This window comes from Pongo abelii, chromosome 19, assembly GCF_028885655.2.
Source record: "Pongo abelii isolate AG06213 chromosome 19, NHGRI_mPonAbe1-v2.0_pri, whole genome shotgun sequence".
Taxonomy (NCBI): domain Eukaryota; kingdom Metazoa; phylum Chordata; class Mammalia; order Primates; family Hominidae; genus Pongo; species Pongo abelii.
Genome location: NC_072004.2, coordinates 89,941,778 through 90,063,673, shown reverse-complemented (window position 1 = coordinate 90,063,673; position 121,896 = coordinate 89,941,778). Strand labels below are relative to the sequence as shown.

Below are 121,896 nucleotides of genomic sequence, written 5' to 3'. Positions count from 1 at the left end.
TGGGAGGTGGAGATTGCAGTGAGCTGAGATTGCACCACTACACTCCAGCCTGGGCGACAGAGTGAGACTCCGTCTCTGAAAAATAGAAAAGAAAGGAGTTTCAGAGTGTGGTGGCCCTCCTAGGAGGACCCAGGAATGTGTGATTGTGCCATACAGTTTATGCATCTGGATAATAATAATAATAATACCTACTTTATTTGACTTGCATGGCATTTAAGCAAAGTAATAACAGAAAGCATCTAAAGTGGTCTCTGAAACAAAGTAAACTCAGTAATTCTTAGCAATTATTATGTCTCTGGCCATGGCTGGCAGACCCTGGACCTGAACCTGGGTGGCAAATGTCACACTGCCCTGCTCTTTTTCTTTTTCTTTTTTTTTTTTTTGTGACAGAGTCTCTCTCTGTTGCTCAGGCTGGAGTGCAGTGGTGTGATCTTGGCTCACTGCAACCGCCACCTCCCGGGTTCACGCGATTCTCCTGCCTCAGCCTCCTGAGTAGCTGGGACTACAGGTGCCTGCCACCATGCCCAGCTAATTTTTGTATTTTTAGTAGAGACAGGGTTTTACATATTGGCCAGGCTGGTCTCAAACTCCTGACCTTGTGATCCACCCACCTCGGCCTCCCAAAGTGCTGGGATTACAGGTGTGAGCCACTGCACCTGGCCCCTGCACTTCTTTAATATTGTGCCTGGAAGGTGCTGGGCATGGAGTGGATGTTGCATGACTGCTTCTTGCAGAGCCTCAAGAGAGCAGGGAAGGCTGGGCTTCCCAAGCAGACTTAATTGATTGTGTGTGTTTGTGCTTTTGTTTTTTGGGTATTTGTTCATTCATTCATGCATTCATTCAAGAAAACTATATAGAGCATATATTATGGGCACTGGATGTTGGAAATGCAATGGTGAGCAAAGAAGACCCATTTCTTGCCTTCTTGAGGCTTATAGCCCAGTAGGGGGAGACAGACATTAATCAAATGTGCACCAATAAATGTCACATTACAACCACCATAGAAGAAGGAGGTGCTCTGGGAACTTCCATCAGGGGCATTGACTCATCTGGGCTCCAGCCATGTCTCACCCCATCCACTTCCGCCACATGGCCTAGCCCACCGTCGTCTCACACCTGGAAGGCTGCAATTGCTTCCTCACAGTCATCCCCAGTTTCCTGTCTTACCTCTGTCAATTGTTTTTTCCTCGCAGCAGCCAGTGTGATCCTTTTAAAGTAAGCCAGATCATGTAATTCTGCAATGGCTCCCTGCATCATTGAGAGTAAAGTCCAGCTCCCTACTAAGGCCTATGGGCCCTTAAATGATGACTCTGTTTCCTTTCTGATCTTGTCTCATTCCACTCTTGCCCTCATTCCCTCTCCCTGAGCCATGGTGGCCTCTCTGCTCCCACCCCAGGACTTTTGCACAGCAGCCCCCTCTACCTTGCACTCTTTTTTTTTTTTTTTTTTTGAGATGGTGTCTCCTGTCGCCCAGGCTGGTGTGCAATGGCGTCATCTCGGCTCACTGCAGGCTCCGCCCCCTGGGGTTCATGCCATTCTCTTGCCTCAGCCTCCCGAGTAGCTGGGACTACAGGTGCCCGCCACCTCGCCTGGCTAATTTTTTGTATTTTTAGTAGAGATGGGGTTTCACTGTGTTAGCCAGGATGGTCTTGATCTCCTGACCTCGTGATCCGCCCACCTCGGCCTCCCAAAATGCTGGGATTACAGGCGTGAGCCACTGCGTCTGGCCTACCTTGCACTCTTTACTCGCAGCTGTCAGTGTGGCTCCCACCCTTCTTTCAGGTCTCTGTTAAAATAAGATAACACTTTATAATAGATACCTTCTCTAAAGATGTTAATATGATAGCATTTGCCTCCCCTCACTCCCTCTACCCTTTTTGTCTTCGGGGCACTTATGACCACCTGGTACATTTTATATGTGTTTATTTTCTCCTCTCCCCCTCCCGCTAGGAGAATGTAAGCTTCTTGAGGACAGAAGCTTGATTTATTTGTTGCTGCATTCCAGCACCTAGCACAGTATTTGGCATATAGTAGGTGTTCAGTAAATATTTGTTGAGTTGAATGAATGATAATTTATTTGAGATTTGGAGGAAGAGTATGAGTTAACCAAGCAAAGAGAGGAAAGGAACATTTTAGGCCCGGGAAACAGTGTGTGAAAAGTCACTGTAATCAAGGGAATGTGTTCTGTCTGAGGAACCAAAATCTTTGTGGTTGCGCCTTGGGGATTGAGAGGGAGGTTACTATGGGCTGAGGCTTGGGAGGTCAGCAGGGGCCAAACTGAGGTCCAGTAGAGGAGTTGTGAGAACCCTGGGAGGCTGTTGAATGTTTCTTACAGGGGAGTGACATGATCAGATTTGTTTGCAAAAAGACCATTCTGGCTGCATGGTGGCGAAAAACTAAGAGTGAACATGGGCAGACCAGCTGGGAGGCTATTGACAGATGATGGTAGCTTGGGCTAGGTTGGCAGAGAAGAAGATAGAGAGATGGACAAATCTGAGAGCTTTAACAGGAGGAAACATTGAATGGGCTCCAGGCAGGACAGAGTGTGGGGATGAAGAGACAGAGGGGTCAGGGATGAAAACTAGGAAACAGTGTAAGGTGATGGGACTCCTTTCTGGAGGGCATAATTGTGAGTTTACTTTGGACTTGTTGAGTTAGATGCATCTTTGAGACGGCTCAAGTGCAGATATCAAGGAGAGGGATGGCAAGGAGTTCTGAGGTTAGAAGAATGTTTGGACTAGAGATTGAGTTTTCCAGAAATCTGCTCAAAATGGTTTTTAGACCCAGGCTCTGACTGACTTTGAGGATAGTTATGTTTGGGATCTGTAGGTTTATGTCTTGCTGAAACTGGGAAAATTTTAGCCATTATGTTTTCAAATACCTTTTTCAAACTCTACTTTCTTTTCTTCTTCTGGAACTTCAATGACATGAATGTTTGCTCTTTTATTACAGTCCCACAGCTGCCTAAGGCTCTGTTCATCTTTTAAAGTCTATTTTCTCTCTTTTGTTCAGATCAGACAATTTCTATTGTTCCGTGTTCAAGTTCACTGATTCTTTCCTCTGTCCTCTCCCTCCTGATGTTGAGCTCATCAGCTGAATTTAAAAAATTTAGTTATCATATTTTTCATTTGTAAAATGTCCACTTGCTACTTCTTTGTGTCCATTTCTTTGCTGAGATTTTCTATCTTTTCATTTATTTCAAGCATGTTGAGGAGATTGCCATAGCATTGTGTTCCAACACTTGCTTGTCAAGTAGTTGCTGCTTATCATCTCAGTTTCTTCCTTAAAAGAAAAAAAAAGCAGTAGAATAAACAAGGACTGCAGGTGTGAATGGAGACCACCATAAGAAGAGATAGGGAGGCACCAAAGCAGAAGGCAGAGCATGTAGCCCTTGCTCTCTGTAGCATGGTCAGCCCAGAGTCTAGGAGTACTGAGCTGTATGGAGGGGAGAATGGAGCTCAGTAGGCAGAACCGTGAAGCTGCTTTTCACCACCTTCCTCCTCTCTCTTCTAGTTGCCTGGGGCAGAAGTGTTGATGAGAAGTGGGTTAACATAGTAAGTATGTGGGGGACAGTTGAAATGGCAAAGACTTTCTGCTTATTTCTGGAGCCATGTATATGTGCTTAGTACAGGAATTGAGAAAATCATGTGCATTATTCCAGAGATTAATTCCAACCCTTCTTACCTGCATATAGCATCAAAACCTCCTTTTTTATTTTGAAATAATTTTAGATAATTTAGTATCTTATAGTTTGCAAGAAACTCTTCCTTCCTTTCTTTCTTTCTCTTTTTTTTTGAGACAGAGTCTTGCTCTGTCGCCTAGGTTGGAGTGCAGTGGCTCAATCTTGGCTCACTGCATCCTCCGTCTCCTGGGTTCAAGCCTCCCGAGTAGCTGGAATTACAGGCATGCACCACCACACCTGGCTAATTTTTATATTTTTAGTAGAGACATGGTTTCACCATATTGGCCAGGCTGGTCTCAAACTCCTGGTCTCAAGTGATCCACCTGCCTTGGCCTTGCAGTGTTAGGATTACAGACGTGAGCCACCACACCTGGCTGCAAGGAACTTTCTTTCTTCTTCTTCTTCTTCTTATTTATTTATTTATTTATTTTGAAACAGAGTCTCACTCTGTTGCCCAGGCTAGAGTGCAGTGGCGTGATCTCTGCTCACTGCAACCTCCACCTCCCGGGTTCAAGCGATTCTTCTGCCTCAGCCTCCCGAGTAGCTGGGACTACAGGCGTGTGCCACCAAGCCTGGCTAATTTTTGTATTTTTAGTAGAGACAGGGTTTCTGCCTGCCTCGACCTCCCAAAGTGCTGGGATTACAGGCATGAGCCACCTCTCCTGGCCTGTAAGGAACTTTCTATTCATCAACTGATTTAACTTGCACAGCAACTCTGTGGAGGTAAGGCAAAGTAGACATTTTTGGGGCCCATTTCCATAGATGAGGAAACTGAGGTTCAGTGGTTATCTGACCTGCTCAAGGTCATCTAAAATGTGATCAGCAGAGCTGAGACTAGAGTTCAGGGGCTCTGACTCCCACTGCTCTTCCCAACTGTCTGAGGCCAGGGGCAATTGAGGGAAGTCAAGGGACCAGGGTGGAGGTTAGTGGGTGGTGAGGAAACATCTCCGAGGGGGTATGCACAGAGAAGGGTGCTCAGTGGTAGCAGATCATGGCCAAGGATGGTCACCTCTTTGGGGCTGGGCTTGGTGGGTGGTTTCAGTTTAGTGGGCGTCAATATACCTCAGAGCAGAACTTGGTTTCGAGGGTTGAGAACTCAATTGTGTTTTCTATTTCAGCAAACATTTGCCTCCCCAAGTCTCAGGTCCTGTGCTAGAGAAAAGGGAGAAAAATTTACGTTTTTTTTTTTTTGGAGACAGAGTCTTGCCCTGTCGCCCAGGCTAGAGTGCAATGGGGTGATCTCAGCTCACCGCAACTTCCACCTCCTAGGTTCAAGCGATTCTCCTGCCTCAGCCTCCCAAATAGCTGGGACTACAGGCGCATGCTGCCACTCCTGGCTAATTTTTTGTATTTTTTAGTAGAGACGGGGTTTCACCATGTTGCCCAAGCTGGTCTCGAACTCCTGAGCCTCAGCCTCCCAAAGTGCTAGGATTATAGGCATAAGCCACCTTGCCCGGCTCGTAAAATTTACTTTCACAACCAGAGGAGTTAATTGTCACCCCATCCAAATTCTCCAAGACAAATTTATAAACCAGATTTCCAATTTGTTGGTTTGTAATAAGAGATATTCCTGGCACAATAATTAGTTATTTTCACCTACCAGGTGGAAGATCTGTTCAGGAGACTAAATGCTCATTCTGAACATCACTTGGAAAAAGAAAAAAAGAACTAGTCGCCAGGAATGGATCCTGTCTAAGGTTGCCTGGATTGAGCTAATTCAGTCTTCTGTGTATTTCATTGTGTGTTACATGTGCCTCAGTAACAGGCTGTCACTTTCTGCTGGAGAAACACTAACACACTATTACTCCCAATTATTATTTCTGGAGTCTTTCCTGGTAGTTACACATGCCCGTCCTGCCATCTTCAGCCTCATGGGTCAGATACAGTGCCTACGGGTGGGACTCATAAGGGTTCTGAAATCTGGTGGTCCAGCATGTGAGTCCTGACCCTGCCACTCCTTGTAACACAGGCAAAAACATGTAACTTCCATTTCTTCTTCTATAACTGGGGCTGAGGCTATTCCCAAGGAAATTCCTGGAGTGGACTTGCCCACGGCTACACAGGGCGATGAGTACGTGGATCACCGCAACATGGATTGGGTCGGCAACCCATCAGAAATTTTATTAATGGCGAAAGGACTGATAAAATGTGGGATCTGGAAACGATGGAAAAGTCCACATCAGTCAGAGGAAGAAGGACCTTCAGCTTCTTGGGAAGATCTCAGGACTTTGATGTTCAGTTGAACCTGAATGGGATGTTGATTGATTTGAATTTTACGTAAAATAAATATTCAAGAGTGGGTATTTCTAAGAGGAAAAGAATGGGATTGGGGTTAGGGGAAGAAAGATAAACAAAGTAAAAATAAAAAAGCAAAAGAGGACTTACGTGTGGTGCTAAAAATCACAAGCTGGGGTTTATAATTAATTGAATTATGTGCATCTGGGGTCCAGTGTAAGAAAATTAAGTAAAAGGAGGATAACGTCATAGGTTTGATGTAAGGGCTGAGATTACAAAAAAAAACCAAACAAAACCCAGGACAGTCCTTGTGCAGGGTTTCAGTCAACATTACAGCCACCCCTCCTTTCTTTGTCTTTCTCCAAGTTATATCTGCTTTATGCTAGTTACTTCCTGATCATATTTCAGGAGGCAACTGAACTTCATAAACCATGAACAAATTATGGCCTGGGATAATGAGTCATGGGCTCCCTCTCTTGGGTGGGGATTCCTTTTGTCATTAGTTTTACAAAGCAGGGGGCCACAGGACAAGATTCTTACAGCAATGAGGTAAGAGTCCCCCTACTTTGCAGACAAGGCCACGGAGGCCTATATAGGTAAATAACCTGGCTAAAGTTGGGAAGCTGCTCCATGGAAGATCATGGCCTTGGGTCATGTATTAAACATTCTTGAAGCACCTGCTACTGTGAGGCACCCCACTGGGTGCTGGAGATATAGAGGTGAGTAAAATGTAATCAGGGCTCTCAAAAGATTTGAGTCTACTGGGGAGGCAGAGTAGAAAACTCAACAAGTACAAAATGCCTCCAAGTGTTACAGTGGAGGTGAAGAAAGTGTGTACTAGGTGGTATTAAGGCCCAGAAACCTCTGACAGTTTCACTATTAAATGTTTCTTTCTAAGGAACAGGATATGTTGGCTTTCTTTGGCCTTTCAGCTTCTTCAGACTTTGGGATAGGTTTGCATAGACCTGCCCACTGTGAAACAGGCTCTATCAGCTGCTGCCTGTAACCATCTCTCCTCTGGCTCAGGCCCTATCCTGGGAGCAGGAACTTTGACCTCTGGCGGCTTCCAGGCTCCTTTTCCCCAGTGTAAATGGACACTTGGAGTTGGCCTGCTTCCTGATTCATCAGACGTGACTGGACATATATGAACCCCAGCCCTGGACAGCCTGAGCTGGGACATCAGGTACTTTTGAATTAAGTGGTGGTCCAGTGACAAATGTCAGGACCACCTATTACTGTAGCACAACTAGTGTCTCGACCTAGTTCCATGGGCATGCCTGGGGGCCACTGTACCATTTCACAAGGTTTTGGAAGGTCATTATCAGTTGAGTGCTGATCCCTGCCTCTGGTTGCTGAGTGGAGGACATTCACTCATTCATCTCTTCACACAGCACGCATTTACTGAGCACCCGCGGTGAGCTGGTCACTGTACTCACTGCTGGGATATGAAGATGAGTCAGACACCGCACCTGCTCTGGAGTGGGGGTTTCTATTCTTATTGGAGGGGGGAACATAGATAACCTCACTCTGGCTTCTGGTCGGGCTCAGGTTGTCAATGGAGGAAAATGACTGAGGCAAGTCTCAATCATTTTAGGAGGTTAATTTGCCAAAGTTAAGGAAACGCGCCCGGGAGACAGGTCTATACCTTTCTCTGAAGATGATTTTGGGGGCTTCAATATTTAAAGGGGAAAGGGCAGGATATTGAGAAATACACAATTTTCTTGTGAGAGGGGAGTTGGGGAAAATAGCCATTCATGCCTTTGTCTGGCTCAGTGAATCTGCATTTTTACCTAAGATAACGTAAACAACAGGGCAGAGGAAACAATCAGATATGCGTTTGTCTCAGGTGGGCAGAAGGATGACTTTGAGTTCTGTCCTGTGTCTCGCACCTGCGAAGATAAGTTATCAGTTTACATTGGCATGGGGAAATTTAACAGAAATGCTTTAAAGATCACAATGTGAGGAGGTTGGTAGCCTGTCATCCTTGTCACCATCTCATTTAGGAACCAACATGGGAGGTAGGTTTGCATGACCCGGTTCACTGCTTGACTTTTTCCTTTGGCTTAGTTTGGGGTCCCAAGATTTATTTTCTTTTCAAGGAATGGCAATGGGCGGCGCCAGCAGGAGAAAGGAAGGTGAGAGTTTCTCCTGCCCAGGTGCCACCCTGCTGGGCTGGAGTGTCCGTTTTCCCCCTTTGAGGGCCACAGCCCCTGTGGCATGGTCCTGTCCTACAGTTCCTGTGGGTTCTGGTTATTCCTGACACCTCTCCCTGCGTTAGAGGTGTTGTGGCCCCGCTGCTGTTGCTAGTCCTGTTTTTTCTCCATCTCTTGTTGATTTCTCTTAACTCTTTCCTTCTCTTTGTAAATTTCCCCTGCATTAGATTATTCTGTTATACCAACTGAGCCTGCCATTGGCCCACTCCCAGGATCCTGACGGAATCATGATCTCTCCTTCTTGTTTGTATACACAGCGCCTTTACTTAGTAGATGCTCATTAAGTGACTGTCCAATTAATAATAATGTAACATGTTAGGGGCTGTGTCAGCAATTTTTGGGTAAGATTTGCCCTCTGAACATCCAACTTCCAGTTCTGATGTCAGATAAGTCTGCTGGATTAGTTATTTGAAGACACAATGATACATAAAAATGTGACTTAACTTGTTTGTTTTTGGAAGTTGTAGGCTCTTGAGAAACTGGGTGCCCTGTGATGCTAATTATTATGAGAATTAAAGCCACAAAGTTTCTGTTGTGATTAGTAGTTTTCCTGTCTCCAGCTTCTGCTTTTTCTGAACAGCTCTACGTTTAAACGTTGATGCAATGAGAAAACAACAAAACTGAGGTGTCGAAAAGAGAGACGCAAGGGAGTAGTAGGAAACATGAAAGCCGGTTTCAGTCCAGCTGACAGAAGCTCCCCAAATGTTGGCAGATGAGGCAGAGAGAGCAAAGAGACACAGTGACACTTCTGCCCCTCCTGGACATCCTGGGTCCGGGGAAGGGGGTGGGGGAGGCTGGTGCGAACTTGAGGAGCAGGAGGCCTGGTGGCTGGGGAAGGGGAGGTGGGTGGGGCTGGGGTGCACTGGGGAGAGGACGAGGGAATCAGAGGGATGACTAGAGTTTCAGGCTCCAGCCTCAGGTGGGTGGTCTCTGCTGATAACAACCAGAGGCCCAAGGAAAGCCACCAAGCCAGGCCTGGTAGTCCAGAGGGCACAGAGGCAACCCAGGGTGTAGTGGGGAGCCCCTCCAGAGCCAGGCGAAGTCTTGCTCAGCATGAGGTCTGCAGCTGCAAACACAAAGTAGGACTCACACTTAGCAGGGCCTCCGTATGCGGCAGCAGAATGCACAAATGGATTCGAGTTGCTCTGAACATTAGAGAAGCCCAGTGGGGAAAGGAACGCAGGGTCTGGGTCAGGTGCGGTGGCTCATGCCTATAATCCCAGAGCTTTGGGAGGCTGAGGCGGGTGGACCACCTGAGGTCAGGAGAGGAGCGCCGTGTATGTACCATCAAGACAGCCCTGGCAAATGCTTTTTCACAGCGGTCACAGAGAACCCCAGCAAGGAAGAAGTGGCTGTGTGCTGGTGTGCAAAGAGAGATGTTTTCATGAACCCAGGGGACATGGGATGATTGCTGTTTTGTCACATGGGAGTGTCCTGTAACTCCCACCCTCCTTCCCAAAGAGCACAGACTGTGTCTGAGAGCTGGTATGTGTGTGCACGTGCGCACATGTGTGCTTGCACACGTTCTGCAGGCTCCTCCTCTGTTCCAGTATCAGAGTCATATCTCTCTCATCTGTTTCTTTTTTCTTTTTCTTTTTTTTGAGGTGGAGTTTCGCTCTTGTCACCCAGGCTGGAGTGCAATGGTGCGATTTTGGCTCACTGCAACTTCCTCCTCCCGGGTTCAAGGGATTCTCCTGCCTCAGCCTCCCAAGTAGCTGGGATTACAGGCACCCACCACCATGCCCAGCTAACTTTTGTATTTTTAGTAGAGACAGGTTTTCACCATGTTGACCAGGCTGGTCTCCAACTCTTGGCCTCATGTGATCCACCCGCCTCGGCCTCCGAAAGTGCTGGGATTACAGGCGTGAGCCACCGCGCCCTGCCAGGGTGGGAGTTCCTAACTAGGAATACATAGAAGGACTCTGGAGATTCTTTTAATAGGATATGCGAAACTCAGTGTATGTGTGTGTTTTCCTAGGGCATGGGTCTATAGCTTTTGTTACAATCTCAAGGGTATCTGTGACCTCAGCTCCCTGAAGTTAAGAACACAGGGGATTCTCTCTCGCCTTGAATCCCCCGGAATTCACTCACCAGCCCTGTCTGGTGTGGATATGAAGGTGAAGGAGAGGCCTCGGAGGCTTGGGGTGGGACCCATGGGCTCCTAACAGTGGCATTGCTCATCTCTAATGTTCCAGATCTTTTCTGGAGAGCCCTCTCTCCTATTCTAGGCTCTGCTTAGCACCATCAACTTTGCATCCCTTAGTAGCCTGAAATACAGGGGAGAGAAGCAAACGAAAAAGGAGACCCATGGGGAAGTTTTTTGCACAGACGAAGGCAAGTGAGTCAGCTGTGCAGGGTGGGTTGAGGAGGAAGATGCAGGAGTCATTGGCGTGGTGAGGTGGGGGGCACTGGGGTTTGAAGCCCAGCAGTCGCTCACTTTGGGGCTTTTGTCCCTCTGCATAGGTGCTTCTAACGCTGCCAGCTCCTGATGCCAGCACTCCTTTCTCAGCCTGCTCTCTGCTCAAATTGAGTATTAAAAAAGAAATAAAAGCCACAAATGGGCTGGTGTGAGCAGATGGTTTTGGTCATAACCACAAAAACCTTCTTGTTTCACGTTCCTGATCGACACTGCTCTTGCATAACGCCAAGTCCATTACACTGATGAAGAAAATGCTGGCATTATCTGCCTGTTCCAGGGATGATGGACTGAAAGTTTGTGTCCTCCTTCTTCCCCCACCAAAGATTCATATGTTGAAATCCTGACCATGAAGCTGATGGTATTGGGGGTTTGGGAAGTGATTAGGTCTTGAAACTGGAGCCCTCATAAATGGGACGAGTGCCGTTATAAAAGAGACCCCAGAGAGCTTTGTAGACCTCCCTCTCTGCCATGTGAAGATGGAAAGAGAAGGCAGTCGTCTGCAACCCAGAAGAGGCCTTTGCCAGAGCCTGACCAGGCTGACACCCTGATCTTGGATGTCCAGCATCTATAACTGTAAGAAATAAATGACTGCTTAAGCTGCCCAGTTTGTAGTATTTTAGTTACAGCAGGCTGAATGGACCAAGACATAGGGTGAGCCACTGCAGGGCCCCCTCTTTTTTCTGGACCAGAATGTGCTCGATGGAGATTCTGGGCACCAAGAGACAGAGGGCAGTGGGAGAGTTCCCTTGTTCTTTATTCCCTATTGAAGTAAAATGCTCACACATAACTGATGTCATGAATTTTTTTTTTTAAGTTGGCATCTCAGTCTGTCAGCCAGGTTGGAGTACGGTAGCGTGTTCTTGGCTCACTGCAACCTCCACCTCCCGGGTTTAAGCGACTCTTATGCCTCAGCCTTCCGAGTAGCTGGGATTACAAGCATGCGCTACCACGCCCTGCTAATTTTGTATTTTTAGTAGAGATGGGGTTTCACCATGTTAGCCAGGCTGGTCTCAAACTCCTGACTTCAGGCGATCCAACTGCCTTGGCCTCCCAAAGTGTTGGGATTACAGGCGTGAGCCACCTCACTCGGCCCACGTCGTGACTTTTAGTATTTTTTGACCATGATTCACAGTAAGAAAGTTAGTTACATGGCAATACTTGTATGCACATACAGAAAAAAAAAAAAAGTCTCAGTGTTTATCATTATGACCTGAGATGTGCTCTGATTGATCCTGACATACCCTGTTACAGACCAAAACATGACTGAGGCAGGTCTCAGTGCATTAGAGGTTTGTTTAGCCAAGGTTGTCCAGGAAAAAACACAGATCACAGATGCGTTTTCCAAAGGAGGTTTTAAGAACTTTTTTTGTTTTTTGAGACGGAGTCCTGCTCTGTCACCCAGGCTGGAGTGCAATGGTGTGATCTCGGCTCACTGCAACCTCCGCCTCCCGGGTTCAAGCCATTCTCTTGCCTCAGTTTCGTGAGTAGCTGGGATTACAGGCACATACCACCATGCCCGGCTAATGTTTTTGTATTTTTAGTAGAGATGGGGTTTCACCATGTTGGCCAGGCTGGTCTGAAACTCCTGACCTCAGGTAATCTGCCTGCCTCAGCCTCCCAAGGTGCTGGGATTACAAGTGTGAGCCACTGTGCCCGACTGGGAACTTCGGTCTTTGAAGGGGAAAGAGAAAGCAGGAGGGGAAAAAAGGGAGGGAGGGGAGGCAGGGAAGCAAATTGTTACATTCCTGTGAGGCTCTGATTAGCTTTGGTAAAACTACATTTTACACCTGGAAAGAGGAAGTGGAGGGAAAAGTCAATGATGTCTTGCGCGCAGCTCAGTAAATCTGCATTTGACTTAAGATAAAGTAAACATGTGAAGAGCGGGAGTACAGGATTGTGCCATTGCAGCCATCTGTTTGGGAACAAGAGGAAGACAGCACTGGTGACCCAGTTCCTAAGCTTCTCTTTCCCTTTGGCATAGTGAGTTTGGGAATCTGAGATTCCACTGGTCTCTTACACTACTTGTAAGGAAAAAGTCTGCTTAAGACCTACAACCAGGTTGCAACCCTCAGTTTGGACAATACTAGTCTCATTGTTTTTGCTTCCTGCCAGAAAGAGCAAATCTTCTGTGATAACAGTGTCTGGAGCCCCAGAACGGGTCATGCTCCCCTGGCAGCTGAGAAGGGACAGGAATGACAAAGGATTTCTGATTTCGGCCTGTCTCAGAGCCTTGATCCAGCAGGGGAAAGGAGCATTCTGACCTTTCTCCTTTTTTTTACATTAATCATTTTTTTTTTCTGGTGCAGGGAATCATAGGACTCAAATGCAACTTCCACCCATGGGGAGGTCTAATGATAACGCTAGTCTCATCTTACAAGGAGGCAAGTTTCTCTCATCTAATTGTGGAGGAAGGGCTGTCCAACAAAGCAAGTCAGAAGGAATTCCTAACTGAGGGATATTACGCTGGGGCCTGCACGGGTACTTCATCTCTCTCGGCGTAGACTGTGGTCTCTCACAGGACACTTGAGGTGACCTAGGTCTTCCCTGCTTAAGACCAGTGGCGCCAGTTTGAGTGTGGTGGCTCAGGCCTATAATCTCAGCACTTTGGGAGGCCGAGGCAGGTGGATCACCTGAGGTCAGGAGTTCAAGACCAACCTGGCCAACATGGAGAAACCCCATCTCTACTAAAAATACAAAAAAAATTAGCTGGGCATGGTGGTGGGCACCTGTAATCCCAGCTACTCGGGAGGCTGAGGCAGGAGAATCGCTTGAACCTGGGAGGCTGAGGTTGCGGTGAGCAGAGATTGAACCACTGCACTTCAGCCTGGGTGACAGAGCGAGACTCCATCTAAAAAAATCCCCCCCAAAAAAACAAAAAAAAAGACCAGTGGCTGCCATCCAAGTCCCGTCTGTGTTTGGAGAAGGTATTACTCCATTTGGCTGTAGTTGGAAGGTCAGGCCTGGTTTGGGATTTTCCAATTGTCCCTATCCCTTGGCCTCATTGGAAGCACCACATCTGCTGTCACTTACACACTCCCCCATTGATGGCATGCAGTGATTTAGTTTTCCCGTGCTTATTTCCTGAGAGCAAGGCAGCAGGGGTGAGGGTGGGTGTCTCATATTTCTTTGAATAATGTGAGGTGTTGTGTAAGAAACGCAGCCACATATACACGGATTTTATTTTATTTTATTTTAGACAAAGTCTCACTCTGTCGACCAGGCTGGAGTGCGATCTCACCTCACTGCAACAATCTCTGCCTCAGCCTCGTGAGTAGCTGGGATTACAGGCGCATACCACACCCGGCTAATTTTTTTTTTTTTTTTTTTAGGGTTTGGCCATGTTGGCCAGGCTGGTCTCAAACTCCTGACCTCAAGTGATCTGCCTGCCTTGGCCTCCCAAAGTGCTGGGATTACAGGTGTAAGCCACTGTGCCCAGCCTGATCTCTTTACTGTTTCCAGGCTGTTCTCCCCCCACTCTCCCTTTCTTCTTTCAGAACATGCTCACAAAGCCCCCCTAAGTGGTGGGTACTGGAGACAGCAGAGTGAACAAGGCTCAGCCATGCTGGGTGCACTGTGGGTCTCAGACAAGGATGTTGGTGATTACAATCACCCGGTCTCCTGGTGGAAAAGTACAGGGGACCATGGGAATGCACAGAAGGGTGGTGTAGCCCAGCGTTGAGACGGGCTTGCAAGCGGGGCTTCATGGACCCCAGTGGGTGAGGATGTGAATTCCGGCTTCTACTGGGCGTCCATTGATGTGCCCCTGGCCAAGAGGGGTCAAAAGACCTACAGGAAGAAGCTGAGGCACAAAATACAATTTTAAAGAGTTAACTTGAGTTGAAGTGAGGACGGCTGTCGGAGACGCACTTCCAAGTTGCCTTTGGGAGTGGTCTGCTTGGCTTTTGTTACAAGCAGGTTTTTTTTTTTTTTTTTTTTTTTTGAGACAGAATCTTGCCCTGTCGCCCAGGCTGGAGTACAGTGATGTGAACTCAGCTCACTGCAACCTCTGCCTCCTAGGTCCAAGCGATTCTCCTGCTTCAGCCTCCCGAGTAGCTGGGATTACAGGTGTGCACCACCACGACCAGCTAATTATTGTATTTTTGGTAGAGATGGGGTTTCACCATGTTGGCCAGGCTGGTATTGAATTCCTGCCCTCAAATTATTGCCCACCTCAGCCTCCCAAAGTGCTGGGATTCCAGGCATGAGCCACCGCACCTGGCCTACAAGCAAGTTTTGAAAGGCAGAAGGAAGCAAGGAGGGGCTGACAGTCTGGAGTTGTCTGATGTGAATTCTTACTAGTTCACAGAAATCACATCGGTCGGTGACTGGCTGTGCATTGTTGAGCTCGGGTGTGAGTTATGGCATCCAGTGCGTGGTGTTTACGGTGTTCGTGGCTACGTGGTGTCCGTTCGTCTAGGGCCTGCATCGCAGGTGGCTTCAAGAGACAATTATTTCGCTCAAGTGGGGAGTGAGACGTGACTGCTGTCACATCTGAATGCCTCTCTGAGTCTGCGCATTTAAAAGGGCTTGCATTCCTCAGATAAAAAGTCCCTTTTCTTTCTCATTACTCCCCATGTGGCCTGGCTGAGGCCACCCCCGCGGGAGAGAGTTGGGCTTCTCACTGCTGAGTGGGGGTGGAAGTCCAGGTTCCCTACCCAGCCTTCCCTGACAGCACCTGGCAGGGGGATTGGATGCCTGGTTACAGCTGGGTGGAGGTAGACGTCTAAGCTCCCACTCTGCCTTTGCTGGCTTGGGTGGTGGGGCCATCATTTTTTCTGGGGTGTTCTGTAGGGTAGAGAAGTCATTGTCTAAGTCTTCTCTCTTGCTAGGTTGCTCCTTCCCTGTTTTTTTTTTTTTTTCTAGAGAGAGAGGGACAGCTTTTGTTGTTGTTTTTCTGTGCCTGTTATTGTTTCTGCATTGGTGGCCTCTCCATCAGGGCTGTCTCCAAGTCTGGGATACATAAAGGAAAGAGAAAACCCAGATAACTTATTGCTACATTGTTCCGTGGACCCTACTGTCTGTCCACCTTTCAGTCCCTTCTCATGCTTGTTTTATTTTTATTTTTTATTTTTCAAGACGGAGTGTTGCTCCGTCACCCAGGCTGGAGTGCAATGGTGAGATCCTGGCTCACTGCAACCTCCACCTCCCAGGTTCAAGCAATTCTCCTGCCTCAGCCTCCCGAATAGCTGGGATTACAGGTGCCTGCCACTATGCATTCCCGGCTAATTTTTTGTATTTTTAGTAGAGACAGGGTTTTGCCATGTTGACCAGGCTGGTCTCGAACTCCTGACCTCAGGTGATCCACCCGCCTCGGCCTCCCAAAGTGCTGGGATTACAGGTGTGAGCTACCATGTCTGGCCCTCATGCTTGTTTTATACCCAAGATCAGGGCTTAGTTCTACTTGGTGGGAGGGATAGAGAAAAGTCTGGCTACTTCATCTTCATGGAAACGTTAAGTGCATGGGATGGTTTTAAGGGCCAGGCATACAAGGGCTCACATTGTTTCTGTGATGTCCCACCAGACAGCCTCAGTGTCCTGGTTCCCCTGGATGTGGTGGCAGTCTGGTACCCAACTCTGGGCCTGGCCTTAGACACCTGTGCAATTTCTTACATGCTCCATGGTGACCATAGAAACCAGCATGAAGGTGATGACGCTGATGGAAGGGCCCAGGTCCTCCAGTTGCCACCTAGAGATCTGCCTGACTTTCCTTTGTCTATGATCTGACTGAGAAATACACCTTTATTGTGTTAAGCCTCTGAGATGTTAGGGTTGCTTGTCGCAGCACTGTCTATCCAGACCCTAAATTGTTTAAGATCTCTTCTTCTTTTTTATTTTTTTCTTAGACAGAGTCTCACTCTGGGCCCAGGCTGGAGTGCAGTGGCATGATCTTGACTCACTGCAACCTCTGCCTCCTGAGTTCAAGCAATTCTTACACCTCAGTCTCCTGAGTAGCTGGGACTACAGGCATCTGCCATCACGCCCAGCTAATTTTTTGTATTTTTGGTAGAGATGGGGTTTCATCATGTTGGCCGGGGTGGTCTCGAACTCCTGACCTCAGGTGATCCACCCGCCTCGGCCTCCCAAAGTGCTGGGATTACAGGCATGAGCCACCGCGCCCAGACGCAAAATACTTTAAGTGAAGAGTGCAGCTGGTCCCCAAAAGAGCTATTGCAGGAAGAAGCCTGGGGTCTGAATCGGGGGTGGCTGGGAGTCCTCAGGGCCCCTTCTCCTCCACAACCGTCAGTGTTGTGTTTACAGCAAGAAGTAATTGCTGGCCATGCAGTGGAATGTGGGGAAGATGGCTCCGGCTGTTGCTGTTGAGTCAAACCGAGGATCCTGGCTTGGCCTTAATCTGGACTCAAGGGTCTAGACCGGGGACTCTCAGGAAGGCCCGAGGACTTACTGCATTTTCACCTGACCCAACAAACTCAAGCCAGGATCAAAGGGAGATTGCACTTTGGGAGCAGTTTGCGAAAAGTCTGCTCTACTTCATGAAACAGGTTCTGGTTGTAGGCTCTGGTCAGGAAAGAACGCTCACAAGCCAAGAGTGGCCTTTTTGGAGAGAAATCTGTCAGGCTAAGTGTGTGTCTACCTTGGGACTCAGCAATCCTGCTGAGGCAGGCAGAGCCCAGAAAAACTCTCATGCAGGCCCTCAGAGGCCAGGCTAGAGCATGCTCAGTGCTGTGCTGTCTGGGGAACAGGGAGCTGGGGGCAGCCCAGGTGTGCAACATGGGGGAGGGGCTGACAAGTAAACCCGGCACCTCCTGTAGTATACAAGCTCCAGTTCTAGTCAACAAACTCTATGGCCCCATGGCAACATGGATGGGGCTTAAAAACCCAGTGCTGAGGCCTGGCATAGTGGCGCACACCTGTAATCCCAGCACTTTGGGAGGCCGAGGCGGATGGATCACCTGAGGTCAGAAATTTGAGACCAGCCTGACTAATATGGTGAAACCTTGTCTCTACTAAAAATACAAAAATTGACTGGGCATGGTGGTGTGCACCTGTAGTCCCAGCTACTCGGGAGGCTGAGACAGGAGAATTGCTTGAATCTGGGAGGCGGAGGCTGCAGTGAGCTGAGATCGCACCATTGCACTCCAGCTTGGGCCACAGGACAAGATAATGTCAGAAAAAAAAAAAAAAAAATCCAGTGCTGAGTGAAAAAGCTAAAACCAGAATGAGATCGACGGCATAAAGCTGGTGACATAAATTCTTTTTGCCGAGGCTGAAACGCAGCGGTGCAATCATAGCTCACTGCATCCTCAAACTCCTGGGCCTAAGCAATCCTTCTGCCTCAGCCTCCTGAGTAGCTGGGATCATGGGCGTGTGCCACTATGCCTGGCTACTTTTTAAATTTTTTTGTAGAGATTGGGTCTCACTATGTTGCCCAGGCTGGTCTTGAACTCCTGGAATCAAGGGATCCTCCCACCTCAGCCTCTGTGAGCCACTGTGCCCAGCCAGTTATGTAAACTTAAATACACTCCTACAAAGCCGGCATGTACACCTGACAATCACACAAGTGTACGGATGTGCACTTATAGGCATTAGAATGGTTGCCTTTGGGGCAGGGGAGTGGAAATGGGATATGAGATAGAAAGGACTAAACAGAGAAATGATGTGGGATGGGATTTTGCTTGGACACATTAACTCAACCCACTGCACCTGTGGTGCCCTACACAGAGCAACAGTGAAGGCAGATTCACCCAGAAAAGAATGCTGGGAGAGGGGCTTAAGACAGTGATGCAACCCAGGTACTGTGCCGCACAGAGGCAGCACCTCGACTCTGCCAGAGTTGGCTTTGCCGGGAAGCTTTATCGGCATTTTGAAGGATGTGTAGGGGCTCCAGGTATCAAGGAAGGCAGGTGGGAGGCTGGAAGGGCTTTGACAAACACCATATATGCAGGCGTGGTGGCTTGAGGAAGCAGCTGCTGTTTGGGAAATTAGAAGTACTGTGCTTTGGAATGGCTGGAGCAAAAGTGTGAGCTGGGAGGATGGAAGGAGGCTGGGTCCTGCAGGGCTGTGTGAATCATGCTGGAGTCTGGATTTGATCACAGCTAAGAGGAGACAGTGAAGATTTTACAGCAGGAAGCCACTGAATCACATTTCAAAACTTCCTCATTTTCTTTCAGCCATACCACCAACTTCTGCAATCTCCCCACACGAGTGCCTGGATTTCAGAATCTCTCTCAGTTTTTGTTTCTCTGGCTGTTGCTTCTTAAAGCTTGCTTGTGTTTTTTCAAGTGCTACGCTGGACCTGGGAGAATTCTCTCCTTGGTCATCACGTTCTCAAAGATTTCACCACATTATTCTTCATCTCTAATGTTTTCATCAAATCCCACCTATTTCTCTCATTTTTCAAAATACAACTTTTCATCTGGTAATTTCAGTTTGTAGAACTTTACCTTGATTGTCTCTCAAGAGGTTTTTTTTTTTTTTTTCTTGGCAGAGTCTCGCTGTGTCTTCCAGGCTGGAGTGCAGTGGCACGATCTCAGCTCACTGAAACCTCCATTTCCTGGGTTCCAGCGATTCTCCTGCCTCAGCCTCCCAAGTAGCTGGGACGACAGGTGCGTGCCACCACACCGGGCTGATTTTTGTATTTTTAGTAGAGACGGGGTTTTGCTGTGTTGGCCAGGCTGGTCTCGAACTCCTGGTCCCAAGAGATCCACCCACTTTGGCCTTCCAAAGTGCTGGGATTATAGGTGTGAGCCACTGCGCCCGGCCCAATAGTTATATAGTTTCTTTTTGTTGGATAATTAGGGTCTTTTAAATTTTTCACTACTATGTGTTCACATTTTCATTTTTTTTTTCTTAGAATAGAATATGAAAAGTGGAATTACTGGGCGAAGAGAAAGCCCGTTTTTAGAGTTCTTCTCACTTACTGCTAAATTGCTTTGCAGAATTAGAGCACTACATCACCTATAGACAGCATACGGGTTCCACCACGCTGTTACCTGCCTTTACTGAGCATTACCTTAGAAAACCTCTTGGCTAATCTGGGAAAATTTATAATTTTGTTGTTTTAGTATATCCATGTGGTTGATTTTCAGTGAGATTAAGTGCTTTTCCTTCTGAATGTCAGCCATTTGTATTTCTTCTTTTGAGAATTGTAGGTTGATAGTGTTTGCCAATTTTTCTTTTAGTTTGAGTATTTTTCATTTTGATCTGTATAAGCTCTTGATGTTTTTGGTAATTTTGTTTCAGTTTTTTCAGTGTTGTTGTCTTTTTTTTTACACCCGAGTAATTTTAGTTTGTTGTAATTAACTCCATCTTTGTGCTTGGATTTCAAGTTCTGTGAGCACCACAATGATGTCGTGGAGACATCTGCCCATCAACCAGGACAGGTTTTCCAGAAGATCTGCCCACTCAGCTCTCAGCATACTGGACAATTTTGATTAAACAAACACTCCCCTTTGTCCCCAGCCCTCTCTGTCTGTTGTTTCCTTTCTCTCCACTTTCCTTCTCAGAGCCTCTTATAAAACAGTGTCTGTACTTTCTTTTTCTTTCTTTTCTTTTTTTCTTTTTCTTTTTTTCTAATACAGGGTTTCACTCTCTCACCCAGACTGGAGTAAAGTGGCGTGATCTTGGCTCACTGCAACCTCCACCTCCCAGGCTCACGTGATTCTCCTCCTCAGTCTCCTGAGTAGTTGAGATTACAGGCACATGCCACTACCGCCTGGGGAATTTTTGTATTTTTAGTAGAGACGGGGTTTCACCATGTTGGCCAGGCTGGTCTCGAACTCCTGACCTCAAGTGATCCACCCGCCTTGGCCTCCCAAAGTGCTGGGATTCCAGGCATGAGCCACTGCGCCTGGCCAGTGTCTGCATTTTCTGACTCTGTTTCCTCATCTGTCATTTACTCTGTAGTCACGCCCACCTGTCTTCTCTGCTCACCACTCTACAGACATGCCCTTGACAAGGGAACCAAAAACCTTACCGTCAGTCAAATCCAAATGCATCTTCTCTTTCTGCATCTTACTTGACCTCAGCAGCCCTTGACTCAGCTGAGCACTTCTTCCTCCCTTCTTTCTCCTTTCTTTGCTTTCAGACTATCTCAGTCAGCTCAGGCTGCTATAACAAAGATACCACAGATTGGGTGGCTCACACAAAAGAAATTCATTTCTCCCAGTTCTGGTGGCTGGAAGTTCAAGATCAAGATGCTGGCTGAATCCGTTCCTGGTAAGGGCTGTCTTCCTGGCTTATAGGCGGCTGCCTTCTTTCTTTATCTACACATGGCAGAGAAAGGGAGAGAGAAAGCAAGCTCTCCTGTATCTCTTCTATGATTCTATGATTTTTTTTTAATTAAAAAAAAATTTAAGAGACAGGCTTCACTATGCTGCCTAGGCTGGAGTGTGGTGATTATTAACAGGCACTATCATAGCACACTGCAGCCTCCAACGCCTGGCCTCTAGTGATCCTCCCCGCTCAGTCTCCTGAGTAGCTGAGACTACAGGCTGGCACCACTGCACCTGGCTTGTGTCTCTTCTTATAAGGGCGCTAATTTTATTCATGCAAGCCCCACCCTCATGGCCTAATCATATCCCAAAGGCCCCAACTCCAAATACCGCCACCTTGGGGATTAGGGTTTCAGCATATGAAACTGGGGGGACATAAGCATTCAGTCTACAGCCCAGACTCTCCTGGTTTTCCTTCTGCATCACTAGGTGCTCCTGATTTCACTCTCCTAACTACTACTACCTTCCTCCTTCCCCTCCCCCTCCTCCCCTCCCCCGCCCTTCCCCCTCCTCCCATCCCCCTGCCCCTCCCCCTCCTCCCATCCGCCTCCCCTCCCCCTCCCCCTGCCCCTCCCCCTCCTCCCATCCCCTTCCCCCTCCCCCTCCTCCCATCCCCTTCCCCCTCCCCCTCCTCCCATCCCCCTCCCCCTCCTCCCATCCCCCTCCCCCTGCCCCTCCCCCTCCTCCCATCCCCTTCCCCCTCCCCCTCCTCCCATCCCCTTCCCCCTCCCCCTCCTCCCATCCCTGCCCCCTCCCCCTCCCCCACCCCTTCTTCTTCTTCTCCTCTTCCTTCTTCTTCTTCCTCTTCTCCTTCTCCTCCTCCTCCTTCTTCTTCTTCTTCCTCTTCTTCTCCTTCTTCTTCTTCCTCTTCTTCTCCTTCTCCTTCTTCTTCAACAAAGTTTCACTCTGTCACCCAGGCTGGAGTACAGTGGTGTGATCTTGGCTCACTGCAAACTTGGCCTCCCAGGTTCAAGCAATTCTCCTGCTTCAGCCTCCCTAGTAGCTGGGATTACAGGTGTGTGCCACCAGCAGGCTAATTTTTGTATTTTTAGTGGAGATGGTGTTTCACCATGTTGGCCAGGCTGGTCTTGAACTCCTAACCTCAGGTGATCTGCCTGCCTCAGCCTCCCAAAGCGCTGGGATTATAGGTGGGAGCCACTATGCCTGGCCTTGCCTCCTTTTCTTTTGCATCCGGTGCACTCTTCTGAATGCCAGTGCAGTCTCATTCTGAACATCACCTTCTCAGAGGCTTCTCAGACCGTCCTGGGTGGTTCTTGGTCATATCACTCTGTTTAATTCTCTCAGAGCAACCATCATGACCTCTTGTGCCTTGTTTCTGCGTTAATTTACTACAAGCAGCTGGGTAGTGGGAGATAAGGACACAGATCCTTGAGCCAGGCAACCTGGGCCCTCCAATCCTAGCTTCATATGAATGCCATCATATAGCGCCTAACCACTGATGGGTCATAAGGCCTTCAGCAGGTTGATTGGCCCCTCTGTGCCTCAGTTTCCTCCTCTGAAACATGGGGATAATAGAAGTTCTACCTCACAGGGTTGTTTAGAGGATTAGAATTGCAAGAATGGGAACCATTCTTGGCAGAAATATACTCTAAGTTTTTATACATTGATTAATTTAGGAGCATCTTTTCTATATACATTAATATAGCACATCGCTGCCCTCTTTCTTTATGAACTTTTCCCTTTTATAATTCTCTACTATTCTAATTATATCAGAAGTAACCTTAAAGCTAGTAAGAATCATCTTTTAACTTGCTCACTTCTCTTTTCTATGGAGGAGGGAATTTCCTGAGCTCTGTGCAGTTCCACGGGCAGCAGCTTTAGTGACAGCCTGAAGAGCAGGAGGTAAAAGTTCTGGGCTGGGGCAGTCCGGGGAGTCAAGGAAGAGAAACACGTTGCTGTTGTTGTTCTAGTAGTTGTTGGGGAGGTCCGTGAGAGAGAAGGGTTAGATGTTCATCAGGCTGAGTTTGAGGTGTCGGTGGAGTCAGGGTGGAGGTGTTTTGAGGGTGTGAGGCACAGTAGGATTAAAGCAGGGGCAGGGAATGGAGTTGTCCTGTAGGAAATCCTATGTGTGGCTGGAGGAGCAGGTAGGAGCTGCTGCTTAGAGGGCCAGGGGAAGTCCTCAGGTGAAAGCTACCTGCTTCTTCTGGGGTCCTATGGGGCTGCACTAAGTGGAACGCAGAAGAGTGCCAACTTGTCAGGCTGCCAAATGAGGCAGATGGGGCCAGGCGGGAGCATCTGTATCTTCACCAGGGCTGAGCTAGACTCTACCTGGACCCTCCCTCTGGCCTAAGATCACTCTCTAGGTTGTCTCTGTCCTGGTAAATCCTCACACCACCTAAAATAGCTTCTATTACCCTCAAGAAGACTAGCCCAAGAGTGCTCTGCTTTCAGGGTTCTGCTTCCAATTACCAGTGGGAATGATTGCTAGTTGCAAGTGGGGAGGAGTCCATCGTCAACGCCAGAGGATGGCAAACTCCTTTTGCCAGGGCCAGCTGTTACAGATTTTAGGTTTTGTGGGCTCTGTGGTCTCTGTCACAACTACTCAACTTGGAATTGTTCCCATAAATTTTATAAAATTAATCAGGGAAGAAGGGAAGGGGAGAAATGAAAATAAACCAAGCTTGCAGCATATTTGGCATTAATCATGAGGTCAGCCTGCTCTCTGTCCTGCTTCTTCATATTTGCTGCCTATTCCCCCAGAATTGCACAGACCCTGTTGTAAGACTATAATCCCCCTTAATTGCACCATAGGTAACATCTTAAGCATTGCGAGACATTAAGTTTTCCATTTGAGGTATTCTTATCAGGTCTTGTATACCAGTGAAACTACTGATGCCAGCTGGTCTAGAGGAACCCAAAAGAAACAGATTCACCAAAGAAAGCCATTTCCAGATCATGATGATTTCATCCATCCTACCTTGACCAATCAATGATCCCAATTTTCCAGTTACTTGCCCTCCACAATCCCCTTAAAAGTCCCAGCCCAGAACTTCTCAGGGAGATGGATTTAAGGGTCCCTCCCATCTCCTTGCTTGGTCACCCTGTGATCATTAAACTCTTTCTCTGCTGCAAACCCTGTTGTCTTGGTGTATTGGTTTGTTCCAGTGCAACGGGCATATGAACTTGTTGGTCCTGTAAAAAACTGCCATTGTAGCATGAAAGCTGGCATAGATAATACATAAATGAACATGTGTAGCTGTATTCCAGTAAAACTTATTTATGCACACTGAAATTTTAGTTTCAGACAATTTTCATGTGTCATGAATTAAAAAAAAAATCCCACCATTAATAATGTGAAAATGATCATTAGCTCATGGGGTGTATAAAAACACAAGGTGAACTGGAGGTGTGGTTTTGGTGTGTGTTCATCTCTTCCATGGCCCTACAAGTCTCATCATTTGCCAACCTGTTTTATATTGACGTCCTTGTCTACACTCCCACACGATGGGAAGTTGTACTTTGGATCTCACACCCCTGTGTAGTGCAACTTAGGTGCTTGTTCTCATGGAATGTAACTCCTTATAACTATAGGGAGCGGAGATGCCTTGATGCTCCCATGAGCCCATCAATGGGGTTTCCCCTCACCCTGTTCCATTGGCATAATGACCCTTCATGGATCCTAGCTTTTGGCAGGGGGCTCTGCTCCCGCTCCCTGTCTTGTATAGACCTGAGACATTGTCTTCTGTCCCTGAGTGGCTATTTAAACAGCAGCCCCTCTCCTCCTCAGGCCCAAATTCATTTTGACTGGTCCCCATTAGCCTCTTGGTATCAGATCCTGCTCACAGACCTGGCTTTTAGTTCCCTTTACATTTCTAATACCTGGAATTTCCTTTTATTGGATTTGACTTCAGTTTGGAACCAGATGATAGCTTCTGTGTCAACTCTGTCTTACTAGGTGGTCTGGAGTTTGGATTTTCTAATTGGATTATAATGAAATGTGCCTATATTAGACATGGTGAGTTTATAGTTTTTCAACCATCAACACATGCCTTTGCTTATTCCCATTTCTTTTATTTTATAAACAACTGTAGGGATAAGATTTTCTAAAAAGGAACCAGAAGAAAACATAAAAGCAGAACCAAGAAGGCTGAAGATTTGTTTGATCCTCTTGGTGGAGAGAACTGAAGACTGCAACTGTTGTCTCCGCTGAATAAATGGCACAAGGGTTGCTATGGTTTGAATGTTCCCTCAGAAACTAACTCGTGTTGAAACTTAACTGTCAATGTAATGGCATTGGGATGTGAGGTCTTTAAGAGGTGATTAGGTCATGAGAGCTCAGTCCTCCGAGTGGATTAATGCTGTTATCTCCAGAGTGGGTTAGTTATTGTGAGAGTGGTTTCCTGATAGGGTGAGTTCAGCCCCCTTTTTCTCTCTGTCTAGCAGGCTTGCCTGCTGTCTTGTCTTCTGCCATGGAATGACCCTTGTCAGATGCCACTATCATGCTCTTGGACTTCTCATCTTCCAAAAGCTAGGAAGGTGAACAAATCTGTTCTTTTTATTATTATTATTTGAGACAGAGTCTCTCTCTGTCGCCCAGACTGAAATGCAGTGGCGTGATCTTGGCTCACTGCAACCTTCGTCTCCTGGGTTCAAGCAATTCTCCCACCTCAGCCTCCTGAGTAGCTGGGACTACAGGCTCATGCCACCATGCAGAGCTAATTTCTGTATTTTTATTAGATACGGGGTTTTGCTATGTTGGCCAGGCTGGTCTCAAACTCCTGACCTCAAGTGATCCACCCGCCTCAGCCTCCCAAAGTGCTAGGATTACAGGCATGAGCCACTGCGCCTGCCAACTTTTGTTCTTTACAAATTACCTAGCTTGTAGTATTCTGTTATAATAGAAGAAAATGGACTAAGACACAATTTTGTGGCTACTGTCAGCTCTGCTCATTCTGGATCCCTCAAGTGTGTGGCTCATGTCACACATGGGACCAGGGTCCTGGTGTTTTATTGTTCCATCCAGGGCTCTATTCTATATATAATATTTCTTTCTTTTTTTTTTTGAGATGGAGTCTCACTCTGTCGCCATGCTGGAGTGCAATGGTGCGATCTTGGCTCGTTGCATTGCAACCTCCACCTCCTGGGTTCAAGTGATTCTCCTGCCTTGGCCTCCCAAGTAGCTGGAATTACAGGCACGTGCCACCATGCCTGGCTATATAATATTTCATCAGATATGGTGGTACAGAAAAGATAAGAAGTTGTGCTCTTACAACAAAAGTTTGAAATATCAGATGATCCAGTAGAGTTCTAAAAGATAGTAAAGATTAGAGGCTGTGAGTATCAAAGATGGGTATCTCTGGGGAAAGAGAAGGAAAGAAATTATATTTTCAGTTAGCTATGTCTTAGAGAAGAGTATCTTCTGATGTGCAAGTTGGATTAGAGAGAATGTATAGCTAGTAGAGGGACCAGATGAGAAGCTATTTCAATGGTCTAGGACTATTCTAAAGGTATTTAATATTAACTGGGCAGTTACTATGTTCCAGGCACTGTACCAAGCACTTTACTTACATTAACTCATTTATTTCTTATGGCAACCCTATGAGAAAGAATTGTCATGAGTACTCTATTTTACGGATGAGGAGACTGAGGATGAGAGTGATTTAGCAACATGCCCAAGGTCAGATGATTAATAAATGATGGAGATGAGATTTGAGTTTGTGTGACTTCAGAATCTATGCTGTTGACCATGACCCATATACTGAACTAGGTTAATAGTGTATAACCAGGTGGAGATTCCCTATAGGAAGTTAGAAAGTAGGATCTGGAGCCCAGGAGAGATATTGGGATACTGGGTTAGAGGAAGAGGTGTGAAGTCATCCGCATGGAGATAACGGTTGAGAAAGACATGGGGAGTGCTCACCACAGCTCCTTAAGTAGAGGGTGTTTTATGATTCAAAAGTAGGCAGCCATAGAGAAGGGAAGCTACTTAGATCGATGAAGTAATCCCAGATAGGAAGAAGAGTGAAAGAGGCAGGGAACAGAGTTTCCTCTGTTGGAGAGGTTTCATAAACTGGGACTGACTTTCATGAAGTTCTGAGTCATGAAACCTCAGGGGGTGACTCAAACACTACATTCACATTAAATGAAGGCCAACAGATTTTCCTGTTTGTGCTTAGTCCATTCTCAGAAACGTCTCTTGCCACTGTTTCTCTTCTGCTAAGTAAGGCTTAAAATTAGGAAGCATCCTTTAAAAGGCAAAAGAGGAAATAGATGAGTGAGAACACAAAGGAAACTTGGACAAGTAGAAAGTGGATGACCCAGGCTCTGTTACATATACTTGGATTCCAGCTGGGACCTAGATTTGCTGAGGACGGCAGCCAGGGAGACAGGACCATGTGGCTGCTCCCAGCTCTACTCCTTCTCTGCCTCTCAGGTGAGTGGGGCTGTGGCTTTGGGAGCTTGGTTTTGCAGGGGGCAGGACAGTAGGTAGAAGAGCTGTCCTGGGTTCAAACCAGAGGTGAAGTGTCCACAGAAAAGGGAAAGATACAACCGTTCATTCACCTGTGCATCCTTCTATACATTCAATCATTCATCCATGGATCCTACAAACACTTACTGAGCACCAGATATGTGCCAGGACTGTTCTGGGTGCTGTAATTAAGAGTAACTTCTGAATGGAGGGAGTCAACTAACTACAATACAATGTGGAAATTACTGTTGTAGAGACTCATTCATGTGGTGATGAGAGTATGCAACAGGAACCCCTCACTTTGCTCTTGGAAGGGTGGGAGATGTCACTGAGGCTTCATTGGAAGTCCATCCTGAAGGATGAATGAGCTGGCTGAGTGGGAAAGGAATAGCTTATGTGCAAGTGTGAGGACATTAAAGACCATGGAGAGTTCAAGAATTAACAATAGTTCTGTTTTGACAAAGCTTAATGTAAAGGGGTTGGAATGGTTTGTGAGAAATAATTAATGGGCTGGGTGTGGTGGCTCACGCCTGTAATCCCAGTACTTTGGGAGGCCAAGGTGGGTGGATCACCTGAGGTTAGGAGTTTGAGACCAGCCTGGCCAACATGGTGAAATCCTGTCTCTACTAAAAATACAAAAATTAGCTGGGCGTGATGATGCACGCCTGTAGTCCCAGCTACTAGGGAGGCTGAGGCAGGAGGATCGCTTGAACTTGGGAGGCAGAGGTTGCAGTGAGCTGAGATTGCACCACTGCAGTCTGGCCTGGGTGACAGAGTGAGAACCTGTCTAAAAAAAAAAAATGCCATCCTCAACATCTACCTTAAATCCTTCCTGGAACAAGGTGTGGTGTAAACAAGTAAATGAAACTGTCCTGCACAGGTTGGACTTCATAAGAGAAACTCTTATTAATAGACATTCAAAATGCAAAAATGCAGGAAAACACATTTGTCTCTGGGGAAATAAATTTAGGCTAAAAATTAGAGGACATTCTTCATGTTTGCACAACGAATTTTATGGTTGAGTTCCCTCACAAAACATAGAAACTGCCCAATGTAATGAGAAGGTTCTTTCTAGAAGGGTGAGTGAAAATGACAGCAATTTAAAAGAAGAAGACCAGGTAGGTGACACTGACTCAAACTCCTGGGCTCAAGCAATCCTCCTCTCTTGACCTCCCAAAGCACTGGGATTACAGGCATGAGCCACTACACTCAACCAATGTTTGCTCATTTTGTATTTGAATTTGCTTCCTTTTTCTTTGCCCTTTCCATCTCTCTTTCCACTCCTATCTCATTCCCCACCCTCAGGCTCGCAATGTGACCTGAGCAGGTCCCTCTGAAAATCTTAACTGGGAAAGAGAGATGGAAAGGGCAATTCTAGCATGGAGGGGAAATGACAAAGAGGAAGGAAGCAAATTCAAATACAAAATAAGCAAACATTGGTTGAGTGTGGTGGCTCACACCTGTAATCCCAGTGCTTTGGGAGGTCAAAGCTGGAGGATTGCTTGAGCCCAGGAGTTTGAGATCAGCTTGGGCAACATAGCAAGACCCCATCTCTACAAAAAAAGAAAAGTAAAAAATTTAAAAAGAGCAAAACTAGAATTCTATTTATTATGCATTTTTATAACCTACAAACACTTCCAAATAGGATAGAATTTAACCCTCTGAGCAGTTTTGTGACCTAGGCAGGGCAAATAGCATTGACTCCACTTTATAAATAAGATGATGAAGGGAGATCCGACGACATAAGAACTAAGTAGACAAGCTGGAAATGACATCCAGATCTGTGTCCTCCACAGAGCTCTTTCCATTGGCCATGGAGGTGTCAAGAATAAGGCTAACCTAGTAATAGTCACAAAATAGCTGACCTCTCTGCAACATCATCTGGTATTTCCATTCTGAACTGATTGCTGTCCAATATTTACTAGCTCCCATTAACCTCAAGCAACCAGCAAGCACATGTTTCAACAAGTGCACAGACGCATTTATATAATTCCATCAATTATTTCCAGGAACATGCTGGATTTCCTTGAGAACTGCTAATCTTGCATTCAGGTAACACTCTAGCAGGACAGAGGAAAGTATCTTGGAATTAGCATAACCTTCTTTTTCCTTAACTTCAGGTGCCCAGGATTAGATCATGGGTCATGGAACATTCTCTCATCACTGGTCCATTCAAGACCTTCTTTTATTTTAATTATATGTAACTTAACAAACATCTGTGAGCTCACTGGCCAATCCATGAACTAGAATGTTATCAACAGCATAGATCTACCCACTCCTTCCCAATCCAATCCTGGTTCATCTTTCAAACAACAGTAATTTGGTGTCATCTGCCAATACTTTGCATGAAAATTTGCTTTTGTTGTATTTTTACATTAAGTAGAATATTGGGCTAAGCAACCATACGCCATGCTCTACATCTGAGGGTCTGTGATTTAATCAGCCACACCCCTCATCTCATCTTTTTCTTTCCTCTTCTTCTTCTTTTTTTTTTTGAGAAGGAGTCTGGCTCTGTCACCCAGGCTGGAGTGCAGTGGGGTGATCTTGGCTCACTGCAACCTCCACCAATCAGGTTCAAGCAATTCTCGTGCCTCGGCCTCCTGAGTAGCTGAGATTACAGGCATGTGCCACCATACCTGGCTAATTTTTGTATTTTTAGTAGAGACAAGGTTTCACCACGTTAGCCAGTCTGGTCTCACCTCCAGTGATCCGCTCACCTTGGCCTTTATCTTTTTCTTTAAGCTCACCTATCCAGGCTCTCCCCTCTGCAAGTTGCCTTGCTTTACCTCCATTTTGGAGGTGGCTTTGCTTACTGGGCTCTAGATAATACTCTTATCCACACTCCTGCCCTACCTCTGAAATATAAGTCTTTACAAGTGACTTCCTTTTTTTTTTTTTTTGGCCGGAGTCTCGCTTTGTTGCCAGGCTGGAGTGCAATGGCACGATCTTGGCTCACTGAAACCTCTGCCTCCCAGGTTCAAGTGATTCTCCTGCCTCAGCCTCCTGAGTAGCTGGGACTACAGGTGCACACCACCATGCCTGGCTAATTTTTGTATTATTATTATTATTTTTAAATGGAGTCTCGCTCTGTTGCCCAGCCTAGAGTGCATGGCGTGATCTAGGTTCACTGCAACCTCCGCCTCCCAGGTCCAAGTGATTCTCACCTTCAGCCTCCCAAGTAGCTGGGATTATAGGCACCCGCTACTATGCCTGGCTAATTTTTGTATTTTTAATATAGACGGGGTTTCACCACGCTAGCCAGGCTGGTTTCGAACTCCTGACCTCTGGTGATCTGCCTGCCTCGGACTCCCAAAGTGCTGGGATTACAGGCTTGAGGCACCACAACAGGCCAATTTTTATATTTTTAGTAGAGACGGGATTTCACCATATTGGCCAGGAAGGTCTCGATCTCTTGACCTTGTGATCCGCCTGCCTCGGCCTCCCAAAGTGCTGGAATTACAGGCGTGAGCCACTGTGCCCAGCTGTGACTTCCACATTTTAAGAACCATCTTCTGTCTTTTCAGAAGATTAATTTGAATTGGTTTCATTTCAATGAGAAGGTTGCCTACTGGAGAGAATAGCCATCGTGAATGCAGAAGGCCCTTTCTTTTCTAGGGTGACCTTCCAGATTTGCTAGGTTTGGGGTTCCCAATAGCACTTTTAGACTTTTCAGGGTGAGATTCTGCCTCTGCAAAGGGACTGATGTTTGCTTGGCTTAGAATGGCTTGAAAAGTTGTAAAGTTTGTGAACCAGAAATATCCCCCAAACCTGGAGTTTTACCCAATAGAGACCTGGGGAAGGAAACAGCTCAGTCCAGAGGTAGCTAAAAGTAAGTGGCTCTGGGCCCTGGAAGGGACAAAATAGTCCCATGGTTTCCTCCCTCAGCTATGCTCTCCCCAGTATGTGTGTGTGTGTGTGTGTGTGTGTGTGTGTTTGAGAGGAAGAGCAAAACATTTGCTTCCTAGCAGGGCTGAAGGAGCCCAGGTTGTAATCAGGAGAGTGGAGGACAGATTCCAGAGGAGAAAGCCTCTTTCCAGAGGCCAGGGGCAGAAGGCCAGGCCAGCTCTTATGCAACTGAGGAATTAAAGACTTTTTGGGCTGGAAGGAGCCTGGAAAGCTCTCTTGAGTCTGACTTCCCATCTGCTGCTGGCATCCTCTTGATTGGAGTGGCAGGAATTCTAGGACACATTCAGCTCTGAAGGGACTGGCTCTGATCCTGGCAGAAGAAGAACAACCCCAAGCTCTCCCGGAAGGATCCCTTTAGGAAGCAGCACAAGCAGGCCCCGGCTCCATCACCAGATTCTTGGCTATGACAAGCCCTTTGTACCCTGCCAAGCTCCCATTGTGGGAAATGCAGTCCTGAGCTCTGTCCAGAACCTAGAAGAAGGTGCTGCTGGGATGCACCACCTCTAGGAGGGAGCTGGGGGCAGGTGGAAGGGAGGAGGTGAGGACCGGCTCTCAAATCTCAGGAAGGGTGTGCAGCTGCGGGGCAACAGGTTCTTGGGGGAGAACGTAGGTGGGGAGCAGGGATTTGGGAATGGGAAGATTCCTGAGGGCACAGCATCCAGAGCGAGGAAGGTTCTTACGAGAATTAGGACAGCAGAGAAATGGGGAGCGCTCAGAAGGTGTGGGGTCAGGAGCCACTTTGCTGTGGTCGAAGGAGCACAGAGCGGGAGAACACAGGTTTGGAGCAGGGTTTGGGGTAGGGGCTGGGAAGGGGTCAGGGTGGGGGTGACAGGTGCTACTGAGTGTAGAAGGGACCAGGAGGGTGGGAAGAGATAGTGACAGTGAGATTTTCTCAGGCCAAGCATGGTTGGTGGGGTGAGGAAGGTGTGCGTGGTGGCAGGTCACACATCTGCCAAGGCATATGACAGACAGAGCCAGCTGCGGACAGAGTGGGGAGAAAAGGCAGATGGTGGGAGGAGGGGAGGGAAATGAATGAAAGCCAGAAGTCAGGGGCTCCTCCATCCTCAATCACCTCAGATCTAGATGTAGTTAGCTCAGGAGCCCAGATAGTCATAGGACCCACAGATGCCAGGGGCTCTTTCACAATTTCTGCTCATTCTAACGGCTTAAGCTTCCGTGGCCCCTGCGCATGTTCATCCTCTTATTGTGAACTCAGGTTACTTTGAGGGGGTGCAAAGCTCAGCCTCATCACTGTTTCTCTTTCTCTCCCTCTCTCTCACATCCACACACACGTGCACATGCACATACACTCAAGTTCAAACAAAGCCTCTTGTCAGTTTTTCGGCACTTGCTTAAGATATTGGGGGGCTCTGCTGAGCATCACATCCCATACTGCCTGAACTTCTGCCTACTTACAGCCTTTCTTTTCCCTTCTCTTTCCTTCCATATCAACTTCTCACACTTTGCCTCCCGTATTCTAAACCCCACTTTCCCCCCAGGACCCAAATCACCTCACTTGGTTACAGAGAGCAGCTTCCCTCTTTCCTCTGAATGCATGGTGACCTCTGACACTCAAGACTTGGGGACTATTATCGGGGAGGGTCATCTTGTGTCCCAAATTCAGGTAAAGAAGCTTATCAGGGCTTCCTGTGGGGACAACCCCTCTTCCCAGTGCCATGTTGATTCTTTCTGGACAGTGGTTAAGATCAGAGCTGGAGAGTATTTTTCCTCCCACAAGAACACTCTGAAAGTGGAGGAAACCACAAGTTGTGCTTTTAAAGAATAAGCCTGAGTTTCAGAAGACCCCGGAATATATGGCTCTCACTCCAAAGGGAAGTGATCTTGTATATGACCAAATCTCATGCCTGGCAGAGGCTGCAGGGCCCAGGACAAGGCGGGATGACCAGCTCCTCTCTGCTCCTGCCTCCAGCTTTGGTCTCCAAGTGCTGGGGCCCCTGTGCTGTGACTTGGTGTCTCTACTCTCACAGGGGACAGGTTTCTGCTCTCACAGGGACTCTTTGGCTTAGGTCCTAAGCTCAGGTATTCCTCCAGGTCCCCCTCCCAGGAAACACCCAGGTCTCCCTGGCAACCTTTCCCTTAAGCTTCAGACAGACAGCTGCTGATGGGGCCATCTGGATGGAGACCTGGGACTCGGGCTTGTGTTTTCCAGGCTGTTTGTCTCTGACGGGCCCCGGCTCTGTGAATGGCACCGCAGGGGGCTCTCTGAGAGTGCGGTGTCAGTATGAGAGCATGTACGAGGGATATAACAAATACTGGTGCCGAGGACAGTACGACACATCATGTGAGAGCATTGTGGAGACCAAGGGAGAAGAGAAGGTGGAGAGGAATGGCCGCGTGTCCATCAGAGACCACCCGGAGGCTTTCGCCTTCACTGTGACCATGCAGAACCTCAATGAAGATGATGCTGGATCTTACTGGTGCAAAATTCAGACAGTGTGGATCCTGGATTCGTGGTCACGCGATCCCTCGGCCCTGGTTAGGGTGTATGTTTCCTCAGGTAAGAGCTCCCCTCACTTCAGCAGCAGGGCTTTGGGGTGTGACTGGACAAGGGAACAAGGGTGGGCGGCACACTGAAGTGTGCCTCCAAGTCTTGTCTTGTCCTCAGTCACAGTGGTGTTGGGAGGAGCCTATGGCATGGGCATGGAGAGAGGCGGCTGATCCTTCAGACTTGGGTGGGCTGGGGGTGCACAGCTCAGGCGCCGTCACTCCCATAGGTCCTGGGCCTCACCCCATTTTCCAGCATGGAGGAGGCCCCTTCATGCTGAGCCAAAGCTGTTTCCACCTTTGGGAAGCCTGTACCAAAGAAGAAACACTCCTGTACATTTGCAGCCTCCTCATAGAACATCCCCCTACCATGTTGTTTTGAAATATGTCTTGCTTGGGAAGACCTTCCTGTTTAGTAGCTTCTTGAGTGGAAGCTACTCTTTCTCTTACTCCCCCTATGCTAGAGGGCCATGGATTCGTGTCCCGATTCTTCCTGCCCCCATCACAACTTCCGCCCTATGACTTTCCACCTGCTTCCTTTAAATGCTGTGCCAGATGGCCATGCCCACCCTCTACCTGTGCTCGACAAGGCCGACCATCAGCTTCCAGGCTGCTCCCCCTCGTTCAGCAGAGACCTGCCAGTGCCTCCACTCCAACTACTGCCATTATCTTGGCAGGTTTTAATGAATAACTTGGCAATCTTGCCTTGGGTTCCTTGACATTCTCAACCTTGGTGTCCTTTATTTTCCACTCTGTTCAGAATTGCACCCCATGGAAACATCTCAGAGCTTGTCATCACCCAACCTGGTTGCTGCCCAGAGTCTTACACTCAGACATTCTATTTTCTGACAATTTTTCATCAATCAGCTCTCCCCCATACTCATGCCACTGTCCCTATTCTCAACCCGACAGTGACCTTCTGTCTTCTGATCCTTCCCTCCATTTCCCCCAATTTATTGCCCCCATCACTCCTGTTCTGACCTCACTTCCTTCCTAGACCACTTTGAGCCCCTGCAATAGATCACATTTTCTTTTTTCTTTTTTGAGACATGGTCTCACTCTGTTGCCCAGGCTGGAGTGCTGTGGAATGATCTCGGCTCACTGCAACCTCCACCTCCTGGGCTCATGATCCTCCCACCTCAGCCTCCTGAGTAGCTGGTACTTCAGGTGTGCACTACCATGCCTGGCTAATTTTGTATTTTTTAGTAGAGACAGGGTCTTCCCATGTTGCCCAGAGAGGTCTCAAACTCCTGACCTCAAGTCATCCACCCGCTTTGGCCTCCCAAGGTGCTGGGACTATAGGAGTGAGATACCATGCCCAGCCTCACATTTTCTTCTCTTAGCAGCACTCATAACTCCCATATTCCATTTCCTTATCTACCTGACAAAACCCTCATCCCTGGATCAATCCTAAAATAAAGGTCACTAATCATCCCAGTTTGCCCAGGACTAAGGGGTTTCCTGAATGTGGGATTTTCAGTGCTAAGGCTAGAAAAGTCCTGGGAAAGTTGGTCGCCCTGTCTAAAATCCACCTGCTCTAGTGCTGCTGGGGAAAAAAAAGTGAGAAAATGGTGCCTGTGGCTGCCAGTAGAAGTTAAGAGTTTCCAACATTACTCTCCCATACATCTACGTTCCTGAGAACACACAGGACATCAGTTTCTTTCCTTCTCCACTTGCAAACTTTCATGCAATCTACACTCATTCTTCCCCCTTCCCTTTCAGGTTGAGGACAGGCTTCCCCATCCTGTCCAAGGGTGATCCTCCTGGGGCTGGCTCCTTGTCCTGTGGTTTTCTGCCTCCCCATCCCTCTTGAACCAAATTCCCCTCCCCCCTGCCCCTTAGCTATCCACACCATCTCCTGTCCTCAGACTCACACTCTAACATGTCTCTCACTTCCCAAAAGCACCCCATGGTCTGGCATTTGCCTCTGCTAGGTGCCGCCCATGTTTCCCTCCCTGCTGGCCTGGGGGTGGATCATGCTCCTCCCCTGTGCTCCCGTTGCACCTGCTGGGGCTCCTTCCCAGGGCCGCTTCCAGCGGAATTGAGTCCGTCTGTTTATGTGTCTCTGCCCCTTCAATGGGGTAGGGCTTATGTCACGTCCATCAACGAATCTCCAGCAACAGAGAGGTTGAACGCCACTTATCGGATCACACCGAGGCTGTGTCGGGCACCGGTGAAGGGCTGAGCCTCCAGGACAACTGCTTTAGGGAGATCATGAGCTGGGGGTCCAGTGGCAATGAGGGAGTAGACTATGTCAATAGTCTGGTGGTCACCTGAAGTCCTTAGGAGGAGCCGAGTGTCAACCTATCCCCTCCCTAGGGGTGGCCTACAGTGGCCTTTCCACATGGACCAGGTGCAGTGGCTCACGCCTGTAATCCCAGCACTTTGGGAGGCCAAGGCGGGCAGATCACCTGAGGTCAGGAGTTCGAGACCAGCCTGATCAACATGGAGAAACCCCGTCTCTACCAAAAATACAAAATTAGCTAAGAGTGGTGGCATATGCCTGTAATCCCAGCTACTTGGGAGGCTGAGGCAGAAGAATCGCTTGAACCCGGGAGGTGGAGGTTGTGGTGAGCTGAGATGGCACCATTGCACTCCAACCAACCTGGGCAACAAGAGTGAAACTCTGTCTCAAAAAAAAAAAAAAAAAAAGAGTTTCCACATGAAGGGTGCTCAGAGTCCCCTCTCATGTTCTCTACGAGGCTTCTTGGGCCACAGGCTGAGCCATCTTCCTTTAGACTCCTCCTTCCCCTCCTCCTCCTGGAACTCCACATCTGGCTGCAGAAGCCCAGAGAGACCCCTGCCCTCACCCCAGGCAGAGTGGGATGAGGGCAGAGTGGGCAGAGTGGTAAGAGTCTTTCTCTGAGATGCAGAGAAAGACCTGGCACTTATTGGAGGGGACTCTCATGGCTGGTTCTGGTAAGGGCTCCTTTTGTCCCTGAGGGGTTTCACCCAGGAGGTGCCCTGGATCTGGCTTCAGAGGATCTTTCCAGCCTCTTCTGTGAGTGGGTGATTCTGTGTGACATCCATATGGGTGCTCTGTGCCTGGCTGGGAGCCCAGGCACGGCCTGATGCATCATTTTCATCTCCAACAGCAACTACAACCCCAAGGAGGACCACACGTCCAGCTACACCTCCCATCTTCCTGGTGGTGAACCCTGGGCAAAACCTCAGCACCGGGGAGGTGTTGACCCAAAATTCAGGGTAAGCACCCAGGGCCTGGAGGCCATGGAGGGAGCAACCCTGGGGTGGAAGCTGGTGGGTGGGGGTGGCACACCGTGACCTGAGATCGTCACTGTCTGCTGTTTCTCTCCATCTCTGGTCCTGATTCTCATACTCTCTGAGGCTGCATGTGGATGCTGAGTGGGAAATATCACTTGTGCTGTGAACGCCTTTCCCTATGGGGCAGCTACTGGGACTCAGGTTGAAGGTTGAGTTCAGGTGGACGTGCAGCCCCTCCTCCCTTCCCTACTCCTTCCTGTCTCCTTCCTCATTCAACTCCGGACTTGGGGTCCCTGTTCTGTGGCCCCTTTCAAAGGTCTTTGCTCAGCTGGGGATTTTGCCACCAGGAGCTATCTGTGGGGTCTGTGGGGAGATGGGCCAGCTCCAGGCTGGGGTTTGAATCGGTTCTCTCTCCTCTCCCAAAGATACCCAGAAAGGGCTGTGATATTGCTGCTAGACCCTGAGGGGAGGGAACAAGGGGCTGGAGTGGAACAGTGAGAGTGGTGGCTGGGGGCGATGGCTCACGCCTGCAATCCCAACACTTTGGGAGGCCGAGGCGGGTGGATCATTTGAGTCCAGGAGATTGAGACCAGCCTGGGCAACATGGTGAAACCCTGTCTCTACTACAAAATACAAAATTAGCCAGGTGTGGTGGTGTGACTGTAGTCCCAGCTACTCAGGAGGCTGAGGTGGGAGAATCACTTGAGCCCAGGAAGTCAAGGCTGCAGTAAGCCATGATTGCACCACTGCACTCCAGCCTGGGTGACAGAGTAAGACTCTGTCTCAGAAAGTAAAAAAAGTGAGAGTGGGGACTGGTTTTAAGAAGTCAGTTGCTAAAGTGGAGGCTGTGAGTGGGACAGGGACAGAGAGAGTGTTGTGGAGCGCACTCCTGGAAGTGGGTCCCTCTTCTCTCTTCACTCCATCACCTCTCCTTGATGAGACCCCCCGGGCAGTCCTTGATGGAGGGAGAAGGAGGGATGGGGGCCACAGAAGGGGCTGCCCTGGCATAGGTCCTTTCCCTGGCTGCTCCTGGGTTATTTGGGCTCCAGAGTCAGAGCATAGGGTGAGGTGGGGAGAGAAGGGTCCTGGGGGTTCTCCCGGGGAAGTGACTCATTTTCACCATGTCCCCCACAGGTTCCGGCTCAGCAGCCCTCACTTCCTGCTCGTGGTCCTTCTGAAGCTGCCCCTGCTCCTGAGCATGCTGGGTGCTGTCTTCTGGGTGAACAGGCCTCAGTGGGTTCCTGCTGGAAGATAGAGCCAGGCTGACCCAAAGCCCTGCTGAGCCCCATCCCCAGGAGTGCCCTGTGCAGGGAGTCAACCTTTCAGACTTGATGCGAGAGATCTGTGGACTCCGGAGGGATTTATTGTTCCTGTGCCTCAACGGAGGGTCCTGGCTCTTAGAGGACACTCCTCTGGAATCCTCAATGTGCAGCTTGGGGGTCCTCCTTTCTCCTCCCCAGTCCCCTGCCTCCCTGCCCTCATGCCCACTTCCCAAGGGCAAGAATTCCCTGGAAGTTGGCCGGGCACCATAGTGAGTGCCTATAATCCCAGCTCAGGAGGCTGAGGCAGGAGGATCGGTTGAACCCAAGAGTTCCAGGCCAGCCTGGGCAACATAGAGAGACCCTGTCTCACAAAGAGAGACACAGAGAGAGAGAAAAGGAGGGAGGAATGGAGGAAGGGAGGGAAAAAATTTTCTGGAGGAGCCTGGCCCTTCATTCTTCTTGGCACAAATGCTTCTCAGGCCAGTTTCCCCCAGGGCAATAACTACCTCCTTCCTGCAGACAGGAGGCTCCTGAGGACACGCCCCTCACAGCCCCAGCCTTTAGGCTCACAGAGCTCCATCCCTTCTCTGGGACAACCCCAAGGGAGCTTGGTCCCGGCAGAGCTTGCTCATGCAGTTGCCCAGTGTCCCACGTGCTCAGGGCTCCTCTCCTCTTCTGACGCCCCTTGGGTCTCCCTGGCTTTAAGGCCTCTTCTCTCCCTTTAACCAGGCAGTGTGTGGCTGGGCTCAGAACATCTCTGCCTGGGTGGGCCATGGATGAGCTGCTCCAGGTTAAAGTTCTGGGGCGAGTTGAAATGGTAATGGGAGAAGGAGCTGGTGGGTGCCCCTGATACCACTCCTGGAATTCCCCCACCTGGAGATGTCCAATGCACAGGGTCAACAGAATCAGTTGTGTCCACTTTAGAAGTCTGGCTGAGACCACCTGTTAGCAATTAACCTTTGCCACAGGCGGAGCAGACATCGTTTTTCAAAGACAGGATGGAGGGCACAGAGATGAAGGATACTTGTCCACACTTGAAGGGCACAATGCCATCATCACCACTGGGGACCCCTGGCTCAGGAACGAGCTCAGTTGGTTCTTTGAATATTTGTCAATTACTCCGTCTCCCTAAAGTTTGTGGGGAGGAATCCCACAGTCTGCCACAAGCAAGCATCACCATCTCCACTTGCTACCTGCATCTGGACCAGTGCTCTCCCTCTGCCCCCAGGCCTGAGCTCATCCTGAGCTAGTGACGCCAGTGTCCAGAGCACATGGAGTGACCCTCTGAGTGCCGAGTGCTCAGGCAGAGCTGCCGTGCTCTGAACTTGAGCTCTGGTGGGGCTCCCAGCTCCATCATGCATGGTGACTCGGGGAAAGATGGGGCTGGCCCAGGACTCATGCTGAAAGAGAAATTCAATCTAACAAGGCCCATATTAATTATATTAACCCAGGAAATATGATGATGAGCAAGAAAGGAGCTTATGATTTATTTTATGAGAAGGATAAGCTCCCAAGTCAATACAGCATAGGAAGAACTCTAGAGCCACAAGAGATGCTTCCTCATGTCAGGGGGTTCGTGAGGAGAATATCATGCCAAGCTGGCCAGGTCAGGGAAAGAAGGTGACATTCATGTGTGATGTTGAAGGAGGTATAGGATTTCAGCGGGGCAGGGATGGAGCAACAGGGAGAGAGAGAGAGAGAGGACAGAAAAACAGCATAAGTGAAAGCAGAGGGGCAGGAAATAATCTTCATAACAATAGTCACTTATGGAAGACCTATTAGGAAATGGACTGTACTGTTCACATACACATGCTCATGATAGGATGTGTCTAAGATTCCAATGGAGTGAAATTTTCCTGTGGCAGGCCAGATGGAACTAACCTAGAAGAACTCAGGTGGTGGCAGGTTCAGAAGGCTTAGGACTCAACTCTTATTTAAACTTTGATTAGCTATGGTGGGATGGATTTGAGCAGAACAAGATGGGATTGCAGATGTGCTTTAGGAGGACTTACCTAGCAGATGTAGCAAAATCTGAAAGGAAGAATCTGGGAGTCCGGAGTCTTAAGCCTGGAAAACCAGAGGAATGGGGCATCATTGACAGAAGCAGAAAGTCAAGAGCAGGCTTGGATGATGCAGAGCTTAGTTTTCTGTGTGTTTGGAATTATCAGGCAGAGAGGTCTAGCAGATAGCTAGAGATCTGGGTTAGCAGAGTGTTGAGGGCTGGAGAGGAAGGTGTGTAGAAAGATTAACCGGAGCCCAGGAAGAAGTGAAAGCATGGAGGGAAGAGTTCAGAACCAAGGACAGAGCCCTCGGGGCACCTACCTTTAAAGACAAAGGGTAGGAGGAAGAGACATTGATCAAGGTGCTGGAGCAGAAACAAACAGGTGGAAGATGAGAAGTCAAGAGCCATGAATGTTTCAAGGAGGAGAGCAGAGCTAGAGAGGTGGAGGAGGACTGGGATTGAGAGGAGGCTATTGAGCTTATCATTCACAAGGTCACTAATGAAGTTCAGAAGAGCAGATCAACAGAGCAATGACAGCAGAAGCCAGAAGGGAAGAGTTAAGAAAGAGTAGACAGATGGCCGACAGCAGGTGCAGGAGAAAGAAACAGTGGATTCTCCATGCTTTGAATTTTCCATTCTCCCTTACTCCCTTTTTTTCTTCTATTCTTCCTTTCTTTTTTTCCCTTTATTTACTCATTCATTCAATAAACTTTTATTGTGTGTCTATGGTGCATTGTTCTGGGCATTACAGATAAGGACTTAAACTATGTAGAGTCCCTACTCCTTTAGAAGGGAAGATTAAGATGTAGACTAACAATAGTGATGCAGTGTGTTAGAATTTGTGTCAGGGTTCTGCACAGTGCTCTGTGGGGGCACAGAAGGGAGGCACTCCCATGAGGGCCAAGCAGAGAAGGAAAATTGAGGGCTTGATTTATAAAAATAGGGCAGAAGACTGGGGGATGATTGTCCCAGACAATGGTAGGGAAGAGTCATAGAGCATGGTGGATACCAGGACCTTCAGGAGCCACGTTACCATTACCATGTATGCAAAGTGCATGTGAGGGAGGAGTGAGATATGGGGCTGGAGCCTCAGTGTGAAAGGGCTTCATGGCAGACCAAGGAGTTTGAACTGTGTTCTGGAGACCATAGGGAGCCCCTGGAGGTTTTAATTTTTGAAACTTTTATTTTGAAATAATTATAGGCTTAACATTGCAAATATAACATAGAGTCCTGTGAATCCTTCATCCAGTGTCCTTCAATGGTGACATATTATATAATTGTAGGACAATACCCAAACCAGGAAACTGGAATTGTTACAATACTGTTAACTAGACTGCAGACTTTATTCAGTTTTCACCATTTTTAACATACATTGGTTTATGGATGTGTTTGTGTAGAGTTCCATGCAATTTTATAGATCCAGGTAACTACCATCCCAGTCAAAATACAGAAACAATCCGTCATCGCAAGGATCTCCCTCATGCTGTCCCTTGTATTTGCACCCCTATCCCATTCCTGTACCCTGGAAACCACTAATCTGTTCTCCATCTCTACAGTGTTGTCCTTTTGAGGACAAATGAAATTATGCAGTATGTAGTATTTCGAGATTGACTTTTTTATTCACTGAGCCTTGAGATCCATACAAGTTGTTGCACTTACCACAACCAATAGTTGATTCCTTCCTATTGCTCAGCAAGATTCCATTGCTTGAGTGTACATAATTTGTTTAACCATTCACCCACTGAACCCAAACAAGACATGTCTGTGCAAGTAATGGCTGCTGGACTGTGACCTCTGAGTAAAGGATAGGTGTTTCAGGGCCTCATTTTTATTCTTGGGACCATATGGTGCCCCCAGCAGGCTTGGGAAGTGACCTTCTAAAGTGCACAGATTGGCCTGCAGGGATGCTGTGTGGGCCAGCTCCAGGCTGCCATTCAGAGGCAGAATCAACTCTGCTCTCTGGCCTTGTGACTGGGGACCAGGTGGCTTCACCCCTTCAGGTCCCGCTATTCTTATATGTGACATGAAGGCGCTAAATTACGATTCTTCCACAAGGCAGTTTAAAAACACGGCTGCAAATTTCTTGACACTCCTTCCATTAAGAGTTGTGGCTTAGGTCCCCTCCCCTTGGGTCTGGGTGGGTTGTGACTGTTTCAACTTGTGGACTAGAGCAGTGTTTCTCAACATTTTTTCATTGTTATCCTAAGATAACAATGAATATCCCTAAAAAAAGAATATCCCTAAATATCTCCCCTAAATATTTGGTATTTGTGAATACCGAAGATGTATTGTACATCTATCCATTCACCTGTCTATCTATCTATCTATCTATCTATCTATCTATCTATCTATCTGTCTGTCTGTCTGTCTGTCTGTCTATCTATCCATCCATCCATCTATATCTCTGTTTTGTATCTAAAAAGAGTAAAAATATTTTTCCACCCTGCAAGAACCAATATTTGCCCCCATGGGGAATGCAAGAGGGCCTCTGTATGGCTTCCAAGGCTAAGTCAGAAGAAACCCTGCAGCTCCCTCTTCAGTCTCTTGAAACGCTTGCCCTCTGGATGGTCTGCGGATATTCCCTCTTAGAACCCAGCTGTCACAGAGAGGCCACATGTAGGGTCTCTGGGCAACAGTCCCAGCAGAGCTGTCTTGGATCACCCCAGCCCATGCTCCAGACTCGTGGGTGAAGAAGCCTCCAGATGACAATAGCAACCAGCCTGTGTGACCAGGGTTCACATTGCAACAACACAGGCTGTTCTCCTATGCTTAGCAGCATGCAGGCTGCTGGAGCCTGAGGTCTTGCCCTTTCTCAACACATGAACCATATGGACACAGGTAGTCAAGATGTGGCAAGTGGTGAGTGTTCCCAAAAACAAACTTTCCACTGTGTCAATAGTCCTCCATGCTCTACCCCCCCTGCTCTGCCCTCCACACTCTGCCCTCCACGCTGTGCCCTCCGTGGCTCAGCCTCCATGGCTCCTGACACTACTCTTGGCAAATCTTCAGCCTCATTCAGAGAAAAGTTATAAAGCGAACCAGCACCTGTTCACAGCTGATGAGATCAAGGAGAAGAAATGAACACTAGCAAATGGCAGTTGAAGAACCCGTCTCAGGAGAGGAAGTGCTCAAGGCAATAGAGGAAGAGTTCAGATGGAAAATTCCCCTCCTTCTTAGAGAAGTTACAGACAACAAGATCTCTCCAAAAAAAGGAGCTAAGAAAAGAAATATAGTAATTCAAAAAAAAGTATTTAAAGTAAAATATGGAGGAAAAAATGAGCAGGCAGAGTTCAGGAAGAATGTAAGTGGAAGAGAATAACAATCCTAACAACTTTATTGAGGGGAAATATATATACCTTTGAAAATTAGAAAAAGAGTGTGTTGTTATTTAATTACAAGTGAATCGGGGGGACTGACACATGAGGGCTTAGCATCTTGCATTTGCTGTTGCACAGCTCTAGAGGTGGAAAGGGCCAAGCTTGGGTTGAATCAGGAGTGGGTGGTGGTGGCTGTGCCAGTTCTGAGCCGGGTGGGGGATAGACAGTGTGACAGGCACAAAGGGGATAGAGCCGAGCCCCTCTTGGGATGGAAAAGTCCAGATGGGCCCTGGGGCTTCTGCAACTGAACGATAGTCCATTATCTCTGACAGGGTCATCCTGGAGCCACAAGGAAAGGAGGCCTGAGGGAGGATCCATGAAGGTGAGATACAGATGCCTCCAAGGAATCAGTGTGCAAGGGGGATGTCCTTTCTTTTTCCTGCTCCTGAGGCAGAGGTGGCAGAAGGCAGAGAGGCCCCGTCAGCATCCCTGTGCTGTGCAGAGCCAGCTGGGAGTGAGATTGCATTCCTGAGGCCAGGATGAGGGACACTTCATCTCTGCAGGGACCCTTGTCTCCTGGGGAACTGCAATTGCTGCTTATCACCTGATAGGAGGCCAGAGGTTCTGCTTGCCCCCTCCGAGGGTGTCGATGGTGTGGGAGCTGCGGTTCCCCGGCTAAGGCTGTGATTTTATTTCCCCCTGGAGGCCCCCTTAGCACTGCTCAATTGCAGCACAGTGCAGAGCAGGCCCACGAGCAGCAGCCCCTTCAGGGAGATCGGGAGCAGGAAGTGGATGTTGCAGAGCAGGATCCTGGACAAAGGGATCAAGATGCCAAGAGTGAGCCGCCTCTTCCCTGAGCCAACACATGCCACCCTGGTCAGCTGCCTGGTCCCCAACCAGGGAAGCCCTGTGCAAGGGGCAAAGGCATGCCACCCGGAGGCTGAGCTTCCAGTGGCCTTCCCACAGGCTCAGTATGGGGCCCAGCCCCTTCGCTGCCCTTGGCTGTGACTGCCCTGCCTTTAACATTATTTGCCGAAATGGCATCTCACTATATCCCCCAGGCTGATTTTGAACTACTGAGCTCAAGCCATCCTCCTCCCTTGGCCTCCCAAAGTGCTGAGATGACAGGCATGAGCCACTGCGCCCAGCCAGGCTTGCCTTTGTTCTTCTCTCCCACAGTCCCTGCTGCTCACCTGTGTCCCGCCAAGCTCGAGGGTCTGCTGTGTCCTGTATTCCTGCTTCTGCTCCTCTCTCTGACTTGTGTCTCCCTTTGTCACTTGTGCCCATCTTTCCAGCTCAAATCTAATTATTATTACCTCTTTGAAGCAGAGGAAGATTCCCCCACTTCTGTCAACCTGGCTATTTATCTACTTGGTTCTCCTGGGAGGGGTCTCTTCCTGCTTGGACCCACTTTATGACAGCACATCTGAGACCTGCTGCCTCATATTACCTACATGTTTAATATTTGGTCTAGCTAAACGAGTGGGTTCTGGGGAGTCCCCATCGGCGTGTAAGAGTTTGATTCCCCAGTCTTAGCCCTCATCCACTCCCCCACACCCAGTGCCAGGGCCTCTCCCCTCAGGCCATCCCTGTTCTCTCCCTGAAGCTGGCCTCCAGCCCAGGGCATGGAAGCAGTGATGAGTCATGTGAATTTAACTCAGGGTTTTCTTGAGTGAGAGCAGGACTGCCATATCGCACATCCTAAAAATACCCTTTAAACCACTGTGCTCTTTTTGCAAGTTCCACTCCCCGTGGAGCCGCCGCACCCTTGGTCTCTCCCCACCAAGTTTCCCCTTGTGCCTCTCCCGTCTCGCTAGAAGTCCTGGCACTGCCATCCCCACTCAGCAGAACAACCGCTCTGCAAACTGTGGAGTGAGACGAAAGCCAGGTCAGGAAGCATCCCCAGTGCCTCGCCTCTTCCGGACTCCTAGGGAACACAGGCTCGGTGCTGGCAGGCTCCAGGGAAAAAGACCCTTTGAAAGGAACGGAGTTGGGCTGGAGAAGGGAAGGGAGCCGGTGGAGCAGGGAAGGCAGGATCCAGGGAGAGAAGGAGCCTTGGCCCTGGACTTTGAGGGACCCTGAAGCACCAGGCTGTGATGGGGTTAAACAGGGGCAGCCGCGTTTGCGCTGTGATGAGACATCCTATTGATCCCTTGAAAGGAGATGGGCTTCGGACTGATGTCTACACCCGTCTACCATGCTGGGAATGTGAAAGAAAAGCAAGAGGCCCAGCTTCCCGCTTTCCTGCCCTGCCCGTCCCTAGCCTTGGCTGGAGAGTTGGAGCGACGGGCACACCCCTGCCTGTGACTGTGGTAGGCAGAATAGTGAACCCCACCAACGATGTCGTAACCCCGGAGCCTGTGAATATGTTTGATTACATGCAAGGGGGAGTTAAGGCAGTGGGTGGATTTGAGACTGCTCAAATCCACCCTGACCCAGGGTGGATTATCCTGGATCATCTGGCTGAGCCCAGTGGAATCACCAGCGTCCTTATAAATGAAAGAGGGAGGCAGGAGAGTCAGTGGAGCAATGCTCTGTGGGAGACTCCACTGACCTTTGCTGGCTTTGGGTAGGAAGGGGCCATGAGCCAAGGAACACGGGTGGCCTCTAGAAGATGGAAAAGGCAAGGGAACAGGTCCTCCGCTGGAGCCTCTAGAAGGAACCAGCCCTGTTAACACCTTGATTTCAGCCCAGTGAGACCCATTTCAGACTTCTGGTCTCCACAGCTGTGTGATCATGAGATTGTGTTGTTTTAAGCCACCAAGTTTGTAACAATCAGTTACAGCAGCCACAGGAAAGCCACACAGACAGCCGCTCTTCCAGAACACCCAAAGCTTCACTTCGCTTTTGCCTCCTGGGGCTTGAGGGACTCAGTGGGGCATGGAGCCCAGAGCCTGCTCTCTGGAGCTCAGCCTGTTGCAGCTCATCAGGGAGAATCTCCTGCAGTGCTCAGGTGTAGACAGGGAGGGGAAGTCCCGCTACAGACGTCACTGTTTCTCCCCTGATGAGCTCCACATGAGGGACCCTGGTGAGAGCCCCTGAAGGGACGGTCATGGGGTAGCCTAGGGAAAGGTCTGTGGGAGCACAGCTCTGCTCACCCGGTGAGGGGGCTGGTAAGAGCCGTGGGCTGGATGCTGTTGGTGCTCTGGGTGAGAGAAGGCCAGGAGGCCAGAACTGTTGCAGTGGTTGTTCTCATAGGTTCTGCTGTGTGTGCTGTCCCAGGTGAAGCTGTGTCTGCTGTTCCAGGCACAGCTGTGTGCCTTTTCCCAGGCACAGCTGTTTCTGCTTTTCTAGGTACAGCTGTGTCCATTGTCCCAGGCCCAGCTGTGTCTGCTGTCCCAGGTGCCGCTGCTTCTGTTGTCGTAGGTTCAGATGGTTTTCTTGGAGTTGCTGCTGGACACGCAAAGGATAGTTTTGAGGGTGACCTAGGTGGCTTCCCCATGTCTCACATCACCCCTTACCCCTCCAAGGACTGTGAAGCATTTAGTCTTAGGACTACAGGTCAGCCACAGTTGTTTAGTTTTGCATCTTTTTGGTATCTTATCTAAAATGTAACATTATTTCATTTACAAACACCACTGCACCACCTGGGAAGGACTTATGGCGAGAAGCTATGCAGGCAATTTACAAATATTCAACTTAGTCCCAGAATCCTGTGTTGCACAGCTGAGCATGGAGAACCACACTCTGCTTCCCTGAAGTTCTACATCAGAGCCAGCCAGCCCTTCTCTTGAGTCTCAGCCTGGGCTCCAGCAGGCTGTTTGTTGCCTGCTGTGTAGCGAAGTGACCCTCAGAGCCAGCTGCCCCTCCCTGGGCCCTGCCTGGGGACTCAGGACTCCTCTCCCCTGCAGCTAGGCAGAGCAACTGTTTCCAGCTGAGGTTTTCCTGTCTCCCCAAAGCTTCCTTATTTCACTAGGCTTGGAGGGTTGCAGCCTCTGACTCTCCCCCAGCTCCTCCTTTCCTTCCGCTCATGCCTTTGTTCTCTTTTTAAGTCAATTTCTGAAACATTCTAAAACCAGCAGACTTCCCCACTGCACACGCACACAGGCACACCAGATCTGCATATACTAAGCTGAAAAGGACTTTTCCCTGCTTTGTAAATGGGCCCACAAGTAACAGATATATGATTGAGCTATAGCATCTGTGCATGTGCATGGGGAGCTGACAGTTTCCCTGGTGCCCATGGCGGAGATGACACTGATGGCTCTGGGGGCTGGGCTGTGGAGTGAGGATGACAGCCTGACTCTCTTTCTGGGAGCCCCCTGTCCTGAGTTCTCAGTCTCCTCAAAGGCTCGGGGCAGCCAGGGGAGGCCCGTGGGAGGGCTCTGCACTATGCCGGGCTCTGTTTTTCCCTCTTTCAGGAACGGGTCAGAGTCTCCCATGCCTTCCTTTGTCCATATGTCACCAGAGGAGGGAGAGGAAGAGAGAGAGGTGGCTCCAAGGAGAGGGTCGCCAGTGGGCTCTTGGTCACTACATGCTTGTCCTGGAGCTGAGACTTCTGGGATTGCGATTTTCTTGCATTCCCCTCCCTGTACACCTGACAAGTCCTCCCGTCAGGCTGGGGCTGCTCTGAGGGGGCACGGGTTGCCCCAAGTGACTTGCAGAAGAGAACCTGCCTTCTTTCTTACCCTGCACTGTGCCTGCCCAAGCTGACCCGGTTCTGCTTGGCTCCCTCTGATAATAGCAGATAGAGACGTACAGAGATACTGAGGCTTGCTCTGTCTTCCAGTCTTTCCAGAATCTTGGTGTAACCCTTCCCCCCAACACACACACGTGCACATGCACACACACAGGCACACAAGCAAACACAGACATGTGCACACAGACACACATGGGCCCATTTGTACACATACATCTATGCACAGCACACACATAGACACAGGCAAGCCCAGGCACACATACGCAGGCACACACAAGCACACACAAGCACATGCACACACGTAGTCCCACGACAATGTCAAGACAGCATCACTGAATCCTCTCGGGTCAGCACCAGAGTTTGGTACAGGAGGGAGCCACTCCTACCTGGGTAAATGGTCACTTCAACTTGGACCCCAAGGTCAGTGCCTGTCCTCTCGAGCCCACACCAGTAGGTGTCAGTGTCAGACCTCCACAGCATCTTCATGGTTATGGTGAACACACGGTTTTTCTTTTTTTCTTTTTTTTTAAATTTTATTATTATTATACTTTAAGTTTTAGGGTACATGTTTCTGATCGTCCCTGATGGACACCCAGTCTCTCTCCACTGTTTGCTCTGACCCTGTGATTGTAATGAGGATTTTGCAGGACTGCCAGTTCTTTCCGTGGCACCACTACTTGCTGTAGGTCTCCCAGCCTTGGTCATAATGACACTGCACTGTCAGTGAGTCCCATTCTGTGCCACACGCAGCTCCAGGACCATAGATGGAGAAATACTCTGGAAGACAGAACCCAACGTCCAGATCTTCCCTCCCTGGGCATTGCCCAGGGCTTCTGCACCTCCCTGGGGACCAACCAGGAATCTATCCTCAGCCCCCAAATTGTCAAATTCTCACATCCATTTGTTCCTTAATTCCCTGGCAGTATTTCTTTTGTTGTCACCCCTCTGACAAAGTTCTTCTGAGGGCTCCAACTGCCCAACACAGTGGTCTGTTCATGCGCCATGCTAGCGACCACTGAACACCCTCTCATTTTGGAAACCTTCCCTCCTTTGCCCCGAGGTGACACCCACTTCCCCATCAATCCCTGGCTCTCACTGCAGCCACCAGTTTATTTTATTTATTTATGTATTTATGTATTTATTTGGAGACGGAGTTTTGCTCTTGTTGCCCAGGCTGGAGTGCAATGGTGCGATCTTGGCTCAACGCAACCTCCGCCTTCCGGGTTCAAGCAATTCTCCTGCTTCAGCCTCCCGAGTAGCTGCGATTACAGGCATGTGCCACCACGCCTGGCTAATTTTGTATTTTTAGTAGAGACAGGGTTTCTCCATGTTGGTCAGGCTGATCTTGAACTCCCGACCTCAGGTGATCCGCCCTCCTCAGCCTCCCAAAGTGCTGGGATTACAGGTATGGGCCACCGCTCCTGGCCAGCCACCAATTTATTTTAAAATCCCAGAGCTGAATAGGTAGACATCCTGGCTTCCCCCAACTCCTCCACCTACTGGCACTGCACCCCACACCCCTAAAAACCCTCTCCTGTGAGTCTGCACGTGTGATAAAGTTTCATGGAACCAAACACACCTACACCTACACACACACACACCCAACACTCACACACCCGTACACACACTGAGTGCACAGTTGTTTTGCTTTGCCTAAGCACCATGCTATTTTTGTCTCCATACCTTTGCACAAGTTGCTCCATTTGCCCAGGAAGTTGTCTCTTCCTTGCTTGATGGACTCAAACCCTTATTCCCCTCCCTGAAGGGTTAGTTTGGCCCCACCCTGGTGCCACCAGACCACTTTGTGCCTGTCTCAGTTGTTGCACTTACAACATTGAACAATGTTCTGGTCTTTGGCTCGTCCAGAGCAGAAGCTCAAGAAGGCTGACGTGTGGGGTTGACTTACATTCCAGAGAGCGATGACATCCTTGCCTCATTGCCTGTCTTCCTCCCTGTAACTCTGAGCTGCTCCATTTTAGCTACAACTCACGACAAGCTGTGGAGGCTTCTAAACTAGCCAGATGTCTGAACCCCGCCATGACTGTGTGGGTCTGAGCTGGAACCTGAGTATTTGTTCTCCTTTAAAGTTCCTCAGGGATTCATGCATTTAAGTTTGTATATATGTGTATATGTGCATGTATGTATGTATGTATGTATCTACCTATTTATCTATTCTTTTATCTATCTGTCCACCTGTCCATGCATCTATCTGTCTCTCATCTATCGTCCATCCATTTACTTCTCTCTTATGTATCTATCTGTCTATCTATCTATCTATGTATCTATGTACCTATCTATCTGTCTGTCTATCTATCTATCTATCTATCTATCTATCTATCTATCTATCTATCTATCTATCATCTGCCAGGGTTGAGAAGAATCAGAATCCTAGAAACCTGACACCATTTATGGTTTTTTTTTCCTTTCCCAACACCTAACCTAGTAACTGTCAGATAACAAAACATTCCTTCCTTTTTTTCTCTTTTCCTTCCTTCCTGCTTTCTTATACGTAAGTGCATGAATGAGTGCATTTTCCCCAGCTTGTCTCCTTCCCTCCAGCACAGACCCTCTCTGTTTCCTGCCCAGCCTTTTGGGTTCCAGTTCCTTAATCCCCAGGCCAACTTACCTGGGAGGATGAGAAAGAGCAGGGCCAGTGAGCGCCACATGCCCCTGCCTGTCTGTGCTCTCTTCCTGGTGATGAGTTAATACCAGCTGCCCTCCAGCAACTTGTAACTGAACGCAGAGGCAAACTGCTTTCTACTTGTCTAAATCATTTTTTTTGTTCGTTTTCTCAACTGTTTCCTTTTTTTTTTCTTTAGTTACTTCCTAAATTCATGAATTAAGAGAAACATGGTGCTGTCCTTTGGGAGTGTGTGTGGTGTGACGATACGTCTTCAATGAACTGGGGAAGTAAAGGGTCCAGGCCTGGCCTGGGCTCCGTCTGCAGCTGTCTGTGATTTAGGAGCATCTGCCAACAACACAGGGCAGGGAGTACAGTAAGGCTCAGAGCGTGGACGGAAGGGATTGATGGAGGCACGCTGGCTTTGCCTCAGAGCGTAGAGGGAAGGGATTGATGGAGGCTCACTGGCTTTGTCTCAGAGCGTGGAGGGAAGGGATTGATCGAGGAGCGCTGGCTTTGCACTTTGGGAAGAACACAGCACAATGCTCCCATCCAGCCTCGCTGGAGAAACAGCCTGTGCCCCGGGCTCTTTCCAGGCAGCCCCACAGCAGGGCATCTCAAACCACCCTTCCAGCCCTGGGCTGTTATCTCTTCTGGAGCCTGACTCAGTGCTCCTCTCTAGGAAAGCTTCCTCTGGGTCCTGAGTCACTCCAAATTGGAGGCTCGTGGTAGGTAGTTGGGGAAGGGGAAGTTGCCTTTCTTCTCTAGCCCCACTTTGCCCTGGTTGCTTCCTCCCCATCTCTGCACATTTTCCCTGCGGTTGGCTGTTGGCCAATCTAACTGCACCGAAACTGCTTGCTCTATTGATCCTCAAAGTGACTTTCCCAGACTCTCCCCTCTTCCTTTAGATGGTCCCCTTCCTCTTCTGTCACCTGCTCCCTCTTCCTCTCCTCTTTGTTCTTTGCTGAAGCCCTTCCTTGCTCTCACTGCCTAATTCATTCCCGCCCCTGCCACCCTGCATCTCCAGGAGCCTGTCCTGATGCTCTCCTCTGGGGCCCTTCTCTCCAGGGAGTGTCCTCACCTGCACTCTAAAGTCACCTCTATGCACAAGACTGTCAAAAGCAGTTTGTCACCTGATTTCCTGCCTCAGTGCTTGGCTGTCATTTCCAGTGCCTATTGGTTGTTTCATAGAGATACCCACTTTGTTAACAGCTCAGATGTGCTCAAAATTAAATTCTGTGTCCTCTTCACTCTAAAATTGGTCTGTTACTGTGCCTGGTCCATGGCCCTGGGGCTTCCCGACTCCCTGCTGTATTCCCCCCTTAACCCCGTCAGTTTAGCCTTCCTAAGACAAAGCCCATCATATCTTCACCTGCAAAGGGCTTTGCAGGGGTGGGGGATTAGAGGCAGAGCAGCAGAAAGCTTTGCCAGTGGGAGCAGAGGAGGGCGTGGTGGGTCAGTTCTTGGGGAGGAAGTGCTGGAGGAGGCCCCTGAGCAGCCTCTGTTTATGTTTATTTATTTATTTATTTTTGAGACAGAGTCTTGCTCTATCACCCAGGCTGGAGTGCAGTGGTGTGATCTTGGCTTACTGTAACCTCCGCCTCCTGGGTTCAAGCAATTCTCCTGCCTCAGCCTTCCGAGTACAGGCATGTGCCACCACACCAGACTAATTTTTGTATGTTTAGTAGAGACGGGGTTTTGCCATGTTGGCCAGGCTGGTCTTGAACTCCTGGACTCAAGTGATCTGCCTGCCTTGGCCTCCCAAAGTGCTGGGATTACAGGCGTGATCCTGGCCTTCTGTTTATGTTTGAGGCTGCACCTTCTCTTGGGATTTTGGAGTGTCTCGGTGAGCCCTGGTGCTGCTGTCTAGAGCCAAGAACTCATGGGAGGGGGCAGGACTTCAGGGACCATAGACCGACTTCCTTCGTTCCTTCCTTTCTTCCTTCCTTTCCCAGTTTTATTAAGGTATAATTGGGATAAAATAAACTGCACATATTTAAAGTGCACAATTTGAAACACTTTTCTTGTTGTTTTTATGATTTTTTCAAATGTATTATTTATGGCCATTCAGCTAGTTTCAAGTTCAGGGCCATGATGCATAGTGTGCTGTGAACATTTTAGATCATGCCTTTGGTAGGCATCTAGTACCCTCCTTAGCAGCTTTTGAAGGGATCCCTATTCCCTTTATCTGGAGAAAAAATTGTGCTGTAGATCAGGCTGATATGGTTTGGCTGTGTCCCCACCCAAATCTCATTTGAATTGTAGCTCCCATAATCCCCACCAGGAGGGACCCAGTGGAAGGTAATTGAATAATGGGCGCGGGGTTTTCCATGCTGTTCTTGTAATAGTGAATAAGTCTCATGCGATCTGATGGTTTTATAAAGGGGAGTTCCCCTGCACAAGCTCTCTTGCCTGCTGCCATTTAAGACGTGACTTTGCTCCTCATTTGCCTTCTGCCATGATTGTGAGGCCTCTCCAGCCATGTGGAACTGTGAGTCCATTAAACCTCTTTCATTTATAAATTACCCAGCCTTGGGTATGTCTCTTTTGGCAGCATAAGAACGAACTAATACACAGGCCAAGACCTAAGTTTAAGAGAAGTGAAACTTCAGTGAAGACTCAATCCTTAGCCTCAACAAGTCAGGCCCCTGTAGGGAAAAGTAGGAACCTGAAGATGGGACATTTGACAATTCACTTGAGCCCTTGAGCCTCCCACTGCAGAGTGGCCTGATGCACTTGTTAGAAGGTAACAGCTCCCCTGTTGAAGATGATGCTGAGGTCTCCAATGAAGCAGATGCCTCACCAGACATTGCTGCCCCCTAAGGATCTACTTGAGGAATCTGCCCTCATTTCTCTTCCTGACCGATAACTGACGTTGAGTGTCAGCCTGGCCCACCTAGGAACACGCTGGGTTGCTAAGGGAAAAGGAGAACTAATATATGCTGGCATGAACCAGTTAGAAGAGTCTGTGTGAGAGTGGATCCCGGGGCAGTGGACTATAGTGCTGAGCCAGGAAGGGTTTTTCAACATAGAGGTACTCATCCATGCAATGTAGGAGGTCTCACCACTTGCAAAGGTGGGAGACTGGTCCTAGTGCACTGCTGGGATGGCCCTGAGAAGCTTAGAAGCAACAAAACCCCACATTCAATGATGTAAAGATGTCATGGAAGGATGTGGAAGAAGGGATCAAAAGGCTCAAGGAAACACAGAGCATCTTCAGGGCAGTGAACCTACTCTATAGGATGCTCTCATCATCCATTTGTCCAAACCCATAGAATATGCAACACTAAGAGTGAACCCTAATGCAAACATGGACTTCAAATGGTCATGGTGTATCAATATAGATTCACCAATTGTAACAGATGTCCCACTCTGGTGGGGCATGTTGATAATGGGGGAGGCTGTGCCTATGTGAAGGTAGGAGGTACATGGGAAATCTCTGTACTTCCTGCTCAATTTTGCTGTGAGCCTAAAACTGCTATAAAAAAGCAAGGTTGTTTTTAAAAAGACTCACATGGAATTATTTGATTGTGTTTTCAGGTAAAATACGCTAGTTTCACTAAATTAGTATTTAATGAGTATACTCCAATACCAGGGAAATAAGAACTATGTTGGTGATGGGGCATTAGCATTATGGAGAGGCTCAGCAGTGGCTGTCTCTGTAGGCCAGGCTCACGGGAGGAGATGCCATTACATAACTGAGCTCCATAGGAGCAATGGGGCTGAGAGAATTCCAGAAGGGAAGAGGGCAGGTGGAGTCACTGGGTGGTCTGAGACAAGCTGAGCACTTGGACCAGGCAGCGAGTCCTGAGTAGAACCAGAGGCAAAATCAAGATTCTAGAGACAAGAGAGGAGGCCCAGTGGTTCTTGCCCCAATTTTTAGAAATGATAGAAGTGGATACACTTAGCAACCAGTGCATATGAATACTGACTCTCTGGTCTGTGTGGTAAAAGTGGTCAGACTGGGGAAGGCCAAGGGAAAGCCGCTGAGGCTGTCCCTCTGCTGTGGCCAAGATAGTAAATCCCAAACAATATCACATTCTGCCAGGAACACTGAGATCAGTGCCACCCTCCAAGACAAAGAAAACAAGGCAGTGGTCCCACTAGATCTGCCTTTAATTTACCAAGGTCAATGGGCTAGTGAAAACTAAACCAAGAGGCTGGGCATGGTGGCTCACACCTGTAATCCCAGCACTTTGGAAGGCTGAGGCAGGAGGATCACTTGAGCCCAGGAGATTGAGGCTAGCCTGGGCAACAGAGCAAGATCCTTTCTTTACCGAAAAGTGTTTAAAAAAAATTAGCCAGTGCAATGTTGCACAACTGTAGTGTCAGCTACTTGGCTGAGGCAAGAGGATCACTGAAGCTCAGGAGTTGGAGTCTGCAGTGAGCTATGATTGTGTCACTGCACTCCAGCTTGGGCAACAGAGTGAGACCCTGTCTCCAAAACAAAACAAAACAAAACAACAACAACAACAACGAACCCACCACCATATTAAAGGAATAGCCAAATTTCCAGCTTCTGTGCCAACAGTGACAAGTTTACTAGAACAGACGTGCATAACCTGGTGTGTTGTGTGTGACTGTTGATCTGGCAAAAGCATCCTTTCCGGCATCACCAGGAAGGAGGAACAGAGGCAGGCGCATTCACTCGGCACGGACAACCGTATACTTTCATAGTCTTGTTCCAGGACTGTGTTAATTTTCTTCTTCTCATAGTATTGTTCTAAGAGACCTGAATCGTCCAGCCATTGCCCAGAACATAAAGGTAGTCCCCTGTGTTTATGACATCATGCTAATTTCACCTGATAACAAGAAGAGGCTAGCAACTGGATGTGCTCCAGAGACTGGGAGATAAACCCTACACTGGTTTAGGGGCCTGCCATGTCAAAAGATTAGGGGTATGGTGGTCTGGGGCATATTGGGTGTATCCTCAGAGTAAAGGGCAGATAAAATAAATTGCATTTTGCAACTCCTACTTCTAATTGACCCACCTGATAAAACTCAGGGGAGGCTTTGAACTCAGAGCCAGCAGGTGTGATGAAGAGTGTGGGTCAGAAGTGGGAATGGAGACTGGGGACCCAATTGGAGCTTTGTTCATGGAGCAGTTGCACAAACATGTTTTTGTTTTGTTTTGTTTCTTTTTTGAGATGGAGTCTCACTCTTTCACCCCGGCTGAAGTGCAATGGTGTGATCTCAGCTCACTGCAACATCCGCCTCCCAGGTTCAGGTGATTCTCCTGCCTCAGCCTCCCAAGTAGCTGGGATTACAGGCGTGTGCTGCCTTGCTGGGCTGATTTTTGTATTTTTGGTAGAGACGGGGTTTCACTATGTTGGCCAGGCTGGTGTTGAACTCCTGACCTCAGGTGATCCACGCGCCTCGGCCTCCCAAAGTGCTGGGATTATAGATGTGAGCCACTGTGCCCGGCCAAACATGTGCATCTTTACATATACCCCCAAATGCCTGGAGGCAGGCACTGACCCCCAGGCAAAAGAGCAGGAATTCTTTATTTTAATATAATATCTGGGGAAGCCATGGCAGTGAGAATGCTGGAGCTCAACTTCAGTCCTCTTCATTCTAGAATTTAGAAGACCCCTCTCTACCCACGCACCTTAAAGTGTAGCTTGTAAGTCAAGAAAGAATCAAGGGTTCAAATAATTTGGCATGATAAATTGGAACTATTTTCTTTTCTTTCTCTTTCTTTTTATATTTTATTTTATTTCAATAGTTTTTGGGTAGCAGGTGGCTTTTGGTTACAAGGATAAGTTCTTTAGCAGTGACTTCTGAGATTTTGGTGCACCCATCACTGGAGCAGTGTACACTGTACCCAATGTATAGTTTTTTATCCCTCATCCACGGCATCCTTTCCCCTAAATCCCCAAAATCCGTTTTATCATTCTTGTGCCTTTGCATCCTCATAGCTCAGCTCCCACTTATAAGTGAGGATGTACAATATTTGGTTTTCCATTCCTGAGTTATTTCACTTAGAATAATGATCTCCAACTCCATCCAGGTTGCTGTGAATGCCATTATTTTGTTCCTTTTTATGGCTGAATAGTATTCCATGGTGTATACGTACACCACATTGTCTTTATCCACTCATTGCTTGATGGGCATTTAGGCTGGTTCCCTATGTTTTCAATTGCAAATTGTGCTGCTATAAACATGCGTGTACAAGTGTCTTCTTTGGAACTAGTTTTTTGCCCAGGCTAGAGAGCAGAGGTGCAATCTGGGCTCACTGCAATCTCCACCTCCCAGGTTCAAGCGATTCTCCTGCCTCAGCCTCCTGAGTAGCTGGGATTACAGGTGTGTGCCACCACCTGGCTAATTTTTGTATTTTTAGTAGAGATGGGGTTTCTCCATGTTGGCCAGGCTGGTTTCGAACTCCTGACCTCAGGTGATCTGCCCGCTTGGCCTCCCAAAGTGCTGGGATTACAGGCATGAGCCACCAGAGCTATTTTATATACTATTTACTCCTACATACGCTGAGGTCTCAGTTAGCTACACTTTAGCTTGTTCTCAACTATGATTGGATAACCAAGAATCAGCAGACACTTGAGGAAGGCTCATAATATAGAAGAACCAGACAACAAAACAAAGATGCGACCACAGAGTGGAGCGATATAGTTCAAGGAACAGAAGAGAGTTTGAAAAACATCAGTAATCAAAGAACCAAAAAAACTTTTTGAAATAAAAATACAGCCTCTAAAATCAATATTTGATCCAAGGATTGGAAGAGAAAGTAAAAGCATGAAATAAACAATATAGAAAGCTCCCCAAATGTAGAACAAAGCCCACAGATATGGAAAATATAAAACAGGAGAGACAAAATGAATCGATTCAGGAGGGAAAGGGAGAGAAAGAGGGAAGGGACCGTCCAAAGAAAGTGGGGAGAGACTGGGAAAGTCAGTTTGGGTGTCAGCAGAACAAGTAGATTCCAACAGCAGCCAGGGGAAAGTGTACAGGGATGGGGAGGATGAAATCAGGGCAAGAGGAGGCTAACGAGAAAAGGCAAATTCTCCATTCCTGACCTTCCCCACTGAGCCCGGGTTTGGCTTCAGAGTGACTTCAGAGTGGCTTCAGAGTGACTCATGATCCCAGAGGAAGCGTTCCTGGGGGCAGGGGCAGTGGGTCAGACAGCCCAGGGCAGGAAGAGGCAATGAGATGTCTTACAGTGGGGCTGCCTGGAAGAAGCCTGGGGCATGGGCTTTCTCCAGCAAGGCTGGGTGTGAGTCCTGTGCACTGTGGTCTTCCCAAAGTGCTCCTCTCCCCGCACTCCTCATGGCCGACCTTGTCTGTCCTCTCCTCCAGGCAGTAGATCCCGCAGCTCCTCAATGCCTGGGTTCCTCCTGGCTCCTCCTGCTCCTTGGCTCCTACGTGCACTCCCGTGCAAACCTGACCAGTCCTGTACCCATTTTCTTTTCCACATGCACAAAAGTTTGGGCACATCTTGCAACATACACTGTACCTTAGTCTTTTCAAAGAATGACACCTCTTTTCTCCCAATATGTAAAAGACATAACAAGAAGTGAGCAAGAAACTTGAAGGAGATTCAAGTAGGTTTGCGGCATTGACTTCCGAGCTTGGATTCAAGTCCCTGAAGGGCACCAGACACCTGTGATCACCAAGGAGAGGAGAGGAGACAGGACCATGTGGCTGTCCCTGGCTCTGCTGCTTCTCATCCTCCCAGGTGAGTGTGGCTGGAGCTTTAAGGCGCTGGAATGACAGAGGCTGGGCTGGAGCCAGAGACGCTCTGTTCTCAGGAAGGAGACACGTCAGGGAAAACGACAGCGCCAATTCATCCATCCATGCCCGTATTCATTAAATAGCAATCAAGTTTTTGTTATCTGACAGGTTCTGTGTTAGATGCTGCAGAAACAAAGACAAAACAAGTATAGCTTCTTGTTGGAACAGTGGTTCTCAACCCTGACTGTTCCATATAAACAGATGAATGAACAGATATGAATGAAGGAAGGAACTAATGAGTGAGTCCATTCTTGAAGAACTTTTTTTTTTTGAGATGGAGTCTTGCTCTGTCGCCCAGGCTGGAGTGCTTCTTTCACTTAGCATGATGTTTCAAGGTTACTTGGTGTCGTAGCACAAATCAAAGCTTCATTCTTTTTCATGGCTGCATAGTATTTCACAGTGGATATACCACATTTGGTTTCTCCAGTCATTTGTTAATGAACCTTAGGGTTGTTTCCACCTTTTAAAAATTGTTAGTAATAATGTTATGAACTTTCATAGCACAGTTTTGTGTGGAGATATGTTTTCAGTTCTCTTGGGTATATATCTAGGGGTATAATTGCTGAATCCTACGTTAATTCTATGTTTAACTTTTTGAGGAATCATCAAACTTTTTTCCCAAGGATTTATATTTGAGTACAGCTTTGGCTGTCATGTCAACAAATTTTGATATGTAGTGTTTTCATTTCTGTTAAAATGTAACAAATCTATGTGCTTCTCATATTATCTATACTCAGATTAAGCTTTGTAAGAAAATTTTTCCTTCCAATCTCAAATTTATTTTCTTTTAAAATAGGTTTTTATTATTATTATTATTATTTGTAGAGATGAGGACTCACTTTAATGCCCAGGCTGGTCTCAAACTCCTGGGCTCAAGTGAGCCTCCCACTTTGGCCTCCCAAAGTGCTGGGATTATAGGTGTGAGCCACCATGCCTGGCTTCAAATTTATATTCTGTAAACAATTTTCAGATATATTCTCCTTCCTTTCCTTCCTTTTGAGACAGGGTTTGCTCTGTCACCCAATCTGGAGTACAGTGCTGGGATCAGGGTTCACTGCAGCCTTGACCTCCCAGGCTCAAGCCATCCTCCCACCTCAGCCTCCTGAGTGAGTAGCTGGGACTACAGGCATGCGGCGCGACACCCAGCTAATATTTATTTATTTATTTAGTCTCGCTATGTTGCCAGGGCTGCTCTCAAGCTCCAGGGCTCACGCGATTCTCCTGCCTCAGCCTCCCAAGGTGCTGATATTACAGGTGTGAGCTATCACACCCATCTCTTATTTCTTATAAATAACTTCCAGATATATTTTTCCTTTAAATATTTACCTTAATTGTTGTCTTTCCATTCTGATGCAGAACTTTTTTCAGAGCCAACAAATGAAGCCCTCAAACACATCTTTCCCCAGGAGATCATGTGTAGCTTCTTAGTTCCCTTCAGATGCCATAGAAAGCAGGTTTGGGCATGGAGTCCAATTTCTGTTCCAGGAATTCCTTGGGTTGTGGAGCTCTGCCTGTTTGTGGTGAAATTGTCTTCTGCTCCCACCATGGTGACCCTGGTTTTTCAAGACATTCCAATGAAGACTAAAGTTTTCATTCATCCAGGGATAATAATAATAATAATAACAAACATAATATAGTAACATAGAGGTAGATGCCATTATTATTCCCAGTTATAGAAAACAAAGGCACAGTGTATTAGTCCATTTTCATGCTGCTGATAAAGACATACCCGAGGCTCAGTAAATTATACAGAAAAAGAGGTTTAATGGACTCACAGTTTCACATGACTGGGGAGGCCTCACAATCATGGTGGAAGGTGAAAGGCACGTCTTATATGGCAGCAGGCAAGAGAGAGAATGAGAGCCAAGTGAAAGAGTTTTCCCGTTATAAAACCATCAGATCTCGCGAGACTTATTCACTACCACAAGAACAATGTGGGGGAAACTGCTCCATGATTCAATTATCTCCCACCTGGTGCCCCCACAACACGTGGGAATTATGGGAGCTACAATTCAAGATGAGATTTGGGTGAGGCCACAGCCAAACCATATTACACAGAGAGGTTAATTTGCCCAGGTTCACAAAACTTGTAAGTGGTACAGCCAGGATTCAAACCCAAGCACTCTGGCACAGCCTGAGCTCTTACCCATGACCTTGGGTGTCTCTTGGCGTTTCAGAGACGACCTCTCTCCTGCCACAGGAATTGCCCCCAGGGCTTCTTCAAGTGCTCCAATGTGTTTCTAGTTCCATCTCAATTTTACGCTGCAATAATCACAGCTACGGTTTATTGCCAGTGCATAAATTATCAAAATCAATCGTTTCTTTAGATGGGTCTCCCTTTAGGTCAGTTGAATTTAAAGAATTTCTGACAAAGGTCTCACTTAAGGTATTTCCACTGTTTTGAATTGTTTTCAAGTGAAAGATTCGGCTGACGAGTTCATGCAGACTAGTCTTGTCCTGGAGCAAATTGTTTGAAAAGTGGAGCTAATTAGGTATGCCCTGTTCCTCACCCTTTAACTGACTTGAATCATGCCCATTATGTTTAGAGAAGAACTTATAAGATGCAGGAGGGTGTGGAATGGGTGCTGCTCTGTTTATACCTAACCTTTACTTGTGTTTATCTTAAAAGTTAGTTTTTCCTAGGAATTTTGGAAGTGGAATTTATAACAATGTATGGCGAAATGGAGATCTGTGTGATGTGGATCCCATAGCAGATAGAGACCAGTTGGCATCACTATTTGGTTGATTTCAAAGGGATTCATTCAGGGTGATTAGCTACAGCAGAGCCACCAGAAACCATTAGAACCACCAGGAACAGCCAAGCGTCAAGGCAGCAATCATCCTTCTGGAAAAGGGCCTTCTGCCATTTCCTCCTCATCAGACCAGTATAACACAAAGACGGTTGCCAAAGAGCGTTCCTTGGAATATAAAGATTTGTTGGCCATAGGGAGAGGGAGAGGGGTGAACTGCAGGAAGCTATTATTGCTCAATGCCAACATTTGTGTTTCTTTGGGGATCTGCAGTTGTGCTCTTCAGTGATTTTCCTGGTGACTTTGACCCAGTGGAATTTTGAAGGACAAAGATTTGTCTTGAGGAAAATGTATTCCTTCCTTGACTGTTATAAGGCAGTTAGATTTGGCCGCTACTCCCAATGCAGGAGGCTGTGGCCCTGCCCTTGGGGTGGGAGGTGACGGCACATGAATTTGTGTTTTCCAGGTTACTCCATTGCCGCTAAAATCACTGGTCCAACAATAGTGAATGGCTCGGAGCGGGGCTCGTTGACTGTGCAGTGTGCTTACGGCTCAGGCTGGGAGACCTACTTGAAGTGGTGGTGTCAAGGAGCTGATTGGAATTACTGTAACATCCTTGTTAAAACAAATGGATCAGAGCAGGAGGTAAAGAAGAATCGGGTGTCCATCAGGGACAATCAGAAGAACCACATGTTCACCGTGACCATGGAGAATCTCAAAAGAGATGATGCTGACAGTTATTGGTGTGGGATTGAGAGACCTGGAATTGATCTTGGGGTCAAAGTTCAAGTGACCATTAACCCAGGTAAGAGGGAGTGTATATACGTGTGTGTCTCTCAGGTCTTGCTCTGTCCTGGTCCCTGAGGTCCCACTTGAGTAAATTAACTGTCACTCAGAGTGACCTGTGACAGAGGGTGGCTAAGTCCTGAGGTCTTGCTATGGTTTGAATATTTGTCCCCCCAAAACTCGTGTTGAAACTTAATCCCCAATGTGGCAGTATTGAGAGACGAGGCCATTAAAAGGTGACTGGGTCATGGGGGCAGAGTTCCCATGAATGAATTAATCCATTCATGGATTAAAGGATGAATGGGTTATCATGGGAATGGAACTGGTGGCTTTATAAGAAAAAGCAGACAGACCTGACCTAGCACACTCAGTTCCATCACCACGAGATGCCTGGAGCCACCTTGGGACTCTGCAGAGAGTCCCTGCCATCAAGAAGGCCCTCACAAGATGTGGCTCCTCAACCTCGGACATCTTAGCCTCCATAACTGTAAGAAACAAATTCCTTTTCCTTATAAATGACTCAATTCCAGATATTCTGTTATAAGCAAGTAAAAGTAGACTAAGACAGGTCTCATAGGACCCTGAAGGACTGTTTGGGATTGAGGGGATCTCTTCAATGACTCCATGGCTCCCAGGGCTTCCTCTAGGATGGGATTAAGTCTTTCTAGGCACATTTGTTTTTTTCTCTGCACAGCTCAGTGCCTGAGTCTGTTGCCCACAGATGACAGGGTGATGGTTCCAGTTTCAGCCCAAGGGCCAAAGGGACCCCCTTCCCTGGTAACCAGAGACCCCAATCCCCGCCAGTGCCTTCTTGGAACTTCTTTATAGCACTAAGTGCCTGTGTCAGAAAAGGAGAAGGGCCTCAAGTCAATGGCCTTAGCTCAAGAAACTAGGGGAAAAAAGATCAAAGTAAACTCAAAGCAAACACCAGAACACAGATAATATTAAGACCACAGTGAAAAATTAATGAAATCGAAAACAAAAGCAATAGGGAAAAATCAATGAAATGAGATACGTTTTCTGTGAGAACATCAGAAACACTGTTAAACCTCTAGCTAGACTGATAAGGAAAAACAAGAGCGAAGATATAAATTACTAACATCAGAAATGAGAGAGGTAACATTACAACAGATTTTATAGCTACTAAAGAATAATAAGGGAATATGTGTCGTAAACAACTTTTATGCCAATATATTCAACAAGTTAAATGAAATGGAAAAACATCCTTGAAAGGCACAAACTACCAGTCACAAGAAGAAACAGATAACTGGAATAGCTCTATATCTTTTAATGAAATAGAATTTGTCATTTGCAATCTTCTCACAAAGAAAATTTCAGACTCAGATGGCCCTTTGGTGAGTTCAGGACCAGATAATATCAATTCTCTCTTTTTTTTTTTTTTTTGAGATGGAGTTTCGCCCATGTTGCCCAGGCTGGAGTACAATGGCATGATCTCAGCTCACCACAACCTCCACCTCCCGTGTTCCAGAGATTCTCTTGCCTTAGCCTCCCGAGTAGCTGGGATTACAGGCATGCACCACCATGCCCGGCTAATTTTGTATTTTTAGTAGAGACAGGGTTTCTCTATGTTGGTCAGGCTGGTCTTGAACTCCCAACCTCCGTGGAGAAGGGTATAACTGGCAGGGAATAAGCAGTAGCTGAGCAATATATTCTCCCGGTTAAAAAACCCAAAGATCTTGTGACATTACCACTACTGGAATTTCTCCTTCATAATCAGAATCAATAACTCCTGGGACTATAGTAATGCCCTGTAAATTAAGACAGCTTTTACCCAAAATTAATTCCATGTATCCTGTTAGCAAAGGTCCCCAAATACCAGTGGGAATCTTGGTGGGTTTGTCTCCTCCCACTAACGTTACCCGTTCTCTGACTGGGAGATTGAATCCTGTGCTTCTGGGTGTTCCTGGGGAGAGGGAATCAATGTGCCTCCGGGAACCCATCCCTGAGACAGGGCTGTGGGCTGGATGGGGAATGCCCCCATTGTTTGTGGGGCCCGGGTCCAGGCCCTCTTCTCGTTTCCTGGAAGGCGGGTGCCATTCTGATGAAATTTTGAGCAGCATTGACTAGCCCAGTTATTTCCTTTATTGCAACGAGGGCAAAGTCCTGGAGTTTTTTCTGTGGGCGGGGTGGGTGGGGGTGGGGGGCTGCATTATAAGATCCCTTCTGCCCAGAGGTCTGATGGTATTCTTTTTTGAAGTGTCCGATTTTTCCACAATTATAACATTTTCCCATTTTAGGATTTGCTCCTTGGCCCTTTTTAGATTTGTCCACTACTAAATTAGCCACTGCTTGAGCCAACATTGTAGAGCGATGAAGCTCAGTTCCCACATCTTGACAAGCTTTGAGAAAATTTCCCATGTTTTTTGTACATCTCACAGGTGCCAGTGCACGTTTACAATCTGCATTTGCATTCTTAAAAGCTAGAGTTAAGGTTAGCATTTCTGTAGCCGCAGTATGAGGAATCTGATGCTTCACTGCCTCTTGTAATCTTGCAAGACAATGTGCATTGGCCACCCTTATATGATATGTAAAAAAGATTGTACTGGGACCCCTTCCTCAGGAATTGTGGCCCAGGCACGTTTAGCAGCCAAGGCACACTGCTTATAAGCAGCGTCTGGGAGTGCCATGTGATGTTCCAGGTCTGAATAAGGATGATTACCTAACAGCATATCCTCTGTAATGTCTCCGTGTCCAGCAGCACGATTCTGTCTAGCCTGGTCTGCACACAGTTCTTGCCAATTTAAATTCCATGTCAGGTATGCACTAGCAGACAAACAAGTGCAAGCCAAATGCTTTACATCAAAGGGTGGAAGGCGCATAGCACCAAATATAGATTCTAGCAATCCTAAAGTAAATGGGCTTTGTACTCCATTATTAACTACACTCGCTTTCAATTCCTTCAGCAACGTAAACTGTAGTGGGGTGTGTTCATGAATAAACTGCTGCGGATTATTTGGATCGGGCTTTATGGAAATAGGAAAAGCGCAAGGTCCTAAGGGCTCTCCAGCTATAGCAGCAAAGCGTAAAACTCTTTGTACTGGGGTCTCTATTTCTGCCACTGAAGGAGGCAGTACAGATGTTTCTGCTACTGGAGGGGGTGACACAGGCCAGTTTTCATCCTCCTTCTCCTGTTTATTATTTTTAATTGGTACTGTGGTTGGGACAAAATATTTTTTCAGATTTTTAGACTTGGAATATGATTCCTGCTGTCTAGCAGAATAAGGAGATAATGGCAGGAGGACAGCACGGACTAAACTCCAAGCAGAAAAAACAAAAGGATCAACTTTAAGACCTTTTTGGTGAGCCCGTTTTAATCCTTGTCCTACTCTGTCCCAAATTTCTACATCAAGACTGCCTGTCTGTGGAAACCACGGGTTATGTATAGTGACCTTCTTCAGCATCTTAGTTAATGTTTGAGAACTAACCTGAGCACCAGTTTGTTTAAGTAAAACTTTAAGCAAATGCACATAATGTTGCACCTCAATAGACAAATTCTGCTCCATGTTACCCTTATTCAGAAAACTTCCCATTCCCAGTACCTCTCTAGGGCACTGACCTGATATCCCAGTACCTCTTCAGGGCACTGACCTTGTATCTGCTGCCGCTCCCAGTACCTGTTTAGGGCACTGACCTTTTATCGGCTGCCGGCAGACTTGTCCCGGGGTTTCTCGTTCATCTTGTCAGTGTCTCTTTCTCTGCTCCAGCAGACCTTCTTTGCTCACGTTCCTGTCCCGGCCACCACTTGTCACTGTTGGTTGCTAGGGGATTGAACAAAGGGGGATGAATGCAGAAATGAAGACAAAGACAAAGAGATCTGTCTTGAAAGAAGGGGTCAGGGAGCTCCTTGCTTCTCGTGAACAAGGGCCCTGAGCTTCTACAGCCCTTCGTATTTATTAGGTAGAAAGAGCAGGGAGGGAGAGGTAATGGTTGGTCAGCTGCTTGATTTATCACAGGTACACATGATTGCTTTCTTTGTACAACAGGCTTCAAATGTTCCTATAGATAATCACAAGGAACACAGTGCTTGGGGCATGACTGCCCTCAGTGCCCCTTCCGGCAGCAGACACAGTTGCCAGTTTTCCAACATCCTGCTTTCATGAGAACAGTTTTCTGTTCGCTCATATAGCCTCCAGTGGTACACCACGTTGCTCACGACTCTCATTCTTTTAGCCTGTAACAAAAGTTAACATTACTGACCTTGACACCAAGTGTTGGAAACACTCTTGAGTACCTGGAGCATCATATCCTGCAGGTGGGAACGCACATGATGCAACCACCTGGGAAAAGAGTTTGCAGTTTCTTCAGACATGAAACGTATGCCTGCCAGAGATGATCCAGCCCCTCAGCACTTCCATATTTAGTCAAAATAATAGAAAGTTTTATGTTCACACAGAGACTTGTATGTGAATGTTCATAGCAGCTTTATTTGTAATAGCAAAAAACTGGAAACAATTCAAGTGAGTGGATTTTTTTTAAAAATGTGAAATATGGGCTGGGCGTGGTGGGTCATGCCTGTAATCCCAGCACTTTGTTAAGGCTGAGGCAGGTGATCACTTGAGGCCAGGAGTTTGAGACCAGCCTAGCCAACATGACAAAACCCCATCTCTACTAAAAATAAAAAAAATCAGCTGGCTGTGGTGGCACTCACCTGTAGTCCCAGATGCTTGGGAGGCTGAGGCAGAGAATTGCTTGAACCCGGGAGGCAGAGGTTGCAGTGAGCCAAGATCATGCCACTGCACTGCAGCCTGAGTGACAGAGAGAGACTCTGTCTCAAAAAAAAAAAAAAAAATGGTGAAATACTCACACAATGGAATACAACTTGCAATAAAAGGGAATGTTCTACTGATATACCAATGATAAAATAGTTATGCTGAGTGAAAGAAACCAGCTCAAAAACTGATTTACACTTTATGATTCCATTTTTATTAGATTCTGGAAAACGCCAACTCATTGACAGTAAGAGAAAATGGATCATCCCTTAGCTAAGGCTGTCACAACAAAATACCACAGACTGGGTGGTGTAAACAACAGAAACGTATTTCTCAAAGTTCTGGAGGCTGGAAGTCTGAGATCAAGGTGTTGGCAGGTTCAGTTGAGCCTGAGGCCTCCCTCCCTGGCTTGCAGGTGGCTGCCTTCTTGCTACCCCTTCCTGTGGTTGCCCCTCTGTGCTCGCATGCCTTGGTGTCTCCCTGTGTGTCCTCATCTCCTCTTCAGAGAACGACACCAGTCAGATGGCATTAGGACTTACCCTAACAAACTCATTTTAACTTAATTGCCTCTTGAAAGGTCCTATCTCCAAATACAGTCACATTTTGAGTTACTGGGGACTAGCATATCAACATATAATTTTTAGGGGGCCACAGTTCAGTCCCTAACACCTGGGGACAGAGTAAGGGGAAGGGCAGGCATGGGGATTATGAATGTGTTGACTGTCCTGATCATGGTGGTGGTGTTACCGGGTATATACATACATCAGAGTTTAACATATTGTTCTCTTTAAATATTTACAGTTTATTATGTGTCAGTTATACCTTGATTTAATCCCAGAAAAATGATATAAAAAGACAAATATGATGCTGTGATCTCTTATTTTTAGATTGCTACTAAAGCAAACTTTGAATATCAAAACTCACTACACACACCGTCAGCGTGAGTAGGGTGTGGTCCAGCAGGAATTGGCACACAGCAGAGGCTGGGATGCATCTGACATAGCCAGACTTCAACGGGGGTAGGGAGGGTGAGATTGGGAAGCTGCTGGAAGACAGGAAACGGCCAGAGAGGGAAGAGCAGAGGTGGAGGGCGCTGGGCCTAGCTGCAGAGAGCCAGGAATCCCGGGCTCTCCAGAAGTGGCTCAGCGAGGGGGCCGCCAGCTCAGTGGCCGAATCACTCCAGAACAGGCAGTAAGGAGTTCACCTTGGCCGTGGCCGAGACTCAGAAAAGAGCTAGCCTAGCCCGAGGAGAGCGGAATGCTGTCGAGTGTGCTAAGCTGTGCCATGCAACTGATGATTGCAAATTCCCTTCTTAGTCTGCTCCTCAGAATTTCTCACATGGTAATAATTCAGTAACTTCTCCTTAGAAGATAATTCATGTAATATTTTGGATGCTGACCAGAGAGTCTTGGACCCCAAGGCAGAGGCTCCTTAATTCCTAGGTGGAGAAGCCTTAGGGCCACAGCCAGAGCTGGGCCATCCGTGGAAGGGGTGAACCGTGTTCTGCTTTGTAGGTTTAGACACACAAACTGCAGTCCCAGAATGGACAACCACAACAGCAAGCCTGGCTTTCACAGCTGCAGCCACCCAGAAGACCAGCAGCCCCCTCACCAGGTAGGTGGAGCCAGGTCCCACCACTTTCCCACAGGCCTGGCCCCTTGGCCTCTCCTCTAACAGGGGTTGCCAGATACAACAATAGCATGCCCAGTTACACTGCAATTTCAGACAAGCAACAAAACATTTTTTAGCATAAGTATAGCCCAACTATTTCATGGGCTATACTTATACTAAAAAAGCATATGTTGTTTATGTGAACTTCAAATTTAACTGAGCATTCTATGCTTTTATTTGTTAACTCTGATAACCCTGTCTTCTGGGGGTACTCAGGCTGGGACCCCCATAGGCCCCTGCTGTTTCGTCTTTGTATCAGTAAAGTCACTGCAAACCTCCGGTGGCCTGCCCCAACCTCAGTTTAACTTTGAGGAAAATAAGATTTCCCATCTAAGCGATGGCTACATGAAGCTACATGCAAACTCTGCATGCAAAGCCATGCTACATGGCTACATGCAAACTCTGCAGCACAGACATGAGCCACCACATGACTGAAGGTGGCAGGAGAGGGGCCTGAACGTGCCCTCCCCACCTCCTGGGGTCAAGAGGGCATATCGAGGTTTGGCCTCTAGTGGGTTAGGAGAGACACCTCTCTCATCTGCTCCTAGTTTCTGCCCAAGAACAAATATTGTTCCAGCCTCTCTCTCCCAAGACACTGGAGTAGGGGAATGGAAAATGCTAGGGGGAAAGGGGGAAGCTGGAAGTTTGGCGTTCTCACCCTCCCAAGCTGGCAGAGGTGTCTGGAGGATTAGTCTGATGCTCACCAGCCTTGGAGGTGTCCAGAGGAGTCCCCAGAGGTTGGCACCTGTGAGCTAGCCATTGGGTTCCATCACGGCCTGCTGTGATCAAGCCCCTCAGGTCAAGGCTGGAGCCCAAACCACAGACCGTCCTTCTCCTGCTAGAGCCCAGCGCAGAGGCCCATGTCTCTGGCTCAGTCCTCCTGGAACTACTCCTCAAGGCCTGCCAGTTCCCTCTGCAGTTCAACTCTGATTTTTTTTTTTTTTTTATTCACTCTATCTTGAGTTCTGCAAATGTGTCTGCAGAGCTCCACCCGCGGAGCTGGCTTTAGGACTCCTTGACTGTTTCTTTTTTGTTTTTTTCCTCCTCCATGCTTTTGTGCAAACTGATGGGATTTTAGCTGTCAGTGGACAGAGGGCAAGGGACTCCAGAGGTGTAGCAGGAGAGCCCCAGGAGTGAAGATGCTGGGAAGGACCTTTGGGGGCATTTTGACCCGTGGCCTGCTGTATAGCCCCTCCTCCATCTCCTCCAAATACCCTCAGTCCCATCTGAGGTCTCATCCAGCATTCTGGAGTTGGATATAATTTTGATTTTTCTTTTCTTTCTTCTTTTTTTTAGAGATGGGGCCTCACTATATTGCCCAGGCTGGTCTTGAACTCTTGGGCTCAAGCAATCTGCCTGCCTTGGCCTCCCAAAGTGCTGGGATTACAGGTGCGAACCACCACGCCTGGCCTGATTTTTAAAATTTATCCATGAGCTGAGAGTGGCCTCAATTTGCGCTGAGGTGAAAGAAACAACGAAGGCCCAAGTTGGGAGGTCGAGACCCTGGGAAGTGGGTGGAGGATGGTGAGGGGGTGGAATTGATGGTCAATAAGGTTCTGGGCCTTACACATCCATAGAAAGTAACAGGGAACATAAGGAACCCCAGGGCTGGGTGCTGGTCCACAGGAAGAGGGTCAGAGCAAGGTCGGCCTCCAAGGCCTTCAAGAATATGATGTCAGATCTGATACCTGAAAGGTGGGTAGCATTTGCACAGGCAGCGATGAGGGCGGAGAAGCCCTTTGGGTGCAGAATGCAGCAGAAGCCAAGGTAAGAAGAGACAGGGAATGCTAAACCCCTTCAAGATAGGTGAGGAGGAGTTATGGGAGACCAGCCAAAAAGGCCGGATGGGAGTTGGCATACGGGACCTTGAATGCCAGGCTGAGTTTACTGGAGGTGTAGGGAGGACTGGGAGCCTCACTGGTGAGCAATGTGACTGTGCCCCGCCAAGAGGGCTGGCCTGGCTGGGGTTCCAGCCTTGCCCTCACATAGACATTGGAAGCCAGGATCTGGGCATAGAACTGAGAAGACCTGAGACCTCTGACCCAGGAGGCAGCTCATTTCCTGTCACCGTGTTCCCACAGGTCTCCGCTCAGCAGCACCCACTTCCTGTTCCTGTTCCTCCTGGAGCTGCCTCTGCTCCTGAGCATGCTGGGGACCGTCCTCTGGGTGAACAGACCACAAAGAAGGTCTTGAAGGAAGAAGAGTCAGCCCGATGATGAGAGTCCCAATGCCCATTGACGTCCTGTCCAGGGAGAAAGGCCCTCCCACAGAAGAAAAAACATTTTCTTTTCTCTTCTTTTTTTCTTTCTAGAGATAGAGTCTTGCTCTGTCACCCAGGCTGGAATGCAATGGTGTAATCTCTGCTCACTGCAACTTTCCCCTCCCAGTTTCAAGCGATCCTCCTGCCTCAGCCTCGAGAGTAGCTGGGGCTACAGGCACATGCCACCACCCCCAGCTAATTTTTAATTTTTTTTGTAGAGATGGGCTTCTGCCATGTTGCCCAGGCTGGTCTCGAACTCTTGAACTCAAGAGATCCTCCTGCTTCGGCCTCCCAAAGTGATGGGATTACAGGTGTGAGCCACCACACCTGGCAGAGAAACAACATTTCTATGGGGAATTGACTGTGGTTCTAGAGGCAGTGCTGGCCCCAGCTTCAGGGAACAGCCCCCCAGTCCCCTATCTCCTGCAGACGTGCCACCTGGGGCTATTCCCTTCTCTGCATAGTCCCTGGGACCTGACAGAGCCCTTCTTCCTTCTGAGGTCTCCAATGCAGTAGAAAACAGAAGAAGAATGCGTTTCCCCCCCAAGGCGCCTGTGCCATAGTGGACATTCGTGATCTCAGGTCTGTGAGCCACGTGCAATGTTAACAGACCTGTCTTTGTGTTCCATGGAGTTCAAGTCTGTGGTCAATAACGGGTTTCAAAATCCTAAATCCACGAAAACAGAAAAACGGAACCAAACTCTGGTAATGGGCAAACTTAAGGGAAGATGAGTACAGAAGAGAGCAGAGGTTTCCAGGCTGCCGTGCCAGCTGCTCTCCTGCCACTTGCGGGGAAGGGAAGTCGGGAGATTCCTAGACGAGTATGACTGAAGATGATGGGAAAACACAGCCTCCTTTCGTCACCGTAACACTTTCTATTAGTGTCGATTTTTACATTTTCTTACCTCTTTTAAGAGTATTACAGTTGGCTGCTACTCTCAATTTGGGGTATATGGGGAGATCACCCATACATTTTGGGGACTGTGACATAATCCATAAACTAGATGCCAGAGCTAGAACTGTGAGCTGGGGATGGCTGGGTCTTCAGTACCGCCTGCCTGGGTCTCCAGGGTGGTGCTCAGTCTTGGATTCTAATGACTGAGCCCCCTGCCCAGTGGAACCATCTGGTGGTTAGGACAGAGGCTAAATAACAGAAATTCCCTTCTGGGAACATGAACCAGGATCACCCAGCTGCCCTCTGTCAGGTCAATCTCTGTACCCAGGTGAGACCCTTATTCACTCCCCACCATCATTCATTCGAAAAGGCCGGGTGCAGTGGCTCACTCCTGTAATCCCAGAACTTTGGGGGGCTGAGGTGGGTGGATCACTTGAGGCCAGGAGTTTGAGACCATCCTGGCCAACATGGTGAAACCCCATCTCTACTAAAAGTACAAAACTTAGCTGGGTATGGTGGTGCACACCTATAATCCCAGCTACTTGGGAGGCTGAGACATGAGAATCTCTTGAGCCTGGGAGGTGGAGGTTGCAGTAAGTCGAGATTGCACCACTGCACTCCAGCCTGGGTGATTGAGGGAGACTCTGTCACAAAAAATACATAAATAAAAATAAAAAATAAGCAAAAACATTTATTAAGCATCCACTAAGTACCAGGCACTGTTCAAGTACGGGTATCACCGAAATAAAGAAAAAGACCTGGGTAAGTGCCATGAAGGCAGTCTACAGGCTCAAAGATAAAGGATCACTCAGCTAGAAAATGATGAAATCATAGTTATTATCCAGACTCCCCCACCCCCAGCCTCACCCTTCATGAGCTCTGCCGCTGCTCTCTGGGCTGACCCATGTCCTGTCTGCTGCCCAGGCTCTGACCAGCACTGCTCCCAGGCCCCACTCAGCATGGACACCCCACCAACTCATAACACTCTCTGAGCTCCCACGTTCGCATCTTGTTTTTAACAACATATTGAATCTTTCTATTGACTCTCTGCAGCAAAAGATGAGGACTTCTGTATCTTCCTCTTTTCCCACCATCCTCTTCCCCGTACTAATATTGTCAGTATGGTGGTTTTTGTATTGATGATATTTGTTGTTGGTTTTTTTTGTTTGCTTGTTGTTGTTGTTTTTTTTTTTTTTTTTGAGATGGAGCCTCGTTCTGTCGCCTAGGTGGGAGTGCAGTGGCGCGATCTTGGCTCACTGCAACCTACGCATCCCGGCTTCAAGCAATTCTCCTGCTTCAGCTTCCCGAGTAGCTGGGACTACAGGCACATGCCACCACGCCCAGTTAATTTTTGTATTTTCAGCAGAGACGGGGTTTCAACATATTGGTCAGGCTGGTCTCGAACTCCTGACCTCAGGTGATCCACCTGCCCCACCGCTGGTAACTGTTTTTAAAAGTGCAATCTAGCCAGAGTGAACAGGGACAAGAGTCAGACTGGGGAGCTCTTGTGCCTGTTCAAGAGGGAAGGCCCTGTGGTAATCAGGGAGAAAGAGCCGGGTGGGAGGGCAGTGGAGAAAAGTGGACAGATCTGAGGGTCCTGGGTTGACACAATGGCTGGGGCATGAGCAAAACGATGAGCCAAGGATGTTGCCCAGGTGACTGGAGTTTGGCCTGAGAAAAAGGGGACCATGGGTGTAATTTACTGTGATGAGAAGAGGATCAGGCTGGGGAGTTTGCAGGAGGTCAAATCAAGAGTTTCCTTTTGGGGGCCGGGCGCGGTGGCTCACGCCTATAATCCCAGCACTTTGGGAGGCCGAGGCGGGTGGATCACGAGGTCAGGAGATCGAGACCACCCTGGCTAACACGGTTAAACCCCGTCCCTACTAAAAATACAAAAAATTAGCAGGACGTGGTGGCGGGCGCCTGTAGTCCCAGCTACTCAGGAGACTGAGGCAGGAGAATGGCGTGAACCCGGGAGGCGGAGCTTGCAGTGAGCCAAGATTGCGCCACTGCACTCCAGCCTGGGCGACAGAGCGAGACTCCGTCTCAAAAACAAACAAACAAACAAAAAAACAAAGATGTAATCCTTGACCTTAGAGAATCACAGTTTGGCAGATACGCGTGTTCTACCTCCACTCAAGGTGATTTTACCCGCCAGGATGAAGGCACAGGCAGCAAGCTGCCTAGATTACTTCAAACTCCCTTCTCAGAGCACCAGGAGAGAAAGCATCTGCTTTATCCCAGCCTCAGGTTCCTGGTTTCTGGTGTCTCCTTCAAAGCAACAAGGTCTGAGCAACAAGGTCTGAGCAGCAAGGTCTAAGTGGCAAGGTCTAAGCAGCTTGGCAAGACAATCGGGACATTTAACCACATGACTTCTCAGCTTCAGACTCCAATCATAGTCGCCGGGGAACCATAGGTCACCAAAACCAGCAGCTCAACGTGACTGTGCTTTACTTGTCTTATTCTTGCCCTTCACGACCTCAATCTTTGTCTTTCCAATTCCTCCCCAGACCTACTAGCAAGAGGCAGTTAACCAGATCAACATCCTCATTCTTATGGTTGAAAGAATGCAAATCGATTCTCATTCTGCCATTTTCCTTTCTTGTTTTGTCGAATATCTCAAGGTTTCTCTTTCCTGTCAGACTAGCTAATTTGCACAATTGCATCTAAATTTACTGATTTAATTCTTTCTATAAGCTAACTACTCTGTTCCTGCTACCCATATAAAAGATTCTTTCTCTAGTCAATACTCAATAATCAATAACATTCATAGACATATACTGGGAATATATTTGAATAAACACTGTGGTATTGATGGATGAAGGGTCTAGTGTAGCAGAAACTAATTACAAAAATGATAGCAAACAAATAAAGCAAAATCAAATATCCATGACAAATCCAAAAGCAATTTCCTTGGAAAGATGTTGACAAGTCTAACGAAATGAAAGATATATGATGTTGACCTCTGTAACTGAATTAACTTGGTCATCTTCCCAACAAGATCACTATTTGAGTAGAATTTCTTTTTTTCTTTTTCTTTCTTTTTTTTTTTTTGAGACAGAGTCTCAATCTGTTGCCCAGGCTGGAGTGTAGTGGCGCGATCTCAGCTCATTGCAACCTCCGCCTCCTCGGTTCAAACGATTCTTCTGCCTCAGCCTCCCGAGTGGCTGGGATTACAGATGTGCACCACCACGCTCAGCTAAGTCTTTGTATTTTTAGTAGAGATGGGTTTTCATCATGTTGGCAAGGCTGGTCTTGAACTCCTGACCTCAGGTGATTGGCCCGCCTTGGCCTCCCAAAGTGCAATGATTACAGGCATGAGCCACTGTGCCTGGCCACTATTTGAGTAGAATTTCTCACCTCATTTGCTGTACTCCCTCCTATACCTGTGGGACCTAGTACTCCCGGGTAAACACTCTTTTTCTTTGGAAGCTAGCTTGATGGTACCTTATCCCGCTTCCCTATCATCACAACAGGTGGCTCTCCCCTCTGTTATCATATTGCACTAAAATTCAGTCAAATTTTCCATCTCTTGTTGGGGGTACCCAATACCACTCCCAGGTTTAATGATTCACTAGCATAACCATGGAAAGGAGGTCTAGAATAACAAACTCCATTTTGCTCCTGACCACACCCCTACCCTGCAATACCTTTTAGCATATAACCCAAACTAACTGTGGGAGGAATTTAGTGTATAGTTTAACTTTTTTTTTCTTCTCTTTTCTTTTTTTCTTTTTCTTTTTTTTTTTTTTTTGAGACAGTCTTGCTCTGTTGCTCAGGCTGGAGTGCAGTGGCACGATCTCGGCTCACTGCATCCTCTGCCTCCTGAGTTCAAGCAATTCTCCTGCCTCAGCCTTCTGACTAGCTGGGACTACAGGTGTGCACCACCACACCCAGCTAACTTTTGTATTTTTAGTAGAGACGAGGTTTCACCCTGTTGGCCAGGCTGGTCTCGAACTCCTGACCTCAGGTGATCTGCCTGCCTTGGTCTCCCAAAGTGCTGGGATTACAGGCATGAGCCATCACACCTGGCTATAGTTTAACTTTAAAGCAAGGATGATAATAGTCCCTTTGCAACACCCCTGAAGGAATAAGGAAGACATACACACAGTAACAATGTTATACTGAAGATTTATAGGAGCATCGTGACCTGACCAAGAACAAAGAAGTTAATGCAACCTCCTCAGCTGATGCCCAGATGTCTGTGGTCACCTGTCACTTCCCGGCTCAACCTCCTCCTTGTTCTGCCTTCCCCAATATAAAAAGAAGCTTGAGATTCATGCCTTTTATGATTGCTCTTTAGGACATGAGTCCACCATCTCTTTGGTTTGCTGGCTTGTAAAGCCATCTTCCTTGCCCCAAAAGCTTGTCTCTCGACTTACTGGCTGTTGCTTGGCAAGCAGTTTGAGCTTTGGACTCGGCTACACTAGAAGGACTCAGAGCTCAGAAAAGCTGTTATACTCATGGTTATGGTTTATTACACTGAAAGGATGTGGATTAAAACCAGTAAAGGTAAAAAGTGCGTGGTGCAAGCTGCCAGCTGTCCTCTCCCAGTGGGATTTTGCAGACAGTGTTTAATTCTCCCAGTGGGATTTTGCAGACAGTGTTTAATTCTCCCATCCTAGCAACAATGTGTGACAACACACACAAAGTGCTCCAACCAGGGATGCTCACCCAAGCCTTGGTATCCAGAGACTTCATTGGGGTCAGTCATATAGTAATGGAACACCTGTAGAACTGACCTCAGTGCCTAAGTCTACAGAGATCAAATTAAAACTACATAGCTCAAAGATCCCCCCACCCACCCAGGAATTACATTGACAGCATCAACCATCTAGCACGGCTAGAAGCCCCCGCCATAATCACATTGTTAACATGAGCTATCCAGCATGGCATCAAAGCCCCCAGATAAACAAAGACACTCTAACCAGGCAGGATATTCCAAGGGTTTAGAGCTTATCTCCCAGGAGCAAAGCAAGGGCTAAACCTTTTTTGGGAAGGTGCAGCGTTTGGACAACCTAAGCCTGCTGAGTTAATATTTTTCCTGCATACATCCCTGCAATTGTAGCAGAACTGAGTTTCAAGCAAATGAGTTTCAAAGAATGACCAAAATGCAGCAGTGTTCTACCACTGACTATAATGCATTACTGCTGGATTTTGGTCATTACTGAGAACCACAGCCATTAGTTATTATTGAGAACCACAGCCCTTATGGAGTAGCAGAGAGCTCCTCTGATTTCCTGGTCCGTCTACTAAAAAGAAAACTGTGCTGAAGTGTTCATCCTCCTCATATTGGAAACAGAGCCTCTAGTACCCATCAGGACCCTGCAGGGCCTCAGTCTTGTTCACCAGTGTGTCTCCTCGTATAGCAGTGTCTGGCACAAGTCACCTGCTGGATGGAATGCAAACACATGGCATGCGGTTCTAAGATGACCCTCCTGCCTGCCCGCTCTCCCTTGACCCAGAGACAGGAGGAGCTGTATGATGTGGGTTTCCTTTATCTTAGTTAATAACAACCTTATTGCTGGGATTGGATCCTTCCAAGAGTATGTATCCACTCAGGTCTAATGCCCACTCTAGGTGGGCACTAGAAGGTATGTAGAGAATTAGGTGCTTATAATATTGTGGAAAGGGCTGAAGAAGCAGCTCCTAAGCTTGTCCCTCCCTCCTCCCTCACACCCAGAACAGCCTACTTTTGAGGCCCCTAGGGTCACACAGAGAGTATGAAGTCTTGGTATCTGCCAAGCAACTGCCTTCCACATCCAGGAAGCTAGAGAATAATTTTAAGAAGCTGCAATCCAAGGAATCTTCCTAATGGAAGTCAGATGAAGAAGTTGTCACTGCCCTCACTGCTTCTTGTCACGCAGGAAGCTAGAAAACATATCCTGGAACCCTGCTTCATGAAAGTCTCCTGTTTCTTCTAATCCTTGTTTGCCATCAGCAATGGCTGAGAGCCATGGAAGATAACCTCTGTCTAACTGGGCCTTTCAAATGGCCTCAGAGACACCTTAGTTGGTGGAATCCAATTGTCATCCAAATCCCTGATTTCCAAATGAGGAAAGTGGCAAGAAGCCTCACTGTTTCTGCAAAGGTCTTGCCCCAGACAGGGTTCCTCCAGGGAGAAGGAGCACAGGTGACTCATGCTGAAAAGCCAGAACAGTGAAGCATTGGCACAGACACCAGGACGTTGTCTCAGTCAGCTCAGGCTGCTGTAACAAAATACCACAAACTGAGTGGTTTATAAACAAGGGACCTTTGTTTACTATAGTTCTGGAGGCTGGGAAGTCAAGATCAAGATGTTGGTAGATCTGGTGTTTGGTGAGGACTCTCTTCCTGACTTGCAGATGGCTGCCATCTTTCTGTATCCTCGTATGGCAGACAGAGTGCTATGGTTTGAGTGTTTGTGTTTCTCCAGAATTCATGTGTTGAAAACTATCCCCAGTGTGACGGTATTAGGAGGTGGATCCTTGGGGATAATTCAGTTGTGGGAGTGTAGCCCTTATGAACAGGATTAGTGCCCTTATAAAACAGACCCCAGAGAGCTGTCTCACCCCTTCCACCATGTGACGACACAGCAAAAAAAAGTACTCTTTATGAACCAGAAGGTGAGCCCGCAACAGACACTGAATCTGCTAGCACTTTGATCTTGGACTTTCCAGCCTCCAGAACTGTGAGTAATGCATTTCTGTTGTTCGTAACCCACCCAGTCTATGGTATTTTAAAATAGCAGCCTAAATGGACTAAGAAAGAAAGTGAGATCTCTCTTCCTCTTCTGATAAGGGCACTAATCCCATGATGAGGGCCTGATCCTCATGACCTCATCTAACCCTAATTACCTCCCACAGGCTTATGTCCTAATATCACCACATTACGGGTTAGGGCTTCAACATACGAATTTTGGGGGGGAACTCATCAATCCATAGCAGACACCCAGAAGCAGACTTTGTTGTGTTGTTAACTTCCCCTGAATATACTTCCTGCTGTTCTGCGAACAGATATTGAATGAAATAAGACTTAGAGGAAGGCCTTTTCCACTTGCCATCTCTCAACCCATCTCACCCCTGCCTGAGTGTTGCAATCCCTACCTTGCATCATGAGAGCCAGAGGTGGGACCCCACCGAAGACTGGGTTCAAATCCTGACCTCCCCACTTCCCGTCATGACAGTTTAGTTCGTCTTTCCAGCTCTAGTCAACTCATTGAAAAGTGACCTGGCAGGGGTGTTGGGATGGGTATGTGGGATTTAAATACACAGAGTGCATGGTATGTAGAAGATCAAAAGAGAAAGGTTTCCCAGAGGGATGCCACCACCTTCAAATGCCTCTGCTCAACTCCTGGGACTGAGCAGGATGGATATTTTTATTCCCATTTCACAGATGAGGAGACTGATGCTAAGAGACTTTTGCTGATTTGCCTAAAGTCATATAACTAGTGAATAGCAGACCCTAAAATCTGAGCCAGGGCTCCCAGCTTATGGCCAGAACCTTCCTCACTGTGCTACATGGCCCACATCATCAGAGTCAGGTAGAGACCCTCTCTGAGCCAGGCTCCCCATAGTGCCCCAGCCCCCATGTTGGGAAGACCCTCCCCACACTCTGCTCCCTAGAGAGCCCCGTATTTGTAACAAGATCCCAAAGAGCCATCCATTGCCCAGAGCTGGTCAGGAGGCTGCCCTCTTGGTGACGTCTCCCTTGAGTGCCAGTGGGGAGGGAGGAAAGTGGGCAGTGGGGTCCACCACCCTTGGGCACTTGCCCATTCTCACCATGATGCACAGGATACTGAGAACCACTCCCCAAATGGATTGACGTGGGGTAGTAGAGGTGAGAGAAGAGTGGCCCAATGCCTTAATACATTCCTGATCCCCTTCCCTGGAAAATATGGAAGGAGCGGAGCTCTCACCCTCCAATTCAGTTCACAAGGCTGGGGCCGAGCTCTGTCTGCGTCTCTGGGTGCCCAGATTGGTCCTGCCTTTGTGGAGGCTACAGCCTCACCTGGAAATGGATGCTATGCAACAGGACAATGACAGCACAGGGACATGAGATTAAATACAGAAATAAGCATTGCAGGTAACAGGGACCCCAGAGGAAGGGGTCTGGAAGGCCTGGAGCAGGCAGGGATGCCTTCCAGGAGAGGTGTGCCCTGAGCTCATCCTGGGAGAGTGAAAAGGGAGGATGATGGTCTTCGAGGAAGCAGAAAGACAAGCACAGCCCCGAAAGGCAGAGAGAAGTGTGTGGGCTACTCACACTGTCCTACACATCACATGCCCCGAGTTTGCCCTAAGAATGCACCCCTCCCAGATGAGATCTTAACTTTCTGGAGGCCCCAAGAGCTGTCCCTCAAGGGCAGCGATGGGGGGAGTCTCAGTGTAGTGCAGTGCCAGGCAGGGCCCTGGGCTCCCCGTCCTGCTGTGCCGCATGGCCAGTGTTCATTATTCTCAGTCCTCCCCTAGCTCTGCCCTCCTGGAGCGGACAGCATTTTCCAGGACAGGTTTCAGAGACAGAAGGACAAGGGCCTGCTGGGGAAGGGACAGCAGCTCCAGATGCTGGCCTTGACATGGAAAAAGCTTGGATGTCCCAGATGTGGGCCATCTCTTCAAGGAATTTGTCATCTCCTGGGGGACTCCAGGGCCCAGAGCACATCTGCTTCAAATGTGGGTTCCCTGTGACATTGCCATGTCCTTTGCATTTGGCAAAGTGTCTGGTCCTAGCTAAAAAAATGAAACACACACACAGGCTGTTTCTAAGCAGACCCTGCAGCCTCTCCCTGCCCCGACCTTGGATGAGTGAGAAGCACGGAGTCGGTGTGCTGTGGGGGACCCTTCCAGCCCGGTTAGGGAACCTCCAGTAGTGGGTTCTGTGGTTGTGGGCAGTGACTTGCTGCCTCTCCCTGTAAGAGGACTGCGCTTCTCCCTCCCACTGACTTCAGGCTTGACCCTATGACAATGAACGGTGAGCAGGAGCCGCATGTGCGCTTTCTGAGCAGAGGCTCAGAGAGCCACCTGGTGCCTTCCCTCTCCTCTAGTGGACTGGGCTCCGCAGTCTGGTGCCCAAGCAATGCTGACTCACCGCTTGCGCATAGACGAGCGAGAAACAAGCTTTTGTGGTTACAGCATGCTGGGATTAGGGAGTTTTGCTATGGCAATGTGAGCCAGAAAGAGCTGACTAATACAACCCCGTGCACCCGGTGGTTTGTCCAGACGAGGATGGTGAGAGTGTTTGCGGGAAAGGTCTGCAGCTGTGCGTCATCTCCTTCACATACTCAGATCCCTTCTTCCCAAGAAAGGCACGTTGAGCAGCCCTTGACGCAGAGTCAGGAGGGCCAGGCGAGCCTTTCCTTAGCACCCAGAGCTAGGCACAGAGGGCGGGGCTCGCAACCGGCTGTGCAGGCTGCAAGGGGAGACATCTTGATCACTCCCAGCTCCTGCTTCCCCTCCACACACATGCACACACCACCCCACACCCCACACACATACACCACATGTACACACACACCACCCACACCCCCCAACACATGCACACACCAACCCACACCCCATACACATACACCACATGTACACACACACCACCTACACCCCCAACACATGCACATACCACCCCACACACATACACCACATGTACACACACACCCCCAACACCCCCCAACACATGCACACACCACCCCACACCCCATACACATACACCACATGTACACACACACCACCTACACCCCCAACACATGCACACACCACCCCACACACCACACACATACACCATATGTACACACACACCCACACACCTCCCCACACACCACACACCACATGTACACACACACCACCCACACCCCCCAACACGTGCACACACCACCCCACACACCACACACATACACATGTACACACACACCCAGACACCTCCCCACACACCACACACATACACCACCCCACACCCCACACACATACCCCACATGTACACACACACCACCTGCACCCCCCAACACGTGCACACACCACCCCACACACCACACACATACACCACATGTACACACACACCCACACACCTCCCCACACACCACACACATACACCACCCCACACCCCACACACATACACATGTACACACACACCACCCGCACCCCCCACACCCACACATGCACGCACATACACACACTACACACACCACCCCACATACCACACACATACACCACACACCACCCCACACACCACACACATACACCACATATACACACACACACCCACACCCCCCCACGCCCACACACGCACACACCACCCCACAGACCACACGCATACACATGTACACACACACCACCCACACCACCCATGCCCACACATGCACACACATACACACACGACACACACCACCCCACATACCACACACATACACTACACACCACCTTACATACCACACACGTACACCACGCATGGACACACACACACCACACACACTCCCACACCCACACATGCACACATATACACACTACACACACCACCCCACACACCACACACGCGTACACACTTACACACTACACACATCTCACACACACCACTCACATCACACACACACACATTACACACACCCTACCCCACATACCATACATATACACCACATGTACACACATCTCACACGACACACGTGCACACACATACACACACTACACACATACCACCTGTGCACACACACCACACACACATGCAAACACACACTACATGCATCCCACCCCACACATCACACACAGACACCACATGTACACACATACACACACTACACGCACCCCACCCCACACATCACACACAGATACCACAGGTACACACATACACACACTACACACATCCCACACACACCACACACACCACTCACACCACACACACCACTCACACCACACACACACTACACACACACCACCCCACACACACATGCACACACATACACACACACTACACACATCTCACACACACCACTCACACCACACACACCACACATACACACACACTACACATACACCATCCCACACACCATGCACATACATCACACGTACCTACATACACACATACCACACATACTACACACACTACCCACACCACACACACTACACACATATCCCTCATACCACACCCATGTACACACATGTGAACACACACAGAAATATGAGGACTCCAAATGCAGCAAAAAATAAACAAGCAGGAAACACATTTACTGAAACACCAAGGAGGAGACGTTTGATAACAGAATGCCAGGAATTTAGAGTTTCCTAGTTCCAGAAATCTAAGTCCCTGGATGAGGCATTCTGAAGCTGTGCTTGCATTTATAAATCCTCCACAGCCATTCTGTGGAGGATTCAGGCACGCTTCTGGCCAGGTTCCCCCGAGTTAGCTCTTGATATGTTGAAACTCTTATATGTGGTCATCTTAGGCGACGGGAAGAGCCACACAGGTCAAAAGCAAGGCTTATAGATGGTCCACCAAGCTCTGTGTGGTGCCAGGTCTATGGAAACAGTCAGGCACGTGACCAAGACAGGGACCTCTGGGGTCTGCTGAGGTCAGAGCAAGAGCGAGAGGTTAAGAGGTCAGAGCCTCCGAGGTTGCACCCAGCCTATCTGTACCACCAAGGATCAGAGATAGACCAGCGGGCATCGTGGGTGTGCCCCTACCCCGTGCAGTCTCACAGGCCCGGCTCTTAGAAGGGTCCCACGTTTCATGCTTGGCTGTCACCATCTTGAAATTCTTAATAATTTTGGAACCCTACGTTTCATTTTACGCTGGGCTCTGCAAATAGCCGGTCTCATCCAGTGAAGGCTGAGCCGTACCCTGGGGCGGCTCATGCTGGCCACAGAAAACTGGCCATTCACAGAGGGGAGGACCTGCCCAGAAAATCCAGATGGCTGCTGGCTCAGTCTCACTGGTCCTGGGCCATGCTGTGATTTGGAGAAGGGCAGACCTGTCAGCTGTGGGTAATGGGAGGGACGTTGTCTTTACCGGGAACAGAAAGGGGAACAGCAAATGCAAACATGTTTTATTAGGAAGAACTTCAGCAAGTTCTCAAAACTGTTTCACCTGACCACATAGTGCCCCGTGGCCCCAGCTTCCTCCATACTCTCACCAGCTCTGAGAACCAAACCCAGAAGAGGCCAGAGAAGGAAACGAGAGGTGTCCAGAACCGCAGAAGAGGGGACAGGTGAACTGACCTTCTGTGACTGGGCTCCAGCCTCAGACCCTGCTGCCACAAGGAACTTCCGTGCTGGTGAGATGACTCAGAGGGCTGGGGCTGCCATGCTGCCTTCAGCTCTGCTCCTTCTCTGTGTCCCAGGTGAGCAGGGCAGGTCCCGGGTGCAGGGAGGTCTGCTCTGGCGGGTCAGGGTGAGGTGGGCATGAGAAAAGGCTGGCGAGGGGCAAGGGGAAGAAATGATATCAAGAAAGAGGGAGTGAGGTGTGCATAGAAGCTTCTCAAATCTCTTTATCGGGATAGGGTGGGGATTAAATGGTAAACTGCTTCCCACACAGTAAGCCCTAAGTAGATTTGGCAACTTGAATCATTATTACCATCATTATTAAGATCAGGAATGCCACCATGATCCATCAGAGAGAAGGGAGAATAGGGGACAGAAAACCAGTACTTACTAGGCTAATCACTGTAATAAATGTCTTGTTTCCCATTATCTAATTCAATTCTTATTGCAATCCTGATGAAAACAGGAGACCAAGGCTCGCTCTTAGAGGTGCAAATAATTTAGATTAAACAGTTTATAAAAGGCACAGTCAAGGTCCAAACCTAAATACTTTTATTTCCAAGATCATTGCTCCTTCTACAATTCAGTGTGAATGTCTGCTGTGCCTCCTTTTAAAGCTTCACTTACATATCTGGAGGCATATGCTGCATCCCTGCGTGGGACCCTGGGTGTCCCCACAGGTCTGGGCTAGCCCCAGGGCTGCTACATAATGGGCCCCCAGAAGGGTGAGACAGCTGGGAACTTGTGGTCAGCCCTGGTCCGAGAGTTTCCATAAATGATGGTGGAGGGAGAAAGTCAGTTTCTTTGCAAAGCTGGGTAGGTGGGGAGCTTGCTGGGTGGCAGTGGGGTCGGGATGGAGGTGGAGGAGGCTGCCCATGTTGGCTCAGGGTCAGGGTCTGGACTGAATATCCAAGGAGAAGGAGGCTCTGTGGTGGGATTCAGTGTGTGCCCCACAATGTTTTTCCTCCCAGATCTGTGGAATTAGCCCCAAATCATCAAGAGAGGTTTAAGGACCTGAAAGAGCAGGCTAACAGCGCCCCCAGAGCCTGAGCTGAGAGCAGCAGCAATAGCAGGGGAGGACTGGGTGTGCCCACTCCTTCCTTGCCCCCAAGCCTGTGCCTGGGAGGCAGTTAGCTCCCTGGGACAAGGCTCCTGGACCTCAACACTGTGGACATTTGGTGCTGCGTTATTCTGTGTGTTGGGGCCTGTCCTGTGCATTGTAGGATGTTTAGCAGCATCCCTGGCCTCTACCAGCAGCAGTTCCCCACTCTAAGTTGGGACAACCAAGAATATCTGTAGTCATTGCCAAATGTTCTCCCGCCTGCTGCCCCCCACTGCCCCCCCACCCAGGTGAGAATCACTGCTTCAGAGAGGCAGACAGTGTTCTAATAATGCACAATAGGTCAGTGGGCCACTCGAGCCTGCTTTCTGGGAAATAAAGTGAGAAAACATGAGATAAGAAAATGAAGATGCAAAAGATAAAGTTTCCTGTTTTTTTTTCTTTTTCTTTTTCTCTTTCTTTCTTTCTTTTTTCTTTCTTTTTTTTTTTTTTTGAGACAGAGTTTCACTCTGTCGCCCAGGCTGGAGAGCAGTGGTGCGATCTTGGCTCACTGCAACCTCCACCTCCTGGGTTCAAGTGATTCTCCTGCCTCAGCCTCCTGAGTAGCTGGATTACAGGTACCCACCACCACACCCAGCTAATTTTTTGTATTTTCAATAGAGACAGGGTTTCATCGTGTTGGTCAGGCTGGTCTCAAACTCCTGACCTCAGGTGATCCACCTGCCTTGGCCTCCCAAAGTGCTGGGATTATCGGCATGAGCCACCACACCTGGCCAGATTTTTCTTTTAATTCACAATAAAAACATAGCAAAGCCTCTCCATCAGTGGATGGCAATATATCACCTAGATGGATGGGTGGGTAGATGAAAGATGGATGGATGGATGGATAGATAGATAGATAGATGATAGGTAGACAGATTACATCCACAATTCCTTTTCAGGAGCTTGGCATTTTGCCAAAACCATTTCTCAATAGCTGTTTTGCCCTGGGTTAACCACCTCCCTGTCAAGAGCAGATGAGACAGCGGCTGTTTAGGACTGGCGAGGCCCCCGAGGCAGGAAGCAGAGAGTTGATGGGGCTGGGTCCTAATCATTTGGACCCGGAGCCTGCAGAGTGGGTGGAGGAATGAGAGAGGGGACTCGAAGAGGGAGAGTAATGTCGAAATATTGGAGGGGGCAGAGGACCTGGAGAAGAGGCCCAGGACATGCCAAGGCGGGTGGCTGCTGCAGAGAATTGGGGGTGGGGAGGAAGCTCTGATGGGTGTCCCCGTGGAGTGGTGCCCTACAGATGTTAGGCAACGGCGAGTGTTGCTGCAGGATTCTGTCCTGGGGGAAAATTCCAGGCGTAAATGTCCTTGAATCACAAGAACAACCTCTTTCTACATGGCCCCTTGATATCCCACGGGCAGCCCCCGTATTCTCTGTGACCCAGACCTGGGAGCAGGAGGCCTCATCTATATGGGCAGGGACTGCAAGTATGAGGCCCACAGATGATTTGGGAAAGGGGCAGAGCCAGAAGCGCAGGCTTCCTCCTTGCCCTCCGTACTGGGCTGCTTCTGGTTTTTCCTGGTTCTCAATATTATTTCCTTTCCTACTTCATCCATCCGTCCGTCCATCCATCCATCCATCCATCCATCCATCTCTCCAGCCATCCATTTATTCAGAGTGTACTTAGTGACTTCATTCAATCATTGGTGTTCGATGAGGACAGGTGTTTCTTCTCAGGACTGACACTTCTGGGGGACCCAGAACCCGTCTGAGGCCACCGAGGTGAAGCCTCTCCCCCTGGTATTATAAGATGGCTGAGCACACCCAGGCTGGGCATGGCCTCTGGAGTCTCAGGATCCCACACCGGGCATCTCCCTGGGTCTCCCCCTGCAAATAGCCCATAGCTCCCTGGTTCCCGACTCCTCCCTCCTCCAGCCTCAGGCAACACTGGGCTTGCAGAGGACCTGACACTCAAGGTTCCACTGATCCAGACTCTTCCAGGTGAAGACGGGGAAACGGACTTGTGTTTTCCAGGCTGTCTGACTGTGAGTGGCCCCAGCACCGTGATGGGCGCCGTGGGGGAAACCCTGAGCGTTCAGTGTCGGTATGAAGAGAAATACAAGACGTTTAACAAATACTGGTGCAGACAACCATGCTTGCCAATTTGGCAAGAAATGGTGGAGACCAGAGGGTCCGAGGGAGCAGTGAGGAGTGACCGAGTGATCATCACGGACCATCCTGGGGACCTCACCTTCACCGTGACCTTGGAGAACCTCACGGCAGACGATGCAGGAAAATACCGATGTGGGATTGCAACAATACTGCAGGAAGAAAGCCTGTTTGGTTTCCTGCCCGATCCCTTCTTCCAGGTTCAAGTGCTGGTCTCCTCGGGTAAGAGCCTTTTTTCTCAGGCATCTGAGGCCGTCTTTGCAGAGCAGCCATAGAAATTTTGGCCCAGGAGAGAAGAACTGGGCCTAGTGTGGTGCATCAGAGACTCAGGACAGAGTATATTGTGTGAATGTGTGTGGGAAATACATGTGTGTTTGAGTGAGTGGGAGAGTGTAAGTGTGTTTAAGTGTGTGAATGTGAGTTGTGTGCAAACATGTAAGAGTGAGTGCAGGTGTGAAGGTGTGTGTGAAAGCAGGTGTGTGTGTGTGAGAGAGAGAGAGCAGGTATGTAAGTGTGTGTGTGAGGGAGCAGGTGTGTGAGTGTGTGTGTGAGTGTGTGAGAGCAGGTGTGTGTGAGTGAGTGTGTGTGAGTGTGTGTGAGAGCAGGTGCATGTGAGTGAGTGTGTGTGAGTGTGGGAGCAGGTGCGTGTGTGTGAGTGTGTGAGCAGGTGTGTGTGTGTGTGAGAGAGCAGGTGTGTGTGCGTGCAAGAGCAGGTGTGTGAGTGTGCGTGAGTGTGTGTGAGAGCAGGTGTATGTGAGTGTGTGAGAGAGCAGGTGTGTGTGCATGTGAGCGTGTGTGTGAGAGCAGGTGTGTGTGAGTGGGCGTGTGAGTGTATTTGTGACGTTGCGTGAGTGCACATGTGAGAGTGTGTGTGCAGGTGTGAGAGAGTGTGGGTGTGTGAGAGAGAGTGTGTGCTGGAGGGTAGTGGTGGTGTGTGGATACACTGGCAAGGATGGGGGGTTTTGGAACCTAAGCCTAACTGACCTTCGGCATGTCGATTTTCAGCAAGATGGGGGACACCAACGTGGGAGAAGGTGGTCATCCTCTGGTGTGGGTTTATAAAATGCCCACCTGGCCCCAGAGTAGGGCATCCGTTGGGACGGGGTTGGGGGGATGCTCTATTACTCCAGTCAGGCTTCGGTCTGCCTATGGGGAGACGATGGTCCTGGAACATCTGTCCAGCTGCCTCCTTGAGCGTCCTCTGCTTTATGAAGTCAGAACCATGCAGGCTCCAGGTACTCAGCTGGGAAGAGTCAGGCGTAGGGCACTGAGCCTCTGTTCTTTATCCTCAGCCTCCAGTACTGAGAACTCTGTGAAGACACCTGGATCTCCCACCAGGCCCAGCCAATGCCAAGGGTAAAATGCACGTGTCCCAGTGTCTTTTGTCATGTGTGTAGTTTCTTTCCTAGGGTGGGGCTTCCTAGACACAGGTTTCCTCGATTATTCACCCACTCAACAGATATTTATTTGGTTTTTGTTTGTTTGTTTGTTTGAGACAGAGTCTCACTCTATCACCCAGGCTGGAGTGCAGTGGCACAATCTCGGCTCACTGCAAACTCCGCCTCCCCGGTTCACGCCATTCTCCTGCCTCAGCCTCCTGAGTAGCTGGGACTACAGGCACCCGCCACCACGCCCGGCTAATTTTTTTTTTTTTGTATTTTTAGTAGAGACGGGGTTTCACCATGTTAGCCAGGATGGTCTCGATCTCCTGACCTCGTGATCTGCCCGCCTCAGCCTCCCAAAGTGCTGGGATTACAGGCATGAGCCACCGCGCTGGGCCAACAGATGTTTATTTGTTATGTGCCAGAAACTGATGGAGATTCTAGAGATGCAACAGTGAACAAAGGGTCAAGATTGTGCTCTTGAGGAAGTTGCAAATAGGTAGATTCAGGCAATGGCCAGATGGATAGATAGATAGACAGACAGGCGGACAGACAGATAGATGGATAGATAGATAGATAGATAGATAGATAGATAGATAGATAGATTGATTGATTGATAGACAGATGATAGATAGATATGATATGAAAGACGATAGAGATGGCTGGCTGGCTGACTGGATAGACAGATGGAGATGATAGCTGGTAGAGAGAGATATGTAATAGAGACAGATAGGGAGATGATAGATCAAGGAAATATGTCAACTAATGATAATTACTGTGGAGGAAAATAAAGCAGGTGTAAAGAGATAGGGTGCCAGGGCGTGTGGGAAGCTGGTGGGGCATGATTTGGGCTATCAAGGAAATACAAGATGTTCCACGGAAACAAAGAACAAAGGGACTGTCTTAGTTTGGGTTTCCCCCAAATCAGGTCCTGAGACAAGGACTTAGGAGCAATTTGTTTATTGAGAGGTAATCTCAGGAAGTACATTGAGAGAGCAGAACGTGAGACCAGGAAAGGGAAAGGGCAGTGAAATGTGCTGTAATGAAGGGGTTATCCCTGTAGTAACTGGAGTCACTGGAGCCTAATCCCTCTGGGCACCCTATGAGAGATTGTGTAGAACATTCTTCAGAACTGGAGACAGAATCTTCCAGGCAGAAGGCACTCCTGGGGGCATGAATTCTGTGGCCCATCTGGCCTGCTCTGCACAGGGAAATGTGTGCATTCCTGTAGATAACCTCAGGCAGAGATGGGGAGCTTGAGCTGGGAAATCCTTGGTGGGGCCAAGACTGCCTGCAGCTGCCAGGAGCTCAAACGGGCAAAGGTGATATGGGGCAGGGCGCCAACAGGGTTTGTTACAGGGACTAGTCTTAGAGAGGATCAGGGAGGGCGTCAGACAAGCCCTGCAGGTAGAGGGCTGGGAAGGTGGAGAGATGGCACAGTGGCCCATTTTGGGGACAGAATGCAGCATTTGAGGAGTTGGAATGGGGGGAAGTGTAGTGGGACCCATGGAGCGAGAGGACTGGCCATGGGCTGAGCTTGGAGAGGTCACTCCTTGGGGTTGAGATTGTTAAGCAGTTTAAGCAAAAGAGCTGTTCTCGTGATCGTATTTAATTTGAGTGAAGGTGGTTGTAAAGGAATATTTCATTCTTGAGGTTGTTCCCAGCAAGAGCTGAGTTCCTGCAGGCATCAGTGGCTGCGGGATCTGTTCAGGAAGTTGTTTCTGGGAGCCAGTTCCTGCCTGGGTTAACATATCTCTCTTCTTCTCTATCCCTCACCTTCAGGCATCTACTGGGTCCTGACACTCAAGGTTAATTCTGAGCAGAATGAAGGTCAGGAGCCTGTGACCCTCAGCTTGGGGCTGCTTGACCCTGGTACCCACCAGGCTTGATGCTGACATTGGGTTTGAGGGCACAGGATGAGACCTCGAGGGAAGGCAGGGGAGAGGCTGAGCCTGGGACTCCCCGGAGAAGGCAGCTTACTACTGGTCACTCTCTCCGTCTCACAGGTCCCTGCCCAGCAACACCTGCTTCCTGCTTCTTCCACTCCTGAAGGTGCCTCTGCTCCTGAGCATACTCGGTGCTATCCTCTGGGTGAACAGGCCTTGGAGGACTCCTTGGACAGAGTCATGAACAGGAGAACTTGCAACACCCCATGCCCCTTGGAACCCTGTCCAGAGACACAGCCCCTCTGACTGCAAAAAGGACTTCTGACCCTGACCCTCATATTTCTTTCCATCTTGTCACCGGATACTTTTTAAAAGTTAAAAAAAAATATGTAGGCCAGGGGCGGTGGCTTACACCTGTAATCCCAGCACTTTGGGAGGCCAAGGCAGGCAGATCCCTTGAGTCCAGGAGTTTGAGAGCAGCCTGGGCAACATGGTGACACGTCATCTCTACAAAAAAAATACAAAAATTAGCAGGGTGTGGTGGTATGTGCCTGTGATCCCAGCTACTTGGGAAGCTGAGGCAGGAGGAACGCTTGGGCTCCGGAGGTGGAGGTTGCATTGAGTCGAGATTGTGCCACTGTACTCCAGCCTGGATGACAGAGGGAGACCCTGTCTCAGATAGACAAAGAAATAAATAAAATATATCACATACACAAGAGTATGTATATGAGGTATCTATACAGTTCAAGGACTAAAAATAAACATGTGTACCCACCATTCAGCGTAGGAAATCAATCATTATTAAGATGATTTGAAGCCCCCCATATGCCTCTCCCTGACCTCATAACTATCTTTCCCCTACTGTCAGAGTTAAATACTATCTTAATATTTCTTGGGGTAATCACTCCCTTGCTTTAGTGTGCTGAGCAAAGACATGGTTGTTTTTGAATCCTGCACAGAGGAAATCATACTGTTGCAAGTTCTTCTGCTCATAAACCATATTGGATTTTTTTCCTTTCCTGACAGTAGATTGCAGGGAACTCCCTACAAACAAACAAACAAAAACAAAACAAAACTGTGATTGGGCCGTCAACTGGTTTGGTTTAAGTTGGTTTACTGTTATATGATGGGACCCCTCTGAGTTTTTCAGGGACCAGGTTAATGTATTGAGGACATGTTTAAAAATGTACCTGAGACTGGGCATGGTGGCTGTCATCTGTAATGCCAGCACTTTGGGAGGCTGAGATGGGATGATTGCTTGAGCTCAGCCTGGGCAACATAGCAAGACCTCATGCCTACTTAAAAAAAAAATTTAGCCAGGCATGGTGGCACACACCTGTAGTCCCAGCTTCTCAGAAGGCTGAGGCAGGAGAAATGCTTGAGCCTGGGAGATGGAGGCTGCAGTGAGCTATGATCATACCACTGCACTGTGGCCTGGGTGACACAGTGAGACCCTGTCTCAAAACAAAACAAAAAAATGTACCTGGATTTGTTTTAACCAGATATGGTAAGGCATGCAGATACGGAAATGACTGTCACGAAGAAATAAGTTTCTACTCACAGACCCCTAGAAGCAGGAGGTGCAGTGTGCCACGTAGGGCCACACGGGGAAGCACAAGGGCGGGTGAGGGGGCAGAGAGAGAGAGGAGATGGATGTGGGAGCCTTTATTGTGGTTTTCAGAGGAAGTGATAGGCAAGGTAAGGTAAGCAAACAGCAGGCTTCAGAGTGTGTAGTTTGAATTATTCTGATGGGCTGGGATACAAGAGTGGTCTCTAGTTGTCTGGTACCTGGCCCTGGGGTGATTTAGGGCAGGGGAAAGAAAATATCCCAGACTGCAGGAGCCTGCTGAAAGGAAGCAGGTGGGGGCATGGAATCGGGAGTGGTTTGGTTTGCATATCAAAGGCAGACTTGCAGGCCAGTTGTTTACTTTCTCTAGGAATTAGTCCTGGGAGAGAGTTATTTGGATGGATATATTTGCCTATCTGAGTGGCTAAAATAAAAAAATAGTGACTATGTAGCAGGAAGAGCCGCAGACAAAACCCCTCAGACACTGAGTTAAAGAAGGAAGGGGTTTATTTGGCCGGGAGCATCGGCAAGACTCCTGTCTCAGGAGCCGAGCTACCTGAGTGAGCAATTCCTGTCCCTGTTAAGGGCTCACAACTCTAAGGGGGTCCGCGTGAGAGGGTCCTGATTGATTGAGCAAGCAGGGGGTACGTGACTGGGGGATGCATACACCGGTAATTAGAACAGAAGAGAAGAGGAACAGGGATCTTCACAGTGCTTTTTTATGCAAATAACCGATTAGGTCAGGGGTCTATCTTTGCCAGGCCCAGGGTGTGGCGCTCGGCTGTCTGCTTGTGGATTTCATTTCTGCCTTTTAGTTTTTACTTCTTCTTTCTTTGGAGGCAGAAATTGGGCATAAGACAATATGAGGGGTGGCCGCCTCCCTTAACAACACCAAATGCTGAAGGATGTGGTGAAACCGGATCACTCCTATGCGGCTGGCAGGAATGTAAAATGGTGCAAACTCCCTGGAAAATAGTTTGTCAGTTTCTTACAAAACCAACCATGCAAGGACCATATGATCCAGTGAATGCATTCTTAGGTATTTATCTCAGAGAAATTGAAACTTATGTTTACCCAAAAACCTGTGCATGAAAATTCACAGCAGCTTTATTCATAATAGTCCTGAACTGGAAGCAAGCCAGACATCCTTTCAGGGGTGAACGGTTCAACAAATTGCAGTTCATTCCTACTACAGAATGCCACTCCAGCACTAGAGAGGAGCCAGCTATTGATGTACGCAACAACTTGGATGAATCTCGAGGAGGTTATGCTGAGTGAAAAGCTCCAATCCGCAGTTTACATACTGTATTGTTCCATTTCTATAACACCCTCAAAATGACAAAAGTACAGAGATAGATGACAAATGAGCAGTTCCCATGGCTTAGCAATGGGGGATGTGGAAAAGGAGGGATGTGGATATGAAAAGGCCACTGCTTGGACAATGTTTAGTTTCAGCTTAAAAACTCTCATCTCACCCTCTACAACTGCCTCTCCCCTCCAGCCTCCTCTAACATGTCCTCTGGCTCATGTCTAAGTGGATATGTCACACGTGTTTGGGAAGTCTTTACCCAGGAAGAGGCTCCTCTCCTGACCAATCTAACCCAGCCCTCTTCACATCTCTCTTATTTCCTTTAAACACCCTTTGCAGGCAACGTCAAAAACACGCTGTCTTTTGAAAACATAAACTTCTTGCTCTTTGAGAGCTGGAAGTCTGGGCAGAGATGAGGTGTACCTCGTTGAGACCCTTCTCCTGTGCCTAAGCCACCTGTCAGCCAGGAAGCTTGCTGGTGTTGGGAGCTCTGGCCCAGACCCTTACCATGAAGAGTTGACTACAGCAGGTGGGATGGGCACTAACAAGGAGAAAGGGGTGCAGGGGCAGGAAGGGGGTGTTTCTTATCCCCACAGCTGCCTTCCCTCAGACCTTTCCTGGCACTGATTGTAGTTAGTGCTTCAAAGAGCTGCTTCCCTTGTTCACAGATAGTAAGAGGCATTGAAGATTGTCACCAAACCAAGTTCCAGCCTAGGTGAACATGTTCAGTAGGGACAGTGAGTGTCTCTTCCTCTCCCAAAAGTAAGGTATTAGACATACTTGAGGCCGGGCGCAGTGGCTCATGCCTGTAATCCCAGTACTTTGGGAGGCTGAGGCAGGTGGATCACCTGAGGTCAGGAGTTCGAGACCAGCCTGGTCAACATGGCAAAACCCTGTCTCTACTAAAAGTACAAAAATTAGCCAGACATGGTAGCAGGTGCCTGTAATCCCAGCTACTCAGGAGGTTGAGGCAGGAGAATTGCTTGAACCTGGGAGATGGAGATTGCAGTGAGCTGAGATTGTGCCACTGCACTACAGCCTGGGTGACAAGAGCAAGACTCCGCCTCTCCCCCAAAAAAAGACATAACTGAGACTAATTTATAAAGGAAAGAGGTTTAATTGGCTCATAGTTCCACTTGACTGGGGAGGCCTCACAATCATGGTGGAAGGCAAAGGAGGAGCAAAGTCACATCTTACACGGTGGCAGGCAAGAGAGAGAGAGCATGTGCAGGGGAATGCCTCTTTATAAAACCATCAAATCTTGTGAGACTTATTCACTATCATGAGAACAACATAAGACCTGCCACCATGATTTATTTACCTCCCACCAGGTCCCTCCCATGGCACATGGGTATTATGAGAGCTATAATTTGAGATTGGAGGGAAGACACAGACAAACCATAGCACCCACTCTCCTTGCTTGGCCTACTTGGTCTGAGGGGACCCAGCCACTCGTTTGTTCTTCCATTTCATCTTGTTGCCCTGTCCCCATGTGGTCTTTATGTTCTAGCCACAGTGTGCATCCCTTCCCAGGGCCTTAACACCTGCTGTTCCTCTCCCTGAATCCCTTCCCCCAGATCTTCTTACCTCTGGCTCTTTCTTATCCTTTTGGTTTCACGTGTGATGTTGCCTCCTCTGAAAGGCCTCTGATCACCCTTTGCAGGGATCACCCCGATTGTCTTGATTATGGGTCCCTGTTTATTTCCTCCACAGTTTGCCAAATGCTGTTAATGTGTTTCCTTTGGGTGGTTTCTATCCATCTCCCTTTACATCACAGCAGCATTTGGGTCAGCTTCGTTCACCACGAATGCCCCAGCATCCAGCTACAGAGTGTGGTGACAAATGTTGGCATAAAAAAAAATACTTGCTGAGTGAGTAAATGAATAAGGATTGGATGTGGCTGCAGAGACTGGCTCTGGGCAAGTGTGGCCCAACTATATTAGATATCTGTTGATAAATAACAAATTCCCCCAAGACTTCAAGGCTGAAAACAGCAAATGTTCATTATCTCATGATTTTGAGAGTCGTGAATCTGAGAGTTGCTTAGCTGGGTGTTGCTGGCTCAGGATCTCTCTTTCATTAAGTTCTAGTCAAGATGTTGGCTGGGGCTGCAGTCATCTGAAGACTGGACTGGGGCTGGAGGATCTGCTTCCAACATCACGTATTCACATGGCTGGTGGTGGGAGGCCTCAGCTCCTTGCTCAAAAGAGCTGCTTGTGAGTCTTCAAGACACAGCCACCAGCTTTCCCTGGAGATAGTGATCCAAGAGAGAGCAAGGCACAGTACCATTGATGGCTTATCCTTGGAAGTCATAGCCCATGGCCCATATCTATGGATCACAGAGGCCCACCCAAATACCATACAGAAGGAGACTCTTCAAGGGTGTGGGTGTCTGATCTGGGTGGCTGTTAGACACGGGTAGTCATTTCCTCAAATTTTGCTGAGCTGTACATTTATGATGTGTATTATCTTGTTTGTATGTTATACTTCCATCAAAGAATTTAAAAACCAAAACATGAGATTATACCTCTGAAAGTTTGCTTGACTTTCTTTTTTGGTTATAGTTTATTGATCTTTTTTCCACCTAAGAAAGAGTTTACATATATTAATCTCTCCTCCTTCCAGCTACCTCGCCAACAGCTCTGAGAGAGTAAAGAATCTGACCAAAAGCATACGGTATAAGTGATGGTGTCAGCATTTCTCTGGCACTAATGCCCTAGAGTCTCTTCACTGGACCAGGACACTGAAGAGGACAGAGTGACCCAGGGATGGCAAAAGGGAAAAGCAGAATCCTCAGACCCAGGAAACAGAATGAGAAGGCGGAGGGGGCCAAGGCGACCCAAACTGAGAAACTCCAGGGAGTCATTGTTTTCGAAGTCCTTCCACCCACCGCTCTCTCACTCTCCTCTCACTCCTCCAGTGCCTTTTGCTTTTCAGGAAACACTTTGAAACTGAAAGCAGCCTGTGCTGGTCCCTGGCTGTGCTGACAGGTTGAAATTTACAACAGGGAACCAGTGCAAAGACAAAGGTGATTTGAGAGTGGACATTGGGCTTTAGGTTTGAGTACGTGTGTATGTGACCCTGTGGGAATTTCTTTCTTTTCTTTTTTTTTTTTGAGATAGACTTGCTCTGTCTCCCAGGCTGGAGTGCAGTGGCTCGATCCTGGCTCACTGCAACCTCCACCACCCAGGTTCAAGCGATTCTTGTGCCTCAGCCTCCCGAGTAGCTGGGACTACAGGTGCATGCCACCACTCCAGCTAATTTTTGTAATTTTTTGGTAGAGACAGGGTTTTCCCATGTTGGCCAGGCTGGTCTCGAATTTCTGGCCTCAAGTGAGCCACCCCCTTTGGCCTCTCAAAGTGCTAGGATTACAGGCATGAGCCACTGTGCTAAGCTAATTTTTGTACTTTTAGTAGAGATGGAGTTTCACAATGTCGGCCAGGCTGGTCTCAAACTTCTGGCCTCAAGTGATCTGCCTGCCTCAGCCTCCCAAAGTGCTGGAATTACAGGCGTGAGCCACTGCACCCTGTGGGAATTTCTTTCTTCAACTCTCAAGACTGCACATGAGGACCTGATTCAGGAAGATCCACACAGAAACTCAGGAAGACTCTGGCTGGGGAGGTCCCCCTCTAACCTGCAGAGTGACCTCTCCACAGACATTGCCCAGAGTTGATTAACTGTTTGGGTTTCAAGGCCTGCCATAGAGAAATTTAGAATACAACGCCTAAGGATTCAACAAGCTGCACATTCAATATCATAGAGCCAGCCACTGAGGAAATTGAGTCTCTTTCTCTTTTGCAAAGGAAAAAATAATTAAGCAAAGATTAAAGCCCAAAGTGAATGTCTTTCCTTGGGCTGGAATCAGAAATATCTGCTTTATTCCTCTCTGGCCTTCAGGGCCTCCCTAAGGTCCAGAGAGGCCTGGGCCATTTCTATTTTTGAGAGAGAGAGAGAGAGAGAGAGAGAGAGAGATGAAAAAACAAGGTTACAAAACTGCAGTATATTTTAAATGAGGGAAGTTCACAGATCAATTTCTTGGTACACAAAAAGCAATAAAGTATAATTAATTGAGCTATAAAAAAGAAGATTGTGGCTGGATGCAGTGGCTCACGCCTATAATCCCAACAGTTTGGGAGGCTGAGGTGGGAAGATTGCTTGAGTCCAGGAGTTTGAGGCTGCAGGGAGCTGTGATTGTGCCACTGAACTCCAGCCTGGGCAGCAAAGCAAGACACTGTCTGCAGGGGGGTGGATAATAAAAGGACACGTATAAATGTATGGGTTCAATACTTCTGCCAACCAGCCCTGAAGTTTGTGGAAGGAAAATAAATCTCCAGACCCCACAACCACCAAGCCAAAGGGAAAAGCCAAGCTGGGAACTGTTTAGAGCAAACCTGCCTCCTGTTCTATTGTTAAAAAAGATAGCTACTAAGATTAAAAAAAAAAAAGCTACATACCTCCCTCACAATTCGTTCACAAGGAAATTCCTTGTGGACAAAGGACAGATGTAACTCAATGTCATACCTTTACTCTCTGAGATAAATGTATATCTGATTTCTTCCTTTGGAAAGGCTAATCAGAAACTCAAAAAAATGCAACTGTTTGTCTCTTATCTACCTGTGATCTGGAAGCCCCCTCCCATTTTGAGTTGTTTTGCCTTTCTAGACCGAACCAATGTACATCTTACATATTAGGTTGGTGCAAAAGTAATTGCGGTTTTTGCCATTAAAACTAATGTTGCCCAGGCTGGAGTGCATTAAAAGTAATGGCAAAACTGCAATTACTTTTGTACCAACCTAATATACTGATTAATGTCTTATGTCTCCCTAAAATGTATAAAGCCAAGCTGTGCCCTGACCACCTCAGGCACATGTTGTGAGGACCTCCTGAGGCTGTGTCATGGATGTGCCCTTAACCTTGGCAAAATAAACTTCCATAATTAATTGTGATTTGTCTCAGATACACTTTGGTTCACAAGTTGTATAGATAATCTAACTTAGGTCTGGCACTGGTTATAGTTAGTGCTTCAAAGACTGCTTCCCTTGTTCACAAATAAGAAGCATTGAAGATTGTCACCAAACCAAGTTCCAGCCTAGGTGAACATGTTCAGTAGGGACATTGGGTGTCTCTTCTTCTCCCAGAAGTGAGAAGTTCAACGTGCAGTGTGTGTGCTGCTTCTCAATACAGTGGAAGCCATGGGCCAGAATCAGATGTGTCCTCCTCTTTCCTGCCTGGTTCCACCCCCTGCCCTGGGCACTTGTCTTTAGGGATGAAACTTGCTCTGGTCAGAACTGCCCATTGAGCTTCAGATCCTGGTTGCACCTTGGCCCCTGGTCCCTGGCCCCTTGAGTCTGGGGGTGCCTGCACTGGCCCAGGGAGCTTCTCTCCTGAGCTTTCTGCAATCTCCCATCTCCAGCCTCAGACTTGAGACAGGGCTGGACAAGGAAGCGGAGAGGGGAAGAAAGCAGAAGTGGGGCTCAGACCCTGGGAGAGGGGACTCCACCTTTTCCTACCAGAGCCTGGTGCAGTGACAAGTGACATCTGAGAAATGACCACCAGAGATCGGGCTGCTTGGCTACTGGCAGCTCTGTTCCTCCTGAATGTCTCAGGTGGGTGGGTGGGCCCTGGACATGGAAGTAGGGACATGGAGAGAGGGCAGGAGGACAGAAGAGCACCGAGGAGCTGTCAGCAGCTGCCTCACCAGCTGAGCGCCAGGCTCCAGGGCACAGCGCAGGTGACTCATGTCCCACCGCATCCTCGACAGAGAAGGCCCTGACGGAGAGGGGCCTGTGACTGTCATTGCCACAGTTATCCAATCCGAAATGCCATCCTGATGCACCACACATACAATCATAGATGCATGCACGTGCACACACAGGCAGGCACACACACAGTGTTTTCCCAGTCCATGCCCTTCCTGTCTCCATGGAAACCCCCCTCCCCATTCCCACCTCTGCAGGGAGGGAGCTACTCACCCCTCAGTTCAGATTCCTGGGTGGACAAGGGCTGTCTGCCTGCCACTGTCTCCTCTACAACCCCAGGGTCCGAGAGGCCCTGACCCCAGATCATCCCTGACCCAGGCCCATCTGAGGAGAAGCTGGGACTTTGGCTTGTGTTTTCCAGGCTGTTTTGCTGTGGGCGGCCCCAGCACTATGCCAGACACTGCAGTGGGCATCCCTGAATGTGCAGTGTCAGTATGAGGAGGAATACAGGACTTTCAACAAATACTGGTGCAGACAACCACTTTTTCTACTATGTAACAAGACTGTAAAGGCCAGAGAGTCAGCGGAAGTGAGGAATGGCTGAGTGTCCATCAGGGACCATCCTGCAAACCTCAGCTTCACAGTGACCCTGGAGAGCCTCACAGAGGAGGATGCAGGTGGATATTTGTGTGGGGTCAATAGACTATTGCTCCAAGAATTTCAAGATCCTGTCTTCCAAGAGATCGTCTTCCAGGTGGAGGTGTCAGTGTTCCCAGGGGAGCCCCCTTCACTCAGCACCAGGCCTGTCTGAGTCTAGGGCTGGTCATTCTGTCCCTGAAGTGAGAAATGGGACAGGAGTGTGTGAGGTTGCAGGCAGTGACTTAGGACACAGAGTCCGTGTGTGCGTGCATGGGTTTGCTCTGTGTGTGTGTGTGCATGCACAGGTGTGTGTGTGTGTGTGCATGCACGCACAGGTGTGAGTTGTGTTTGTGGTGTGTGTGTGCATGCACAGGTGTGGGGTATGTGTGTGTGCATGCACAGTTGTGTGGTGTGCTTGTGTGTGTGCACCCGTGTGTGTGTGTGTGCTGACATGCACAAAAGCACATTTGCACCTGTTGTTCGAGACTCCTCTGTGTGCCCCACCCTGAAAGTGTCTGGCCTTGTGGGGCCACCAGACTGGCTGACATTTGGGGTTGAGTGGACTTGGGTCCCATCATTCAGGGAGCACCCCACTGAGTTCCTGTCCTTACTTCCAGCCTCACTGCAGCCACTGCTATACCCAGGGCCCTGGCTCCGCAGTCACTCTAGGTCATGCTTCACAGAGTAAATGTCACCCCTCCCTCCTTGGCTGGGATGGGGTCTGCAGCCAGGTCTTCTTTCCACAGACTCTCACGTTCCCCTAGAGAGCAGGTCGACTCTTGCATCTGAAAGTGCTCATCTGGCTATGAAGGACGTGGGGATAAGGCTAGGGAGGGGCCCAGGGCCCTGGTCCGGCCTGCGTGTGGCCGTGGAACATGTTGGACTCAGGGCATCTGTCCAGCATGTACTGAGTGATCGTGTCTGTGGAAATCAGAGCCGAACAGGTGATGATGAGTGGGAGACTCAAGCGAGGTTACCAAGACTGACCTGTGATGCCCCTGCAGCCCTGACTGCAGCCTCCAGTCTCAGAGCTCCACGGGCACCTCAGGTCCTCCCGTTACCTCCCAGCATGCACCTGGCCCAGCTCAACCAGACAGGACAGCCCTGATCCCAGCCCACACCCTGGGTAAGTTTCGTGCCCCCAGGACTGCCTCATGGGCAGCCTTCCCTGTAGGCTGGGGAGAGATGGGAGGGTTGTGTCTCCCTTCTTCTGGACCCTTCTTTGCTCACTCCTCCCACACCTAATGTGAAGGTCCTACTAAGTACCAGGCACTCCTGTCAGGATAGGGTCACAGCAGGGAACCACCCAGCCACAGTCTTGCTCTGGTGGAATTTGGGTTCTACCAGGTGGATTCACACAGTGAACAGGTCAGCACAGAGGCTGACAGACAAATACAGCAAAGTTTGATGACTGCTGGGAAGAGATATTTGTGCCTTGGGTTTGGGGAGCATGTGTGTGGGTGTTGGAGTCGCTATTTCACTGACAATGATCAGAAGAGGGTTTGTGGATTAGAGGACATGAGTGTGGAGACCTGCAGGGTTTGGGAGCAGGGCACTCTGGGGTCTGGGGGAAGAGGGGTCCAGGCGGAGGGAGGAGCGAGGCAAATGTCCTGCAAGGGAGTCCTGGGACCTGGCCAGGCCAGGACAGGGGGCAAATGCTCTGGGGTCCGGTGACCCCGGCCCTCTCCCCTGCCTCCCTTGCAGCCCTGGCCCGAGTGTCATCCTGTTTGATGAGCCCAGTCCTCTGAGGAGCTGAGAGCTGAGCTGGGCCATTCGTTCATTCCTTCAACAACCATGAATTTTACAGGCTGATGTTGGCAACCAGAGGGCAGGTGCCAGTCATTTGTGAATAACGTGAATAGTCCTGACCTTCTTGGGAAATGATGGCCATATGGACATCAAACTACATGACTGATTCCATGCGCCAGTGAATAACCCCCAGATGTAGAGATCTTGTGGGCGTGGTTCTCACCTGGATCCCTCCCCGTCTCTATGCACCATTCTCATGGCCATGTGCTTCCTTATAGGCAGTCCTGAGACTCCAGGGATTCTCAGGCTGAAGGTCAGGGACTAATGGTCCCTTTAGAGGAGTTGTCATATACAGAGTTTGTCCTTACAGGGATTTGTGTGGCCATAGGACCTGGGTTCACAGACAGGCAGAAGGTGGAGGGCACCTGGACCTCCCCTGGGGAGATGACTCACTGCCCGTCACCGTGTCCCCACAGCCCCCTGTTCAGCAGCCCCTACGTCCTGCTCCTCGTCCTGGAGCTGCCCCTGCTCCTGAGCATGCTGGGTGCCGTCCTCTGGGTGAACAGACCTCAGAGAAGCTCTAGAAGCAGGCAGAGTTGGCCAGAGGGTGAGAACCAGTAGCATCTACTGTCCATCAAGGCCCTGCACTGCGACAAAACCCCTCTGTGGGACTGGAATGACCTCCTGACCACTCCCTCCCGGGCTGCTGTCTCCACATCTTCTAGAATTCTCTGTGAGCCTCCTTTAGCCTTTTCCCTGTGCCTGATCTGCGAGTCACACGTGAACCTGATGGACACGGACGCCCTGAGCTGTGACTCCATGTCTCATGTGCACGCCCCGCCCAGCTGAACCTCGGACTGTCACCAACACCTCTAAGTGCCTGATGCCCTCTCTGCACCTTTCCATTTCTCCAGGAGCTTGGCATTGCTTCCTTCACCATTTTCACAGGGAGGGGCAGGTCCAGGACTCCCCTGCACCTTTGCCACCATAATTGCCCATACTCCCTGGGTCCAGGAGTGCAGAATATGTGGCTGCTTCCATTTGCTGAGTGTGTCAATTCAATGATGCTTTCGAACTTCAAGAAATGACAATACATAGATTCTGGACCTATCATGCCCACTAAGTCAGACCTGGGTGAAAACTCCATTGTTCCCTGATCTCCACAGGCCTTTGCTCAGAATAGTGGGCCAAGCCCCATGCTGGGCCTCTCAGGATTGGGGTCCCTGCAGAAGAGGATCCAGGATTCCCCCAAAACCTGACAATTCCCTTCTTTATGTAGACACATCCTGGCCAGTGTCTTCTGGTCCCTCTGGGAGGGCTGGTAGAAGATTATCAGTGTGAATTGTGGAATGGTAGCCAGGCCTTTCCTTCCTCCTTCCTCAAGGGGACCTGACCTCCCCTTCATTCCAGGGCTGTGGCTTTTAACTGACTCAAGTATGGAAATTGGTTGAGGGCCGTGACTTCTTGATATGGTAGTTAACTGAGTCTTTTGCTCACTAGTGTAGACCATGTCTGCTTATACAGACAAAGGAAGACGTTATCAGCTGACCATTGTTTCAGTTCCAGGGATGCCACACCCAAGACCCCTGTAAGGCAGATGATTCCCATGAGTCCACCAGGTCAAGGAGGGCCACGCCTGGGGGTCCTCACCTATTTTTCCATTCAGCAGGTACTTATGGGAGCTTCTGGTGTATCAGACACTGACCTGGCATTGGAGTCCAGCCGTGAACACCCAGGCAAGGAGCCCTGTTTTCATTGAGCTCACGTTCCAGGTTGGGGATAGAAATGATAAACAGATGCAAAAATAGACGCATAAATTCCAGAAGAAATATAAGAGTCAGAGATGAAAAGAGTCACGGAATAAAATAAGAGAAGTGGGATGACTGCTGTGCAGGAGCTGAGGGGGACTGTGGTGCAGCCCCTCTAATAGGCGCTGAGCAAGCAGGGATCAGGAGAAAGGAGGCAGTGAGCACCAGGATGCCTGGAGGAGGACCCCTGAGGCAGAGAGAGCAGGTGCACTTGTCCTACCAGGGGCAGACACCTCCCTGGGTCAGGTGGCTCCAGGGCCTCCAGACAGCATTTCCTGTCTCTTCCCCAGCCTGGGCAGGAAATGGTGCACCAACTTTGGACGACTAAGTCCTCTGAGGCAGTGGTACATCAGGATGTCACGCATCCATTCACCCATTCATCCTTTCAACAGCCAGTTTGTTAAACTGCACTTGGCAGATCCTGGAGTGATAGTGGGCACAGCTGTGAATGAGACAAGAGGCTGCACCTGCTCTCAAGGGGCGGCCAGTCTAGATGGGAGCAGACATTGACCTGCCAACAGAAAGACTGAGGAAGATGAGAGGGAAGTGTGAAATGGATCATGAGGACCCCTAAAAAGGGAGCCACCATAACCTGGGAAGGTCAAGGAACACGCAGGCAACCCTGTCGGCTGGAGCCAGGCAGAGGAGTGGCAGGTTGAGGGTCTGGACAAAGGCCTGAGTGGGGAGGGCGGCAGCACCGGGGTGAACCTGGATCCAGGAGGCTGGAGACACCTACCAGGTGCTGGGAGGCTGCCAGGACCTGTGTGCAGAGGCCAGGTCAGGTGGGTGCCATCCTGTGACAGCAGGAGCCATTGGGAGTTCAGTAGCGCCTCCCCAGGGCCACGTGTGTGTGTCAGGGATCACGTTGCTGATTCTGTGGAGAATGAAAGGGGTGGGTATGAGCAGAAGGGGAGACCAGGTCAGCCCATGGCAGAGTCGGGATACTTCAAAGCCAGGCCCAGGCCAGACCTGAACACTGGGCTAATTGGAAGCCCTGGGATTGCACTGGGCTGGAGACAGTCCCATGATGTGAGTCTGGGGGCATCAACACCAATGACCCCAGTGCATGCTGTGTCCCTGAGAGTGTAAATGGAGGGAGGACAGGGCAGGTCGAGGGTGCAGGGACCCCTTCATCGTGCCAGGTTTGCCCAGACTCCCGTCACTCTCCACTCGGCCTCATGGCTGTGTGCACACACTGGTGCTATTGGGCGTGATAGGAAGAAAGGAACGGAAATCTGTAGGAGGGTTGGGAGAGTCAAGGAATATGTTTAAAGCATGAGAAGGTGGAGAAGGGGTGATGCCCTCCAGGACAGACAGGAGGCAAATCCTGTGTCTGACCTGCCTCTTTGCCCTTTCCAGGGTAAAGACACCCTGAGCCCATCACGTCAGGAGAACCAGCCATGCTGAGTGTGGACAGACCTGGGTTCCCGCTTCTTGGGAAGGCCTGTCCCCCATGTCTGCTCCCTGGGGAGGCACCTGGCCATCACAGTGGACCCAGGATAGACACCAGCAGCCGCTGCTCATGACAAAGTGTCCTCTCAGTCACCAAACCCCCCTCCGTGTGCCCTGGGGTGTGTGCTGGCTCAGTCGCAGCCTCACATCCTCCACAAAGTCCCACTTCAGCATCTTCACATGTCTGAACTCTCTCTCTATTTTCAGTTCTCTGCCCTGATTCTCACTGGGGCATGGATTTCGGCAAGAAGACAAGATGGAAAAGGAGGGTCTTGGGTGGGTGATGCCGCTCTGTGTGTAGGTCTGGGGACAGGGGCACAAGAAGAAAACTCCCCAAGCCTGTGGGATTTTAACCTGGTTGGGGACTCAGCACCAAAAAGGGACATGCAGATGGTGTCTGGGTTCATAGCGCTAACTTCTGAGGCCAGAAGAAGAGCTGGGGGTCTTAGGGGCAGAGCTCTCTGCGGGGACCTAGCTGAAGATTAAGGGACACAGCCTTTCTCTGGTCACCTCCAAGGCTAAAGAAGGTGGCAGATTTAGCCTCCAACCACAAGATTGTCCATCCTGACCAGGAAGTGACATGTCACAGAGGGTGGGGCAGCCCACATGGTAGGAAATGGCCCGGCTTGGCTCTGCCTTCTGCGGTGTGAGTAACACACTGAAGCCAGAAGCTGTGGGCTGTGGGGAAGTGGCTGCATTCCCACCCAAGGGAACCTGGACTTTGCCAGACTTTGGGGTTGAGAGGAGCCACTAGCACCATCCCAGAGCTGTCAGCACTGGCCTCAGCCTAGGCGGCTCCCTCCCTGAGCTTCCTGCACCCTGACCCTCTCCAGCCTCAGACCTGAGACAGGACTGGACAAGGAAGCAGAGAGCAGAAGAAAAGCAGAAGCGAAGCTCAGATCTGCTGGGAGGAGACTACATTTTGTCCCCTCCTGGGGTCTTGCACAGTGGCAGGTGACATTCGTGTTACAGGAATGACTGCCAGGGCCTGGGCCTCGTGGCGGCCTTCAGCTCTGCTCCTCCTGCTTGTCCCAGGTGAGTGGGCCGGCCCTGGACTCGGGGAGCTCTGTCCTGAGTGGGAGAGGGCAAGGAGGGGTGCAGGCGCTGGAGTAGCGGTCACAGAGGGGAGCAGGGGCAGGGAAAGGGGAGGAGGGCAGAGGAGCAACCAGGAGCGGTCAGCAGCCGCCTCACCAGGGGACAGCAGGCCGCAGGGCACAGCGTGGGGGAGGCCTATTCCTCTGTGCCCGAGACAGGAAGCCCTGGTGGGAGGCGATGCTGGGACTGTCATTGCCAAAGTTATCCAATCACAAATTTTATCTGGGACGATCACACACACAGTCACACTCACACGCACACACAGTCACACTCACACGCACACACACATGCACACACAGTCACACTCACGCACAGTCACACTCATACAGTGTCACACTCAGTCACAGACACAGTTACACTCACATGCACACACAATCACACATGCACACACTGTCACACAGTCATACTCACGTGCACACACAGTCACTCACACACAGTCACACACAGTCACACTTAGTCTCACACAGTCACACTCACAGACACAGTCACACACAGTCACACACAGTCACACTCACACGCACACACAGTCACACTCACGCACACCCAGTCACACTCACACACAGTCACAGTCACACTCACATGCACAGTCACACTCACACAGTGTCACAGTCAAGACAGTTACACTCACACAATCACACATGCACACACAGTCACACTCACAGTCACACACAGTCACACTTGCACATGCAGTCACACAGTCACAGTCACACTCGCACATGCACAGTCACACTCACACACACAGTCACACACAGTCACACTCACACACAGTGTGACACTCAGTCACAGACACAGTTACACTCACATGCACACACAATCACATGCACACACTGTCACTCAGTCATACATGCACACACAGTCACTCACACAGTCACAGTTACACTCGCACATGCAGTCACACACACAGTCACACAGTCACACAGTCACACTCGCACAGTCACACACAGTCACACTCTCACACAGTCACACTCAGACAGTCACACTCAGTCACACTCACATGCACAGTCACACAGTGTCACACTCAGTCAAGACAGTTACACTCACATACACACAATCACACATGCACACACAGTCACACACAGTCACACTCACATGCACACAGTCACACTCGCACATGCACACAGTCACACTCACACAGTCGCACACAGTCACACTCGCACATGCAGTCACACTCACACACAGTCACACACACACAGTCACACACAGTCACACTCACATGCACACACAGTCACACAAAGTCACACTCACACAGTCACACAGTCACACTCACAGTCACACACTGTCACACTCACACAGTCACACACACATGCACACACAGTCACACACAGTCACACTCACATGCACACACAGGCCTGCACACACCCAGTGTTTCCCTAGCCTGGCCTTTCCAGTCTCCATGGAAACTTCCCATGCCCTTCCCACCTCTGCCCAGAGGGAGCCTCCCACCCTCAGTCCCTGTTCCTGGGTGGACAAAGCCTGCCTGCCTGCCATTGCCTTCTTCACACCCCCAGGGTCCATGAGGGCCTGACACCGGGGCACCCCTGACCAGGACCCTCTGGTAAGGAGACAGGATTTTGGCTTGTATTTTTCAGGCTGTTTTCCTCTGAGTGGCCCCAGCACCGTGGCGGGCCCCGTGGGGGGATCCCTGAGTGTGCAGTGTTACTATGAGGAGGAACACAGGACTCGCAACAAATTCTGGTGCAGACCACCACAGATTCTCCGATGTGACAAGATTGTGGAGACCGAAGGGCCAGCAGGAAAAAGGAACGGCCGAGTGTCCATCAGGGACAGTCCTGCAAACCTCAGCTTCACAGTGACCCTGGAGAATCTCACGGAGGAGGATGCAGGCACCTACTGGTGTGGGGTGGATACACCGTTGCTCCGAGACTTTCATGATCCCGTTGTCGAGGTTGAGGTGTCCGTGTTCCCAGGTGAGCCCCTCCTTTTCTCAGCACCAGGCCTGCCTGAATCTAGGGCTATTCATTCTGTCCCTGAAGAAAGAAGTGGAACAGGAGGGTGTGAGCCTAGAGGTTGGTGACTCAGGACACTGTGTGCCAATGTGCGTGGAAGAGTGTGAGTGTATCTTTGTGTATGGGTGCCTGCATAGGAGTGTGGTGTGGTTTGTGTGTGTGTGCACCTGCATGTGTGTTGGGAGGGTGGGCACCCACAAAAGCACCCTGGCCCTGTGGCTGGAGACCCCCCCCCCCGCCGCTGTGTGCCCTCCCTCACAGCCTCAGGCCTGAAACTTTCCTGGGTGGGGTCTGTGAGGCCACCCCTGACTCTGGGGTCCTTGCTACCTCCCTGTACTGACAAGGGCTGGGTCCATACTGAAGGGCGCCCACTGTCCCGCCTGGGTCTGACTCGCTCTTCCCCACGGGGAATGGGACCCCCCCATCACTGGCTCCTCTCACTCAAGGCTGCCCCTGCCCTGGGGACTGCATGGATGCCGCCCTGTCTGGAGGGTCCTGAGGCCGCAGCCTCACAGTCCTGTCGTGGGAGCTCCTGCAGCAGCCACTGGAGGACACAGGAAGGAGCCCCAGAGCCCTGGGTGGGGTTCCCATGCTCCTGGGAACTGCATCCTGCCCCCGAGGCTGACCTCTGTGTCCCCCTTATTCTCTGGCACCTTTTACCACAGGAGGGAACCCAGGGAAACCCCAGAAATTGCCCCCTCAGGCAGAGGGACCTGCGGATGGAAATGAGCTCTGAGACTGGCATGGACCTGAGGGCCCTTCCCCCTACCGCAGATCATTCTTCCCTCAAAGTCCCCCTCCTGTCTCTCGAGACACAAACCCAGTGGCCTCAGTGCGGTTGCTTTTCCATCATTTTCTTCTGACAACGTCCCAGGTTCCTCGGAGCATCTTCTCGTTCTCCATTTCCCGGGGAGGGATGCGTCTCTCCTGTGCCCTTTGTGCCTTCCTATCTAGCAGTGAGGAAGTAAGATCCTAACTGAGGGTGCCGGGGAGAGGAGGAAAGGGCCCTTATCCAGCTGTCTTCACCGCGGGCCACCTCCCAGGCTTCACCGGGCATCCCCTCTCTAGATCTTTCTTCCTAGGCATTCCCTCCTGCTGAGAGGATGGTCCAATGGCCTCGTGGGGCCGCGGCATGGCTGCCATTTGGGGCTGAGTGGACTCGGGTCCCATCATTCAGGGAGGACCCCGCTGACTTCCTGTCCTCACTTCCAGCTTCTCTCCAGCCACTGCTGTGCCCAGGGCCCTGGCTCCGCAGTGACTCTGGGTCACCCTTCACAGAGTAAACATCACCCCATTCTCCCAGGTCACCCTGTCCCTCCCTGGCTGGGGGGGAACCTGGAGACCCGTGCCTTTGCCACAGGTGAGTAGGGCAGCTCTCACATCTGAAATAGTGTCCTGGCTCTGCAGTACCTAGGGATGGGACAAGGAGAGGCCCAGGACCCTGGTCAGGCCTGGGTGTGGCCGTGGGGCATATTGGATGCAGGGCATCTGTCCAGCACATCATTGGTGACCTTGTCTGTGAAAATTGGAGCAGAACAGGTGAGAGTAAGTGGGAGACCCATGTGACATCATCAAGGTTGACCTGTGTTTCACCCACAGCCAGGACAACCACAGCCTCCAGCCCCCAGAGCTCCATGGACACCTCAGGTCCTCCCACGCAGCTGCCCGTGCACACCTGGCACAGCGTGACCAGAAAGGACAGCCCCGAACCCAGTCCACACCCTGGGTAAGGTGCCTGCACATAGGACTGGGCCACGTGGGCGGCCTCTCCACTGCGTGTGATGTTTAGGGGACTCGGGTCTCCCTTCTTCCAGTCCCTTCTTTGTTCGCACCTCCCACACCAAACGTGAAGGTTCTATTAAGTGTCAGGCGCTCCTTTTGGGATTGGGTCACAGCAGGGAACCACACAGCCACTGTCCTGCCCTGGTGGAAGTTGAGTTCTACTGTGTGGATTCACGCATTGAGCAAGTCAGCACAGAGGCTGATGTACAAATACAGCAAAGGGTAATGAATGCTGGGATGAGATATTTGTCTCTTGGGTTTGGGGAGAGCTTGTGTAGGTGTTGGAGTTGCTATTTCACTGACAATGATCAGAAGAGGGTTTGAGAATTAGAGGACATGAGCATGGAGACCTCAAGGGTTGGGGGCTGGGCACTCTGGGGTCTGGAGGAAGAAGGGTCCAGGCGGAGGGAGGAGCGAGGCAAATGTCCTGCGAGGAGCCTTGGGACCTGGCCAGGCCAGGGAAAGGGGCAGATGCTCTGGGGTCCGGTGGCCCCAGTCCTCTCCCCTGCCTCCCTCACAGCCCTGGCCAGTTTCATCCTGTTTGATAAGCCCAGTCTTCTGAGGAGCCGAGAGCTGAGCTGTCCCTTCATTAATTCCTTCAACAACCACTGAAGTTGTAGGGCATATTATTGGAGACTCAGGGTAGGCACCAGGTACTCACTGTGAATGAAACAAATGGTCTCTGCTCTCCTGGAAATGCTGTGTACAGGAGAGGTGACATCAAACAAATAACGCTTTGTGAATTCCGGGACCCCAGCTGAGTAACCCTCCATGGGGAGCACAGAGGTAGACAGCTGCATTCTGGACACAGACCCTGCCTGGATCCCTGGCATGACCTCACGTCCTCTCATGGTCCTGCCCTTCCTGTGTCACAGTCCTCAGGTCAAGGGCAAATCTGAGGCTGAGGGTTAGGGGCCGTGATACTGAGATGGGATGGACTGTCCAGGGGGGTGCTTATGTGGTTGGCTGTGGTCACAGGATTGGGACACAAGGGTCGGGGGATGGTGGAGGGCACCTGGGCCTCCCCTGGGGAGGTGACTCACTGCCCGTCACCGTGTCCCCACAGCTCCCTGTTCAGCAATGTCCGCTTCCTGCTCCTGGTCCTCCTGGAGCTGCCCCTGCTCCTGAGCATGCTGGGTGCCGTCCTCTGGGTGAACAGACCTCAGAGAAGCTCTAGAAGCAGGCAGAGTTGGCCCGAGGGTGAGAACCAGTAGCATCTGCTGTCCATCAAGGCCCTGCGCTGCAACAGAGCCCCTCTGTGGGACTGGAATGACCTCCTGACCACTCCCTCCCAGGCTGCTCTCCCCACATCTCCTGGAATCCTTTGTGAGCCTCCTTCAGCCTTTTCCCTGTGCCCGATCCTCATGTGTCACACATGAACCTGATGGACACGGACGCCCTGAGCTGTGACTCCACGTCTCACGTGCACACCCCAGCCAGCTAAGCCTCGGGCCGTCAGCAATACCTCTGAGTGCCCGGATGCCCTCCCTGCACCCTTCCATTTCTCCAGGAGCCTGGCATTGCTTCCTCCACCGTTTTCACAGGGAGAAGCAGGTCCAGGACTCCCCTGCACCTTTGCCACCATAATGGCCCACACTCCCTGGGTCCAGGAGTGTAGAATATGCAGCTGCTTCCATTTGCTGAGTGTGTCGATTCAATGATGCTTTCAAACTTTAATAAATGACAATATGTAGGTTTGGGATGTATCGGGCCCACTCAGTCAGACCTGAGTGAGAAATCCACTGTTCCCTGATTTCCACAGGCCTTTGCTGAGAATAGTGGACCAAGCCCCATGTTAGGCGTCTCAGAATGGGGGTCCCTGCAGAAAAGGATCCAGGATTTCCCCCAAAGCCTGACTATTCCCTCCTTCAGGTAGACACATCCTGGCCAGTGTTTTTAGGTCCCTCTGGGAGAGCTGGTAGAAGATTCTCAGTGTGAACTGTGGTGGCATAGCCAGGCCTAACCTTCTTCCTTCTTCAAGGGGACCTGACCTCTCCTTCATTCTAGGGCTGTGGGTTTTAACTGGTGCAAATTTGGAAATGGATTGAGGGCTATGACTCCTTGATGTGGTAGTTAAGTGAGTCTTTTGCTCAGTAGTGTAGACCATGTCTGTCTATACAGACGAAAGAAGATGTTATCATTTCCCACCACTTCAGTTCCAGGGTCGCCATGATGACCTGGCCAACACCAAGACCCCTGTGAGGCAGATGATTCCCATGAGTCCTCCTGGTCAAGGAGGGCCTCGCCTGGGTGTTCTTACCCTTTTTTCCATTCAGCAGATACTTATGGGAGCTTCTGGTGTATCAGACACTGACCTGGCATTGGAGTCCAGCCGTGAACACCCAGGCAAGGAGCTCTGTTTACATTGAGCCCATATTCCAGGTGGGGGATAGAAATGATAAACAAATGCAAAAATATATGAATAAGTTCCAGAGGTAATGTAAAAGACAGAGGTGAAAAGAGCCACGGAGCAAAATAAGAGAAGTGGGGTGACTGCTTTGCAGGAGTGGAGGGGTCTGTGATGAAGCTCCTCTAATAGGTGATGAGCAAGCAGGGATCAGGAGAAAGAAGGGGGTGAGCGCCAGGATCCCTGGAGGAGGAGCCCTGAGGCAGAGAGAACAGCAGGTGCATGTGTCCTGCCAGGGGGGCATCTTAGACTTGGATCTGGAAAACACAGGAAGCAGATCCCTCTCTGGATCCAATGGCTCCAGGGCCTGCAGATAGCATTCTCTGTCTCCTCCCCAGCCTGAGCCGGATATGGCACACCAGCATCAGACAATTAAGTTTTCTGAAGGCAGGTAAGACTCGAGAGAGTCATACATTCATTCATTCAACAGGCAATTTGTTGACTTGCCCTTGGCAGACCCTAGGATGGTAGCAAGTCACAGCTGTGACCAAGACAAGATACTGACCTGGTTCTCCATGAGCTACCAGTCCAGATGAAACCCACGAACAAAACAGTGATAAAGACAAGAGGGAAATGTGAAATGGGTCATGAGGACCCCTAAAAAGGAAGCCACCATAACCCAGGAAGGTCAAGGAACACGCAGGCAAACCTGTCAGCTGGAGGCAGGCAGAGGATGGGAGGTTGAGGGTCTGGACAAAGACCTGAGTGGTGAGGGCAGCAGCACCGAGGTGAACCTGGAGCCAGGAGGTTGGAGCCGTTTGCCGGGTGATGGGGCTGCCAGGACCTGTGTGCAGAGGCCAGGTCAGGTGGGTGCCATCCTGTGACAGCAGGAGCCATTGGGAGTTCAGCAGCACCTGCCCAGGGCCGTGTGTGTGTGTCAGGGGTCACATTACTGATTGTGGAGGAGAATGAAAGGGATGAGTAAGAGCAGAAGGGGAGACCAGGTCAGGTCCCCGTGGCAGGGCTGGCTACTGCCAAGCTGGGCCAAGGTCGGACCTGAACACTGGGCGGATGGGAAGGCCTGGGATTGCACTCGGCTGGCGACAGTTCCATGATGTGAGTCGGAGGCAACAGCACCAATGACTGCAGTGCACGCTGTCCCTGAGAGTGTAAATGAAGGGAGGGCAGGGCAGGACAAGGGTGCAGTGACCCCTTCATGGTGCCAGGTCCACCAAGATTCCCCTGTCACTCTCCACTCGGCCTCTGGTGCTACTGGGCATGATAGGAAGAAAGGAATGGAAATCTGTAAGAGGGTTGGGAGAGTCAACAAATATGCCTAAGGCATGAGAAGGTGGAGAAGGGGTGATGCCCTCCGGGACAGACAGGAAGCAAATCTTGTGTCTGACTAGCCTCCTTGCCCTTTCCAGGGTAAAGACACCCTGAGCCCATCATGTCAGGAGAACCAGCCATGCTGAGTGTGGACAGACCTGGGTTCCCGCCTCCTGGGAAAGCCTGTCCACCATGTGTGTTCTCTGGGAGGCACCTGGCCATCACAGTGGACCCAGGACAGACACTAGCAGCCACCGCTCAACAACCATGAATTTTACAGATTGATGTTTGCAGCCACAGGGCAGGTGCCAGTTTATCTGTGAAGAAGACTAGACAGGGCTCCTGCCTTTGTGGGAAATGCTATCTGGAGAGGAGCAGGCATTCGACAGATATCCAGGTTATTGATTCCTGCACCTCTGAAGAGTGTGCTCCTGCACATGAAGGGCTTTGGTAGAGATTCTTTTGGATTCAGGTCCTACCAGGTCCCTGGGTGTCCCCTCACATTGCTGCTGTGGCCCTGCCCTGCCTCAGCCCACAGCCCTGAATCTCAAGGCAATTCTTAGGGTGATAATTAGAGGCCATTGGTCTTATGTATCTGGCTTCTATGTCCAGGTTAGGTCTTGATTTTTGTGCCCACAGTACCTAGGCACTGGGGATAGAGGCAAGGTGGAGGGCACCAGGGCCTCCCCTGGGGAGCTGACTCACTGCCTGTCACCGTGTCCCCACAGGTCCCTGCTCAGCAGCCTCCACATCCTGCTCCTGATCCTCCTGGAGCTGCCCCTGCTCCTAAACAAGCTGGGGGCTGTCCTGTGGGTGAACAGGGCTCAGAGAAGCTCGGTGGGGAGGCAGAGTCAGCTGGATTGTGAGAAACAGTAACTCTGATGCCCATCCATACCGTGCCAAGCAACATACTCCCTCTTACGTATGAGAATGGCCTTCTGACCAACAAATCCATGTTTCTATCAGAAGATTTGGAGGCTTTTTTCTTGTGATGTATCAGACACACAAAAGAATACATGCACTTTACACCAAGAATACTCTTTAACCCATGTGTGCCCACCAGCCAGTTTAAGTAATAGAACATCATTCATACTCATGAAGCCCCAAACCGCTTTCTGATCTTATGCAATTTCTTTTCTATCCTCCTCTCAGAAAACCACATCCTACATTTTCTTTTATTATATCTTTTTTTTATAGAGATGGGTCTTACTATGTTACCCAGGCTGGATTTGAACTCCTGGGCTCAAGCAATGGTCCTGTCTCAGCCTCTGGAGCAGCTTGGGACTACAGGCATGCACCACGGCACCCGGCTCACATTCTGATTGTTATGTTCATCATCATCTTGTTTTAAGGGATTTGCCATATACATGCATATGGATTTCCAAAGGGTGTATTGTTTAGCTTTATTTTTGAACTTTCTGTGAATAGTATTAGGCATTTTTATTTGTAAGCAACTGGATTTTATCATTCAACACTTTTTTTTTTTTTTTTTTTTTTTTTTGAGATGGAGTCTCGCTCTTTCACCCAGGCTGGAGTGCAGCGGTGCAATCTCAGCTCACTGCAACCTCTGCCTCCCAGGTTCAAGCGATTCTCCTGTCTCTGCCTCCTGAGTAGCTGGGACTACAGGCATGTGCCACCATGCCCAGCTAAATTTTTGTATTTTTAGTAGAGAGGGGTTTCAACATCTCCTGACCTCGTGATCCACCCGCCTCGGCCTCCCAAAGTGCTGGGATTACAGGCGTGAGCCACAGTGCCTGGACCATTCAACACTTTGTTTGAGTTTCATCCATGTTGATGTGTTGATGCATTGGTGTGTCACTTCTTTGTATTGGTCTACATTCTGTTGTATGAACATACCACAACTCGCACATCCCTCTTTCTTAAACAGGAGTTTAGGTTGTTTCTTTTCTCTCTTTTTTGTGCTCTTTTTTCCTCCTTCTCTTTCTCTATCCTTTCTCTCTCGTCTTCTCCTTCCTCTTCCTCCTCCTCTTGTCCCTCCTCTTTCTCCTCTTCATACTTTTCTCTGCCTACTCTTCCTGCCTACGTCTCCTCCTCCTCCTCCTTTTCTTCTTTTTTCTTTTCCTCCTTCTTTTTTTCCTCCTCTTCCTCCTGCTCTTCCTACCTCTTGGTCCTCCTCCTTTTCTTTTTTCTCTTCCTCCTCCTCCTTTTCTTTCTCCTCTTCTTCTTTTGTTGCTTTTACTTATAACGTTATTATGAACATATATCCTAATTTCATCTGTCCAAAAGTGTCTCCTAGAGTAGAGGTCTAAGGGAATAACTGCTAGGTTTTGCTGCATGTGTGTGATCAGCTCTACTAGGCAATTGCAAATTATTTTCCAAAGTAAATGCACCAATTTTTGCTCCTTATCAGCAATGCTCCTGCTTGAATCTTCTCAGACTTTCTAAATTTCTTCAAGTTAATGGATATGAAATGATATCTCATTGTTTTAATTTGAATTTCTCTGCTTACTAATATTAAACTCATTCTCATGTGTTTTTTGGTTATTTGAATTTTCTCTTTTGAGAAATGCTTCTTCTAATCTTCATCTACTTTCTGTTGTTTGTCTGTGTTCTTTTTTTTTTTTTGAGATGGAGTCTCACTCTGTCGCCCAGGCTGGAGTGCAGTGGTGTGATCTCGGCTCCCTGCAAGCTCTGCCTCCTGGGTTCACGCCATTCTCCTGCCTCAGCCTACCGAGTAGCTGGGATTATGGGCACCCACCACCACGCCCAGCTAATTTTTTGTATTTTTAGTAGAGACGGGGTTTCACCATGTTAGCCAGGATGGTCTTGATCTCTTGACCTCGTGATCCGATTGGTAGAAGTCCTTTGCAAGTCTTTTGTTAGTTACCGGTGCTCCACATATCCTTTCCTAGTTTATTGGCTTTATGATATCTTTTGAGAAACAGGATTTTCACTTTAATGTGCAAATTATTCATTTTCCTTAATGGTTTACACTTTCATCTTGTTTAACCAATTATGGATACTCCCATGTTAAAAAAAAATCTCCTATATTTTCTTCTAAAAATTTTTAAATATTCCCTTTCACAGGTAAGTCCTTGACCCGTTTCTAAATGATTTTGTTTCTAGGCTGAGATAATAATCCATTTTTCTGTCTTCCATTTGGATAAACATTATCCACATTTTCCCAGCAATCCGCAATGCAACCCCTGGCATGTATTTATTTCTATGTCTGCTTGGACCTTTTTCTAAGCACTCTATTATGTTGAATTTGCCTAATTGCTTATTTTGGAACCAACACAACTTGTTTTAATTACTATAGCTGTATTTAAATGTCTTGTTATCTGGTAGGGCATGTCACTATACATTGTTCTTTGATATTGGGAATGTCTTTGCAAATATTGGCCATTTCCTCTTCTGCAGAAATTTTAGAATTAACCAGTCAACGTACTAAAAAAGAAAAAAAAATTATGTTGAGACTTTAAATGTAAATGTATGAAATTTATCTTTATAATAATTTCTCTGTCTATGAACATGGTATGTAATTCTAATTATTTATGAGCTTTTAAAATGTCTTTTAATAACATTCTATTATTTTCTCCTTGATATTTGCTCATATATTTGTTAAGTGTAATTCTGGATATTTTATGTTTTTATTCTTATTTTGTGGCTTTTTTTTTTTTTTTTCTGAGACAGAGTTTTGCTCTTATTGCCCAGGCTAGAGTGCAGTGGTGCAATCTCGGCTCACTGCAACCTCTGCCTTCTGGTTTCAAGCGATTCTCGTGCCTCAGCCTCCTAAGTTGCTGGGATTACAGGTGCCCCCCACCACGCCCAGCTAATTTTTTTGTATTTTTAGTGGAGACGGGGTTTCACCATGTTGGTCAGGCTGGTCTTGAACTGCTGACCTCGTGATCCACCTGCCTCGGCCTCCCAAAGTGCTGGGATTACAGGCATGAGCCACCGCGCCCAGCCCCATTTTGTGGCATCTTTTATTGCATTTTCAAGTTATTCATTGCATGCATGTAGATAAACAATTGATCCTTACTGATTATATATATTTAGCAACTCTGCAAAAAATCTTAGTAATTGTTTTCAGTTTTATATGTAGATAACCAATTAATCTATAATAATTTAGAGCTTTGTTTTTCTTTCTAATTCTCGCATCTTTTGTTTCTCTTTCTTATTGTATTGTGCAGGCTAATCAAAGTGTTGAATCAAAGTAGTGATTTTGAGCAACCTTGTCCTCTTCCTGATTTTAAAGGAAAGATTTTGCCACGGGTTGTAACGGGTTGCTTATAGGCACCTTTTAATTCCTAGTTTATCATGAAAAGTAATGGATTTCAGATAGTGCTTTTTGTGCATCTACATGATTATGTGGGGTTTCTTCTTTATTCTATTAATGTGATTCATTATATTAATTTTTTTAGATGAAGCCTCATTCTGTCACCTAGATTGGAGTGCAGAGAAGACGATCTGTTACCCATCTAGAAAGAGAAGTGAGAATAAAAGCATTATTTTAGTCTCCTTCCTTTCAGTATGTGATCCAAGATGGAGAACACAGTAGGGGGCGTTCCCCCAACTATTTTCTTTCCCTGGTTCCTGGATCCTGGCACCCATTTAAATGTGCTGGCCATGACTGCAGGCGTGACCCTTCAAGCCATGGCACCAGAGAAACTAGACTTCTGGGCCTAGTTACACTTGCCCAAGCACCTTAGTCTTTTGTCTTTTATTTCTCTTTGACCTCCTGTGTGACCTGTGTGCTTCCCTAAAAAAAACAAAAACAAACAAACAAAAAACAATGATTTTAAGAAAAACTACGGGCCAGGTGTGGTGACTCATGCCTGTAATTCTAGCACTTTGGGAGGCCGAGGTGGGTGGATCACCTGAGGTCAGGAGTTCAAGACCAGCCTGGCCAACATGGTGAAACCCTGTCTCTACTAAAAATACAAAAATTAGCCACACATGGTAGCGGGCGCCTGTAATTCCAGCAACTTGGGAGGATGAGGCAGGAGAATCACTTGAACCCGAGAGGTGGAGGTTGCAGTGAGCTGAGATCATACCACTGCACTCCAGCCTGGGTGACAAGAGCAAGAATCCATCTCAAAAAAAAAAAAAAAAAAAACTACATAATTGGGCAAAGCCTCTTCAAGGGAGGGGGTGTGCTAGATTGAACTTTATATCTTGCTATTATTATGGCCTGTGCTAAAGCATTTACCCTTAGAAAAATGGTTCTGGTTAACTTCTGGCCTTAAAAATCCCCTTACTAATTAATTACCATCTTAATCGGAGACAGAATAGGTGCCTTAAAGGAACGTAGGAACCGAATGGCCATTTTCCTGCCAATGGGACAATATTGAGACTAAAATTTGGCTATGGAAGACATCTTAACTCCTAACTGCTAAAGGCAGAACTTTTCCATTTCAAGAAGAGGCCTAGAGCCTGATTTCTTTTTTTTTTCTTTTCTTTTCTTTCTCTCTTTTTTTTTTTTTTGAGACAGAGTCTCGCTCTGTTGCCCAGGCTGGAGTGCAGTGGCGCTATCTCGGCTCACTGCAAGCTCTGCCTGCCGGGTTCACGCCATTCTCCTGCCTCAGCCTCCCGAGTAGCTGGGACTACAGGCGCCCGCCACCAGGCCGGGCTAATTTTTTTTGTATTTTTAGTAGAGACGGGGTTTCACTGTGTTAGCCAGGATGGTCTCGATCTCCTGACCTTATGATCTGCCCACCTTGGCCTCCCAAAGTGCTGGGATTACAGGCATGAGCCACCGCGCCTGGCCGAGCCTGATTTCTAATCGTGCAAAAAGAAGCTGCGGTTTGCCATGAAAGAAATATCCTTTATGTAGAGGATTTCTATTTCTACTAGGTGGCACTGTTGGCTTAGAAATACTATGTGCTCACCAGAGACGTGGTAGTGAGTAACCTCACCGTGGGAGAAAGGGGAGAACTCTGTTCCTAGAAGATTGCAACGGCATCTTCCTGATTTTGCCTAACAGTATTACTTTCCTAGGCTGTAAAAATCGCTACACATTTCACACAGAGAAAGTGTAAGAGACCCAGACAGAGAAGGAAGGCAAGTTTTGTGACAAGATAGTTGAGGATTCTTTGCCAACACCCAGAATGGGCCACCAGAGGCTGGGTCCAGTCCAGGGGCCTTAGAATCATGCCAGGGTGTGCTCTGGCCAGAAATTGTTAGTTGCCTTAGAACTTTTCCCAGCCTTGCACAATGGCGAGGTCCTCCTGTGAAAAGAAGCTGATTTGAAACGTGGCCAACATTCCCAATGACCCAGGGGTGTTGGGGGGTTCTCCGTGTTCTCACCAGCAAGCCTCACATTCGAGTCTTCAGTATGGCAGCCAACACTAAGTGTATGTACCCGGCTGATGGATGCCCATTGACTTATTTTATTTTAAAATAGAGGCTAAGAGTGCCGCGGAATGATAGAAGAGATTTTAAGCTCACTCCCATACTTACCACTCCGATGAATGTCGTACCTTGGATTCCTGGCCAATACACCAAAATGATATGGTTCTGATGACTGGAGGAACACCAGGGTCCTTGGTCTCCCGCTGGTTTGAATAAAACAACATGGGCACATGTGGAGTGGTTTTAAGGAGTGGAGAATTTAATAGACAAGAAAGAAGGAAGAAAGAGGCTCCCCCTGTTCTGAGACTGAGGGAGGCGGGCTCCAAGCTGAAAGAGGGAACCTCGAGTGCGGTGGAAAAAAGCGTTATATGAGGAGGCTGGAGGAGGCGGTACCTGATTTGCATAGGGCCCAGGGGATTGGTTTGACCAGGTATGTCATTCAAGTAGCCCACGAAAAAACTAGCCTTCCTGCCCTAGCCTTTTAATATGCAAATACAGGCGCCATGATGTTCTACATACATGGGGGTATGTAGGGGCGGCCATGTCGCCAGGCACATGTGGGGACAAGAGAAGAGGCGGGAGTCTCCATGTTTGGGTGGACCCAGTTTCTAATGGCCTGTATTTGCATATCGAAGCTTGCCTGCCCAGCTCTAAGAGCCAGGGCTTTTCTGATAGACAAGAAACATTTATGGAGCCGCTTTAAAAGAAAAAAAAAATCTTCCCAAGCACCTCTTTTCCTCTCTATCTGCCTAAAATAATTTCTTAATAACTCCTATAACAACAACAAACATTATGAGCCCAATTAATAGATACAATAACTGAGGCACAGAGATGTTGATTTCTTTGTCCACAGTCACGCAGCTTGTAGGTGGTGCTCGTGGGGTTAGAGCCAGGTCTGTCTGACCCAACAGTCTGCATGTTTATGCACTTGGCTATAACACCTGAACAAATGCATCTTCAGGTGTGCCCAGCATGACCCATCTGACATCTGAGTTGGGTGTTCCCTGCTGCTGGGACCCATCACTGTGGTATAGAACAGCTCTGAAATTGACTCCCAGAGTGTTATACCCCTTGGACCCAAGGCCTGCTAGGCCAGATGCCCCCCACCCCACCCCTTCTGCAGACGTATCTCCCCCTACCCTAAAGACCCTGCACAGTCCCTTCCCTCCTCTTTTTTACATAGTGATGATGCTCAAGCCCTGTGGCCCAGCCCTGCCAAAAAATGACACCTCTTTTGTTGAATAATTAAAAGCAGGAACTACCCACTCTATAAAAGGAAGTGAATGAGTAAGAAAGTCAAAGGCGGTCTAGATGCGCAGAAGGTGCAAGCCTGAGCTCAGGCAGAACTTCCAGAGTGCATCTGGGATCTGCATTTGCCACTGGTTGCAGATCAGGCGGACAAGGAGCCGGGAAGGCAGAGCCATGTGGCTGCCCCCCGCTCTGCTCCTTCTCAGCCTCTCAGGTGAGTGGGGCTGGGGCCTTGGGCGCTTGGTATGACAGGGGCAGGGCAGGAGGCAGAGGGCATTTGTCCTTCCACATCCAGGGAAATGAGAGGTGGCTTTGTGGAGTCATTCGACAAAGGTGCACTGGGGACTGACATCGTGTGCTTCGGGGCCTGAGGACATCAAGAAAAAAGAGGAGGAGAACTGGCCGTTAAAGAAGACTCCAGGCTTGAGGTGGTGGCTCACACCTATAATCCTAACACGTTGGGAGGCCTAGTTGGGAGGATTGCTTGAGTCCAGGCATTTAAGACCAGTTTGGGCAACATGGTGAGACCTCGTCTCTACAGAAAATGAACAAAAATAAGCTGGGCGTGGTGACACGTGCCTGTACTCCCAGCTAGTTGGGAGGCTGAAGCTGGAGGATCCTTTGAGCTCAGGTATTCAATTCTGCAGAGTTATGATTGCACCACTGCACTCCAGCCTGGGTGACAGAGCGGGACCTTGTCTCAAAAAAAAAAAAAAAGTAAAAAAACTCCAGATGGCTTAGTGGGTGGGACATACACATAAACAATGAGCGATTGCAGGACACAATAAGGCACTGGTGGAGGTGTGTGTGGAGGATGAAGCAGTTCTCTTTGGTGACTAGAGAAAGACTCACGAAGCTGTGCACTTGATGTGCCTTGTAGAAGGAAGGTCAGTCTCTGAAGCAGAGCTGAGAGGAGAATACTCTAGAGAATTGTGTGTGTGTGTGTGTGTGTGTGTGTGTTGGGGGACCTGTGCAGAGAGATGGAGGCTTAGAAAGAATGGTGGATTCATGCAGAGGGAGCTGTCAGTGTGCAGGATGTCTTGGAGGTGGCGAGTTGGATATGAGGTTGGAAACACAAAAGACAGGATTATGAAGGCCATCCATGCCAGGCTCAGGAGCTGAGACTTTCAAAGAAAAAAATTCTCAAGAACCCAGGTGGAAAGTGGGAAGGGCTAGATGATCTTCTCCATGGCAAACCTTGGTGGACACCTAGAGGGCATTAGGGGACAATCTAGAATTTTACGCAGGGTGTGCAATGTGTGTGGGCCACACAGTTTTCTCCTGGAGCTTAGGGACTGACCATCTGGCACAGATAGAGCAGTCCACAGAAGGACAACAGGAAAGAGCACGGCTGGGGAGTTCTGAGACCCGACT

At 48.9% G+C, this 121,896-nt stretch overlaps 5 protein-coding genes, 2 long non-coding RNA genes and 1 pseudogene across 9 annotated transcripts in view; 6 read left to right on the top strand and 2 right to left on the bottom strand.

Moving 5' to 3' along the window:
* Positions 1 to 24,799: 24,799 nt before the first annotated feature.
* LOC129051119 (uncharacterized) lies at positions 24,800 to 50,799 on the bottom strand. The gene is made up of 4 exons (XR_008515185.2): positions 50,691 to 50,799; positions 44,619 to 46,815; positions 44,030 to 44,235; positions 24,800 to 25,270 (listed from the first exon to the last, which is right to left on the bottom strand). It is a non-coding gene; the product is annotated as an uncharacterized LOC129051119 (long non-coding RNA).
* CD300E (CD300e molecule) lies at positions 26,806 to 41,707 on the top strand. The gene is made up of 4 exons (XM_024235108.3): positions 26,806 to 27,175; positions 33,288 to 33,635; positions 36,718 to 36,826; positions 37,979 to 41,707. The coding sequence occupies exons 1-4, from the start codon at positions 27,013 to 27,015 to the stop codon at positions 38,097 to 38,099; spliced, it is 741 nt and encodes a 246-aa protein (XP_024090876.1). The 5' UTR covers positions 26,806 to 27,012; the 3' UTR covers positions 38,100 to 41,707.
* Positions 50,800 to 56,342: 5,543 nt separating the features above from the next.
* CD300LD-AS1 (CD300LD antisense RNA 1) lies at positions 56,343 to 65,850 on the bottom strand. 2 transcript variants are annotated; one of them, XR_008515742.2, is made up of 3 exons: positions 65,616 to 65,850; positions 59,754 to 59,980; positions 56,343 to 58,550 (listed from the first exon to the last, which is right to left on the bottom strand). It is a non-coding gene; the product is annotated as a CD300LD antisense RNA 1 (long non-coding RNA). The 2 variants fall into 2 exon arrangements; XR_008515743.2 differs by lacking the exon at positions 65,616 to 65,850 and adding an exon at positions 65,541 to 65,612.
* On the top strand, positions 58,243 to 71,195 carry CD300LD (CD300 molecule like family member d). The gene is made up of 4 exons (XM_002834101.3): positions 58,243 to 58,371; positions 61,644 to 61,982; positions 68,214 to 68,307; positions 70,446 to 71,195. Exons 1-4 carry the CDS (start codon positions 58,332 to 58,334, stop codon positions 70,555 to 70,557), a joined length of 585 nt encoding a protein of 194 aa, XP_002834147.1. The 5' UTR covers positions 58,243 to 58,331; the 3' UTR covers positions 70,558 to 71,195.
* A 12,435-nt stretch (positions 71,196 to 83,630) lies between these two features.
* CD300H (CD300H molecule) lies at positions 83,631 to 90,900 on the top strand. 2 transcript variants are annotated; one of them, XM_024235216.3, is made up of 4 exons: positions 83,631 to 83,811; positions 86,814 to 87,170; positions 88,241 to 88,304; positions 90,337 to 90,900. In XM_024235216.3, exons 1-4 carry the CDS (start codon positions 83,751 to 83,753, stop codon positions 90,458 to 90,460), a joined length of 606 nt encoding a protein of 201 aa, XP_024090984.3. In that variant the 5' UTR covers positions 83,631 to 83,750; the 3' UTR covers positions 90,461 to 90,900. The 2 variants fall into 2 exon arrangements, with proteins under 2 accessions (XP_024090984.3, XP_063575108.1); XM_063719038.1 differs by lacking the exon at positions 88,241 to 88,304 and having other exon boundaries at positions 90,337 to 90,536.
* A 7,833-nt stretch (positions 90,901 to 98,733) lies between these two features.
* LOC100434356 (CMRF35-like molecule 6) lies at positions 98,734 to 101,800 on the top strand (annotated as a pseudogene).
* Positions 101,801 to 104,703: 2,903 nt separating this feature from the next.
* Positions 104,704 to 112,039, top strand: CD300C (CD300c molecule). The gene is made up of 4 exons (XM_002827799.3): positions 104,704 to 105,474; positions 107,124 to 107,462; positions 109,101 to 109,227; positions 110,350 to 112,039. Exons 1-4 carry the CDS (start codon positions 105,414 to 105,416, stop codon positions 110,495 to 110,497), a joined length of 675 nt encoding a protein of 224 aa, XP_002827845.1. The 5' UTR covers positions 104,704 to 105,413; the 3' UTR covers positions 110,498 to 112,039.
* An 8,532-nt stretch (positions 112,040 to 120,571) lies between these two features.
* The window catches only part of CD300LB (CD300 molecule like family member b), an 8,740-nt gene continuing 7,415 nt past the window's right edge, over positions 120,572 to 121,896 (top strand). Inside the window, exon 1 of the mRNA XM_002827798.4 lies at positions 120,572 to 120,736. Within this exon, the coding sequence (XP_002827844.2) occupies positions 120,586 to 120,736 (151 nt within the window). The 5' untranslated portion in view covers positions 120,572 to 120,585. The remainder of the gene's footprint in view (positions 120,737 to 121,896) is intronic.

What these genes read in the sequence shown, in the direction of transcription:
- CD300C (XM_002827799.3), top strand. Translation starts at nt 105,414, where the DNA reads ATGACTGCCAGGGCCTGGGCCTCGTGGCGGCCTTCAGCTCTGCTCCTC. An exon ending in GCTCCTCCTGCTTGTCCCAG is followed by an intron (nt 105,475 to 107,123) that starts GTGAGTGGGCCG and finishes TGTATTTTTCAG; the next exon opens with GCTGTTTTCCTCTGAGTGGC. An exon ending in GAACCCAGTCCACACCCTGG is followed by an intron (nt 109,228 to 110,349) that starts GTAAGGTGCCTG and finishes GTGTCCCCACAG; the next exon opens with CTCCCTGTTCAGCAATGTCC.
- CD300H (XM_024235216.3), top strand. Translation starts at nt 83,751, where the DNA reads ATGACTCAGAGGGCTGGGGCTGCCATGCTGCCTTCAGCTCTGCTCCTT. An exon ending in TCAAGTGCTGGTCTCCTCGG is followed by an intron (nt 87,171 to 88,240) that starts GTAAGAGCCTTT and finishes CTTTATCCTCAG; the next exon opens with CCTCCAGTACTGAGAACTCT. An exon ending in AGGCCCAGCCAATGCCAAGG is followed by an intron (nt 88,305 to 90,336) that starts GTAAAATGCACG and finishes TCCGTCTCACAG; the next exon opens with GTCCCTGCCCAGCAACACCT.
- CD300LD (XM_002834101.3), top strand. Translation starts at nt 58,332, where the DNA reads ATGTGGCTGTCCCTGGCTCTGCTGCTTCTCATCCTCCCAG. An exon ending in GCTGCTTCTCATCCTCCCAG is followed by an intron (nt 58,372 to 61,643) that starts GTGAGTGTGGCT and finishes TGTGTTTTCCAG; the next exon opens with GTTACTCCATTGCCGCTAAA. An exon ending in TCAAGTGACCATTAACCCAG is followed by an intron (nt 61,983 to 68,213) that starts GTAAGAGGGAGT and finishes TTGTAGGTTTAG; the next exon opens with ACACACAAACTGCAGTCCCA.
- CD300E (XM_024235108.3), top strand. Translation starts at nt 27,013, where the DNA reads ATGAGTGAGAACACAAAGGAAACTTGGACAAGTAGAAAGTGGATGACC. An exon ending in ACTCCTTCTCTGCCTCTCAG is followed by an intron (nt 27,176 to 33,287) that starts GTGAGTGGGGCT and finishes TGTGTTTTCCAG; the next exon opens with GCTGTTTGTCTCTGACGGGC. An exon ending in TAGGGTGTATGTTTCCTCAG is followed by an intron (nt 33,636 to 36,717) that starts GTAAGAGCTCCC and finishes CATCTCCAACAG; the next exon opens with CAACTACAACCCCAAGGAGG.